This window comes from Cavia porcellus, unplaced genomic scaffold (genome assembly GCF_034190915.1).
Source record: "Cavia porcellus strain 051 isolate PalLab524CR breed Dunkin Hartley unplaced genomic scaffold, mCavPor4.1 scaffold_9, whole genome shotgun sequence".
Taxonomy (NCBI): Eukaryota; Metazoa; Chordata; class Mammalia; order Rodentia; family Caviidae; genus Cavia; species Cavia porcellus.
The window spans coordinates 66832836-66977014 of NW_026947492.1; the positions used below are offsets into that span (position 1 = coordinate 66832836).

General features: G+C 34.6%; 4 protein-coding genes and 9 pseudogenes across 5 annotated transcripts; 7 read left to right on the forward strand and 6 right to left on the reverse strand.

Moving 5' to 3' along the window:
* The first annotated feature begins 7834 nt into the window (after positions 1–7834).
* On the forward strand, positions 7835–8788 carry LOC106026587 (olfactory receptor 51G2-like; annotated as a pseudogene).
* Positions 8789–13252: 4464 nt separating this feature from the next.
* On the forward strand, positions 13253–14048 carry LOC100714283 (olfactory receptor 52A1-like; the record flags this gene model as incomplete). Its single annotated transcript, XM_003465363.2, has 2 exons — positions 13253–13911; positions 14027–14048. Coding segments are annotated over exons 1-2 (681 nt in total), but the record flags the coding sequence as incomplete, so codon positions are not given.
* A 3496-nt stretch (positions 14049–17544) lies between these two features.
* On the reverse strand, positions 17545–18485 carry LOC101787855 (olfactory receptor 52E4-like; annotated as a pseudogene).
* Positions 18486–25495: 7010 nt separating this feature from the next.
* LOC100714007 (olfactory receptor 52A5-like) lies at positions 25496–36866 on the forward strand (annotated as a pseudogene).
* An 11203-nt stretch (positions 36867–48069) lies between these two features.
* Positions 48070–48997, reverse strand: LOC100713729 (olfactory receptor 52J3-like; annotated as a pseudogene).
* A 9364-nt stretch (positions 48998–58361) lies between these two features.
* Positions 58362–69077, reverse strand: LOC106025019 (olfactory receptor 52J3-like; annotated as a pseudogene).
* Positions 69078–70590: 1513 nt separating this feature from the next.
* LOC100713176 (microtubule-associated protein 9-like) lies at positions 70591–72820 on the reverse strand (annotated as a pseudogene).
* A 4172-nt stretch (positions 72821–76992) lies between these two features.
* LOC100724821 (olfactory receptor 52J3-like) lies at positions 76993–77931 on the forward strand. Its single transcript, XM_003465282.1, has one exon. It carries the CDS (start codon positions 76993–76995, stop codon positions 77929–77931), a length of 939 nt encoding a protein of 312 aa, XP_003465330.1.
* A 16026-nt stretch (positions 77932–93957) lies between these two features.
* Positions 93958–94904, reverse strand: LOC106026586 (olfactory receptor 52K2-like; annotated as a pseudogene).
* Positions 94905–104484: 9580 nt separating this feature from the next.
* LOC100712627 (olfactory receptor 52E2-like) lies at positions 104485–105531 on the forward strand. Its single transcript, XM_013147600.3, has one exon. It carries the CDS (start codon positions 104584–104586, stop codon positions 105529–105531), a length of 948 nt encoding a protein of 315 aa, XP_013003054.1. The 5' UTR covers positions 104485–104583.
* A 10945-nt stretch (positions 105532–116476) lies between these two features.
* LOC100735999 (olfactory receptor 52E1-like) lies at positions 116477–117463 on the forward strand (annotated as a pseudogene).
* A 5352-nt stretch (positions 117464–122815) lies between these two features.
* On the forward strand, positions 122816–127526 carry LOC100724544 (olfactory receptor 52E4-like). Of its 2 annotated transcripts, none has more exons than XM_003465281.3 (2): positions 122816–122828; positions 126565–127526. In XM_003465281.3, the coding sequence occupies exon 2, from the start codon at positions 126582–126584 to the stop codon at positions 127524–127526; it is 945 nt and encodes a 314-aa protein (XP_003465329.2). In that variant the 5' UTR covers positions 122816–122828; positions 126565–126581. The 2 variants fall into 2 exon arrangements, with proteins under 2 accessions (XP_003465329.2, XP_023418886.1); XM_023563118.1 differs by lacking the exon at positions 122816–122828 and adding an exon at positions 124468–124493 and having other exon boundaries at positions 126602–127526.
* A 16634-nt stretch (positions 127527–144160) lies between these two features.
* The window catches only part of LOC111755527 (protein FRG1-like), a 700-nt pseudogene continuing 681 nt past the window's right edge, over positions 144161–144179 (reverse strand).

The following is a 144179-nucleotide window of genomic DNA, read 5'->3' on the forward strand; positions in this document are numbered from 1 at the left end:
AGTTAAAAGGCTAACATTGATTTAACTGATACATAAACACTTTGAAAAATAGTTTATCCTTTGATAAATCTTTACATATCTATTGATCAGCCTAAATATTTGCTTATAGATATATAAAGTAAAAAAAAAAAAAGAACACTTATAAAAGTTTTTGAATTTAGGTACACATAAATAGAGGTTCTCACACTTCTTCATAATTTTATAGATTTAAAATAAGAATAACATCAAAACTTTTTAGGAAGATACTATTTCTCTTCATTTCTCTAATTATGCAAAAGCTACCCTTAATCCCCCACTTGGGCAACTCAACTTCCCTGTCATTTCCTTTGACGTTAGACTCCACTGCCACAACTATCCCTACTCAATCTCCAAGATGTGGAGGCATCTTGGAATTCTTAAGTGTACTTCTTTCTTTTCATTAAGTCATTAAACTTTGCCTTGTCCATCTTTAAAGAGCTCTCCTGTTAAATAATATATGGCACTTTTCATTCTCCATGTGTTGGACTTTTTATGCAAGCTATTTTTCAGTAGGTTAGTAGGATTAGTTTTGTAAACTTAAAGTCTACCTTGTCATTGCTATATGTTATGTTTTACTTATTTTTCCTGAAATTTAAACTTTCATTCTACACATCAAATAAGCTCCTTTTTATTTTGTGTTGTACTGTTTGTTTTAATACGAATGTTAGCTCTTGTAATTTTCTGGCAGGCAATTTCCTATTCAGCTCCCAGAATCTGTCTAGGTGCATCCTACCATGACAGGATCTATCCATTTCACTGCTGTGTTTCTGAACCCCGCATACCAGCTTTCCTAACAAATATCACATTGTCCTCCCATTTCTTCCTCATGTAATTCATCCCTCCACCTACATTACATACCTAATTCATACCTAATTTATTTGTACATCCATGATCTGTGTGATTTATGACACATTAAAACTATTTTTCTCTCAGTGTGATTGTGACTTTAAATTGCTGTGTAAATGTCTGCTGTCTCACTCGTGTTATGCCATTGGATGGAGGATATTTTGAAAATTATTTCAGTCAGATGAGAAACCACAGAAGCAAATTAATCCCTAATTAGTGTAATGGGATGATCAGTGATGGTGAATGTGTGTGCAGTTATATGTATATTTGGGTGTGTGCGTGTGTACATATTTAAGAGGGTGACTGAAAAGATTGGGACTGAACCCTGACCACGTCTTCTGTGTACAACAACTGTGAACAATATGATGTTACTTTTTAGATTGCTTTAGTATGAACTTGCTAGTTTTTTTCACAAAAATTATAATCAGAGTGTATTAAAGTCTTTTTAAAAATTCAATGTATTACAAATCGTGTTTACTGATGGTGGAAAAGTTATTCACTATTTTCAAAGGCTACAAAATATTTTCATCACATGGATGCACACTGAGAACTACATTCAATCAACTGAGGACTGATGAGATGTCTGGAATATTTCTCTATTAATATCCAAGCTTCAAGATCAATTGCTTTATCTTTTAGGGGAAAACAGATATATAAATAAATTAGCAAAATTATAAGATAATGCAAAATATAGAGATGGACCTTTCAAAAGGTCTGGAGACCAAAAGAAGGAGAGAAGAGAGGGAAAGGGGATGGAAAAATGTAGTGTGTGTACCTGTACCAACCAACCTGGATGAATGTAATGTGAATACTTTAAATACTCATAAGAAAAATTTTAAACATACCTCTATGGCTAGATACTTGTATATTTTTGCTAATGTTTCTTCAGTACTTTAAAACCATAAAATAGGAGGAGCACATTATGTTGGCTAAAAGTTACAAGTATTTTAAATATTAATAGAAACTGTAATTTGTCATAATCACCAATTACATTCTCTTCAACAGTGGGTGAGTCCTTTTGTCTATGTGATCTCTGACCTAAATAATACCAATCACTTTTATTCTTGCCAAGCTTATGAGTAGAAATTTTTTATTTTAGTATATTTTGCAATGTGTTTAAGAATCTCTTCATGCAGTCCGTTGTCATCCATATTTCTGCTTTTGTGAAATGACTGCTCAAAAAATCTGCCTTGAAAAAAAGTTATTTTTCATATTAATATGTAACAATTTCCTTTATCTTTTGCTGGTAGAGACTTTATGTAGTCTTTTGCATTGTGCATATTTCACATAGGTTGTATTTTTATTTTTTATTATTCAGGCAGATTATTTCTCTTTATTTTGCAGATGATGCAAATTAAAGCAACAAGGAGATATACTGACTAAAAGTAAAAACTTAGTTAAAAGTTTCCTATGATTTATTAATTATATATTTTAATTTTAAATAAGTATATACTGAAAGGAAAAAGGAGACAAAATACACATATTAAATATTTTCTGAGAAGTTGCACAATAAGCATGGATTCTTGCAACATAATTATTTATATATTTTCTTAATTAGAAAATGGAGGAAAAATAAATTCCAAATTCAACGTACATAGTATTTTAAAGCCCTAAAATACAGATTTTTCAGAATTTTACAATTTACATTTACAAATCAACATATTTTATTTAAAAAATTTTAAACCTACAGGAAAACTAGGTAGTGTGTAGAGAACATTCTTATCTATGCTTGTAGAAAAAAGATTTTCACAACTGCATATTAAATAGACTTTCTTGGCTGTCAAATTACATTGTTATTGTAATATGAATCTACATTGTTGATAAATCTCATTTCTTTCTTTTTGAGTGTGTGTTATTTGTTTTGTTTTTTTGTTGGTTGTTTTGGTTTTATCTTTTACGGTGCTTTTCATACTTGTATGTCATGTAAGTTAAACCATGTGGGCCTGATTTACCTCACTTAACATTACAGTCTCAAACTACCTCCAACTTAATTATTCAGGTTTGTGTTTTTTTATGGCAGTATATTTCTCAAGTTGTGCAAATACTATATAATCTTTATTCATTCATCTGTTGATCAGTATATTATGAGTAGTACTTTAGAAACATGAAATGTGTATATGTTTCTGCAATATGATGTTTTCTAGCACTTTTCAAAAGCTATCAAAGGGGAAACGATTGGTTGTAGTGGAATAGTTATTTTTAGGTCTTTGAAGAATGTCCACACTGAAATTTGTAGTGCCTGTATTAGGATTCATTCATACCACCAATAGAAAAGGCTTCCTTTTTCTTTATATACGATTTATCTATCACACAATTTGTATATTATATGAAAACAAATCAATGTGTTTTACTATACTCACAAAATTTTTAAAATATTATGACAGTCTAAATATAGAATATTTCAATCACACGAATAAGGAAATAGCATAAAAATGTCAGTGATTCTGCATTTCCTCCAGCTGTCTCTGGAAAACCTCCAATATATTTTACATTCTATTCTTTTGTGTACTCTGGATATTTTATATGTGAGCATTCACAAAATAATGTGCATGTTTTATCTGGCATCTTTCACATAGCACATATTCAGGGTTAATGAGTGTTTAGTATTAGTGCTAATGATTTTTTATTGGTAAGTAATGCACATTTTACAAAAATACCTGAGGCTATTCTTGAACCTGCAGGAAGGTATCCAGCAAAGTCAAACTTTTCCATCATCTTTATTTTTATATGATAGCCTCCCCATCTTAATTCAGCCAAATTTAAAATCAGTGTACATCCAGTAAAGGCCCTTGTATTTTATACTTTAGATTTATTACTATATTTGTTTTTCCTTGATGGATTTTATCCAATCTATTGTGAAAGCTATTTAAATTACACTTCTGTATAGTTTACATACAATAATTTGATATGTTGTTTCTGTTTTCCTCTGAAAAACAAGGGGAGATAAAAATTTGGTCTTAAATTTTGCATTTTAAATATCCTCTTACTTTTTGTAGAGATTTATAATCACAAAATTTGCACTGAATTAATGTTAATAATTTAATCTTGAGAATGCTGAGATTTGTATTAGTCATCTTTGCTGATACCAAGAACATGCAAAACTTATACAGCAGTTCATAAGGTCCTCTCATTGGCTACCCTACTTTAAAAGTTCTATGATGTTCTCTTATGTTGCATATGCAAATCAGCATCTCATCTCATCTTTTGTTATTTCATCTACTCTGGAAATTGAGGCAATAAACACTTGAGAATTCTCAAAGCGCTCCTTCCTGTATATTCCTAACTATATTGTGGCAATACAGTCTTGATCTGGAAGAGGATTTTGGGAAAGCCCATAACTGAAATGTTGTCAGGGATAGGGTTACAGCCACAGTCCTGGATTTTTCTCCCTTAGAGATATAAGAAGCCACATTAGCTCATCTTGAATGTACATAAAGACTAGAACATTCCACAATGAGAAAAGGAAGCATTATTTCAAGTGTAAGTCTTGGGGAAATCGTGAAAGGTAAAGGACATAGGAAAATACAGAAGGAGATGTTGAGAAGCAAAAGTCATGAGGGTAGGTACTGACTGGGTGAGAAGAACCCAAAGACTACTTCAGTAAAGGAACAGCACTCACTGAAATTCAGGACATAATTTTTATCAAAATATCTTTATTGCTCATGGAATGCTTATAAATTCCAAACTCTAGATAGATGTCTCAAACAGGACTTAAAAGGGTCTCAAGAATAGGGAAAATGATTTCTGTCCATGGCATATTATTTACACACAGAAGATGACTCTTTTAAGGTATAAAAATGCAGGAATTTCAAAATGAGATTTCAGTTCACCCAATAGTGCTTTCCAATCCCAAGTATCAGTGCCTTTAATATGATGTGAAATATGGTCCAGGAGTATCAACCCCACTTTACTTGTCAAGTGGGCTCTTTACTTCATGCACAAACTATACAAAACCTCTCTCTGTTTTCTAGGGCATGTTGGAAGAGATCTGGTATGCAAGTGCAGAAATCAGAAATGATGCAATCAGGAGCGTAGGAGTTGGATAGTTAAGCATTTTCACACTATAAAGATGTATAGAATAACAAAAAACTAGTTATTAGTGAGAATGACAGCAAGAGAGGGAGAGAGGGAGAGAGATATCAAAATAATTAATATGACTGCTCAGATTCAGAGCTCTCTGACGTCTCAAGGATCTCATTCTTTGTCCAGGTAAAAGTGCACATATTATACTAGATACATTTGTTTCAACATTATCACAGAATCAGAAAACAAGCACCCAGGTAGGTGGTCATAATTTTTAAAGTAATCCTGGAGAAAATGAAAAGATTAATGCACAGATTGTGTTTCTGCTGTGATTTCACTAATCAGATTGAGAAAATCTTGGCTATTTTAATCACACATCTACTAAGGTTCACTTTGTGATTTTCCCCCTCTTGTTGTTCCTCCGCACGAGAGGGCTCCCCAGGCCCTGGGCATTTTTGCTGCCCTTTCTTTCCATGCATGTTAAAAATTGCTACTGACTCCATCGTCATTGTTGTTAGTTGCCTCCTTCATCTTTATCATCATCATCACCACCTCCACCATCATCATCGCTTCGTTATCCACACACATGATAACAGTTTTATCCTACTGTAAACACATTTACTGATTTATTATCCATTGAGATTTTAAAATGTTTTATCACAAAACTTAATATTGGATGTGATCAATATGCTAATTTCACTAATTTTTTCACTCTATAGCAATGTATTTTTTTTTAACACCTAGAATGAGTCTTTCAAAGTGTTATTATCTTCAACTGCCAAGAAGGCAAATTTAGAGTAGACTGTCTATAATTAAAAAGCCATGGACCATTGAAACCAGAATACCATATTACCTAGTATAATGTGACTTCAATGTGAGAGAGAGTGTTACCAAGAACTTTGAGGCAGGCCTCTTTTCAAACCTCACTTAGACACCTTTAAAATTAATAAGAATAAATCAAACTGGGAACATTCGGTAAGGTAGTTTTGTGCTTTTAATTAACCATGCATTTCTTCTTTCTTCCTAGTGATAGACAAAACCCCCAGATCAGAGAAATGGTCTGAAATAACTATGCAGAGAGGAGAACAAAAGCAGATTTCTTAGTTCTGATGAGGGTTGAGTAACTTGAAAACTGAATATATGGAAATGACTGGAAATCTACATACAGAAAGATGTGGGGAGCACAAACAAGAAAAAGAGATGAGAAGTTAAATGCTAAGGTCAGAGTTTTGTGCTATGATGTAGTTGTAAGGTAGAGTGCTGGAAAAAGCACAGCTGGGTGTACCAGTCACAGAACATGTAGATAGAACCTACTGATAATATAAACCTAAGGAAGGCAGAGGTTACTTTTCTGGTTTCTTGTTGATAGTCTTTTTATTTACCAGAAAATTGTCATTACTAAGCATCTCCATTAAATGGAACTAAATTCCATGAATCTTTTAGAAATAAAAAGTGAGAGTTTAAAAGGCCTGAGGAAGTTTTAAACACAGGAACATGGCCAATTATTTACTAGTTGCAGTAAGTGTTTCATGCATTGTAAATTATCCTATAAACAAGTAAGAGACCATGGATGCTTGGCAAACAATGTATTTTAAGGGACTGCACAGCTTTCTTGCTTTAGCAATGTTTATCTTTATGGTAGAATGAAAGGGGAAAGTATTTTCGAGTTATATAAATTGATTTATGCAAACAAATTGATGTATACAAATTAAGTAGCATCAAAGTCTGACACTGATAGGCTAGTGCTGTATTGAATTTTTAAATTTTGTTTTTTCTCTAATACAAAAATTCTGCTTTATGTATCTAAAAGTCCTATGAAATTGCTTTCTTTTTTTGTTGTTTGTTTGTTTGTTGTTTTTTGTTTGGTAGCAAACTAGTCTAAACAAGTCATCAGGTCTGAAATACAGGATACTTTTATTTTTTTAAATTACAGCCAAATATGCTAGAATGTTCTCTAACACTTTATTTAAAGATCGTCTAAAAAGTATATATATATATATATATATATATATATATATATATTCAGTAAAATTTATCTTAAGCTATAGTTACTTCATTGAGTGACAGAGTGAAACACTGATAATACAGTTGATTAGTAAAAGTGAGCCTGTGACATCAATTATGTAACAGGGAACACATGAGTAAAAACAAGAGTGATTCCATCAGTTCTTCCCTGAATACTATAAGTGTACCTAACACAGTGCTTTATTTTCTGAAGGAAAATTTCAACTGAGTTAGGTAAAGAATACAGCTCAAGTCAACAGGGCTCTCATTGAAAGGACCAATATCAATCTACTACACCTGGATCTGAAAACTTATAAGAAAATTACACATTAAATTTTAGCTGAGGATTTGTATGCATGTGTGTTGCCCTGTGTGCATAGTCTTTCCAAAACCATCCATGTTTTGAGAAAATTTTGAATAATTTAAATGTTGGAGTTATAAATGCAGATTCTTGTCAGTACAGATGGATATTTGACAATAACGAGCCATGAAAAGAAGATAAAGGAAAACATAAACGTTGGGTGGATTAAGAATCTAGAGGTGAGCACTGAAGCTTACTTCAGTTTCCTTCTTTTTGTGGTTAATGCATGTTTTTAGTATGCAATGATTGAATTTATCGCTGGGAGTTTGTAGGTGTACATATTTTAATTGTTTTTATCCCTTTTACATCCCTCTTCCTCTGTTAAGAGCAATTCTTTCCCTCTATGTCTACAAAAGCTCTATATTCATTTATTCTTTCATTGTTTTCAAATTCAGATTATTTCTTTTCCTCTCCATTCCTTCCATCACTTGTTTCCCTTCTCATCTGAAATAATTTGCCATTGTTCCTAATAGTTATATTTCTTTCCTCTCTTTTCATGATGCAGATCTTGGTATTATCAAATCTCCTTCTCCTCACTGGAATGTAATTGTGGAATTGAACTGTGGTTAAACGCTGATCCCCATGGCAACCTCAAACACCAGCAGCACCCTGTTCTCCACATTCTATCTCACAGGTATCCCTGGCTATGAAGAATTTCACCACTGGATTTCCATCCCCTTCTGTCTCCTCTATCTTGTTGGAATAACGGGCAACTGCACCATCTTGCATGTCATCTGGACAGACCCCAGGCTACATGAACCCATGTACTACTTCCTGGCCATGCTTTCTCTCACTGACATGGGCATATCCCTGCCCCCAATGATAATGCTTTTCAGGGTGCTGTGGTCCAATTCTAGGGAGATCCAGTTCACTATCTGTGTGGTCCAAGTAGTTTCAATTCATGCTTTCTCCCTCACTCAGTCATCTGTGCTCTTGGCCATGGCCCTGGAATGATATGTGGCTATCTGTCACCCACTGCGATACGCTACCATTCTCACTTCAAAATTGATGACCAAGATTGGGATTGCAGCCCTGCGTAGGAGCACTAATGCACCATTTCAAGTTATGATTCATCTAGCTTCATTTCCCTTCTGACATTCCCACGTCATTTCCATTTCTGCTATCTGATGCAGTACATAATCTGTCTTGCCTGTGCTGACACACAATTTAATGTTTTATATGGTTTAGTTTTGATGGTTATGCAATGGGGCCTGGAATCTCTGGGTATTTTAGTATCTTAGCTTTCATTCTTCATTCTGTGTTAAGAATTGCATCCAATGAGGAGAGATTGAAGACACTCAACACATGCGCCTCCCACATCTTCGCTATGCTCATGTTGTTTGTGCCACTGATAGGGTTGTCTATTGTCTATCATTCCACCAAATAGTCCTCTCCCTTGTCCACATTTTCATGTTTCATAACCACTTAATATTTCTACCAGTCCTCAACTTAGTCGTCTATTCTGTGAAAACTAAGCAGATCCACCAGGGAATTTTGTAACTTATTATTCACTACAAAATTTCGGCTGTGATGTAGACTTGTTCTTAAGGAAATAATAATCTCACCACCACTGAAGACACCCCATGATGAAGTGTCTGCATTAGGTATTCTGCAATAAGGGTCGATGCTCCTTAGGCTCTCTACTTAAGAAAGAGAAATAGAGCCAAAGAGTATCATGGATTTCTGTATGCACTGGGGGAGGACAGTCACACTTCCATTTTTATTATCAGCAGTTAGCCACTGCCTGTGAAATTTTCCATGGGTGTACAAATATATATTTGCTATATTTTTACATTTATTTGTTTCTAGAGATTTTGTAATATGTAACCTAGAACTTTAAGTACTTTTTGTTACATAATTGCAATGCATGTAAATGTATGTATTTAACTTTCTTAACAGAAGTAATGTTTTATTTTGGTGTGAAGATATATACTGTATAAAAACAGATATGATGAACCACCGCGTTCCATCAGATTCAACTTTAAACTTTTACACCCACATTCCTCTATACTTGTGATTTAATTTCTGTAGGGATATGGGAATCAAATGGTTTTTTATTTTGAATTGTTTAATTCATTTATTTGAAATAATTCCATTCAGATAGAATGCTGAAACTTCATATTTTTAAAAACTCTAGATACTACATTGTAAAAGTAGTCAATATAACCAATTGTTTCAATAGATCATCATCTGTATTATTAATATCACTGATGTTAGTAGGAAAATTGTAGCTCACTGAATAATAATGGGTTAGAAGTGTTATCACAGGAAACAGGTAATACATGATAACAATAATGCATACTGAGGACCTCCCAGCCATTTACCTACAGGACAGTCTAGAAAACTAGTTCAGATATGTGAAATATATAGATGTTGCTTACCTATGTGCGTTTCTCAATGCTTACATGATAAATGACATCATAAATCACACCACAGGAGGTGAAAATCCGTGACATTTGAAAGTTTCTTCTGTGATTCAAACTACATAAGATTCTTTCACACGTATATGGCATATCGCAGTTGATTTTTGAAAGAAGAAATCAAAGTAGCAAGTGAAGAATAAGAACTTGTTGAATTGTGCAACACTCTGGTATGTCTTCTTCATGGTAGGACTTAGAAATGCCTATTTGAAAGGTTTATTGAGGACACTGCTGACTTTTCAAAAAGGGTGTTTAGTAAATTGAAACTGGCAATAATAAGACTGCAAACACTAATAGATAAATATGAGACCAGACAGTAAGTGTGAAGACACACTGTTTTCCTGGTAGAAATACAAATGAAAAACTTCTTGCTTTGAAAGAAGCTATCACAAGGATTTTTTTTTTATTTGAAGAGAAAAACAAAACTAAACAAATCAAAACAGTAAAAGGCTAGAAGTAATACATAATTTCAAGAGAAAAAATATACAGTAAGAATTCACCAGTTAACAGATCACCTATTGTCATCTTAGAAACAGTTGTCCAGATTACAAAATTAAAGCATACAAAGTGGATATTTATTTAAAGATAGAGTGAAACTAGTATATAAGAATGCTTCACACCAAGATTTGGCTATAATCACTGCACTGGGGAGTCTGAGCCAGGAAGATTGCAAATAACAAAACAGTGAAAATAAAAATTAAAAATAAAACAAGAGAGAGGATTTAGGATTTCAGAGTGAAACAGCAGAAAAAGAACTTAGGTTATAAAAGTAAAACTTGTACTTCAAAATCCCTCTGCATTTAGCTATGGAGAAACAAAATAAAATAAAATAAAATAAAAAATAGAGTGAGAGTTCTACAAGCTTCAAGAGAATTAGACATATATTTGTTCTGAATGAACCCAAGAGACTGACTTAAGATTTACTTAGGTTCCTTGTGTTTTTGGCTAGGGACATGGAGATCCCTTATCCTGGGTTCATAATTCCTCCTCCTCCACATTTTCATCATAGAACATTAGAAATGCAATTCAGCAGCTTTCTTCTTCAATTTGAGCTGAAGACATTTATACTATGCTTTAAAATCTTGCAGAACCTGCCATAAGTTTTTTTTGGAAGGGAACATGCAAGCATGAAGTTAGACTGAGGAAAAGACCATGTGTATTTCAAAGATAGACGGGGAGTAAGAAGCTGTCCCAGAAATGGTCACACTCTGAGATTGGCACCACACAGTTTCCCCTACAGAGAACATACAACACAAGGTATGAAGAAATCAGACTGAAACACCTGGAAGACATCAGTGGGTGATGGATGAGTTAAAATCACAGAAGAACTCACAGTACACTTCAAACACATGGTAAGAACCAAGCCAGCTCTCAGACTCTAACTAGCGAGGAAGTGTCACTGTTCTAAAGTTTTTCCTCCATAATTTGGCTTTACTAGTTTTTATAATACCAGTCTCACTACTCAAGTAACTAGATAATTACCTGCTACTACCTCAACTGCAAGTTTGTAAATCTGTATCTGTAGGGCAAGGCTCATAATTCAGCTGGTTACTATGGAGTAAGTGAGGAGATGATTGGCAACAACTTGCTGTTCTAATTCTGTTTACTTTTGGTAGAAACAAAAATTTGCCCCCCTTAGAGTCAGTGACTGATGGATAGTAATATCATAGAACTAGAAAGCTGAGGGCAAACCTATGCAAGTCACAGTACTTAGTTTTGACCAGTGTGTCCTTAAACACGTGTCAAATGATAAAGCTGTTGCAGTACAGAGTGTCTGTTGCTGATTATAATCTTTCATTGCAGATTTAGGATCTCTGGTCCCAGCTATTGATGGAATTACTGGTTTACTTTTGATACAAAATATAAGGTTAGCAGACTCCTGAGGTTGACAAAATACAAAAGATTAATTGGAAAGACTAAGAATGAGTAAAATGATTGAGTTTAAGTTTATAAAGCTATTGATAATTCTGTAGTATACAATTAAAAATTTTCTAAACATAAAACTTGTAATTTTTTCCAAATGAGACTTGATTAAGCAATTTGCATATGAAGCATCAGAGAACAAGTTCTGAGAAAATTCAGTCACCAGAGAAAGTAAGAAGTGATTAAACTTTTCTAAGTTATTCTGAATTCCTCCTCTGAATAATTTCTGGTATCCCAAAACCTATTATCTGTTTTCCTTAACTAGTAGTATATTTGCCTCTTTAGAATAAGTCTTTTTTCCCTTACTTTTCATTAATTAATTAATAGCTGACTTCTCGAGATAATAATACTTTATTTAACACTAATGAATCTGTATGGGCCACATCACATGCTAAACTGGGAATTTTAAAGCCAAGTAATTAGCTTCTATTCTGAATACATCATACCTCTGCCATTTTGCTTGTATATGGATTTCATTTAGAATGTGTTCCCTCAACAAGTGCATTAGAATTGTCCAATATTTTGCTTCTCAGATGTTTCTCTATTCTAGGATTATCTAATTGATTTTAGAATTTTAGCGGTTTTAAGTAGATAACTAAGTATAAGGATGTCAGCTATTGGAAAAGGAAACAATGCAGAGTGGAAATTCAAAGATGCGAAGAGCATTGTCTCCTCAAAAGTTCATTGATGTGTTATTTACATACATCAATTCACCGCAGTGGATGCAATCACTGTATACTGAAAATATACAAAGAATCAAAAGAAAAGCATAAATTTGGAAAAATAGTTGAATATTCTATTCTAAAGCATTTTATTTATAATAACTTGGATGAGTTTCTTCAAATATCGAACATAATATGTGTACTGGAAATTTTATATAGATACAAGTGATACAGACACATTTTTTATCCTTCCTTCCTTCCTTCCTTCTTTGGGAGACTAGCTATTTATCCCAGGGCCTTTACACTGAGTTGCAACTCCATCCTCTTCTACTTTTTAAAATTTGACATACAGTGTTTAGATTCTATTTCCTTAGCCTACCAGAGTTGTGGGATTACAAGAGAGCTATCTGGCGTATGTTTTATATATATATATATATATATATATATATATATATATATATATATACTGTCTTTCATAGAGCCCACTTTATACTAATATTGGAGTCATATCTGAAAATTTGTTGATCCAAACTGACTGTTCTTCACAAAAAGATGATAATAGGAGTACTATTGTGAGAATAGGAGTACTATTTTAAGAAGAAGTAAAATGCAGCATATAGAGAGACGTATAAGTACCTTATGACACTTTAAACTTCCAATAAGAGTAAATGAGCCTAATTTTTTCATCCACAGGCATCAGAATAAGTTAACAATCAGTACTAGGTTGTTGATCCAGGAGCCTTTGTTCATTCCTAGGAATCACCCTCCTACCTACATAACATCTCACAAGGCACATGGGCACCCTCTCAGAAAGCATTAATGTGTCCTTACAGAGTTCTCTTCTCTCTTCAACTGTATGAATGAGGTGACTGAAATAATCTTAGAGTTCCGACAATAACAAAGAGACTCAATATGGTGATTTTGGATAAAAACACAAAGTAGATCTACAGTAGCTGTGTGCATCTTCTATTGACATCAGGGGTTCCAAGAACCCCATGTCACTCTCCAACCTCACAGTCTGCATGCCTTCTGTCTTGACACTAATTGGGATCCCAGGCCTAGAGTCTGTGCAGTGCTGGATCAGAATCCCTTTCTGTGCCATGTACCTTATCGCTATGATTGGAAATGCTTTGTTTCTGCTTACCATCAGGTCAGAGCGCAGTCTCCACCAGTCCATGTATATTTTCCTAGCCATGCTAGGTGCCACAGACATTCTGCTTGCTACATGCATTATGCCCAACATGCTTGGAGTTTTCTGGTTTCACTTGCCAGACATCAATTTTGATTGCTGCCTGTTTCAAATGTGGCTCATCCACACCTTTCAGTGCACAGAGTCCAGCATTCTGCTTGCCATGGCCTTTGACTGTTATGTGTTGATCTGCGATCCACTGAGACATGCCACCATTTTCACAACCCAGCGGGTCACCCAAATAGGAGCTGCTGTCTCCCTGAGGGTCGTCATTCTTGCAGCCCCTTGTCTTCTACTGACAAAGTGTCGCTTCCAATTTTATCACATAACAGTCATCTCCCACTCCTACTGTGAACATATGGCCATTGTGAAACTAGCTGCCAGAAATGTCATGGTCAACAAAATCTATGGTTTGTTTGTGACCTTCACTGTTTCAGGGTTTGACCTCACATTCATCACATTGTCCACATTTTCCACATCACAAACTTCACATTGGGCAATAAACAAGACTGCACCATCTGTCCCAGAATCATGGAACAAATGAACAATTGAAGTTCATGACCCGAGATTATATATATATATATATATATATATATATATATATATATGTTAGCATTGTTACTGTTTTTATTATGCCATTAACTTTATTCTATATAGAAGAGACAACATTTAAAAGGCTATTGACCATTAAAAGAGATTCAATATACTCATATTTTCAGTTTCATTTTGTTAAAATCGGTTTGTAATTTGTTTGACATATGAGTTTAATAAGAAAATGTTGTCGAAAGGAAGCTGATTTAACAGTAATTATAATTACTTAAGCAAGAGACATTGTGCACATGTCTTTGGATCAAAGATATATTAGAATTCATTCCTTTTTTCTTCTATCACTCGGAAACTTTTACGTATTTTCTAGTTATAAGCCATGTACAGACTCCATTTAGTGATCTCCAAAAATTCTGTGTCTACATATAAAGCCATACATTACTTTGACTTAAGGCATTATTTGAGTCTGGGTTGATGTCATTTAAACAGCAACCTCCTATAAATGGTGAGGGAGCCGTGAGGGCAGGAAGAAGCCAAATGCTTGATAGTGCACTTTAGTAGCAAGTGAAGTTTCCTGATGTCAGACATGTTCCCTGGTCACACCTACAGAATGGCCTGCTTTGTTTGAAAGAATCTTTCATGAATACATTCTGTATATGACAGTGAACACTGTATCATGGTTCAGGTATTTGAAGTATACATTTTTCATTTCTTTTCCCTATAAAGTTGGAAAGAGCCGAATTTAAAAATTGTGTATCTGATATATGCGCACAAACGCATGCATACATACGTACATGCACGCACCCAGAGAAATAGGTGTTTTTCTCTCATTCATGCAATTATTACTTCAATTTAGATATTTGTTGTATGTAAGTCATTTCTCTTTCTGTTTTTCCAGTTGGAATGAAATTTGTCCTCACTAAATAGTATGCCCTAGAAGAAATTAGCAGAAATTAATGTATACATTAGGGAAGAAAACTTCAATTGCAATGGAAACAAATGAGTTTCAATCCTCTCACAAAACCCCAAATTTGAAAACAAAGCTTATTCCACATAGAATGTCTGTGATCAGAAATTTAGACAATAAGAAACTTTTATGATGCTGTGGATTGGGAGAGGACATTTCTATAATTTTTGCTGTGATTGTGAACTAGTACAACCACCTGGAAATCAATGTGGAAAAAAACCTAAAAATAGAAATTTCGTTTGACCTAGATTCATTTCTTAATATCCCCAAAGACCTTCTTAATGTATCACAGTGACACCTGCATGCTCAGGTTTACAAAAGCACAATTCAAAATACTGCTTTTTGGAATCAGCCTGTCTGCCTAAAAGCAGATGAATAACTAAGAAATAGATAGATAGATGATAGATAGATAGATAGATAGATAGATAGATAGTCACTGAAAGAGAGATTACTAAGGATAAAAAAGTATAAACTAGAGTCATTAATAGGAAAATAGATACAAGTTGAAATCATATAGCTATTTTAAATAAGAAAGTTAAAAAATAAGTGTTTTTTCTTATGTGAAAATTACAAATTATAAGTAATTTAAACTGCAAAATAAAAGAGAGATAACAGAAAACGTGAAGTAGATCTTGAGGTGATTGTAAAGGGTCTGAGGGGGGGCTGGGGATTTAGCTCAGTGGCATAAGCGCCTGCCTTGCAGGCAGGCAGTCGTGAGTTCAATCCCCGGTACCGATAAAAAGGAAAAAGACAAAAAAAAAGTAAAGGGACTGAGGGATGGGAGCAGAAGGGCCACTTATGCCCTAGAGGGGAGGTGGAGACACAAATGATTAAGATGCCATATATAAATCATTACTTATTCAAATGAGCACGATTATTATGTTTCACAGTCATCTGTTTAAATATTAAAACACAGGTGACTTGACTCAGAGAGCAGCACCATGTCTCTGTTACTAGTTATGTTACTAGTAGTTCAATTTTCATTTGATGGCATGTGGGATGAAACAGAAAGTTGTATCAATGTAACACAATAAATAGCCTTTCTAAGGAGCAAGAAAAATTATAAATTGTTATTTCAGAAGATGTCTTTTTACTAGAGAAGCTTTGTCAAATCAGAGAATTATATAATATTTGAATTTTTATCACTATATACTATTTGTTAAAGTTTATATCTAAATATCCAGCAAAGCCTCATGCAGTGATGGGGACAGGCTGAGAGTTTGTGATTGATTCATGGTCCAATGCTGGGATTATGGTCTGAGTGCTCCCCTCACTGTAGGATGGGTGGCCTACATACAGAATAATAGGTAAAGCGTCTTCTCTGACACCCCTCCACTTATACTCTTGCTGCTTTTGCAGTCTTTCTATCCCCATGAACTGTTGCTTCTCTGTCACAGCAACATGCCTTGCAGTCAGCTGATTATGGACTAAAACCACTACAAATTGTGAGCTAAATAAACCTTTCTGTCCTTAATTTTGGGTGTCAGGTATTTTGTTTGGCAATGAGAAGAGTAAACAAGATACCATCCTTCAGTTAATTACATTTGCCACTACAATATATTTCTAGTATTAGACAAAGGTTCTGGGAATATTGGAAAGTTGGCAATGTGTTTCAGATATAATGGTCTTGGGGCTGGGGATTTAGCTCAGTGGCATAAGCACCTGCCTTGCAAAATCTCAGTCATGAGTTCAGTTCCCAGTACTGATAAAAAAAAAAAATCAGATATAATACTCTTAAATTTGGAAAAAAGGATGTGGATAAGGTAGTTTATTTGAAAAACGATTTCAGGCAAAATCCTGAGAACTAACACAGTAAAAGTTACATTAATGGGACACTATATTCTCAAGTTAAGTTGTGATAATGGTTACAAAATTCTGTATGTATAGGAAATGTGAAGAAAAATGTCTTTAATATGACTGAGGTGATTTCTCCCACTCTTACTGCACATTTTAGTGGATTTGATAACTAAATTTTATCATATGTGAAAATTTCATTTGATACTGTGAGAAAATATTTGATCAATTTTAAAATGCCATAAATAAAGATTTATTTTGACCTAAGCACTTGTGATTATAGAATATAATTTACATGGTCTTAAATTCTCTAAATCTTTAGAGAGAAAAATAATATCTAATTTTTATTTCATATAATACCTGCCTCTGGATTGGGTGCCAATGAAGAGCTGGCAACAAGGAATAGGTTTGGGAGACAGAAACGAGGAATGAATAACATATGGTACCTATGAATCTTTGTGAAGGCATGCATTATCACATAAAAGGATTGCTGGCCAATAGTTGAATATGAATTAGAAAATACAGACTCATCGGTGAAAACTTAAAGAACTATGTCACCAAAATATTTCTGTTTACCCAACAAATATTGTTTACTATTGTTATAAAGACATTATTGTCAAAACAAAAATTACATTAAGGAACATGGTATATGAATACATAGGTACCAGTATACATTTTAAAAATGTCTAAAAGTAATTTTGTATGCTCATTTACCAAAGTCACTTTAGGTCATCAGAGTGTAAGTCGAAGAACAGTCTCAACTAATTTAGGTATTTTTTAATGAATTTGAGTTAGTCTTTCTTTACAAATATTTTCACAACTCCTTGACAAATTTGGTTAGTCCTGACCCCATAAATAACTGGATTTAAACAAGGAGGAAAAACCACATACAGATTGGCCAGAAGGATGTGAACACAGTGAGGAACATTTCTACTGAATCTGTGTGTCATGAAGGAGAAAAGCACTGGTGTAAAAAGCTAGGATAACACAAACATGTGACACACATGTGCTGAGTGCTTTGCTTCTTGAATCCCTGGAAGTGAGGTGGAAAATAGCTTGGAGGATCTGAGAATAAGAGAGTACAATAAGGATTAAATCTATGATGAGTGCTGCAATGGCGAATAAACCGTAGATGATGTTGACCCTTATTCTGGCACAGGCCAGAGGAGCGATGCCCATGTGTTCACGGTAGGTGTGAGGGATAATATAGTGTCCACAAAAGGGCAGTCGTTTCAGAAGAGGACAGAAGGGAATCATGAGGAAGACTGGTCTGCCCACTACAACAGAGGCCATAATGGCCACCATCTTATTGGTGAGAATACTGGTATATCTCAGGGGGTAACAGATGGCTACAGAGCGGTCAATTGCCATGGCCACAAGCACTACTGATTCCATACCAGTGTAGGTGTGGATGAAGAACATTTGGATGAGGCAGCCTTCAAAGCTGATCTCCCTGAGGTTGAACCAGAAGATGCCTAGCATCTTGGGGATGGTAGAAGTGGAGAGGCCCAGATCAATAAAAGAGAGAAGAGCAAGAAAGTAAAACATGGGCTGATGGTCTCTGCTCAGTCTTGATCACATGCAAGATTGTGAAATTCCCCACAAGTGCTATCAGATAGACAACAAAGAAAGGGAAGGCAATCCAGATATGGAAAGCTTCCATACCTGGGACACCCAGCAGAAGGAAAGCAGAGGGATACAACGCTGACAATGTGTCATTCACAGAGGCCATGATGCTGCTGGGAAGTCTTGGTTAATACTCTATTGTCTTCTTCAGTATTTCTAAGGAGACACAAGCAAATGTATGGTAGTGGGATATCACTATGTCTAATCACATGTCAGTTAAATACTCAGTACAATAAAAGAAGAAAATTAGTGAATATTAACTTATATGCTCAAAATTTTATTATTTAATAGTGAAAACTGTGAATGTTAGAAACCATATTTTCTGGTGATAATGATTCACGGTTGTCTTTAGGTCATTTTTTATTAACATCCATTATGTAAAATAAACCTCTCCAGTAACTAGATTACCTTGAGTTGAGAGAGATATTTTAAGAAATCCCTCTTGAGTGTCATGCGATTAAAAAGAATTAGAAATGGGAACCGGGGGGCTGGTGCTGGGGATTAGCTCAGCTGCTCAAGTGCCTATCTTGCAAGTGTGCAGTCGTGAGTTTGATCCCCGGTACCAATAAAAAATGAAAAAGACAAAAAGAAATTTAAAAAAGGAAAGGGAGAAGGAAGAATTTAGGGAATTTATGATCCAAAAGATGTGTAATCATAATGCAGTACTTCTCTCATGTCCCTCCTCACATGAGTCACTGCTCTGTTTCCCTGCCCAGCTAACACTGTGTTCATATTTTTCTACTGATGAGACTTCATGCTTTGGTTGAATAATCAATTGTCAGTATTTTTTGACAATCAAACAATGCAAAACAATTTGAATAGAAGCAGAAAATATTTAATAAAATTAAATATTCAAAGATAATATCTTGAAAATGATTTTAAACAACATAGGAAAAATAATATTTATTGGTTTGATAAACACAAAGGCAGATAATATAATATTGAATGGTCAAACACTGATATTTTCTTCCATGCAAGGGAGAATGAGGCATTAATACCAATTAGTATTAACTGTATTTAACATTTTACAGAAATTTCTAACAAGTTTGGTATATCAAGAAAAAAGAATTAAGAGGTCAGATCAGAATAAAAAGTAAATTTTTCTATTTATGAGAAGCATGAGCTTTTGGAAATATTTAGAACTAACCCCTTAGCATATCATTTCGGTGGACAAAAGAAACAATAATTGTCATATAATATAATAAAAAAATTAAAATTTGATGAAATTTAACAATGTAATTTATGACACAATAAAATTTAAAGTGCTTAGCAGATGTATTTAAATTATAGAACCTTATAAATTAAAAATTGTGCTAGTATGGTATACTCATCCAATATACATATATATGTTCATACATATATATTTACATTCACAAACCATATTTATTTGAAAGACTGAAATATATTAGGATGCTAATTACTCTCAGTTTGATTAATATATTTGTAATAATGTCAGCAGATAGTAATAAAGTTGGGCACATTTTGAAATAGTCATAAGTTCATTATAAGTTCTTTAGAAGAATTGAAAGGTAGGGATTAGATACTAAATTATTCTAAATATGTAAAACTGAAGTACAAAATCGGGTTAATTCTACACAATTATGAAAAAATAGATAGTAAATAGCAATAAAGGTACATGGTCAATTTCATTTTTTCACGTTTCGATATTTAAAATTTTTTTAATAAATTGACTTGCTCAGTGATCACATAATGATAGGACAGTCAGTTCTAAAAGTCAGACATTGAACCTATGTAAATTTCAAAAAGAAACCTAATTTTACTTTACAGTACACACAACATAATAATGACACCAATGATGTGGATCAAGAGTTTAAAACATTAAACTTCTAATATCTTTATAATTTTTGGTAAGATTGGAAAAAATTGATCTTTAAGACATAAGGATAAATAAAGAAAAATAATTTGTTATGTATTATGAATTTTAAAAATTACTATTAATAAGTGAATTTAGAAGATACACATGGGAGAAAAGTCAAAATCACTATATATAAAAATAGAATTTGCATCAAGAATATGTGTGTATATATACATGTATGTCTGCTTATAAATAAAATATAAGACAAGCTTACAAATAGGGAAATAAGAGTTTTAAAAAGCACTGGGTAAATTAAATGTATAAATTATGGTAAAATTTGTAAAATCATCAGGTATAAGTAAGATATGTTACACAATTCGTGACATACCATTAGACAATTACTACAGTGACTAAAATTAAGAAGCCTATAGTCTCAAACTTTGGCAAGGTTATTAAGCACAGGATTCTATTCCAAACAATGTAAAATAAAAATATTGACATGTTGGCAAAATGTAATGGTTTCTTTTACATTTATTAATACACCAAGCCCATCCTAAGGTCAGTTTAATGCTAGTGAAACAAAAACACACATCCACCAAAAGATTTATGCAACTATATTCATAACAGCTTTATTCATAATTACTCCAAAGAAGCAACTGCACAGTCATCAATAAGTGAACAGGCTTTCAAATTCAGAATTCTTATGTAACATATATTTATCCATTTAGAGAGATGGCTTAATTGGTTAAAATACAAATACAATACAAATATAATATCATTGTTCTGAATTAATGATTGCTACTAGTTGACAAAAATAGTTACTACATTATTATATTTATAGTAATTTCTAGAGGATAAAATATAATTATGAATTCAACTTGCCAGGTGAATGGCTGACACAGATTAATTGAAGGTTTGCTAGGTAGGAACATAAATGAGTGTGGTAAGGTAGAGAAAAGATTCCATGTTGGCATAGTGGTGTAGAATATATAAGTACACATTTCTCAACTGTGTAAAGATCAGATTTATACATTAAATATATGTAAATTTTCTCTTAAAAGCAAACTGAAATATGGGAAAAGGCATGAAAGTTTGTAGTTGTTGACACTATATGATGACATTTCATGATATTCCGTTTACTTTTTGTGTTTCAAACGCTCCATAATAAAAGAGTATAAAGCATAAATTTAACCAAAAGAAGTGACATTACATAATATAAAATATAATTTGATAAAATACTCAATTTAAAGCATTTTTATGCAGAATATTTTATTTTGAATAGAATACCGATATTTTATTCAATTGAAAAAATTAAGATTGAATTTCAAACTTTTATACTTGTGTTAAAAGCACAGAAAGCAAGTAACTCTAGTTAACAATAAATATATGTTTGATAAAATACAGTAAATACTTAAATTAAAAATAAGTTTTAGTACAGGACATATTTCCATTAATCTTCTTCAAAATATTCCCCTTCACTTTGAACACATTAATCCTACTGTTGTTGCAACTTTCTGAAGCAGTTCTGGCCTTTTTCCAGAGTGTCTTTATTTTTGTTCTCCTGGTTGCTGGGTGGCCCTAAATTAATTCAAAATTCTTGCTCTTCATGGTCATTTTGACTTTGCAGAAGAGCCGGGAGTTAAATAGGGTCATCCAGAGAATATGGTGGGTGAGAACACGCCACAGTATTTTCATAAGACTCTTTTCCATTGAATAGCACTTGGAAGCAGCAGCGTTCACCATATTTGGCTCATATTCCATAAAGAGACTAATTCAAAGGCTTCAAAAAGTGTTTCAGAAAGTGATCAGAGTGATCAGATAAGTGTGCAAGAGGTGAGGAAAAATACTTGGATATTTAATAACACTGTGTGTTTTACTCTACTACATTTTTACACTTTTTAATATTGATATATTTTGATTACATCTCATCCTACAGTGATTTAAATAAATTTACTTTTAAACTTTACTTTACCTTTTAAGATTTTACCTTTACTCTTGATATTTTCTTTCTTATTTGTACCTCTGAATACTTTTTTACCCTACATCTATGATGTTTCCATCACCAGGAAACAATGCACTGTTTTGATATTTCCATTCTGGTGACTGTAATTCTGAGCTTACACATATTTGGCATCTTTAGCCATCATAAATTGTTAAATCTATGGTTCAAAGCCAATACCAGTAGCACATAATTATACTCATTCTTGTTCAGCCTCAATAGATTCAGAAGCACAGGATCTCAACTTAGCAATCCTGGGATTTTTCTTCATGGATAGATGTGGAACTAACTAATGAGCTAGCCTCCATTCCCAGTATCATTTCACTGTCTTTCTCAGTAGTTTTAAGAACTTGAACTTATGTGAAGCCTGCATGATTAATATAGTTTCAAACACATTGCAGTAGCATACTACTATGATAAATACAATGTTCTTAGCAGTATTATGTGTATTTCCTAAATGATATCCACTCAGTGCAATATAAATGTATCCTTCCTTTGCTAAAGTGCATCTTTTTTCTAATGCGATTGATAGGAAATTAGTTCATTTAAGGTTTAGGGCATTTAAAACCTGCAAATCCTGAATTCATGTCTTCATGGTTCCACTTAATATGACCTTAGATAAATTGTTCCCTGAGTTTTATTTTATTTTTCTGTAGAGGTTGAGATAGTAATAAAATCAAACTTACGTGGCTCTATCAAATCCAAAAAGTGTGCTGCTATTATGAAGTGCCTAGTAAAATGTGTTGACAGTACTGTTCCTTTAAATAATTTCTCATTATTATTTTTCTGGGGTTGTCTTCATATTATACTTTTTAAGAAACCCAACATGTTATTTATAGTACAGAAAATATATATTTTGCTCTAGCAGCAAGCACATGAACTGGCTACAGTCCAATCAGTCTGAGGTTAATGGAACACCATATCTCAAAATTTAGTCACTTAAATTAAAACAATAATCGCTCTGATTCTTGAATGCGAATCAGTACATAAGTATGACAAATACTGTTATCCCTACTCACCAGCCCAAAAGCAAGGGGCATTCCTAGGCCCCTCAGATCACAAGAGTCAGCAGCTCTCTTCAAGAACTCACTAAGAACTACAAATTGTTCTCAAAAGATGGTTATTTCTGCAGGTATGCTGCCTATTCTGCAGGTATGCTGCCTACTCAGTGGGCACTTGGGTGCTCCCTCTCCGTAATGGTAGCTAAACCACAGGGAGCTTAGCATTTTCACCTAAGGTATGTCTTTAAGAATATCTGATGTGGCTTCCTGAAAGTCTCCTCCATGTTGGCTGCCCTGATTTCCCCACTTCTCTGTCTTTATGGAAAAAAAAATCAAAGTTATAAAATATATATATGGGCTTCCTTTCACTGGGCAGTGTCCTACCTTGTCTTGCAGTGTCAGGCGGGCCTACCTGCTGAATAACCATGCATATGTGCCTCACCTAAAAGACTCTTTTGTGAAGAGGAGGCAGGTCCCCAGAGAAAGTGTCTCAGCTCCATCTGCTCAGGGACTGAGATTCCCTGAGGATTGCAGTCAGGCACTTGAAGCCTGTTGGTTGAAACCTACATCTAGAAAACCAGGAATCCTTGGATATTTTATCTCATGAGAAACCAAACTGTTTATGGGACTCATCTTTATTACCAGCTTTTATACCATTTTGTTATTTAAACAGAAATCTCCTTTATATGGTGATAGAGTCATAGGGAAGGAAGAAGTCAAATGTTAGTGCATTTAAGGTGCAAGAGAATTTTTCTGATGTTAGACACGTTCCCTGGTCACATCTACACAGTGACCTCTGTTGTTTGAAACTTTTATGTACACATTCTCTATATTACAGTGGACCCTCTATCTTGGATCAGGTATTTGAAGTACATGCTTTTTCATTTATTTTCTGTATAGAGTTGGAAAGAGCCTAGTCAAAAAAATTGTGCATTGGATACACACACACACACACACACACACACACACACACACACACACACACGAAAGAGAGAGAAAGAGAGAGAGAGAGAGAGAGAGAGAGAGAGAGAGAGAGAAACCATCATAGAAATAGACAAAGACAGAGAGACAGAGCAAGACAGACAGAGAGACAAACAAAAACAGAGAGAGACAGAGAGAAAGGTGATGTTTGTCTTATTCGTACTATTATTATTTCTCTTTAATTTTCATATTTATTGTAAGTCATTAAATATTTTGTTTCACAGTTTTAATGAAATTTGTCCTCACTAAATATCTGCTGTAGAAGAGGTTAGCAGAAATTGTGTTAGGGATTAAAACTTTCATTACAACGAAAACAAATGTGTTTCAGTCCTCTGGAAACCCTCCATCATCATGAAAACTAGACTGAGATTTTGTCTTATTCCATACAGAATGGCTGTGGTCAGGAATTCAGACAATGAGAAATGTTTGTGAGGCAAATGTTTGTGGGGTGGGAGAAACCACTTCCATATTGTTGGTATGAGTGTAAATTCATGCTGCCATTTGGAAATCTATATAGAAAAAAACTATAAAATAGAAATTTCATTTGACCAGGTTGCATCTCTTCTGGGTGTCTCTCCAAAGAGTTAGTTAATGTATCACACTGACATCTATATGCTCCTGTATACCACTGTGCAATTCAAAATAATTACTCTTTGGAAGCAGATTTTTCTATCAGCAGATTAATGAATAAAGAAATTGATAGATAGATAAATAGATAGATAGATACATAGATAGATACATAGATACATAGATAGATAAATGATAGATACTGAGAAGGATAACTAGAAAGACATAAAGAAGTATAATCTTGAGACATTTTTAAGACAGTGAAATCAACTTGAGACTACATTGCTAAACTACATAAATCAGAATGTTAAAAATTACATGTTCATTCTCATGTGGAAACACAATATACAAATAACTCAAACAGCAAAATACAAGAGAAATAACAGGAAATATGAGGTAGACCTTGCGATGGGAAGGGAATCTATGAATGTGAGAAAGAGGGCCTAGAGTGGAGGGGGAAGCACAAGTGATTAAGATGCTGTATGTAAATCAGTGAAGTCATCAAAATGACCGTAATTATTATGTATCACAATCATATTCTAATAAAAGTTTAAATATTAAAATCTAGATGTCTTGACTGAGAACAGCAGCATGGTCCTGTTACTAGTTTCCAATGAGTAGTACAATTTTTCATGTTATAGAATATGACAAGAAACAGAAAATTATATGAATGTGAGACTTAAAAAATGGTATTTATAAAGAGCATGAAAAAATTTAAGAACTTGACCAAGCTGGTGGGTCAATCCGGATCCATGGGGCAGTTTCCTGAAGAAGAAACGGGGATGAACACAGACAGGGCCAGAGACAGAGAGACAAGACAAGTCGACAAAGTCCGATCAAGACATATTTGTTGATAAAGTGGTCGCTGCTTTTATAGGGCAGGGGTGGGCGGGTGGGACAGGAAGAGGCTATGGGGTGCTCTCTGATTGGTCATCGTTCTTATACTATAGTCATGCTGGGTTTGCTTCCTTTCTACTTTCTGTTTATGTAACTGTCTCTGTCTCTGTCTCTGTCTCTGTCTCTGTCTCTCTCTCTAGCTCGCTTTCTGTTGCTGTCTTTCTCTTTTGGTCTCTCTCTTTCTTCTCTCCCTCTCTCATTTTTCCTTTCTTTGTTTTCTATCTCCCTCACCTTCCCTCTAGGGCTCCCTATTTCCCTTTGTTCCTTCTTTTTGTGTGATGTTTATTTATCTTCTTTTTTGCTTGATCAAATTTTCCAAAATTTAACTATTTTCTCTATCCAGCCCCAGCCATAAAAATGTCAAACTTAATAAACCCATTAAAAAAAATTTAAAGCTCTAGCCAGGATTATAGCTCAGAGGCACTGTGCCTGCTGGTAAGTGTGAGGTCATAAATTTAATTCTGTGTACAAAAAAGAAAAAAAATAATTCAAAACTATCCCTTATTTCATGGAATATTCATTAAAAAATTCTAGCTAAATAGGTTATATATACAAAGATCAGTCTGTTAAAAACACAAATACTTATTTGTGCTGATTCTAATTTATAATAAAAAAATACTGCTTTAAAAATACCAAGAAAAAGACAGAGGCCTAGAGAAAGAAATATGAGTTGCAGAAAAATGGCTAAATGTGTAGAGAGTAGACTTCAGAAAGACTATATGGCTTGGAATCTCAACTCCCTTAATTAATGAATATACGCCTTTAGGCAAGAAATAAAGTTTCTGTATATTCACTTAATAATTTAGCAGTATAAAACCTAGAATAATGCAGTTTCATGGAGATTTTAAAATTTAAGTCCTATTCAGCCCTCAATTAATTTTATGATATAGACTAAAAAGTGTACATATTTTGTTGATAATAATCTCAAATAAGATATTTTGTGGAAACTCATATAGTTTACAGTGGCCATTGTGCTTTCCACTGGAACCCAGTGTTTAATGTAGGCTCGATAAATTACATTCTGTGTGCATCTTATGCAGACATAGTGACAGTTGAAAACAACACATGTTTACCCCACATGTAACACTGAGAACATCACCTTTATTCCTGTAAAAAAGCTAATAGTAACCTAGGTTTAATTATTTGTATAATTGGGTAAGCGGGCTTTCTAAATATTTTCCCCATCACATGCCCCCTCCTGAAAAATTTCACTTATTTTAAACCACTTGGCTTCCAGTCAGGGGAGTACAAAGACAGATACTGAGACCTCAGTGTTATCACTTCCATGTGAATAATCAGTCCTGCACTTAGAGATTACTCTTCAAAGAATTGAGCTGTCAATGTATTTGTTTTTATTACTATTATTATTTTTATTTTAAAAAGAATTCTGAAAAGAAAAATAAAAAGCAAAAAAAGAACAACAAGAAGTCCAAAATAATAACAATATAGGCTTTCAAAATAGAATGAAAGTAATTTAACAGTGAATGTTATATTGCATATTATATTTTTTCAAAGAATAAAATAAATGAAAATTAAAGCAAAATAAAGAAGAAAATAATAATTCAAAAAATTAACATCATAAAATTTTAGTTGAAATATTATGTAATGCCATCTTAAAAAGAGTTGTTAAATTCACAAAACCAAAGCACAAAAAGTGACCACACACTGAAACATTGATAGTTCAAACCCTTCTGTTCAATGATCAAACAGAAATTTAGTAATATGGTCATCTATCTTACACACTATACACACCATTATATCCTTTAGAGCACTTTCCTTCCCTTTTACTTTTACAATATCCGTTATACATTTTGGATCCCATTATTCTTGTCAGTTATTATTTTTATACTAGTGAGATGATGTGATACTTACTAATGTGAGTCATTTATTTCACTTATGAGGATATTCTCAAGTTGCCTCCATTTACCTATAAAGACCTCAATATCATCTTTTATTATAGCTTGATAATATTCTTTTGCCAATAGCCTTCATGCATTATTTCATCAGTAGATTAAAATTCTTGCTATCTCATAAAATGTATCATACTTCTGTGTTCGATTTCCGTAATGTAATAATTATTGGTAATATTTCAATTTTTAATTCTAGAAAAAATAGTTTTTATTTTGCTATACTTAAGGGTACAAAATATAGAAAAATGAAAATATAGTGAAAACATAATTTTAAAATCCTTGCATAATTTACAGTACAATATTTTTTAAGAAGAGTAGGCTAATTTGTCTAAATTAATAAAACAATATTCATACATTAATATTCAATAAAGTTCATAATTAGTCAAATTTTCTTAGTTTTATGCTATGATACTTTTTGCCTTATGGGGTCGTTTCCAGGATATTACAAAACAGCTGCTTAATAATCTCCTTAGTGTGTGCTTGAGTGTGTCCCGTGTCCGTTCTGTCTTCTCTTGCTCTGATTACTTGATTGTTTTCAGGAATGGTGCTCACATTAGTATCAAACCATCTCACTAAAAATTTTCTTCAATTGAAGTTGTTCTGCTTATTTCCCCAAAGTAAAATAGTATGTAATGATTTGTGAAGGAAGGTTAGTAAGCTTAAGATAGATTTCCATATCAAAGTTATATATTTCTGACATAGCTTATTGCTGTTCATACTGAATTTGATCACCTAACAAAGGCACTTTTGATCAGGACACTCTTGTTCTCCTATTTCCACCTTTTTTCTTTGGAAATCTACAGCCAATAATTAACCACTTTGTAGAAGCCATTCTTCGCTTCCTTGAGGATAGAATATCCTCAAAAATCAACTTTAATTGCTTTCTTTAAGCAGTCATCTAGTTATATATGTGTTAATTCAGGAATAGATAATATATCAGGCTGCAATCTACTGCACTTTATTTGTCAAACATCCAGGCTTGACTCTGTCCATTTTAACTATCATAATAACTGTGTGTTACTAATTTTGGGTATATGCAGAAGGGTGCTTCCTTTTTTTCTGGTAAAATAAGGAGACCATAAATGTCTACTTTGTCACCTTCCTCAATCTTAGAATAAAGGAAATTTCACCATTCCCTTTGCTGGATATTTGCAATATAAACAAAATTTTGGACCTAGTTTGTACACAATGCTTCAAGACTATTTCAAATAACAGAGCCAGAAAGTATGTATACTAATTTATGTAAAATACATATCCATAAATATTTGTCTATCTGTATTTATCTGTTATCCATCTTCATCATCATCAATCTCATGCCAAACATGGTGATTACTTTACCTCTAATTTGATACTACATGAATCATTCTAGTGTTATCTCATGCTTACTTGTAACTTCCGAGAGCAGCAGAGAGAATCATGGTCTCCACAATTTAGAAGTCATTTACATATTATTTTAAGGCCTATGTTCACTGTTAGCATTGTTATTACTAAACCTTGGGGTACAGGAAAGTTTATTCACTATAGGCCAGTGCTTATGTACAGTTCTATGTGTATTTATTCTCAAATTCTATCTATTTCCAAAGTTACTTTAGTTACATATTTATTCACTTTAATTAAATTGGCATGAAATATGAAGTAAAAGACATTTGTAAAGAGTGGAAAAGAAAAATATTACTGTATTCCAAGTACGTTTCTGCTGTCAAATTCTAGATTCATTCCAAAATGGTATAAACATTCGATTTGCAGAATTTCCATTCTTTAGATATGTTGAGGTCATTACTGTTGGCAAGCATGGTCAGTTTTAAGTAAGAAATGCATTTCCAGAATACAAAAGTCTGTATGAGCAGCTCAGCAGTTGCCTAAATGTAGTGGGGAAGATTTGGGAGATGACAGTGAATTGCAGACAGTTTCGCTTTGGGGTAACCAAAGTGATATAAATCTCATTGTGGTCATGGCTGTAAAACTGTCAACATGGTAAAGCCTGATGATTTATATTTACTCTAAGTTTATAAACTGTGTAGTATGTGAATTTTATTTTAATAAACCTGGTCCTTAAAAAAATAATAATGTTGAAATCTGTTCTAAACCAGCCTATGGGAAACTCTCATTTTATATTGGCACAGATATAATATGATAATATATAATGATAATGATTACATTCATCGCAGGGAGTTGGTATATATATATATATATATATATATATATATATATATATATGATATTTCTTAATTTTTTTAATCCCCTTCTATCTCACCTCTCTTCCTCCTCATTTTGTTTGAAAGAAAGAAAGATTGAAAAAGAAAGAAAGAAAGAAAGAAAGAAAGAAAGAAAGAAAGAAAGGAGAGAAAGAACATTCATATTTCACACATGTTATTTAGCACATGATGATCACATACCTCACAAAGACTTGGTGAATATACCCAGCGCTTTCCAATTCCATCTTCCTTTAACTTTTTTTTTCCCTCCCTTTACTCCTTTCATCTCTCAATGTTTTTTCCCAAGGACAGAGATCAAGCTCACTACTTAAACTTTGCTTCTCTAATCTATATCATTTACCATTACAGTCTCAAGGTGTATGCATATTCCAACCTGGGACTCAGGTTTATCTTTCTTAATGGCAGACTAACTCTCCATTGTATATAAATATCACATTTTCATTATATATAAATCCATTGATGTGAAGACTGCTTCCAAAATTAATTTGATATGAATTGTGCTGCTATAAACTTGAGTTCTGATTTGAGTATTTTTGCACTAGCCAGAAGGAATGTTTACATATTCAAAATGCTATGAAAAAATATGAGTCTTTACTTACTCTAATTGAGAAGGTAATGAAAGAGAAAGAGATGGTTATCATGAGAGAGGATTAATATTTGAAAAGCAGTGCTATAGTGCTGAAAAGGATGAGATAATTTATAAATAATTGCCCTGATAGGAAGAGGAAATTTTGTCCCTGTTTTTGTCTCTCTTAGCATTAACACTACTTAAAATGAGTTTTGATGAATGTAAAAAAGCCAGTATTGAGCAGAAACAATATATCATCTTTTAATTGGGCAAATTATTGGTATTGGATACTTTAAAAAAAATACTAGACCCAAGAAAGAGCTACATAACTTCCAAGAGAGAAAATTTTATCTTCATAGAAGTTGTTTCTTACAAGATAATGTATTTGTGGAAAGCCATAACCATGTCTTCTTTACACTATAACGTTAGCTGTTGTTATTGTTTACATTTTCAATATTAACCTGAAGAATTATAATGTCAGATTACTTTGAAATCATTAGTCTACTGTAGATATTAGGAACTGCCAATATTTTTAAGCCCACATGATTTTGCAATTCTAATACCTCTTATAAAATGAATAATATATTTCAAGGGAAATTTTGGTTTCTTCTTTGTTTAGTAGATCTAGCGTTATGCACAAAAGCTTTGTCTTAGAACAAGCTATTCTTAATATATTTTTAACTTGCTTAGAATAAATGTACAGTTTATAGCACTAAATTAGTCAGAACGTAATCTTCAGTCTCCCTGGTTATCACTGTATTTTATAGATATAGAAATGAGCTCTACTGCTCTGAGTAAGCACTGCGTACATGGTGATCGTTTAATTGATGGTATAAAATTTCTTTTCACACTGCAGCCACTATCATGGTCATGACTTTAAACAAGTTTTAGAAATTTGTTCTTTAGCATGTAGTTCTTCCACACAAACTCATGATGGGAGAAATACACTTCATGGGATTTCAGAGATATCATTTTTATTGAAAACACTGGCAATTCCATACTTTCACTGAAGGATAGAAAACTTGCTGGATTATATTTTTCAGTATAGTATACTTATTATGATGTATACCATATATATGAGTATATATCATTATGAGGAATATACCTAAACCTTCTTCCCAGACTGTTATCATTCATATTCAGTGGAATTTACTGAGATTTCAATTGTAATTTTATGATCCTTCTTGCACAAATATTCTTTTCATGAATGACCTCATACAGTGTATTCAGAAGCAATTTAACTCTGGCTAATTATCCAATGTAGGCTTGCATTGGTTCTCTCACCACTGAGACAACGGCAAAGATACTTTATGTCTCTATGGTTCATTTATGTCAATTGTAAAAATTAAATATTACCAGTTATCTAGTAGCTACATGAAATATGTTAAGTAGTTTTAAACAGCCCATAAACTGCTTCTACATAAAACTTGTTACAAAATTAGTTAGATTTACTTGAATTAATTATAAAACTAAAATATTTGCAGCTGAAGCACTTATCAAATGAGCACAGCAAAATGAATTTATCCAGTTCATTGGGTCTGAAGCTCACATAATTACACTTTTCACACTTTTATTTTTTTTTAATTTTATTTAAAGAAAGACTAAACAAAACAGAAAATAGGTAGAAATAATACATGCATTCAGAGAAAAAATAAACAGTAAGAAATCACTGGTTGATGTTTACATATTGTCATTTTACAAATAGTTATTCAAGATACAAAAATGGAACATGTAAAGTGAGAATTCAAACAGCGAGACCGCAAACAGTTCTGTTCAACTGTCCAATAAAAGATAGTAATATGGTTATCAATCCTGTACACTTAAACATACATGCAGTTATCCATATCTTCAATTGTGTTAAGATAGAAAAAACCCAAGCAGGCTAATATCACTCTGAACAGAGAATAATACTATTGCTGGGTTTCACATTATGACGCACCAGAATCAGCACTGGGTTCTTTAGTAACTCTTTTTCCTCAAAGTATCTGTTCATTTCATCATGTGTCATAATATCAGCTCTCATAAACTGTTTATAGATTCTACACATGTTTATAGAGTCTTAACATGCATTTCTGTTCTTTCTATATTAGAGGTAGAAACGAAACAAAGCAAGACAGAACAAAACATATTCCTATAAACACATGAAACAAAAAAGACATATAAGACCATTGTGCAAGGACTTCTACCATAGTTCCTGTGTTGTCTCTTGTTATCTTCAATAGAACTGGCTATATCATCACACATAGTAAAACTGAATATACCAGTATATAACAGTATTAATAAAAACACAACATTGTATATAGTATAGAACTTCAAAAACTGGCAGTTATCAAACCAAAATGTATATTGTAGGGTCTTGTCTTCTTCAGTGTAGTTGCCTATAATCCCAAACTTGATACTATCAATCATATTAGTTATTTTTTATTTTATAGAATCTGAAAATGATTTTATAAGTTCATGTAAATTGCACAGAATAGTGGATTACATTTTGGTGTACTGCAACTTACATATAATTTACATGGATTTTTTTTTTTTTTTTTTTTTTTTTTTTCCGGAGGTATTGGCTTGGCTTCCCAGAGTCCTAAGTTCCAACATGGCGTGGATCTCAGGAGACACTGCTAGTTCTATCCTGGAAGGGCTGCAGTCTGCCACCCTGCCTCCGCTTACAGGGAAGGGAGATGCTGGCTTGGCTTCCAGGAGTCCTAAGCTCCAGCATGGTGTGGATCTCGGGAGACACTGCTAGTTCTCCCCCTGGAAGGGCTGCAGTGGGCCACACTACCACCGCTTACCAGTGAGGGGAGATGCTGGCTTGGCTTCCAGGAGTCCTAAGCTCCAGCATGGCATGGATCTCAGGAGACACTGCTAGTTCTCCCCCTGGAAGGGCTGCAGTGTGCCACACTACCACCGCTTACAGGGAGGGGAGATGCTGGCTTGGCTTCCCAGAGTCCTAAGCTCCAACATGGCATGGATCTCAGGAGACACTGCTAGTTCTCCCCCTGGAAGGGCTGCAGGCTGCCACCCTGCCTCCGCTTACAGGGAGGGGAGATGCTGACTTGGCTTCCCAGAGTCCTAATCTCCAACATGGCGTGAATCTATTTAATTACATTTCAAAAAGAATTTTTTCTGATAAGAAATAAGAATAGTAATATAGATAATGATTTATTTGGTTGTATCTCTTGAACTCCAAACTATGTAGGTCATGAACACACTGAAGAATGTCTTAAAACTACAGGCTGATTATTTAGTGTAATGTCTACAGAACTCTTTGTTCTTTAGAATAGTCAGAAGCTGTAATTGGCATAATCATAAGGGTAATACACATAATTGGGGAAGAAAATACAGAGGTGTCAAGATGAATGAAAATTTATATTTAAAATATAGTTACTTAGAAGAAGTATGATTTTGAAGGAGGAAAATATAAGTAGCTAATTTTATTTTATATTGTTTATATAATTACTTAGAAGAAGTATGATTCTGAACAGGAGGAAACATAAGTAGCTATTTTATTTTATATTCTGGTAGAATATTAATATTTACATGTATATATTTGGAATACAAACATTTATATTTTTAGTAAGAAAAACTAGACTTCTAATCAATATGTAATTTATAAAATCTAAAAATAAATTGGGAACATAATTTGAGGCCAAAATTGGTGAACTTTTATTTTATCTATGTATCTATCACTTATTTAAGAAATATGAAAAGTTTTACTTAGGATAGTTATTTACTTTTTAAAATTCTTGACATATAAAAATCATTTTTCCTTCATAAAATCAGACTAAAATCTAGTTTAGGACTTAGAGGAATGCTACAAATTATGGCATTTTCTATAAATTTTCTAGGATTACACTGCATAACTAAGGCTATCAAAAAACTTTATTGTTTCTTTTTAGACCCAAAGTTTGGGGGGATTGTGCTTCGTGGCCCCGTCACGTCATTTGCCAATGGCACCTGCTTCAATCCATCCATCTTTGCACTCATTGGAATTCCGGGCCTTGAAACAGTGCAACACTGGCTTAGGATCCCGTTCTTCATCTCTTTTCTCCTGGCCACCATTGGAAATGGGCTCCTCATCACCATCATCCACTCTGAGCACAGTCTCCATGAGCCCATGTATGTCTTCTTGGCTATATTGGCAGGTACTGATCTGGGCCTGAGCCTATACATTAGCCACACAATGCTGCCCATCGTCTGGATTCAAGTAAAGGAAACTCTCTTGGACTCCTGCCTTATCCAGATATATTTTACTCACACTTTACAGTGCATAGAGTCTGGCGTTCTGCTGGCCATGCCTTTGATCAAAATGTTGCTATCTGTGAGCCCTTGAGGCATTCTGCTATTCTCACTAGGAAGGTGCTAATCAGCATTATCATCGCAGTGACCGTCCGGGCATCTGTTATCATCATCATGTGTCCATTTCTAAATAAACAGCACCTGAAGCATTTCCAGACCACACTCCTAGCTCATTTTTACTGCAAACACAGGGCTGTGGTGAAGCTGGCTGCCGAACACATCAGAGCCAATAAAGCCTGTGGACACTTTGTGGCCTTCTCAGTCCTTGGATTTGATGTAATCTTCATTTTATTTAATTTTATTTTTTACTTTTTTCATTTTTTTATTTAAATGAAAAAAAAAACAGTATAAGGGTATGAGTAATACAGAATTTCAAAAAAAGTGAGAAATCACTATAAATAGGTTACATTTTGTCACCTTAGAATAGTTGTTCAAGTTACAGCATTAAAGCATACAAAGTGGACATTCAAACAGTGAGACTGCAAACAGTTGTGTTCAGTGATCCAACAAAAACTTAGTAATATGTTCATCTATCTTAACACACCTAAACACACTTGCAGTTAGATCCTTCAGAGCACATTTTTTCCTCTCTTTTTTTACAAAACATTTACACATTTTGAGTTTTATTACTGCTATAGTTCTTATTACTTTTTTTTTTTTTTTTTTTTTTTTTTTTTTTTTTTTTTGTGGAAGAGAGTAGAACCAAATACGACAAAACAAAGCAGTCAGTCAAAACAAAGGATGGGCAGAGCACATGATGTAAAAACAGAATACAAGGTAATCAACAATGGTTACCATAGACCTCTTGCTACCTTAAGAAGAATTGCCTATTTCATTAGATATAATAAAATTGAACAAAACAGTACAGAACAAGACCAATAATCCCTAAACATTGGAAACATTACAGGACTTCAAAGGAAGACAATAGTCAAACCAGAATGGGTATCATAGTGAATCTTATTGCCTTCAAAGTAGTTGCCTATTCCCTCAAACTTGATACTATCAAACAGAACAGAACAGAGTAAAATCAGTCAAAACAAGATGCTGAGAGCAATAAAAAGTTGCTATAACATATTCTGCTAATTTTTTTTAATTTTCCCCTTAAAAATAATAATTAAAAATAAACATTTGTTTAAAAAAGGCAGAGATTGAGATAAAAGAGGACATAACAACATAACAATACATCTCAAAGAATAACAATTTCAGCAACCTAGAACTTCAACACAAGATAATCCAACTTAATAGTAGTTATCGTAATGTCTCTTTCCTTGAAATATTTTAATATAACTTTGTACACTATGGCTTCAAACATATCAAGGCAGTGTGAAACTATTCAAGTGGATGAAAGTATTACAGGGTGTTTAGTACCAGCTAGTGGGAAAAACAAACAAATAATGGTTTTTATATTATCTCTTTGCCAATACAAAATTTTGTTTACACTATCACACATAATAAAATCCAGTAAGATACAACGTGATAAAACCAATGGAGACAGAAGAACAACACTTTGGAGGGACTTCAAAACAAGATGATATTAAATCAGAACTAGCTATTATGATGCCTGTTTTCTTCAAAATCACTGTTAATATCATCACAGGCAATAATACCAAACAGCCCAGAATAAAGCCATTCCAATTAATGAGTGAAACCTTTATAAGGCTTCAAAGCCACATAATGGGAGATCATGATTAACACATACTTTTATATATTTGAATCACTTCTTACAATAGGGAAACTAATCAAACTCATACATTGAGTTTTATTTATTTAACTTATGAGTAGATCTCAAGCTGCGTCCATTTACTTATAAATATCACAGTGTGATCATTCTTTATAGCTGAATAGTACTCCATTGTATAAAAATACCACAATTTTGTATCCATTTCTCAGTTGATGGACACTTGGGTTGCTTCCAAGATCTGGCGATTACAAACTGTGCTGCTTCATTTTCTAGTCCTATACCTTTATCTTCCATGCTGTCTTTAAATTGCCCCAGGAGGAGGTGTGCTTTAAAACACTGAACACAGGCACAGGCCACATATTTCTTCAGTTCTACATCCTCACATTTTTCACATCCTTCATACACAGATTTGGCTTCAATGTTGCTCCATATGTGCACATTCTCATGTCCAAACTTTACCTCCTAGTTCCACCCTTGCTCAACCCTATCATCTATGGAGTGAAAACCAAACAGATCCGAGAGGGAGTAAGCAAGGTGTTCATTCACAAGGGCTAAATTGAAAGGCATCCCTCAGTAACATACCTTGCAATTCTAGTTATGCAGAATGGTAGTATGATAATTTATGGCTATTATTTTTTATTTTTAAAAATGCAACAAAAATGGTACAATTCTGTTCCCAGTACCGAAAAAAGAAAAGGTACAAATTTCAAAATACGGTTGTAGGAGCATACCAATGTTTACTGCATTGCATATTGCTATCTTCAAAGTAGTTACTCATATTACAAGATATAGACGTGGAAATTGATCAAATAGTGTAGGGACAAACCTATCTTTTCAATGAACTATTAGCATTTACTTGTAAATCTATCTTAATTTCTTTGTGTGCATATATATATACATATATATATTCCACAGAATACATAAAATTCTATAAATAAAATTGCAAATAATATCATATTTTCATATGGAATTTTAGTGATTTTAATAAAAGCAGATAACTTTTTCCATTAAAATATCATTTAATTTTATTTTACATTTACTAGTATTTTTTCCCTTGAGGTCAATCTATTTTACACAATAGCAGTCTAACATTTATGATTTTTATAGTTAATCCTAATTGAAGATATTCTCATATTTTACAAGACTCATAGAAGCACGGCAGAATGTTTATATTTTGATTATCAATAAATTCTCAATTCTCTAAGGACACATTAACTGTTAAAATTCATACATAATGTGATAAAATAAGGATTAAATTTCTGTTCTTTTGCTGCCCCCTTTTATCTCCCTATCTCCCTATTCTCTCTCTGTCTCTGTCTCTCTGTCTCTGTCTCTCTGTCTCTGTCTCTCTGTCTCTGTCTCTCTGTCTCTCTGTCTCTCTGTCTCTCTGTCTCTCTCTCTCTCTGTCTGTCTCTGTCTCTGTCTGTCTCTCTCTCTCTCTCTCTCTCTCTCTCTCTCTCTCTCTCTCTCTCTCTCTCTGACTCACAGTGTGTCCCATACCTGATTATCTTACTGGAATTAAATGGAAACACAAACTATCATTAAATACTGTTTCATCAACCTTACATTTTCTACCAGTCACTTCTTGCAGGCTCCTTGAGCTTTATAGTTCATTAAATTTTATACAATCTTTACCTTTGTTTTCTCAGTAAATTTCTGAAGGAAGAAGAAACATTTTGTGGAATAATCAGAAGAAACAGTCATGTATCTTCCTTATATTCTATCTGCTAAATTGATGAATATAAAAGGAGGCTTCTTTGTCTATAAATCACTGAAGTTATGCTTCTAAATTGCTCAAAAAGCTAATCATTCTATTAAGGTGTATTTTTCACAGCATCTTCAAAATCGATAACTATAATGCAATGGGTTCACATTATAATGAATTGTAATAAAGTGCCTAAAAATGTTATCATTGTCTGTATTTACTAAAAACAGTAAACAATTTTTGAGCAGAACTGTGATTGAGAATCATCAAACTGCAGTCTCAAAATGCACATTTGGTATGTAACAAAGTTTATATGGACCTATTTTAATGTTGCTATTCAATTTTTTTTTCTAATTCCCTTTTCTACTTGGCACAAAATAGTACACATGAGTCATCCACACAGAATCCTAGCTGCACAGTCATGGCCCGATCTGTTTTGAAAATGACTGCATCATTTTACATCATAGTAAGCGATACATAGGAACCTGCCTGTTTTACCCTTCCTCTGCCTCACTGTTTGTGGTTTTCTATCCCAATTTATTTCTACAATCTCAGTAAGTATGAAACGGTGTCAGAGCAGAACTGATTTGAGTTTTTTAGGAGCTAAAATGTTAAAGACCATCATTGGAAATTTATATACCTTGCTTAGTGAAAAGAGAATTAAAATCCACACCCATCTTTAAGTGACGTAACAGCTTTTCCAATATTTTGTTATGAGTTCTTTTCCCACTTTCACATTATTGCATACTGGTTATAAAGATGAATGAGTTGATTTTTGCAGATTTGTACATCCATATAACATTCTTAGTCTTTCTCCCCCATGACCTCTGGGTCCATCCTCTCCACTCGACTCAGATATTGGTGGAGACAGGGGTTCAATGTGTACAATTCATTTCAATCACATTGATGCATCATTCCACCATTTTGGCCTCCTTCTCTTTCTCTTGTCTAACAATAGAATCCGTTTGATTTTCCTAATTTAAAAAGATTCCATGTAGGGGAAATATGTAATATTGCTTTAGGAATAATGGCTTATTTTTATCAGCATTATAATCTCCATATCCACCCATATTACTGTAAATGACAACACTCTATTTATTATGGCTGAATAGTACTCCTTGTGTAACGTTTCCTTTATCTGTTTGCCTGTTGATGGCCACAGATTGGTCCCATATCTGGGTTATTATATATTCTGCCCACATAAAAATTGGCATGCAATATCCCTATGGTATGATTTTAATTTCTTTGATTATATACAAAAATTGAATTTAATTATGGTTCCATTTTTAGTTTTTGAGGAACACATTTGGGTTTCTATAGTTGCTGTTCTAGTTTATATTCTCTTGAGAACATCTTTGCCATTATTTATTTATTCAGTTAGTTAATTTATATGTATTTTTGAAGGTAGTCATTCTTGCTAGTACAAAATAGAATCACATTTTAGCTTTGTTTTGCATTTTCCTAATGGATAAAATTATTGAATATTTTAATATACTTACTGACTTTTTGTACTTCTTTTGAGAAGCATGTTTTCAATGCACTTTTTAATGTTAGTTGTGCTATTTGAGTTCTGAATACAAAGTATTTTGTGTTTTTATTATATATTTTGTATATAATTCGCTGTCAAAAGAATAGTGGAAAATACTTTCTCCCATTCTGTAAGTTTTCTCTTCATTTTTGATTTTCTCTTTCTGGGTAGGAACATTTTTAGTTTAACGTTTTCTTACTTTTTGGTTTTTGCTGTTATTTTTGGTGTTAAGTGGAGCCCAGTTGAAGATGTTTTCAGCTTTTCAAATGGCTTCAGTTCTTTCCCATTTTCTTTTAGAAATTTCAATTTCTAAAAGAAATTTCTTGTACCACAGTATTTGATTTATTGTCAGTTATTTTTTTTTTTTGTATGAGGTAAGAGACTGAGATCTAGTCTCTACCTTCCATTAGTACATATGCAGTTTTTCCAGCACCATTTATTGAAGAAGCTCTTCTCTTTGGCACATTGTTTTCCTTTTTATATAATTATTTTTGTTAGTACATGTTTGCAATGCATAGTTGCTTCATAGTGAGTGGCACGTGTATATAACACATCTTAATTTTTATGCACTTCCCTTTGATTCCCTTCCACTACTCTCTCCCTTTTCTGTGTGTGTGTGTGTGAAAAGTCTGTCCTTCAAATTCCTTCTAAGTGACCTTTTATTTTGTTATTTATTTATATATAGAGTTTCTCACTTAAGAGACTCCTTATGACATTTCAGCTTGCATGTCTGCCTTAGTTCAGTTAACATCATGGTCCAGAATCAAGTGATTTTACTTGTGAGTTCATTTCTTTGTCTTCTATTTTATGCCATTGTCTATATATCTATTTTTGTGCCAGACCCCATTCTATTTTTATTACTTTGCCTTTCAGTATAATTTCAAAATTGTTACAGTGATCCTTTCAGATTTGTTCTTGTTACTTAGGAATGTTTTATCTATTCTTGATTGCTTCTGTTTTCAGATCAGTTTAGAAGTTGTTTTCCTAGCTTTATAAAGAATGCCAGTGGTATTTTTATGAGGACTGTATTGAGTATGTTGCTTGCTTTGACTTGAAAGTGTTTTACAATACCATTCTCCTTACGTATCAATATCATATAGGAGATTTTTCCATTAGTTAGTGTCTGTATGATGTATTTCCTCAGTTTTTTGAAATTTTCATTAGAGAGATGCTTCATCTATTTGGTTAGATAGCATTTTGGTGGTTTTTAACTTATCATGACTGGAATTGTTGTCCTGATTTCTCCCTATGCTAGGTCATGATTAGTAAGAAGAACAGCAATTGAATGTCTTGATGGTTATTAGGTATTTTGTTACTTTGTTAAAATTTTATCAGCCCTAAAAGTCTTTTGGTGGAATTGTTAGGTTTTTCTAATTACAAGATATTATTTCCATATAAAAATAATTGTAATTGTTAGTCTCCTATTTGTGTCTCTCTTATTTCTTTGTATTTTCTAATGCCTCTATCTAAAGTTTCAAAAGCGGTATTGTATAGAAATGATAGAAAGGACATTCTTTCTTCATTCCTCATTTTGGAGGAAATACTTTCAACTTTATTCTTAATGATACCATTTGTGGGTTTGTCACATATAGGCTTTACCATATTGACAAATAATCTTCAAATATCTAGTTTGCTCTGTGTTTTCATTATGCAGGGATGATGAGTAATTTTGAAGAAATCCCCCACATCAGTTGAGAGTACTATGTGATTTTCATCTTAATTTTCTTCATGTAGTATATTATGTTTATTGATTTGTGTGTGTTGCATTACACTGACATCCCTCAAAAGAAGTCAGATTGATTATAGTGTATTGTTTTTTTAATGTGTTGTTCTATGGGCTTTTTATTTTAATAAGAATTTTTGAATCTATGTTTACCAAGAATATCTGTGTTTAGTTTTTGTTGCTATATTATTTTCTGATTTGCAATCAGGGTGATGCTGGCCTATAAAAATGTTCGGAAGCATTCCTTCCCTATTTTATGAAATAGTTTGAGAAGCACTGCAGTCTTTGAAAAATGTAATAAAACTCTAACTGGAACCCATCTGGTCCTGGAGTTCTTTAGTTGCAAAACTTTTATAACTTCCTTTAACTCATTGCTTGTTAGTGGATTTTATAGATCTTCTCAGTTTGATGTTGGTGCTTCATATGCATCCTGAATTTCCATTTCTTCTAGATTCTCTGATTTATTATGCCCTAGTAATCCTCAGAACTTCAATGATAACTATTAACACTTCTTTTTATCCTGAATTGTACTGGCTTGGTTTGAGTAGACCCTCTTATTTTGATTTGTTTGACTACAGGTTTATCAATATTATTTATGTTTTCAAAGAAAAAACATTGTCTTATTCATTCACATTATTCTTTTATTCTCTATTGCATTAGTTTCAACTCTGTTCTTTAGTATTTCTTTCCTTATTTTAGGTTTCGTTTCAACTGGTTCTTATATTTCCACAGCCCTGAAAAAAACGTTCAGGTCATTTGTTGTGATCTGTATGATTTTCATTGATGTAGGCAATCATAGTGATAAACTTTCCTCTTACTTCTGTCTTCGATATGTACCAGAATTTCTGTTTTGTTGTGTTTTCATTTTTACTAGATTATAAGAATGTTTTAAATTTTTATCTGCTTTTTCAATGACCCACTGGTTATTCAAAAATGAATTTTTTAGTCATGTGTTAGTAAAGTTTCATTGGTTTCTTTTGCTGCCATTTTTTCATTCAGTTATGATCTGATATGATAACAGTAACTTTTGATGTTTTGTATTTGTTTCTTTATAAACTAAAATATGATTTATTGTCGAAAATGATAGGGAAGCTATGATTTGGTGCTTAATAGATTAAATACAGTTAATCTATGAAGTACTTGACTTACAAATATTTTCTCCCACTCAGAATTGTATTTACTCTTTCTGGATCATACAATTTGCAAAAGTTTACATTTGCATGTATCTCATTTTTCAGTATTTTTATAGCATTTATGCTCTATTTACATCTATCATCTTCATCTAACACAACATCGATAAGATTTACTCCGACTGAGTAACACAATTTTACCTTTTATATTTAAGTATATAATGTGTTCCAGTTCGAGTTTGTTTGTATTTGTGTTCATGGTGACAGTTAATATTGCAATTCTTATTCTCCGAGAATGGATGTCTACAAAGGTTACGGTCATTTCTTTAAAAAGGTTTTCCTTCCACCTAATTTTCTTTGCATTCTCAGAGCTCCTGACACCTTGAACTCTCAATTAGTTTCCACAGAGCTTCATAACTGTCATTATGCTAGCATCACAATATATCATTGATTAGTAAGCTTTAAAATGGAGATATGAGTCTTTCAGTTTTGTTTTAATGGTTCTCAGAATGCTGGTCTTGTTATGTACCATTTGCACTGCCACAATATTTTTTTTAAATTTTATTTAAGGAGAAAAAAAATGCAGAGAAAGGGTACAAGTTATACAGATTTACAAAAAAAAAAAGAATAAACAGTAGGAAATCACTAGTTAATGGATTACATATTGTCATCTTAGAAATAATTGTTCAAGTCACAAAATTAAAGCTTGTAAAGTGGACATTCCAACAATGATACTGCAAACAGTTCTGTTCAATGATCCAATAAAACTCTGTGATATCATTTTCTATCTTATACACTTAAATATACATGCAGTTATATAGTTTAGAGCACTTTCTTTTCCTCTCTTTTGTACAATGACTATTACATATTTCTGGTTTCATTGCTCCCACAGTTCTTATTACTTTTTTGGAAGAGAGTAAAACCAAATGTGACATAACAGAACAGAGTCGGTCAAATCAAAAGGGTGGACATAAGAGATGATGTAAAAACATAATACAAGGTGATCAACAATGGTTACCATAATGCCTCCCACTATCTCTAATAGAATCACCTATATCATTAGTTATAATAAAGTTGAACAAAACAGTAAAAAACAAATCCGACAAAACCAAAACATTGGAGACATTGTAGGTCTTCAAAAGTAGATAAAAGTCAACGAGAATGGGCGTCATAATAAATCTCATTATCTTCACAGCTGTTGCCTAAACTTTCGAACCTGATACTATCCAGCAAAACAGAATAGGGGAGCATCAGTCAAAAACAAGATGATGAGAGTAATACAGGGCTTTAAATCGAGATAATGGAAAGTCAAAGTGGGTTACTATAATATATCCTGATATTTTTATGTATTTTTCCCTTAATTAAAAGGATAGAAATAAAAAAGTAAATAATGGAGTGGAGATTGAGATAAAAGAGGGCATAACAGCAAAACAGCACAGATCAAAACATAATCATTTAAGCAGAATAATTTTGATTGCATATATTTGCAAGACTGTATCATTAAAATTTCAGTAGGAATGTGTTGAAATTGTGTATCAACATGGAATACATTGCCATTTTAACCGTAATTCTCTTCCGTAACTATGGATGTTTTCCACTTTTTGTAGATCTTTTAAATATATTTAATAATTGACATTAAATTAAATTTCTTACTATATTTTTTGGAAGTATTGGTTTAAAATATCTGATCTTTAGTGACATTTATACTTCAAAGTTTAGTGCTATTTTTAAAGGAAATTATTTTCATATATTTAAGTTTATTCATTATTAAAGACTTAAATATTGATTTTTGTTACGTTCCCCAATTTTTCAAAAATAATATTATTCTAAGCATGCGCAAAACATGTCACTTTTGTCATGTTTAAGTGTAAAATTCAGTGAATGTATTTTCCATTACCTGAAACAGAAACAGTAAGCACTAAAACATAATTCACTATTTTCAACTGTTTTCAACTTCCTTTATTTTTATTTTCTCTCACAATGATTTGGTTATCCCAGTTATTACATAAAAGTAGAACTTTGGAATTTTTATCCTTTAAAGTGTGGCTTAGTTCATTAACCTGAAAGTTCAAGATTTCTCCATGTTGTAACAGATCAAGATTTACAATTTGAATGGTCCTTACTTCATAGTGAGTTGTGTGAATTTTTTACATTCTTCAGATGCTAAGCTTTTATCGTATATTGCTCCAGTTCTCAGAATTTCCATTTTGTTGGTTGTCACATTTCTGCAGTTTTTAGTTTGATATAATTTCATTTATCTATGCTTCTATTGCTGTGGCTGTTCTTTCTCTTTAGTGTCTTTTTTGATGACTTTGTCAAAACTTATTTGCCAGCTTGTGGGATTGCTATTCTGTTAAAGTGGTCCAGATTTCTTTATTGTTTACCAGTATCATATTATTTTATCACTATAACCTTGTAATATAGTTTGAAATCAGGAGGTATGATGCTTCCAGTTTGTTACTGTTGGTCATTTAAAATACTTAAGAATCTTTTTAGCTATATGTCACTTTTGTTTCTTTGAAGTTTGCTATTAGAGGTTTAATTGAGGTTGCATTAAATCTTTAGATTATTTGGTGTAACACGGGCATCTTTACAATGTGAATTCCACTTATCAATGAAGTGGTATTCATTCATTTGAGCTGTGACGAAACTAGAAACTTTATGTAAACCAGATAGCAAGATCTACCTTAGCACTCTCCTTTCTGTGATTTTTTCACATGGAGACTATGCCACAGGTGACTATTGCTTGTTCAACTAGAACTACAGAAATGAACATATTGACATCTGGGCCTTATTTTCCACATCAAAACATTTTCTAGCACTGTATTGTACAAGAATTAGTTTTAGGCTACTCTGTGGCAAATGGTTAAAAGTCTTAATCCAGAAAAGACCAGTTAATACAATATTTAACTATTTATGAAGGTAATGATACAAGGCAATGATATAATGAGTGTGAGGAAATTATGCAGAAGTGATAATTATGAAAATGTTTCTAAGTATCAGTTATCAAAAACTTCGTACTTATTAGAAGTTTTAATATATTTTAAATGTTAAGTTAGTGCATGCGTGTGCTTGTGAGTATGTATAACAAACAGGACAATCTGATGCAAAATGATCACTTACTATGAACTAACACATTAAGGTTGTGGTATATATTGACTTATGAATTATTTGTAGAATAGTTCATAGCAACTACTTCCAAATGTTAAAATTCAATGATTTCACAATGACAGTGTTTAAGTAAAACAAAGTTTATTTCTATATTCCACAAAATCAATTAAAGTCTTGTAACAGAGCAAATTTTACAAATATTTAATGTTCATTTTAATATTGTGTTTAAGTTCTTCATAATTACATGTAATTCGAGTATATTCTGTGGAAATCTATTCTTTCATCCAAAGTATTTTCAGTTGACATACACGGGCAAGTTGGTAGAATTTATAATAATTTTCATTGTATCAAAATTAATGTCAGACATTTCTGCTCAAAATGCAATATGACTCATAAAAAGTAATAAATGTAATAATTCTTAGCAGTTATAAAAGACTTATAGAAAATAAAATAAATGGAATATACATTTAATGGTAATAATTTATGAAATGTCCAAATGGCTCTGCTAAAATCATTAAAATATTGTCTCATCTATCTTTGTAGTATATAAGTAAAAGTAAAAATCAATTGCAAGCTATAACAAAATAAATGTTTCTAATAAAAAGAAAAATTGCTTCAGACTCTGCTGCTCATATTTTTTAAACTTACAAATCTAATCCTGTCTGTCTACATAGTCAACATATTTAGGTCTTACACTAAAAGAAGGGCAAAAGCTTTGAGTTGTCAATAATGGAGCTTTAATTTTTCAGTTGTTACTAGTGTTTTAAATTTTTTAAGAAATATGAGGAAATCAATGGTTTCCTTAGTACCTTCAATTAACAATATTTTACAGGAGTTATATTTTCAGAGATATTAGGTAGTATTTTCGTGAATAAGAATAACAATGTTTTGTACTTACTTTGAAAATATATTGTGCTCTTATTATGTTATACAATGTACAATCATTTATTTTATTTTACTGGGCAGTTTTATTTGTTTGTTTTTGTTTTTGTTTTGTTTTGATATTTGGAACTGAACTCACAACCTCAAATTTGCCAGGCTAGTGCTTATACCACTAAGCTAAACCCCAAGCCGTGGACAATTTATTTTAAACAAATTGATCCTTTGAATTTCGCTGTTATTTTTCAGTCATTAACTATTTTGCTGGTTAGAAATGTGTCCTTCACAAATCAATCTTAATTTTAATTATTAGAATTATAAACATCCTTGTGGGACTTTCATAAATATTATTACCTGGGGAAACTGGATATGGAAAAGTATTTCTATTATTTCTTTCAATGAAGTTTACTTATCTTTGTATTGTAGGTGTGGAAACACAAAGGATGCTTAAAGAAAATGAATAGGTTGAATATAAATGACTTTGGTACACAATGATAGTAAGACTGGATAGTTTTAGTAGGGAAAATCTTTAAAAATCAATATACTTCAGTCCTGTCATACCAAGGAAAATTCATACAAAATTTATCTCTACAGATAAGTCACTGTGAATTTAGTTTCTTTGAGTAATGCTGTTGGTAACCCCAGGTAATATTAGGTGTGGGGTGCTATATATTGGAGAAATATTTAAGATAAATTTAACAAAACTAAATAAATACTAATCAAAATTTCATTTTTATTTGATGTTTCTAAAATATTAGAAAATTTACAGTGTACCTGACATGAGATATAGCATCCTGCTCAATAGCAATACAGTTTAAATTAAGTTCGATGGAGTTTTGACAAAGAATAGCAAGAAGTCATTAAACATACCATGCAATTAGGAGAAATTAGCACTACCATAAAACTATAGGAAAAAATTCTTCAAATAAACATAGTTAGATACTTCGTTTAGTACTTTCCAGAAATTTTTTTACTAAAGTCTCAATTCCATGATCATTGCTGAACAGAGAATGCATTTTCTACATTACTGAACGCTGAAGATAAACTTACTATTGGACTCACTCATGACACAAAATGATAAGTCATTTTATACCATCATGTAATGAACACAGTAGTAAAAAACTAGCCGTTTGCCTACTGATCAATCACACTTTGTCTTAAAGTTAATCATTTTTTCTTATATGCATCACTTTTTGCAATAGCAGATTGATAAATAGCACTTAAAAATTTGCCTTTGGCCCAAGATTTTTAGGGAAGTTTTCAGTGGAATTTTCCTTTATGGAGTGCCACAAAATAAAGTTAAAAAAAATTCTGTTAAAAATTCAAAAATTTATTTTGTAACAAAAATTTATTCAAAATCCAAAGTATCAGCCACAAATGGTGGTTGTCCATATCTGTCTGTTTCCAAATAAAGAGGCATGATGTGTTCACATCATCTCCTTCATTGAAATTAAAAGGGCTCCCAGAGGAATGATATTCCCTCCTGTAATGGACCACTACATTCAAAACCAGTATAAGAGGAGACAAAAACATTTAAGACATGAGGGTGCTCTGCAACGTTTGATAATTTGAGAATCACAAAGTTTGTGATCACAGAAACATTTAAAGTTAATTATCTAGAAAAAATTAAAATTCACTATTTCAACTATGTTAAGCCCTCCATAGGGAGAGAAAAATACCTCTCATTTTGACACAAAAGCATGGACCACAAAGTCGCAAATCTGCTTTGTTGTCACTCCATAGATGATAGGGTGGAGGACCAGTGGGATGACCACTTAGGGATTGGAAAAAAGAATCTGGACATAGTGCGGGACTTTTTTGCCAAATCGGTCGGTGAGGAAGGAGAAAAGTGACGGTGTTTATAAAACACACATGACCCCCACATGTGACCCACATGTGCTCTGTTCTTTATGGCGATCATCTCGAGATGAGAGGCGGAACACTGCACGGAGAATGTAAGCATAGGAGATTGCAACAAGGGCAACATACACAAGAAAGGAGGCTACAAATAGACCATATATAGCATTCACGCGAATGCTGGCACCGGCTAATTTGCTAATGCCCATGTGCTCACAGTAGGAGGGAGCAATAACACCAGCATCACAGAAAGGCAAATGATGAGTTAAGTACACAATGAGTAACACCAGCAGGACTGGGCGCATTACAATACCCGCACGGATTCCAACACTCTGGGTGTCAGAATGGGTGTATAATGCAGTGGCACACAGATGGCCACATAGCGCTAAAAGGCCATGGCCACAGAACTGTGGACTCCATTCCTGTGAAGGTGTGTATTAAAAATATCTGAGCAACGCAGGTTCCAAAACTGGTTTCATGTGCATCGAACCAGAAGATACCTAACATTCGAGGCACTGAGGATGTGGACAGTGCTGGATCTATAGCTGATAAGATGGCGAGAAAGCAGAACACAGGCTCCCTCAGCACAAGATCAGACCAGATGACCAGGAGAATTGTAGCATTGCCCAGCAGAGCTATTAGGTAAACAGAGCAAAAAGGCAGGGAAATCTATCCATGGGAAGCCCCAAGCCCAGGCATGTGTACAAGAATAAAGGTGTCTGGGTGGAAAGTGGTAGTGTTGGTGTGGATCATCGTGACGCTAATGAGAAGTAGCTGACCAGCTCTAGAAGGAAAATGATGTCTTAGAAATGCTTGTCAAAACTTCTCTGTTAAACTTATCTTCTATGTGTAATTTTGTTACCTAAACACCCATGTTAAGATTTAAGACATTAAATACAGACAGTTATGGGCAATGATTGAGCACTTTTCAAGTTGAAAGCAGACTAATTTCACATTAGGTTTTGATAATAAGATTTTCTGTTGCTCAGATTTGTTTAATATCAAGAACCAACTTTCACTAGCCAGAAACTTTATTTCTAATTACAATCTCTATTCCTCTCCAAAGACAAAATCATTCTTTCCTGATGTACCTTTAAAAATCACCAAAATGTGGATACTCGTACTATACAAAGAACTTAACAATGTAAAGAGACATCGTGGCTTTTTGTTGTTGTTGTTTTCTAGAAATACAGAATAATAAAAAATGCAGCACAATTTGTTAAAGTTCGGTATTTAACTTAAATATTTTAATAAATCTTTATAATTTCAGTCACAAAAAGCTATCCTGTGCTTTACTGATAATTTCTTTCTCTTTTTAACTTTAACTTTGTACCACTGTAGACACAGTATATTATACCTCAGAAATGAAAACAGTCACACAAAGTTATGAAGCATCGCACATAGAAATCCGCACCAGTAGAAAAAAAATGCTTGACAAATATTATGTTGAAATTTATTAATATCAGTTCTAACTGTTATAGCTATCCAATTTCCAGAAAAATTCCAGGATATCCAAGAATTGTATCCTTTTCTGCATGGGGAAGTAAGGTTTCTTGAAATGTTGGGATCTGAGAGAAACATAACCCAGTACTGGCAGTCAGCACTAGATTGGGCTGAAGAAATCTTTGCTCTGAGTTCATATCATTTAAACTTTTTTTTTTTATTTTTTACATTCAGTCTTCTCCCTCACTACTTTCCTTCCTTTTAGCTTTCTTTCTATTTTTCTTTTTTCCTTTCTTTCTTTCCTCCTCACCTTCTAAATTTTCAACAAGTAAAGTAGAGAAAGAAGACTTAACCACAAAATAGTGAGAAATAACTGGAAGAAGATAAAGATAGATGAAAGAAAAAATGAAAAAAAAAGTAAGTAGAGAGAAATGAGAAGGATGAACAGTCTTACAGAACTGAATCAAAATCCCAACTTTGAAAAGTATTTAATTAATATAGTTTTATTTTTCCATTTGTTTTATGAAAAAAATTTCATAACCAATGAGGATATCTATTGTTATTATAATATCTATCACTATCATCCAAAAATTTAAAAATAGCATATGCTGTCAAGAATATAGTAAAAGGGGTTCCACTGCACTGCTGCTGGGAATATTATCTAGGAAAAGCATTATGGAAATCATACAGGGATTCCTTAAAAAGTCTAAACGTAGAAATTTCATCCTATCCTGCTCTCACCCTCTGATATATCTTCAGCAAAAGCTTCAAATGACCATATTACAGGGATATATGCATTAGAGCATATGTTTATAGGACCACTCCTTACAATAGACATTTTAAAAGAGATTTTCCCAGCCAATGAACGCTCCAAGTCTGTACCCAGAAGTCCATCCCTAATCTCATGTTTTACCCCTCTCTTTCCCTTTGTAATCAGCTTCATAGGTCTGCACTTATTTTTAGTGCTCTGATAGCCTTGCCTGCTATTATCTTTATTGAAAACTATACACCTTTCATACACAACTTTTTTTTTTTGAAAATGGAGATAATTGTTTATATAACAGCTTTAATTTCCTCCTACAAGTTAGTATTTTCAGAACTGAATAGTGGCAGCCTTACACAATAAAAACTTTCTGTAAGGATATCTTTCTGTAGTAGTGAAATAGAAAATACCACTTTAATAAATTCCTTTGTGGGCTGTTACTTAATTGTTAGATAAAAGTCTATGTTCAGCGTCCATTGCCCCACACATTTAATGGGAAACCTCTCCTCCAACATGGTCAGAGAAAACCCCTTATCTGCCTCCGAAAAGAAAGGAGTTTTATAATGTGAGGACACAACTCAGAGCCCTTGGGGATTGTCTGATGTTGAAGGTAGTGAAGATGCTTTGTTTGGCCCAGGCATAACATCTCAGAGTCTCTCGAGAAAGCTGCCATTTTAAGAACCAGTTAGCGAGGGACTGACATTGAGTCAAACACCTGCTGCCTTCCACTGTCCTCTGGAGACACATGTTGTCAATTAAAATTCAGAAATTCAAAACCATGTTGACTGTGCTGGCACACTGGGTGAATGAAGCAAGAAAACTACAAGTTCTAGTCCTTGCTGGGAAGTGTAGCAAGACATTCTCTTAAAATAACAAACAAAAGAGTTCAGGAGAAACAGTCAGCGTGAAGGGCCTGGGTTGAGTCCTCTGTACCAAAATAAAAATATTATTATAACAATAACAATAACAAAAAACACTCAAGGTAAACAAATCTCTTTATAGGTATATATTATATTGTACTTTTCTGAGATGTTATAATAATTCAAATTTAGGATATTTCTTATCAATATGCATGTCTCCCTTCCTTATCTTTGTTTTATGCTAACTCATACTTTACTAAATTATCACAAGTACCAAGTAGAATAAAACATCTCTTTTGTGAAGTGCTTATCATTGTGGCCTTCTGGTAATAAAAATGAAATTTAAAATTCCAATAAAATAACATGATTTCCATTTGTGAATAAAAAAAATGTGTTAATGCCAAAAATGTAAAGTAATACATATGCCAATATTATGATTAAAAATGAAAATAAACTGATACTATTTCATTATAGAAATTAGACAATAGACATGTATATGTATATGTCTATATGCATGCATTTTATATAGAAAAGGAAAAAACAATGAGTAAGTCTGGGTCAATATTACTAATATAAATATGTAGTAAAATATGTAGCAAAATACTATTATGTAGTAAAATACCTATATATCAAATTTGAAAATACTGAAAACATCAAAGGACAATTAAATTAAAGTACAAATAATAGCGAATAGGGAGATAGATTTTTGCAAATGGAAAAAGATGAAGTGATTAGGGAAGGTAAAAGAAAAAGATGTGACACACATATGGATGAAAACTCAGTGATGAATGGAATCACTGTGCATTACAAATATGTATTAATAAAAATGAAAATGAGAAAAATGAATCACTGGAATTTTAAGTAAACTCATTATAAGTGTTGTGGGGTTGAATGTAAGAATGTATACCCAGAACCTTTCCAAGTAGATGCTCAAGACAATAACAAGCGAACTGGGATTTTAAAAGATGGACATCTACTGTACTCCCTCAGAGGGACACTGTATAGAATGATGGACATCCACTATACTCTCTCAAAGTGAAATCATTAAATAATATTTATGTGGTGCTGCTATCAATAACTTGAAGCATATAAAGACTTCTGAAGCAATTAAACAGTATGTATCCCTAGAAGACAGGAAAATTTGTTGGAAATGTATTTTTTTATGCTTCACGAGAAAAACTAGTTGCACTTCTTTATTTTTACTGATAAATATAATGCATATATTAATGGGGTAAGTTGATGCAATATTTCTATGTGCTGAAAATTGCGTATAGCAAATTTCTATGTATTCTACACACATAAAACCTAAATATGAAATCCAGAGCACTAAGTTTAAAGTTCAATGGATTTAACAAAGTTATGCAACCATCACCATTTCCAAGGCTTTCCCTTAACCCAAAAGAAGCTCCACCCAAAAGCTCTACAAAATAAATTGTCATTTCCCTTTTCTCCTAACTCCTTGTGAGTCTATTTTTTGCCTGCATGATGTGTCTTTTTATGATTTTCACATAAATGGAATCATACACTATTTATCCTTTTGTGTCTGGATCATTTTGTTCATAGTATTTTCAAGTTTATCCAAATACATTGCAGCATATTAAAGAAATTCATTCTTTAAATGTGTCTATTTTCTATTAAGTGGAATGAATTCCTTACATACTTGGATATTAACCTTTGATCGGATGTATTTTTCCATTTAGATAATTTTTTATATTTTGTTGAATGCTATGCAAAAGCTTTTTGGTTTATCGTAGCTCATTTCTTGATTTACAGTGTTGTTATTGTGCTTTTTTCCTCTAATTCAATAAATTATTTCCGAGATCAGTTTCAAAGAAGTTTATTGTCTGCTTTTCTGCCAGTGTCATTCATGTTTTTAAGACTTATGTGATGTTATAGGGGCTGGGGATTTAGCTCAGCGGCATAAGCGCCTGCCTTGCAAGCAGGCAGTCATGAGTTCGATCCCTGGTACTGATAAAAAAATGAAAAAGATGGAAAAAAAAAAAAGACTTATGTGATGTTTTAATACATTTTGAGGTAATTATCTTTTATGAATAGTAGCATGGAGTCAAATTTCATTATGATCCTTATGGATATTCAAGTTTCCTAACACAATTTATTGAAATGATTGTGAATTTTCCAAGGTGTGTTTTTTGGTGTCTTCACCAAACTTAGTTAATTATTTCTGGGGTTCTATTGTGTAAGAGTGGTCCAGGTATCAATTTTTACAGAGATTATTTTTTGGTACAAACAATTAAAATCAGAAACTTCACAAAGAACTACCCATTAGACCTTGATTTTGTTTCTTTTACTTTTTACTTTTTAAAATTTTGAGAAATTAAACAGATGAGGCTCAAACTTGAGATCTTCCTGCCTCAGCTAAGATTGATGAACTTGGCTGTGCCAAACTATTTTGATTACTACAATTTTGTAACAATGGTAATCAGAAAGTGTGACACCTAGAGCATTGTGACTTTCTAGTTTGCTTTAGCTCCTAGGGTTCATTCATAGTTTTATATGCCTTTTAGCATTTTTTTGACTATTTCTACAAAAACGACCATTAGAAGTTTGTTCAGGATTGCACTGAATCTATACATCACTTTAGCAAACCTGGAGATGTTAATGATGTTTACTCCCTTTATCAGTGAAATTCCTGTTGGCTTTTTATCACCAGGATGTGATACCTGACATCCACAATTTAAAGACAAAGTGACTTAGTGTGGTTCATGGTTTCATGGCCTTCAGTGTGAACTAGCATGGATCATGGAAGGAGGGTTTGGCAGAGGCAAGCTGTTTTCTTCATATTAGGGACAGCATGGCAACAGAGGCTGGGGATCAGATATGGCACCCAAAATCATGCTCCTATGACCCACTCAGAAACACTCTGAAGTGTGCTGCAATTGTCCTCTCAGCAGTTGCTCAGCCAATCAACCTAAACCAATTAAGCTTAACCTCTCTTCAGACTTAGTAGAAGTGATGAAGATAAAGACATACATAGGTCTGCCAATAAATTTCCTGAGTGCCCTTTTCACTATGGATTTTCAGGGGAAGACTATACCTTAGGTAGCAATCGTTACTTCAGCCATGCTCCCATAGTGGACTACATGGACGTTTGAATCTGACCTACTTTCTGCAGCACAACGGCTCCTAGTACTTCACTGCGCAAGATGCAATTCTCTTTTGTTCTCAGGCACTCTGCTGGCAATGGTTAACTAACAATGTTTTTCCAGAAAATACTTGTGAAAATAGTATTCACTCACTTAAGAGATGGTGATCGTGAGCATAAACAAAATCTGAGAAATTTAATAAGACAATAGAAAATATTTCCAAGTAGCACCTATGAAAATCTTCATACTTCAGAAGCTGTAATACTCTATTTGAATTTAGTGTCTTTGTGTCATAAGGAGGCCAAAGGCAGAAACATATGCAGACAAGACAATGGATCCACAAGAAAGGTCATGTTCTTCACAACTGATCACAATGAACTTTAGTATAATCTGACAATTAGAGCATAATCAGAATGGCAAAAGTCAGCAGCCGTTGGCAGGATCTTATCAATGCACTTCTTTAAATTGTATTTTTTTTTCCCTCTGGTACCAAAAACTGAAAAAAAAAAATCTAAATAAAGAAGCTCTAACATCTATAATAAATATTGTGAAATTGGAAAAACTTTTCAAAAGAAGAAAGGAGCTGGGATTGGGAAAGGGGAAAAGGAGGAAGGCAAAAGGAAACACTGTAAAATAGTTATACTATCTCTTAGTTCATTGAAAAGGCAAGTTTGTGCTAATATCATTTGGAGAATATTTTATGCCTATATCTCATACTCTGAGTAAGTACTTCAAGGATAATGAACAAGGAATTAACTATTGCTATTCTATTATTGTGTTATTATTTTTCTGTACTTTTTCCTATAAAATAAAAAATATAAAATGGTTAAGCCTATATCTCAAAGCTTCAAAAATAAAACCGATATTATTCCTTTTACTTGCCCTCAAAATCCATGGTTACATTATTTCATTACCCTAATAAATGAATTTAGTTTTTATTGGAAACCAGTCAATCCTTCTATGTGGATTTACTGCACTATCTTTCATAAACCCTTCTCTAAAAAGCCTACAAAAAAACCTTTCACCTGCATAAAAACATGATCTTAAGATTGTGGCTTTCTTGGAAGGAATTATTTCTGGGGCAGTTGGTTTCAAAATTTCAAAGTGTGATAATACAGTGATTTCACAATGATAATGTTTATGAAAACGGAAATTTATTTTTGTCTTCTTCAAAATCATTTCAACTCTGATAATTTGGCAAATCTGAAAGACACCAAACTCTCACTCTTCTTTAATACTTCTCTAAAATCTCCATAGTTACTGGGAATCATGGTGGAGTTCATGCCAGTTTAATATCGTCAAAATTTTAGTTAATAGGTTACTCAATGGCAGCAGATATTAATATACACTTTGTACACCTTATTGAAATAATTTTCATTATGCCAAAAAGTCATATATTTCTCCCCAAAAGTTCAAAGTATAACAGAACTTTTAAAAAGCTATAAATGTAATTATGTATCTTCTATCAATTGGAATGCATCTAATACACACATACTAAAATACTTACAAAATATTATACATAGTCTTCAAGATTTATTAACACATTATCTTGCCTAATACTGTAGCATGTAACATAAGCAAAAGTAAGAAACTATTTCAAAGTCAATGTATAGCAAAATGTGTATTTCATAAAAGTCAAATCATACTGCTCATTCTTCCATTTCTGAAGTCATGACATATGTGTTTTACTCATAATAAGGGAAGCAGCTTTGAGTTGTTACTGACAGAATTATGAGTTTTCAAAAGTTGAGCTTTAACAGGTTATCAGGACAAGAGAGCCATTCTCCCCTTTCATGCACTCTTGCTCCCAATGAAATATTTTTACAAGAGGATGCATGTGTTTCCTAAAACCTCATATAATATCTTCTGAAGTTATAATAACCAAATTTCTACATTTAACTTACAATTTCACTATGAGATACTATATTGGATGACCACATTTTTATCTTTAACAACTATTTATTTTACTGCCTGAATGTGAATAGTTCAATTCCAAAACCACAATTTGACCATGTGAATAAAGACAGTTGTACATATATATATATATATATATATATATATATATATATATATATTTAGACACCTCACCACCATTATCTTTATGATTAAAAGTCTAAATTTCTTTCTGAGGGGCTTATAGATGTTTACAGTTGGGGAAAAAAACTGTACTTGGAAGGTATTGTTCATACTTTTGCCACTGAATCTTATTTTTCATTTTATTGCAGCCTATGCATATGTGATGCTTGGAGACAATGAAGAGTTTACTGGGCAAGACATTATCAGAAAATGAAACTGGACTGGAAAACTTTAGTAAGAACATCATTACTTAAAAATGGCTGCTTAGTGTCTGGTCAAATAAATTGGAAATACTGTGTGTATAAACTGTTCCTCGACTAGACATTAGGAATTTAGTTAGTTTCAGTAATGCAGTTGGAAATGCTACTAGGATAGGAATTATTATATAACATACAGAGATTTAAAATCAATTTAAAAAACAAATAAGTATTAATTTAAAAATTAAATTTTGGTTTTTGTATTGCAAACTTAAATACTGTTTCATTTGATGAGCATTAAAGAAATATAATGCCTCCTGAAAGAAAAAAACTTTAAATAATGTTATTGGATATGTTTGTGAATAAATAGCTTCCAGAAAATTCATCAAAGTTATCTCATCTCCAAGAGAGAAATAATATAAAATCTTTCTTTAATAACATAGGAAATCCTGAGAATAAGCATATTTCCATAGTATTTATGCTATCATCTGTTAAATCAATCCTGAGAATTTAGTAAATTCTCTATGATTTTTACTGAAAATATAATTAATCCATTTTATCTATTAATAAATCCTGAAAAGATCTCTGCTAGAATACAATGTAACTGTGCCAGTGAATTACAGTGTTTTAAATAATCATATTATCTACATGCTGCATACTACTGTTTAACATTCTGCACACCATTTTTATAATCTAATTATAATTTTTAATTCACAAAATTTTTCACCAGCAGCAAGTAAGAAAAGAAATTAAAAATTGCCAGTGATCTAAAGTACTGGTGTAGTTCTGTCATTATATGACTTCCCCAAATACGTGAAAGAATACCAAGATAGTCCTAAGTCACCAATATTGAAAATGTATTTTTTAATTTAAAACTCTCTAGGAATCATCTACATTTGAAATGTGTCAGTCCTCAAAGTTGAAATTTCTAATTCAGTCAACAAATAGATCATTGTAGAGAACAAAGTAGACCACAATGTTAAATCTTGCTTAAATACATTAAAAAATGGACACACACAGAGACAGAGACACAAAGAGACAGAATAATTAAACACAATTTAAAATCATAGTATTAAAGTTCCATGCATTTAAACTCAAAAACCACATTTTCATTCCTTTAAACAAGCATTGATTTCAGTTAATCCATGCTTTTACATAAAGGGAGTGCATGGTACAGAGAGGGCACTTGGTGCCAGAGATTTTTATGAAATGTAGAGAAAAGGACGCTAAAATGGGAGAGAAAGACTACACACTTGTAAAAGTTTAGTATCTCAGTGATATCAACATAGAACAAAACATTTGCAATTGTATTGGAGAAATCTATCAAAACCAATGCCCATTTTCATTTAAATTTGTGATATTATTCTTAAAGAAAATCAAAGAACGTGAAATAAGTAGCTAAAGGTGAAATATGCCATTTCTAATCTAAGTTATGAAGTTTTGAATTCATTGCCACAGTTAAAACAGAATGAGTTCAATGGGCAAGATTTTACATCGTATAAAGAACTCTAATGCTCAATACTAATACGCAAGGAGATGAATAGCTTTAAGACATGAGAGTATTCTGCAAATTTGTTAATTGAGAATCTATAAAACTTGGCAATCTGAGGAACATTTAAGAGATAATCATTCAAAAATAGTTAAAAGTGATTACTTCAGATCTATCCATGCCCTTCAGAGCCAGACAGATGTGAAAGCACAGACCACTTAGTCACGAATCTGCTGGGTTCTCACTCCATAGATGATAGGGTTGAGGGCAGATGGGATGACCATGTAGAGATTGACAACAAGAATGTGGACATAATGGGGGACTTTTTTGCCAAATCGGTGAGTGAGGAAATAGAAAAGTGACGGTGTATAGAAAATACACATGACCCCGACATGTGACCCACATGTGCTCAGTGCTTTAAACAGAGCCTCTCGAGATCGAAGGCAGAACACTGCACGGAGAATGCAAGCATAGGAGGGCCACATCCACAATGAGAAAGGAAGCTACAAATAGACCATATATAGCATTCACGCGAATGCTAGCACAGGCTAATTTGGCAATGCCCCTGTGCTCACAGTAGGAGTGAGCAATAACGCAAGCATCACAGTAAGGCAGACGATGAGTTAAGTACACAATGGGTAAAATGAGCAAGACTGGGCGCACTACAATATCCGCACCGATCCCTGCCAACACCCTGGATGTCAGAATGGTTGTATAATGCAGTTGCACACAGATGGCCACATAGTGCTCGAAGGCCATGGCCAACAGAACTGTGGACTCCCTTCCTGTGAAGGTGTGTATTAAAAATATCTGAGCAACGCAGGTTCCAAAACTGATTTCATGTGCATCGAACCAGAAGATACCTAAAATTCGAGGGACTGAAGATGTGGAAAGTGCTAGATCTATAGCTGATAAGATGGGGAGAAAACAGAACATAAGCTCCCTCAGCGCAGGGTCAGACCAGATGACCAGGAGAATTGTAGCTTTGCCCAGCAGAGCCATCAGGTAAACAGAAGAAAAAGGCAGGGAGATCCATCCCTTGGAAGCCTCCAAACTAGGAATGCCTACAAGGAAAAACGTGTCTGGGTAGGAAGTGGTAGTGTTGGTGTGGATTATTGGGACACTGATGAGAAATACCTGATGAACTCTAGAAGGAAAATATAGAGTTAGCAATGCTTAAGTTCAAATTTGTAAAACTTAGCCTCTATCTGTATTGTTCTTCCTTAAATAATACAAAATTTGATTCCTAATAAGAAATTGGCAGAGATTGAACACTTCAAATGGAATGGAAATTGATTTAATAGCAGACTTTGAACACTGTTAGATGCATTTTCTCAATTTTCATACAGAAACTAGATTTTTTAATAGCATGTCACATATTTAAATCTCAACCTTTTATTGTGTTTAATGACATAACATGCCTCACTTCAGCACTTCAGCACATAACATTACAGAAGGAGAGATAGAAATGGTAGAATAAAATGTATGACTCAACATACAAAACTCTTGATTTGCCTAGATGTACAGACTGCTAGACACTGGAGCAGAATTTTAGTTTGTATCCTTGTTTTGGCATATTTATAAAACCCGCCTAACAATTCAGTGCACTGCTCTAATTTCTGTTTCATATGCCCACTTGCATTCTCCCACAGATCCACTGTTTTCTGATATGAAAACATTTACTAAAAAAAAAAAAAATAAAAAAAAAAATAAAAAGAAATGTTGCTCACAGAAACCATCTCCAAAAGAAAGATGCATTTTTTTTTTTTTTTTGCTACTAGGATCCTGATTGGAATTTAATTAATAAGGAAGTCTAAATGTCATATGGGTTGAAAAATTCTCAGAAGCAGCCAAAAATAAACATGCAACAGTTATGCACTTCCCTCAGTGGGGACACTAAGGTTTGTAAGATGTTGTTGTCTTAAAGACAAAAAAAGGAGGCAGTCTTAAAGGAAAAAAAAATGGCAATCAAAAGGCAGTTGAAGAAATTCATGTTTCTGAATTATTTCATTTTATTTGTGATGTTCCTTGCATCCTTCCTGCAATTCTTCCTTCCTTCTTCTCTCTTATTCTTTCTTAATTAAAAAACAGTAAAGGACTAAATAAAAAAGAAAAAATAAAGGGGTATAGAGTAAAATAGAAGGAGGAATGAAAAGATGAGAAAGAGTCACTGAGAAGATGGAGAATGATCACTGTTAGGGCTGCCCCACAACTGAAGGCAAATTCTAAAATCTGAAAACTATGTAACTCATGACTGTTTTTAAAAAAGAATTTCTGCATTCAGTACATCCCACTAAGACTGTGTATAGAGTCCATCCCCAATGTTTTCATCTTTCTGTCATTTTTGTAATCAACTTTATAAGTCCACACTCAACATTGGTCATCTGCTACCCTTATTTGTTACATGTTATGAAGAGGAACTCAATACAAATTGTTGCTAAGAATAGAAATTACTATTCATGCCACAACTTTAAATTACCACCAAAAATGGTTACTTCAAAAATTTAGGTGCCCTAGTCTGTAATAGTAAAGTCTACTTTGTATCAAGGTATCTTTCCTTAGTAGTGGATGAAGAACATGGTTAGTTACTAAGTCAACTGCAGCACCTCTCTTAACTGTACTATAGTAATCTGTGCCCACTGTCTCTTTCTACAGGAGATTTATGGGCTGCTTACCTCCAGGAAGACATTTTGAACATATTTTATAAAGGAAATGGACCTCAAAGATTTTAAAGGCTCATCAAGTGGTTGTAGTAAGTATGTGTACAGAGCAAGGGAAAAGTACATAGGAAATGACTGAATTTCAGGAACGGAGTGGCAACAAGAGAAATAAAAGCCACGCTTTATTCCAGACAGATATAAAAACATCCCTGATGCACATTTATTCACAGACAGAAATCCTTAATATTCACATCTATCTGAATTAGGTATTTCAATATCTAACTCAAATTTAATTTGTGTTAGATCAGCAATTTAACAGTTCAGTAACAAGGAAAATTAATTACAAAAAACAACAAAAAACTAGATAAAAGGGCAATGTATTCTGCATTCCAAGTTATTAGAAGCAAAGAAAGTTTGTCATTTTTAAAGATACCTAGATCTATGCTTTCTTAAATATTTTCATGTACTTTACTTATGACCCTGGAATGGGTGCATTTTCAAAGCAGTCTGTCTTTTATTGTCTGTAACTGTTTCATTTTTAAAAGTCTCTTTTAATCATTTGTATCATTAGAGGAGTAATAGTGATTTCAGCAACAACTTGAGTAAAACCATCTTACTATTATCTAAATATTGGTATACAGGATGAACAAGGCCAAAACAGAAATATTTGCAAGATTTATAGGCAGGGAATAAAGCAGTTAAAAGTACTTAAGGAAACAGGGAATCTGAAGTGGAAATGGCAAAACTTTAAAAAGAAGGAAAGTCAAGAACAAGAGATGCTATTTGGAGGAAACACACTACGGTGGGCTCATGAAAACGTTTTATCTTCTAGGATATTTTAGACTTAGACTAATGAATAATGTAAAAAACTTGGGACACAAGAAACCTTGGAATGAAAGTAGGATACTTTCAATCATGGAAATAATTTTGCATGACTTATCGATGTAAATGACAATGTGAGATTTTGTGTTAAGTAAAACTTTCTATATTTGTAAAGGACATCTACGAAAACCAGGAATCTTGTCAAATAACGTTATTAAAGAATAATTAAAATATATTCTATTTTGAATAAATCCAAAAGATGGAGTCTAGGAGAAGCAAAATTCTTTTAACTAATACCTGCAGGCTTGATAATTTTAAATTCATTTTAATTGGTATATACAAACAAAAGTATACATATCAATAGGGACCTCATAATTAAAGAAAAAAATGAACTGCATTTCACTTTTTATAAAAATCAAATAGTATTATGTTTTAATAACAAATAAACTAATGGAAAATTGCATATCTTAAATCATATAATTTTATTCTAGAATAAGGCAATATGTGAAATAGTTAAGTATATCTACAATGATTTGGACACCAGGTAAAAATAAATGAGGACATATACAAAATAATGAAATTTTGTACTTGTCAGTCATGTATCAATACCAGTCAGTGCTAATAATAGCACCGTTGTTTCTAGCCACAAAATTTTTAAAAATTGATTTATACAATTCTTTAAACCAATACATTTTTCTCTCACTACAAGGCTTTTTCAAACCATTATTATTTACTTGGTTCATTGCAACCCCATGTCCTGTATTACATAGAATCCTGAGTTCTGGGGTCAGTCTAATACTTGCTTTATGGTTGAAGTCAAAAGGAAGTAAATAAGCATTGCTATTGGTGTGTCACATTCCACAACTATTAATATTAATATTTTTATGCCCCATTTTCTTCTACAATGAGACGGTAAAGAAACATTCCTACCAGTATCATTAGATTTAAAGACAATTGTATGTACGATAGTATAAGCAAAAACTTTTTAAAGACAAGGAGATTATACAGAAACCATTGTTCATTTTCTGTTAGTCGATTCTAAATACTCTGTAATGCTGTCATTCTCTTAAATGGTTTTACATTGTTTTGATATACTTAATGTTACAGTATATGAAATTGTACTCGAGGATTTCAAGGAAAGAGACAATATGGTAACTACTTTTGGGTCGGGATTATCTGGTGGTGAAACACTATTCTGCTTAAATGGTTATGTTTTGATCTGCGCTGTTTCGCTGTTATGCCCTCTTTTATCTCAATCTCCACTCCATTATTTACTTTTTTATTTTTATCCGTTTAATTAAAGGAAAAAAATAGCAGGATATATTATAGTAACCCACTTTGACTTTCCATTATCTCGATTTGAAGCCCTGTATTACTCTCACCATCTGGTTTTTGACTGATGTTTCCCTATTCAGTTTTGCTGGATAGTATCAGGTTCGAAAGTTTAGGCATCAGCTGTGAAGATAATGAGATTCATTATAACGCCCATTCTTGTTGACTTTTATCTACTTTTGAAGACCTACAATGTCTCCAATGTTTTGGTTTTGTCGGTTTTGTTCTTTACTGTTTTGTTCAATTGTATTATAACTAATGATATAGGCAATTCTATTAGAGATAGCGGGAGGCATTATGGTAACCATTGTTGATCACCTTGTATTATGTTTTTACATTATCTATTATGTCCACCCTTTTGACTTGACCGATTCTGTTCTGTTATGTCACATTTGGTTTTTCTCTCTTCCAAAAAAGTAATAAGAACCATGGGAGCAATGAAACCCAAAATGTGTAATAGTCATTGTACAAAAGAGAGGAAAAGAAAGTGCTCTAAACTATATAATTGCATGTATATTTAAGTGTATAAGATAGAAAATGATATCACAGAGTTTTATTGGATCATTGAACAGAACTGTTTGCAGTATCATTGTTGGGATGTCCACTTTACAAGCTTTAATTTTGTGACTTGAACAATTATTTCTAAGATGACGATATGTAATCCATTAACTAGTGATTTCCTACTGTTCATTTTTTTTTCTGCAAATCTGTATAACTTGTACCCTTTCTCTGCTTTTTTTTTTCTTTTCTCCTTAAATAAAATTTAAAAAAAAAGACAATTGTTTTAAAATACTTTAAACCACATTCCAAAGATAATCGTGCTATACATTATTCTTTAGATATCAAGACTGTGTGTAAATCCAAATGGTTTTAGTAGTGTTTTATGAAAATTTCTAGTCATAATTCTTCATTTTCGAAGCTTTATCCTTACACTTCTTTCCCCAAAGTATATGGACTACTCTTTCGCTCTTCTGCTGTGCCTCTGTCTCTTTGTCCTTCCCTACATTTTATGGAAGTACTTCTCACAAGAGACATAGGAAAAACTCACCGGATTGAGCCCAAGATGGAATCCTGTCTCTGTTTTTTCTCATCCGATCTTGTTCATATTTTATGAGATTACTTCACATTGCCTGAGGGACCTGCAATACAAAATTCCCTAGAGATGATCTGTAAGCCAAACAAAACAAAACAAAAATAAAACAAAACAAACAAACAAACAAACAACCACCACCACAACAACAACAACAACAACAAAAAACCTCTGCGGATCCACTTGGTAATGTTTTCTTGACTCAGGAATGGTGAAAAATTATAAGGCACCCACATTGCTAAGAAAATCAAGTCAGTAAAATGGCAAAACAGAGGCACTCAGCATTCTTTTCCCCTCACAATCCCTGATTATTAACCATTCATGGAAAATAATTTTGTGAAGGTTCTGCCATTCAAATGATTTTTTTTAGCAACCTGGTGGAGCAAGAATTAGAAAAGAGATAGAAAATTGTAACAGCAACCTGGTGGAGCAAGAATTAGAAAAGAGATAGAAAATTGTAAGAAGAAAATTTGACTTACCCATGTGAAATCCTTCTGTTTCCTAACAGTGAATAGCACCGGACCATAGGGTCCCTTCTGGGGAAAGAAGGCTCAATGTGGCATGTTTGTGCAGTGGAGCACCACTGGCCTTACAAAGGAATAAATTTTCTCATTTGATTTTTGTACTATCTTATCACAGAAAGACAAAAACTACATGATCTTACCTGTGCAATTTTAAAAAAATGAAAATGTTCAATTCAACAGATAGTTGGCCAAGGCACTGGAGAGAAAATGTTTAAGTCATAAAATTTTAGCTAAGCAGAGGAGTAATTTCAAGAACTCTATATTCAAAAATGGCAACTATACTTCATAATATTCTATCATGTACTTGATAATTACTTTAAAAATAATTAATTTTTTGCATGCAAGACCTGCCTGTCATGAGAATGACATTTGTCATGAGCTTAGAAAAAGTGAGCCAGAGATCTGAACATTTTCCTGACTCTGGTTAACATGAATGTAAATATCTTTGGGTTTCAGCCCCATCCAAATGCTCTACACTGAATATTATTATCAGACATCTCACAAATATACCAATATTGACATTTTCTTCTGTAAAATATCTTTTTTCAAATAATTTATTTTAAGTATCTAATAAGTCTGTATTAATAACCCATGAATCAAGGATAAACCTATGTGAAAATACAGAGTTTTACGTTAGAAAGAATGGGAAAAAAAGGTTCTTGCAGAGTGGACTAGGCCGGAACAAGTACACAGAATAACGGAAAATTGGATTGGTTAATTTCAGGTTACTTTTCCTTTGATGATTTAATCAAAGAGACTTTCTATCATTTGCTGGCTGAGGTTGAGCTGTTTTTTTCTGATTGATTACTGTGAATATCCTAAATTTAGGAGAACTTGATCTGTTCGAGGATTTTCCTTTTTCACTTTGAATACTCACTGCTTACCCCAAGTGATTCAGTTCTGCATTTTCCTGGTCTGTTAGCTAATAATGCAGCAGCTCACACCAAAGCAATCTGCTCTCATGAATTTTAATTAACAAATGTTTTCAATAACTATATTGCACATTATGTATGTTATTTTACCACTTTTCATACAAATCTCCTCTTTCATACAACTTCCTCTTTTGGAAAAGGGGTAGGATGTTGGTGTGTTTATTCAGTATCATTGAACTCATAATCAAAGCATTGAAACTCATGTCTCCATGAAAGTTACATAAGTTATTTCCTGCATAAAGCATAGAACAATCCTTGGTCATTTTAAACATTTCTCAGCACCTCAATATTATTCTCATGAGACACTTTGAATACTGTGATTATTAAGAAAGAGATGGATAAATAAAGAAGTACACCACTGAAGAGACAATAAAATGGACACTTGTTTCAGGGAGCTGAAAGTGTAAGTCAGAACATTGTCTTGTTTGACCTCATCTGGGAACTTGAAAGTCAGGGAGTTCAAATTCCTGGCAGTTTTCGCATGTGGGAAATGGCATTGAATGACCATGAATATTAATTTGGATTGGTAATCACATTTTAAGAAACAAAATTTATAATTTGAAATTGTAAGTATCAATTGCATATGTGCAGTTTATATAAAATGCAATATTTGAGTTACCTAGTTATTCATAATTTGAGTTGAGAATGTATGCATAATTTTAAAATTTGAAGTGTTTTGTTTTGTTTTGTTTTGTTTTGTTTTGTTTTTGGTCTTTTATGAGACGGAGTCTCTCTCCGCAGTCAGGCTGGCCTTGAGCTCACTTTGTAGCCCAGGCTAATCGCGAACTAGCAACGACTACAGTCTGCGATTACAGACGTGAGCCACCATGGCCGGCTAAAATTTGAAGTTTTATAATTAAATAAATTGTGTGATTCATACAGAACTGTTTGAAAAAAATCATTAAACACCTAAAGCTGACTGAAATACATTGAAAACTACTAATCTATCTAAAATTTGTCTAAAAATATTGAAAGATTAACAGTATCAGTTTTTCTACATTAATGTTTAGATATAATTAAATTCTCATTGAAATTTCATTCTGCTTGTAACTAAATATGTTATATGAATTTTCTTTTTTATAAATCATGACAAGACTAAGGAAAATACAATAACATAAAACAAAATAAGATATAAAATTTAAAGTCTGATATGATGTATTTAAAATCACATATTTACAAAATATAAAATTAAGCCAACCAACAAGATAATATGAATGTTAGTATTTTAATGATATTTTAATATTAAACATAAAAAGGATTATGTATAACAGAATAATAAAGACCAACAAATGTAAGGTCTAACAGTTCTGTGGAAAGGCCGGCTTCAGAGCAGCTGAGGAACACACACACTCCACTCCATGCGATTTTAAGGTTACAGAAGTTGTGTTCTGAATCAAAATCTTAACTCCCCAATGCTTCTTTTATCTATATCATAGGGAATATTTCAGAATTCCTGTGCATCGGAGACTGGGACACATAACTGGGTTCATTAGGGAAAGCTATTTGTCATGAGAGGAAGGAAGACTTGCTCAGGACAAGGAGATGCTCATTTTGATCCCCACAATTCCTGGTGAAGTAAAGACATGCACAATGATTCTCCTTATGTCAAGAACAATCTGCTCAGCAGTCACATGAAGGATTTCATGGCTCTACTCAGAGCAGCCGCACTCTGAAATATAGGCCTGTGGGAGATTACCAGAGACAACCAATCTCATCTGGGTTTGTGGCTCCTGCATGCATTGCTCGTATCTCACAAACAAGGTATGTCAACTATTTTAGGCAAAACTGGGCAGTAGTTTCCTTAGGAGGAAATTTATACATGTGTTTTCTCCAGGCCTCAGAATATCTAAGGCAGATAGATGAAGAAAAGTACGTGAATTAGGTAAATGTGCTAGCATGAATGCTGAGACAACATTAGAAAATTATGATATGCAGTGATGTTTTATCACGATCAAAGCAGTGCAGATCGAGTAACTTATATTTAAGAATGGATGCATGCTAGTGTTTTATAATTTCATGTCACTATTACAATTTCATATTATTTGAATCCAAATCATGTATCCACAAATTATGCAAACTAACTGAATGTTCTTAGCTTGTTTTCATATCTGTGTCATAAAAATTATCACTTTCCCCAATTCTCCTGTTGGCATGTTAGAATTCAATTCTGTTGAAGGCTGATAGTTGAGTACTGCTAAAAATTAATACCATCATTATGAAGTTGTTACTGCATTTATATTGAAATTATTTACCAGAAAAAAACAATATTCTTTTCTTTTTCTTTTTTATTCAGGCTTTCATTGGAACCAGAAACAAATATATGAAAAGGTATAATTTCTATGCTGGATGAATCTGTAGTGGAACAAAGAAGAAAGATATGAAAAAGTATAAAGTGCATCATGACAGACTGATGAAAGTCAAGTGTGAATAGAGAAAACAAAAGGAGGTGTCAGTGATAGTTCAGTGAAACTAGGAAGAGAATGTCATAAAACTTGATAGATGAGTAGAGGTTCAATACCAGTAACAAGTTACTAAAGACTGATATGGTTTGAAAATAACCATGAAGAATGAAGATAACATTCATAGACTGAAAGACGACCAGCTCTCTAGGGAGAGAAATGTGAAGAGATGTGTATCAAATAGTTAGAAAAATTCCTTAATACGAACTGTATTAGACACAAAGGATATAACTTGCTTGTAATTTCCTGAGTTCTTCTGAGGCATACAGTTGTGACTCTGTATTACTTACTCAGCTTGAGCACTAGAGGGAATTCATGAATCATTGAATAGATCACTACTGTTAGGATGCAGTGAAGCCATAACAATAAAGGCAAATCATGTGCTCTCTGTCCTCCTTTCCATCCGTCACTCAGAATTCTTCTAACTTGGATGTGGATCTCTTTAGATCTTTTTCTGCCCCTATAGTTATAGGTAAAATAGTACTATCATTCTATACACATGTATGATTCATTTTTATACACATTCAATAGTAATAGAAAAACCATGATAATATTATATTTTGTTTGCATATCTGTGATACAGTTCATACAAATACACTGCATTCTTTTACAGCTGTAGAGAATATGATTATAGGCTAAGTGCAGCACACTGGACCACAATGTAAAGTTGTAATTATTTAAGGCCTTATATATCTTAAATTGTTTTTGATGTTCACACCCCAAAGTTCTGCTTAGTTTCACTGTTTCAACTTCAGAGTCTCAAGGGAAGAGTATTCTCTTTTGAGCGAAAAAATATCCAGGTACATGAATCAAGCTATAGAAGAAAAGTGTGTTTGCTATAGAAGAAATGTGTATGAGGAGTAGGTTACAGCACCCGGACCCTGTCATGTTAACATGCAACAAAATTCATGTGCATCTATCAACCTTCATTCTCACCGGAATTCCTGGTTTACAGACTGCCTCTCCCTTGTATCTCCATCCCCTTTTGCACGGTCTATGGTCCTACTGAGAAACTGTTCAGTTTGCTTTATCATCAAGACAGATCCCAGCCTCCACGAATCAACTTGTCTGTTCCTCTGCATGCTGGCATGCCTGAGTTGTTGTGTTATTATTTTTGATATGTTTTATCAAACTGTAATAATGGGCAGAGTGTGCCTGAGAAAATCAAATTTTGATACTAGATGTGTGAGCAATCAAAGTTGTTAAAATTGATTTATTAAATTTAGAAATAGAGTTTGGATTCAATTTATTAAAGCATCAAAATCCCATTTAGATGTGTAGTTAGATCACACTAAGGAATATATAACTCTGGATTCCTAATGACTGCCATGTATGGCTTTGCTGAAAGAAAAATTAGTTTTGGTGCAATTTAAACCAAAAATTAAGTAACACTGTCAAAGTATGATGTAAATATAAACCTCTAGAAAATCGTTGTTTCATGAACACTTTTTTTTTTTTTTTTTCATTTTTATCGGTACCAGGGATAAAACTCACAACTTCCTACTTTCAAGGCAGGCACTTATGCCACTGAGCTAAATCCCCAGCCCCAACAGTTATTTTCTTTAAGAAAACCTTAACTTCTTTCTGATCTAAAGTGTTACCTTGGCTCTTTTTATTTATGTAACTATTATTTGCTTTGTTAAAACTTTAATTTCATGTAAAGTTTTCTATATGTAGATAAAGTATCTTTCTAAATTTGGATAGCTAATTCAATATAAAATACTTAACAACCTAGACTTGTAGGGTTAGTTTGATACCAAGGGACACATACATAAACCATCTGAGATGAATTTAGAAAGGAAAATTTCACAAGTGAGGTAATTATAAAGTGATCTAAGCCTGAACAGATAAAAGGCGTTCATATTAACACATAAGGCAACAGTCTTAAATATATACCTTGCAGATCTATTGAACTACTGTTCCAACTGTGCACAGGTTTAATTTGCACAGTGAAGGTGCAACTTCTCCGAACTAGATTAACTTTAGAAGACTGTGTGTGGGACATCTTGCTTAGGGATCATTCATTTGAACCCTGAATCCAGATGCACAACCTCCCACAAATTGCATTATTTCTCTAATTATCATACCCAGATGAGGCCCTTTTGATAACTGGAATTAAACATACTGAAATAACATGCAGAGTTTAGTGAAAGTGATCATGGATCACCCCAATTTCAATGTTAGCAGGACACTATAAACTTTATTTATCTTAGTGGAAGGATCAGTCTGATGATTAACTTTGGTTTGAGGAAGTTTATCTAAAGTTGAAAAAATATTTTCCCTGCCTAAACCCCTAGATACCAGTGTAAATGTCTAATATTTAGTTAAAATATATTCTTGTAACTATAAAGGATTGGATGAATGCCTTTAAAACCCATGGCTAATCAAAACACTTTTGATAACACAGTTTTGCTTGGACAGATCCAAGAAAGGTGTCATTTTCAAGAAAGGAATGCTGTTTCTTTTGTTTTCAGTGCATTCTTTCATGCTTTTTTTTTTTCCCAATCATTTTCCATATTGATTCACGGCTTGCTTATCTTTATGTTGTTATCAACTATCTTTAATTCTTTTCTTATTTTCTCTCTTTGCTTTTGCTTAAAAAAGCTTCCTTTTCTTATTCCATTTTTCAACAGCAGTTAAGTTTTGTTTTTCTCAGCAATTACTTTTTTTTTTATTCTTTCTCTTTTCATTTTTCTCCTTAAGATATTCCATCTTCTTTTACTCTTTGCATTTTTCAAATACCTGCAATGCCTCTATTTCCTCACTGCATTTTCTTCTTGGGTTTGCCTACTGTGTTCTTCCCCCAGCCTCTTTGGGCAGTTAGTTTCTTTGTTTCTTTTTCTTTCATAGTTTTCCAGGCCTCATTGCATTCTAAAGCTTCTCTCTTAGCAGCTCTTTTCTGTTCATTTTAGAACCTTAAGTTTTTACTTTCTATCTTTTTTATTCTGTTCTTCTCATGTAAAGATACATATTTCTTTTCTAACCAATTTTCCTAAACAGTGGCCCTTACCTGATCTAAGGCTCGTAGTTCTGTGTCAGGCTCTAGACTCTGCTTCTGTGAGGGCTTTTGCTCCAAGACTTTCAGAGTCCCTAAGTAGTGAAGAGATGTCGCTGACCCTAGAGTTCTTACAGAACTGATTTTCTTCACAAACTCAGAAGTTGTTAATCTGGCAGAGGCACTGGATACTCTATTCCTTGTTGACATTTTACTCTTCATATTTCTGCCTTCAGTTGTTTTCTGGGAAAGTCTCTGCATCAGCAGGGCTGAGGAGGATGAGTGAGGAGGCCCTCACAAGGATCTCTAGAGATGGAGAATCCTTAAACAAACCTCTCAAGGTTAACAGTGCACAAGTTCAGTGAACAGGAGTCTCATTTCCTGTGCACAAGAGCACTAGGTGGGACTATTGGAAGAGGGAGTGAGATGAGGCACATCCTTGAGTTGACAGCAGTGCTTTTTCAGGAAAGGCAGCTAAGAGAGATGCCCTTGATTGTGGCTTAATGACTTTTCCCATAAATTTCTAATAAATGAAACTAATATTTTTATTATCAAAGTCCTGTTCAGCCACCAGTTTTCAACTGCCACTGTTCATTGTCCCCATGCAGGTGTCTTTGCATTGGTTGTCTCAACAGTTCTTGGAGATTTAAGTGACAGAGATCAGCTCTGAATTCCTCCTTCACCTCCAGCCCAGCCTTTTCCTTGTCATCTTCAAGATCATTAGTGGCCATCTCATTTTCCTTGAGTTTCTCAAGTTCAGGAGAAACAAAGTCTATCAGAACTGCATTTTCTTCATTGTAATCTAATTTCCAGGAATTATAGTGTCCTCAACTTCTCCATTCTGATCTGCTCTGGTGCCTTCTCCTCAGATCCAGGTGGAAAGAGTCTTCCAAGGCTTTCTGTAAGAGATGATGATGAGGGCTTTTAAATAATGGATTCTGTTTCTCAAGACCAAGGTCTGCAGACAGTGTATCTTTCTCAGCATCCAGCTGTCTGACATGCAGCATGGGAAGGGAGGAAGTGCAGAATTCCAGGAATTATAGTGTCCTCAACTTCTCCATTCTGATCTGCTCTGGTGCCTTCTCCTCAGATCCAGGTGGAAAGAGTCTTCCAAGGCTTTCTGTAAGAGATGATGATGAGGGCTTTTAAATAATGGATTCTGTTTCTCAAGACCAAGGTCTGCAGACAGTGTATCTTTCTCAGCATCCAGCTGTCTGACATGCAGCATGGGAAGGGAGGAAGTGCAGAATCCATGTCCTCACCAAGGAGTTTCCTTCTCTTCTCTTTGTTCTTCCTTCTCCACATGGCTACTCTTTTAACAAGCCCCTTGGCTAAGGTTACATTCATCTGCTTCAAGACTGCTGCTATTTTCTGAAGAGGTGCTTTTGATTAGAAGAATTCTGGGTTTCAGTTTTAATTCTCTTTTTTCAACTTCTTGACCTTTACTTTGAGATTCAGAGAAGGAATTTGCAACTGTATCTTCATAGACATCAGGTACTCATTCATGGTTCTTATATGCAAATTCCGGCTTGTCTCTCCTTATGTCACCATTTGATTTCTTGGTTTTCAAAAAAGACGGTTCTGGAGAACTCATTTCTTCATCAGATATAAGAAAACAATTTAGTTTTTAACTGAATTTTCATCTACTGAGATATCAGAAAAATCACCTAAAGAAACAACATCGCTTTCGAAGTCATCTGAGTACTCTGAACTCTGCCGGGCCACATGGGCTGTGATTGCACTTATCAGCTCATCCTGGAGAGCAGTTCTTTTGCTAACTTTTGGACTCTTCATATATCCCAAAGTTGTGTGGAAAACGTCGTGAGCCATAGTGTATTTTTTCACAATGTACCTCTTTTTAATAATTAATAAATGGTTAGAATAATTCATTCAGTCCGTGATGGTGCAGAAACTTCCTGATGGGCTGTGCCAAGCTCACCTTCCAGGTGCAAGAAGCAGAGGCTGGCAGGGCAGAGTTGCCCTCTGTCCTTGGGGTTCCTGGCTGTATGCCCACTCAGGCTCTACAGCCCAATTATTGTATTTATTTTGGTGCTATTGTAAATGGTGTAAGACTTTAATTCATACTTTTTAATTGTCCTTTGGTATATGGGGAAGGAATTGACTTTATATCATTTTGTATCCTGCATCATGAGTATAATTGGTTATTCTTTCAGACTTCTTGTTTTGTTGGAATTTTCTATGATAATTATGTCATCTGTAAATAAAAATGTTATTGCTTCATTTCTATTATATCTTTTAATTTTTTCATATAGTTGTACTAGCTATGATTCCAACATGATACTGAGTAAGAGCAGTAGGAGTGAATATGTATTTTGTTCATGGTCTTGGTTTGAGTGTAGGGTTCCCTGCCTCTACATGTGATGACAGGTGCAGGTGTACTTTGGTTCTCTGTTTTTTCCCCAAGTTGAGTTTTCCTAATCTTCAAAGTATTTTTATTATGAAAGGTTAGGAGAAATTATAAAATGCTTTTGTGAACCAGTTGATGCAGTCGTATTCTTTTATCTTTAAACTAATTATGTAAAGGAACACATTAATAGACATTAAACTGTAAAGCCAAACTTTTATTCTGTAACATCTGTAGTTTCATTTTTCATGGTTTCATTTACCTACCATTAATACTGGTGAAAAAAAATTTTAAGTGGAAAATTTCAGAAGTGAATAATTCATGATTATTAAATTATGAACCACATGTACTTTCCAACATCATCTAACCTGGAATGTGCATTGTCTCTTTTTCTGTTATACCCACAATGTATAAATAATCTGCCTGTTATTCATGTTAGAGTTTGGGCCATACTGTGAGTTATGTAATGAGCACCATAATTGTTAACATTGAAATTCTGAAACATAAAAATTCTTAAAATTTAATTGTGCTTATTTGAAAGACATATATTTACACATTTAAGTAGATATTTATTTGAAAAATTAAAATATGATAGAACACTTCATGGTTCATTTCACGCAAAAAGAGGGTAAGAGTAACACGCATTTTTGCAACCATGAACACTGAAGTATACTACTGACAGATACTGTTATTACAGTTATGAGAAAATGAGCCAAATTCATAACTAAGTAGATTAGAAAGTGAAACTGTGTAAATGTATATTTCTATAGTTGTTAATTGCAAAGTGTTTTTTTAACTGTGGTCATCTAGCACATTATGATAGACAGTGTAGAGTATGGATAGGATTAATAAAAATCAGGATAGGTCACTACTGCATATGTAGTTTCATAAACAGCTGACATCTGACAGAGTTTAACTTTGACAGTATAGATGTGCAGAAAAGGACAACTCTTCATTTATGAAGGATGTCTCCATGTTTTTATGTATATACATAGGGCTAACACTCTAAGTCAATGTGTGACAATACGGTTTTGTGGAATCAAATTAAATACATAGAGCTGATGCACTAAGTCAGTGTGTGATGGTACTGTTTTGTGGAATCAAATTTGCAAAAGTAAAATAAATTGTTGAGAACTAAAATTTCCACTTCCCATTCTGGAAATTATATAAAGATGAAATGGATATGGTAGTAATTTGTTTAAAAATAGGTTGACAATTTAGCATGAAAAACTGAAATTAATTGGGTATTTTAGTACTGTTTTTGCCTACATTCACCTTGGTTTGTCCTTTGTTCTTTTGCTTTTCTATTTCTGGAGCAGAACTTGGAGTCTGTGGAGCAGTCTCTGAGGACTCTGTCCCAAAGCACTGCCTAACATTCAGAGAGAAATGGGGTGCCTACTTATAAATATGACTGAGGTGCAAGAGACTCATTAAATCTGCCTTCCATTGCTACATATTTAGGAGACTAACACTGGGCTGTTTGATGGTTTGTGGCAGGCTAAGGTGGATCAGCTGTGATTTCTGGTGAGTAGAGGTAGCAGAACATAGACAGACTCAAGAGCATTGCCAGCTGAGAGAAGGACTCGGTGGTCATCCTGTGCCAGACAGGAAAGGAAGTTATGTATTAAATCATCTAATATTTTGCATTACTGTCAGGATATAGAGTTCTAAGTTTAACTCCAAAGACAGCAAGAGTAACCATACCACTGGATTTGTTAGAATTATTCTGGTCAATAATAATATTTAAATTATGTTTTTATTGAACACAAGTACTATTCAGGCCACTTTTAAGTACCTTCTGCTCAAATTTTGGAAGAAATTTTAAAAGAGGGAGGATTCACTTTTTTAAAAAAACCTTATTAGACTTAGGGACTGAGGAAAAGATAATAAATGTTTCAAAATGCAATATGCCAATGGGAAAAGCAAGAGATGGTAAGATTTAGAGTGAATTTTAAGTGCTATATTATAAAATAAAAGACAACTTTCTTAATATTTTTGTTCTTCATAGCATTTTGAAGGAAATAAATATCATCTTTCCCCAGTACCTCTAGAGACTATTGAAGAAGGAACACTACTATCTAAAAAACATATATATGTTTTTCTAACAGCATAACCCTGCATCTTATTGAGGTTTTCTTCTATGCACATTTTTAGTGTCTTTAACTGATTAGAGGAGGCATCAAGGGAGTGTAGAATTCCTAGTAGAAATCAAACTGACAAAAATAAATGACCGTATATTCTGAGAAAGTCTGATGTGATGAGAACAGTGGCTTAGTCATGAGAAAGCACCTTTTCTTCTTTTTCCAAATGATCCTGTCTGTAGTCTGTCAGTCATGAACAAGTGCCATTTTCAGTGATGGTCTGGCACTTCAAGAAAATAGCAGTTTGATCTAAGAATATCTTAGCTTATGTTGCTAAAAGTCTGCTTGGGTATATATGAGATTTGACTAGGCTTGAACCAGACATAAATCTCTGTCAGTTAATAATGATGATCCAGAATAACTTAGATTTCAAAAGCCAGTGTGTCTTTAAACTAGGATTTGCAGTTTATTTTCATTATGAATTGGCTGAATGCAATCCTTACTTTGTTTTTAACCTTTTTGCTCCATATACAATATAAATGTGGATATAGGGAAGAAAAATTCTGGACCTACTATATGTCCTACAGGAGTTGGTGTTGTATAAAATTGAAGAATGAGTTATAGGAACAACAGATGTTAAGAGTAGAAACATTTATTGAGAGAAAAAAGCTTTGTCTGAGACAGAGAGAGAGAGAGAGAGATCGACAGAGAGAGAGAGAGAGAGAGAAAGTCAGACAGAGACAGAGACAAAGACAGAAGGTGTCCCTGGTGGGTTGGCAAAGATTCTACCATTTCTAGGAACTTTTACAATGTAAAACCATGAAATCAGGTGCATCTAAGGTGGAGAAATCTGGGAAACACAAGGCAGATGGGCATAAGATGGGATAGAGCTATGATCAACCAATCAGATTAATTGCTCAAAGAGAACAGATCAGATTAGGGCTGAATGAGGAAGCCAGTCATGTAGCAAACAAGCATCTTACAGCTCAGTGACTCTTCCTGTAGGAGGTTGGGATGGTAACACTTGGCTTCTCCAGGCAATCCATACCTAATCCCTAATGTTCATACTTAGGGTATGGTTGCATTTGTTTTGCCTTCTGTTTCAGATATAGTCCAGAGCAAGAGGTATGTGTCTCCTCCAAGGTCACAATATATTTGGTCCTCTGCACTGGATTCCTGGAAATGTTAGGCCTGCTTGCCTGCCTGTAATATTTCTAACTAGGTCAGCTGCCTATAACAATCTTTGAAAGTCTCTTGCCAGAGAGTGGATCCATATTGCTCAACCACATTCAGTTGTCTTCCAAAAAGAGTGGCTAGGTCTAATTATTACATTTTTCACTGAGTACAGTGAAAAGTTCATGTTTAGAGTTAGAAAACCATCAGTAAGCACAGAATGAAAGTTCGGAATGTGACCAAGTCCTGAACACAGAATACCTGCTACCTATTCTCCTAGTAAAAGAGAACAAAACTCCAACGCCCAAGCCCCTCTCTTTTGTTTGTTTCTTTGCTTGTTTACAGGAAGAAGAAATTCACTTCTTCAGTCCAACCTTCCCAGAATGTTATACAACCACAACAGCAGCATCTTTCACCCAGCCACATTTTTCCTCATTGGAATCCCAGGTCTGGAGAAGATTCATGGCTGGCTCTCCCTGCCTTTCTGTTCTATTTACCTTGTGGCTTTAATGGGGAATGGCACAATTTTGATAGTTCTCAAGATAGAGCAGTCCTTCCGAGAGCCCATGTTCTACTTTCTGGCCATCCTTTCAACAGTCGATTTGGCTCTATCTACCGCCTCTGTGCCCCGCATACTGGGTATCTTGTGGTTTGATTCTCATGAGATTACCTTTGGAGGGTGTGTGGCTCAGATGTTTTTGATCCACACCTTCACTGGCATGGAGGCTGAAGTCCTGATGGCCATGGCTTTTGACCGCTATGTGGCCATCTGTGCTCCACTACAGTACACAACCATCCTGACATCTCGGATGCTGGTGGGCATTGGGTTCTGGATTGTGATTCGTCCGGTTATGTGCATACTTCCCATGATCTATCTCATCTACAGGCTACCCTTTTGCCATGCTCGTACCCTTGCCCATTCCTACTGTGAACATATGGGCATTGCAAAGTTATCCTGTGGAAATATTCATATCAATGCCATCTATGGACTCTTCGTGGTCTCACTGTTTCTTCTGAATCTTGTCCTTATTGCCACCTCCTATGTGCACATTCTCCGTGCTGTCTTTCACCTCCCATCACAGGACGCACGGGGAAAAGCTCTCAGTACATGTGGCTCTCACATAGCCGTTCTCTGTGTTTTCTATATCCCATCAGTCTTCTCCTTCCTCACTCACCGATTTGGGCACAGTATTCCACACTACATTCATATTCTTATTGCAAATCTCTATGTGGTTATTCCACCTTCACTGAACCCCATCATTTATGGAGTGAGGACCAAACAGATAAGAGATCGAGTTCTCGGTGTGCTTAATAAAGTATGAGTCTCTAATGTTCTATTTCTAAGGTTTTTGATTCTTCTAAGAAGACTCATATATGCTTCTCTTAAAGAATATATCCTATTCCTTTGCCTTCTTCCTGCAGTGCTGCAATTCTAGTTGTTGTTTCTAAACAACTACATGGAATGTTGACTGATGGATTCAGAAACCTGAGAAGAAATATCATTATATTCAGATTTTGAAGACTCTTGGACTATCATCCCTGACAGGGACTAAGTAGTGCCCCTTTGATGACATGCAAAGAACCCCTGTTGTTGCTTTTCTGGTGGAAGAACATGTTATATTGGGTTTCTTATGCTCTTTGACTAAACAATGCAACATTGGCAATTTATTTTATTTCATTTTATTTATTTATTTTTTGTCTTTTTGAGATAGGGTTTTGCTATGCAGTTCAGGCTGGCCTTACGCTCACTTTGTAATGCAGGCTGGTCTCTAGATGGCCAGGATCCTCCTGCTTCAGCGTCCCAAGTCCTGGAATACAAGTGTGTGCCACTGAGCCCATCTAACACTGCCAATTTAAACCTACACATTTCTCCTTTGATATCTTGTTTTATTTATGAGTGCCAACAAATAGTTGAGTATCTTCATAATTTATACCTAGTTTTTATCCATTTTATGTCTTGAATATTTATGAGTTTGAGAAGATCAAGACTTCAAGCTAGCACAGGCATCTGGCTCTGTATAAGCTGAATTTGGTTGTTCTGTTAAATGATGTTTCCGAGTTCAAAACATCATTGCCAAATCTTTAACTTGAAATAGAATCATCTTATATAGGGATTTTAGCACATATGATTGTCAAAACCAACGTATTTTCAATACTATTTCTTACAAACACTAACGCTGAAACACAGTTTCAGTGGAATGCATATAGATAGATAGATAGATTGAAATACTGTATATATATGCATATATATTACATATGTGTGTATATACGTATATACATGTATATATATATATATATATATATATATATATATATATATATACAGTATTTCAATCTAGGTCTATATATGTCTATACTGGACTTTGCCTATCACTTTATCCATTTTTATTTTTCAGTCTATGTTTTACTCTAAAATACCTTATGCAAATTTTAGCACCTTGTATTATGGACACATATACATCTCTAGTTCTAAGCCAAAAGATAAATCTAAATATTCCAAATTAATCTATGAGTGTCCACTTTTCATAAGAGGTAGAATAATGACTTTTAAATGATTTTTCAGTAAAATTCAAAGACTAAGCAAATTTTTTTGTTTAATTAAAACTATAACACTTTGTATTGTTCACTAGGTTAATAGTTCAATCAAAAAAAGAAACGGAAAATATGGCAAATATCTTCATTCCTGAATATAAGAATGAACAACCATAACTATTCATTAATTTCAAAGCAAATACAACATTAATGTTAATGTCATCTTTAACACTGTCTGGAATAGTTTTTCTTTTATTTCTTCAATCATAAATTTTAGTTTTTGTAATACATGAGTAAAGTGTTTAATTTTCCCATTATTCATGTTATTTTGTTAAGTTATTTGTAAGTAATTTACATATATCAAAATAATGTGTATTTTATATAATTAATTTCATTTATGTATTCAATTGTTGCTGATATATTTTTAGCATATTTTGTGTTTTATAGCAATGCAGTGAAGCTTTATTCTTTGAAGTATAATTATTAGATGAGAGGATTATCATCCATGAAAATATGTTTTGTTCATCTCTATTTTTGATTCACCAATGTAAAATTTTTAAATTTTACATTTTTCAATAACTTTTTATGTTGTAATATATTTCACTTATTTTATTTAGCTCCATTTTCCAAATTCTCTTTTTTTCTACTGTTGGATATTTTATACTTCTTCTACACAGTATTATTAATGTTTTATTTTCTTATTTCACTTTCACTTTACCATTAAGACTAGTTTCCTATTACTCTATGTTAAACAAAACAAAAATGTTAACTGCTATACATTTTTTTGTTTAAAAATTATTCTATTAGTGTATGTTTGGGATATATAAGAGTTATCTGGGGGGCCTCATTCAGGTCTATAAGCCATCTTGATCATTCTTAATACTTTTATCTTTATTGTACATTTTCTCCTTTCCCCAATCACTTTCCCAGTATCAAAATTTCCATCTTTTTGTTTGCTACCAATTCTTTATTTTAATTTTTGCTTCTTTCTATATTTGGTTTTTCATGTAATACTTCATTTTGTGTATCTGACATATTTCTGCTAATATTATGGTATTAAGATCATCTATTTTCCTGAAAGTGATATAAATTCATTCTTCCTGATGGCTGAGTAATACTCCAATGTGGATATATTGCACTATCTTTATCCAATCATCTGTTGATTGAAGTCCAAATTCTTTTTGGAGCTTAGCTACTTTGCATCCATTACTCTCATTATGCTGTTATCGGGAAATTTCTCTGCTCTGCTGACTACCTTCTTGCTTCTGGGTTAATCAATATTCAGTGCAAGTATCAAAAATTCCATACCATGAGCCTACTTCTCACCCAAACATCTCTTTATTTTTCTGGCAAAATACTTCATTTCTCATCATATTTGAAAAAGCAAACATAATTTTTAGAATTTTGGAACAAAGAATTATTCCATTAGCTTTCGAAATTATTGGTCTGCTTTTTTTCCCTTAGCAATCAGCGCTCTTAATGAAGCTGATTTTACCAGTCATAGTTTTTTGCTTGTTTTAAAATAAGCTTTTCTCTAGTCTTTAAGAAATGCCTGTTTTGTTGTTTAGAGATTTCATTATATTGAGCTTAAATTTATGGGTGCTTAAATAATAATTCAGTAAATCTTTATGTTCTAAAATCTGCTCTTGTGTGTGATAGTCAAATTTTAATTGTGTTTTTACTAATTTTCATATTGTTTTGTTAGCATTTCAAAATAAATCAAACTTTTATCTTTTATGAATTATTTCTATCATTATATCCTATTAACTGTGGTTTTAACAATTGTTATTCTTATATATCATTAGTTTTACAGTAATCCTTTTATATTCTATTCCTTAGTTACACAACATAATTATTTTCCATACTGAAATTTCATATGTCCAGTTCTATTAATAAAAACCCATGCTCCCTTCATAGTTATAATTTTCTGTCTCTCCCTTATTCTCCATAATGCACACACATATGCTTGAAGCCTGAGAAGTGCATGCATTTATAAACTCTCAGCAGTTTCTCTATAATTTTATTTATACTGTTAATTTTTTTTAAAGTTTTGATAGTTTTGGGATTTTTGCTTACTATTTACCACGAGATTTAACAGCCTTTGTAATACCTTGCTGGACTCCATAAGGTCCCTGCGTCAACAAATTATTTGGGCTAAGCTTGTCAGAACAGTATTCTGAGATAGAGGTTTGAATGTAGGAAATGGTAGTAGGTGGAATAATGAACTCCTAAACACGTGTAGATCCTACTCCAAAATTTATGGATTTGCCAAATTACATCATGAACAGGTATAAAGTCACAGGTAGAATCAAAGTTGCTAATGAGCTGACTTTAAAATATGAAGGGCATGCTGGATTTTGTATAGGAGCCAATAGAAGCATAAGGATTCCTAAAAGTGAAAATAGAAGAAAAAGAATGCAAAGGAGTTGTGATAACAATCAAAGTGTGAGTACTGTCTTGTGATATCCAGGATTTTGCCAAGATTCCCAATGGCCTATATGAGACGTGTGGTGAAAGGATGAAATAAGACACAGACAAACATAGTAATACCCAATGTGGGGCTGGGAGCTCAGTGCCTCAGGATGGGCAGGGACCAAGGCACTCCACCGCAGCCACTATTTACTGGGTATTTGAGAAGGCTGGAGGAGCCATCAGAAGATTCAAAACTGCCAAAACCCTTCAGAGGTGGATGACCCAGCAGGCAAGGGGTAATCTTGGAATGACTCCAGAGGATGGGGATGATTTTATACTAAAAAGGATCTCACCCTGAGGAATTTTTTAATCTTAGTGGTTTTAGTTCAGTCTTAGTAGGTGTAGAGAATGGCCCGTTCATTAGAATTAATGAAAAATTCCAAAAGGATGATACGGATAATCACAACCCTTAAGGAGCCACTAACTAACTCCCTACAGGCAAAGGGCCTGTTCCCACTCACTATACCACACACTTCCAATTAGATCCCCTTTATTCAGCCTTACCAGAGCAATTATGCTCGTGATCTTTTTGGTTGACCATAATTCTGTTGGTTTCATGGCCACCTGCTTTCTGAGTTCCAATTTTTCCCCGACTTGAATCCAACTCTCCTCATGGTTTTTCTCTGTAAAAGTCCCTAGAGAAGGCAGAGTCTTTGACAATCCATTAAGGACCCCTTCTGTCTCTCTCTTGGACAGAACCTTTCTTTCTCTCAATAAATATATTCTGCTCTTCACCTCCATTGGTCCTAAAATTCATTCTTTGATTTTAGAGAACACAGACTCATAATGGACCAGGCACTTTGGAAGTTTCCTTCCTTTGTATCACTTTCTCATCTCCTAAAAGTTTTTACTTAAACAAAATTTTCTTAATTTCATCTGCCTTCACAGTCTTAGTTGAGAGTACCAGCAGCATCTTCAATCCTGAACTGCATTTCATGTTTTAACGTAGTTCGTATTGTCATCCACATACTTATTTATTCTCTTTTGTACCTTTATAGAAAAGATGTTTTACTGGTTTTGTTAAAAACTAAATAATGTGGAAATCAGTGCCTCACACAAAAATGATTATTGTATATTTGTTTAACTGTAAGAGAATGAACCATGTAAATCCTGATTCTTTGAGTGTGTAATATCAGTCCTGGTATCTCATGGATAAGTCCTCTAAGATAGAAGCCCAAAACCTGAGCCCTATAAACACTATGTAATATTATTTTCCTTTCCCAATTTCTGTCTCAAAGATATGATGTTATTGCTAAATGAGATTAAAATTACTTGATGGACTTTCTCATTTTATAATTATCAAATAAGATTAAGAGGCTAAGGCACTTATGTGAATTGTCAGGTGGAAAATTATGAAAACATGACTGGTTTCTGTCCTCTGTATTTGTATCTCTAGTTCCATTGCTGACAAAAAACAAAAAACAAACAAACAAGCAAACAAACAAACAAAAAAACAGCAGTGCAATAGCATAATAGATTTCAGTGTGATGCACAATTATTTTAATTTTGCCTGCTTTGCAATAATTTTAAACCTTGTCTCATGGCTTCCTTACTATAAAATTCTACAGTTAGACTAAATGTTCAGCTGGCATTTTACATCTACATTTGTAAGATGATTTATTCAGATTTCAAATGGTCATTAATCTATATTTTAAGGGATATGGACTGGTCCACACCTCCTTGAAGAATTTAGAATATCAAGTCAGAATTCCCCCCTGAAGAATTCAGAGTGTGATCAGAAAAAGCCTAATTGCCTCTGTTGTGAACAATGTATAGGGGCTTTGTACATTAAAAATACAACATAGTTCCTCTTGGAAACAAATAATCCTAAAGTTGAAGATCTAGTACCAAAATCGAAACAGAGATTATCCATGTATTGTACTGTTTAATAAGAAAAGGTTAATTCTGATTTTAGAACATTGAGACCTCTTTCCACAGAGTGTTCCAAAGGAATCAGGCACTCTGGCGACTGTTTTCACAGTACAAAGCACCACTAGTTCAAGCAAGTGGAGTTCAAAGAATAGTATTAGAAATATGCAGATTCACCTAGCTGTCTCTTCTGGTAGGTAATACTGTGCAGGTGTAAGCCCTTATCTGTGCTTTTCTGAGCACAAAGTACCAAGCAGTAAGTTATATAAAAGCGAGAAAGGAAAAATCGTCCCACTGTGAGAAAAGTTTACTGTAGTTTATCGCTGATCCACATCTTATTCTTTTCAAGTTTGAAGACTATTTCTCACTGTATGAATTATTTCATTATTTTAATGTAATTTAAGCTGTAATTTAATTAAGCTGTAATGTAATTTAAATAGTCACATTCCAAGCCTGTCTTTATATGGAGCATTCACGAACTTGGCTTGAACAACTCAACAATTATCCTTTACCAGTTAGCAGAGTAAAACCTGAAGAAAACACTTGTAACTTTCCCCAAGTAGAAGGCAAAATGACATCATTTATAATGAGCAGATCTCCAAGTGCTGGAACCAGTTTCTAAAGATATAAAAATATTTATATATAAATTAAGGATCAGGATTGAACAACTAACAACACTGGTTAAAGACTAACTGTGCAAGTTGAGATATGTCAGAACAAAATTCTTCATAGCTTTCTATTTCATTGTATTCTAAAGCACAGAATAGCCAGTATCTAAATCTAAGGCAGATTTAACACTAAATCTAAGGTGCAGGCTATCCTAAAACGTACTTTCAATCAGACATGACTGGTAAGAAAATTCCTCCATTGTAAACACTTTGTAAATTCACTTTACAGATGAGTAATTGTAGTTCAAAGAAATAAAGTCATTTTCCTTCCATCATCCACCCCTGACTCCACTCTGGGAAAAGATTCTATGTCAATGAGCAACAGAACTTGGATTTCTTCCTAGTGCCTGCTTATAAACACCACTGTTTACATGCACAAAGCTCTGTTAACTGAACCTGGCACAGAGAAGAAATTTTGTTAGAGATATAGATCTATTAAAACTCCACGCCATGTTCCTTAATGCAAGCACACTGTTTGTATACAGTTGTGCTGCTCAAATTAGAATGTGTTTTCCAAGCAGCTCTTATTTCTTTTTGGAATTCCTCTGTAGTTTCTCCATCTAGTAGTTTGTTTTAAGACTAATTATCATAATCGAGTTGTGTCATCTCATTCCCACACATGCCATAATTTTTTTCCAAGGAATTTGACCAGGAAATAAGCTGCAGTTTACCCTTCAAAGACATGCAATACACATGAGCTGTTCATGCTCCTATGTTTGTGAAAGAGAAACAGTTCTCCCTCAAAGAGTGTTTGGCTTTAGATATATCCTGACAGTCAAATGATAGTTTTAGTATAACAGAGACTAGTATGTAAAAATTATGTCACTTTACCTGAAAACTGTAATATTGTGACTATTAATGCTTTTGTGTGGGCATGTATATAGATCTGTGCTTTGTTCTTATTTGTCCACAAGAATAGAGGAAAATGGAAAGGCCTATCGTCAGGTCAGAAATGAAGTGGGTTGTATATATTCCCTAACAAACAGTCACAACATGAATGTATAGTTCTGGTGTTACAGTTTATATAACTGGCAATGTTCTTATAAGCTCACATATTTGATAGGATTATTTCCAAAAGATGAAAAATATTTCCAAAAGATGAGAAGTATAAAATAAAAAGTGGCCTTTATTCTGAGAACACGGAGAGAGATGACCGGCACCCCCCACCGCTGGTGACCGGCTATCCCTCCAGTGGACATGTAGTGTGGGGGTATTTAAATAGCCTCGGTTTGGGGTGGAACCAAAGGAGGGCTTTAGGGATGCACAGGTAGCCCATTGGTCCTAGGCTTGGTGCCATATGTAAATTTCCAGGGGTGGGAAGATGGCGTCACATGTAAATTCCTAGGGGCGGGGGAGATGGGGCTTCCTGCTTCCAGTTGAGGCTTTTCTGGCTACAGTGTCCTGCCTGGGCCAAAATCCTTTCATATCCCATCTTATGATTATTATTATGAAAAAGGGCAAAGATTTCTCTAACTACTTCCTGCTCTCAGACCGCACTGAACTGGAGCCTAGGGGAGTTGATGGGATGAAGGTTGATGCCCAGGTAGATGCTGGTGCCAGGTGTTTTGCCAGGACAACTTCACTGGTGAGTGCATGTATGTTAGACTGGAAAACCAAAGAGACAAGATCTTATGAGGAAACACGGCGCTGTCATACTTAAGGACCCAGGTGAGGTAGCGGGAAAGGTGCCTTTGATTTAGACATGTTCCACGGTAAGGCAGAATTCTTAAAATTAAGTGTGAGGTTAGGAGAAATGATGTTATGAGAGGTGATTACTCCCCCACCTGAAAGCATAAACGTTAAGACAGTAGGTGTATAAAACTTGTCTCTGGTCCATGAGTTGAACTGGAAAAAATAGGGGCAGCAGGGAAGGCAGTGGCTGTACCAGTATAGCGAAAGTAAGGGTTTAGGCTTTTAGGGATGTCACATTTAACAAGACAGCTGAGGGTAGAAAGAACTGCGACTGTTATCATATAGAACATTATGAAGATTATCTTACACATGATGTGGGAGTCTTTAGGAAAGACTGTCAAGAGTCCTGCAGTAAAAATGATCATTAATAGAATGTAAGAAATTAGGAACCAAAGTGGATATCAAAACATGGCTTAGCCTGTTAACTTTGGTTGCGATGCCTTTGTGAAACAGAGATGGTTGGGCAACAGAAGATGAGATGACCACTCAGAATGATCAGATTTAGGGCTGGAAGCGCACCTCTTAGTCTGACTGATGTGAAACCAGGATGGCAATCTAGCAACTTCTATTTAGGCATGGGTCATTGTAACCTGGTTGTATCAGCAGTTTACCTGGTTGTAGGAAAGGCTCTTATGTATCGTGAAAAAGTATAAGCAAAGTGAGAAGACAAAATGTATCTATCATTCTTGATTAGGGTTACCTGAGAAATTGATAAATATGAAAGGAAGGGGGTGGTCTTGTATCACTGAGGAGAGGTTTACTAGCAATAATAGGTGGAAGCTGTTGAGCCCTCAGTGTGTCTAAGTCAGCCTGCATAAAAAGCATTTTAAGATTTAGGACTGGGACCTGCACAAAAAGGCCCTGTTTATAAAAGGCATAGGTTGACCATCAATTCCCCATCACAGAGTTTGAGGACTTATTATAGCAGCCTGAAAACTCAGGAAGAACTCTGTATATATGGCCTCTATGTCCACAAATATAGAGAAATGTCTTACTTGAGACTTTAGTAGACTTGGACTCTGAGACAGACACCTTAAAGGGGGCTGCTGTTGCCCTGAACCCCCTCAGTCTTCGGCAGCAACTTTTGTCAGCAATGAATCTGGGAGTGTCGACATTTTCTGTGAGGGCTAGAAGTTAGGATGGCTTACCCACTCTCTGGTGGCTAGGACAGTCCAGCAGCCCTGGAGTAAGGAATGCCAGGATGGGGCATTTTGTTGCTCAAAGTCTTCTGCTGCATTTGAGCATGGGGGGAGGCAGGCAGCTCCACCTTGTGTAGGTTTACCTGCCTCAGAACTCCAAGTGTCAAAAGTGTTAAAAATATGAAAAACCATATTAACATCTCTCTAAGGTTTGAAGGTCAAGTTTTGCCTTTTTGTTTGTGATTTGGACTACAGTAGAATTAAGTAAGTATGAGGCATTTAATATTGGCATTTTAGATCAGAGAGGAGGCTTTATCTGGATGGCATATTGCTTTTAGGGTGTTGTGTGGAATTATATATTTAACAAAAAAGGCTTTGATTGATAAAGAAGGCTGGTAAAATTATCAGGTGGCCAGTAACCTTGATTAAATGGTTTGAGAATTGTAATAAAAAATAGCATCTCTTAAACGGAGGCAAAATGTAAAATAAGTTTGCCTGAGTGGAGCTGCTGAGCTGCTGTTTCACAGCACACCAGCAGAGCACACCCAGCGTGGGGGTAATGCGAGCGTCGGGACGTAGCACGCATGGGAGGGCAGGGACTGCCCCCAGAAACGTGAAAGGTGGTGGTGACAATAGTGCCATGGGGAGGGAGGGGCTGGGAAGGCGCATGGGGGAGGGGCTGGGAGGCCCTATGCAGTGCAGGAAGCTGGAACTGCTCGCAGGGTGCGAGGATTGGAAAGCCAATTTAGGAACACAGCTGGGTTGTTATTAGCCTCCTGCACCTGTTTTAAAAGTTTGTTATAGTTATTATGCTCGTCCTGCTCTGGCACAGCTATAGGCCCAGGGTCATTATCAGTGGTGTTTACCTTATGTCTGTGATTAGCTTCTTCTGGAGCTGCTTGCCACAGATGATTTTGTTCTTGTGAGCTGAGAGTGGTATTTAGAATCACATAAACATCCTTAAAATGTAAGTCATAACAATTAGTAATAAATTCAAATTGCCTGATATAATTCTGTGGGTTAACAGAGAAGCTACCTAATTTATGGGTGATCTGGGATAGATCAGAAAGGGAAAAAAGGCACATGGATGTTAACAAGTCCCTCTTGGCCAGCTTGCTCCTGAAGTGGTGGCAGAACCTGAGGAGAAGATTCCGGAGCAGAGGGCCATTGGGCAGCCATCCATCTGGTAGATGCATGTGAGCAATTATCTGTAGAGCTGCTACAGAGCTGCTGCCTGTCACCCTGGGAAACACAGGCAGATGGTGTCTCTTTGTGTGCCTTGCAGCAAGAGGATTGCTGTCAGCAGCATAATGAAGCATCATGTGCACTGCAACAGGCCGGCTGTTGCAGTTCACACGAGGAGCCACAAGGGAGCACCCATTGACAGTGAGGGTCCTGGGAACATGGCGGCACCCTGTGATGTGACCCAAAACGTGGCTGCACCCTGCCGCCATGTGACCCTCCTGAACATGGTGGCACCATGCCATGTGGCAGAGGGTTGCAACATGGCGACTGTTCCTGGCACAAGCTGGAAAATCCCATGGCCTGCTGGAAGGATACAGCGATCCAGACTTAGTATGGTAGGCGGGCAGTGAGAAAGCTATAGGGGATAGAGAATTCTCAGGAGAAGAATGAGGAAGCACTAACAGAGGGATTAGAGCTGCTGGGAGAGTTAAGGGTCCTGGAAGGCAGAGAGGGGGGTAACTGCGATGCATTGAGACCAGAACAGCTGAGAGAATCTGGCATAGGGGGAGGGGAGATCGGTCCAGTGGGAGGTAAAGGCAGGCAATGAGTTTGGGGGTAGGCAGGCAGCGGCCGGGAAAACACTGGATGGCAGGATGGAAAAGTTTTTAGTGCAGTATAGTTAGCTAAAATTATCTGAGCAGGAGCACAAGACTTAATGAGAGACAGGCGTGTTCTCAGAATAACAAGGGTCTGAATATAACAGAGTTTTAATAACTTGTTGCCGGCCTAATAGAAATCATACAAATTCCTGAGAATGCAGGGGTCAAATGTTCCTTCTTTGGGCCAACGTTTGGTGATAAGTGGGTAGGTTGGCCAGACCGCCTGGCAGTAAAAGTTAATTCTTTAGTTTTTATGGTACTTTTAATTTTTAGAGTACATAAATTGGAAATTAGGCATTGTAAACGTGCCTTTTGGGAGTTAGAAAATATGTTTCCCATGACTGATTCAGGCAAGAAATAAGCTAGTGGTCCAGAACAAGCCATCACTCATGTGTGGCACCACAAGGCAGCTACAGTCCCAACAGTTGTCACTGAGTGATTTATGAGTGGAGCCCACGTGAGGTCAGTAACAGTTTTGCCCTTGAAAGGGTGAGGCTTTAAGGGAAGTGAGGCGGTCCTTTCAGTGTGGGCGGTACAAAAATCTCTGCTTTGGGCTATCCGAAACCAAAGAATGTGAGAGATTTTATAGAGTGTGGACACAGGTTTGCCCAGAAAGAACCCTGCCCTGGGCTGTCCTAAGGATGTGAAAATGCACAGACCCATGTGAACCAGAGGAACAGTCGATTGGGGCTGCCTAGTGCCAAGAGTTTTCAGGAAGTGCTCACCTGAAATCAATCTGGCTGGTGCTGAGTGCAGGCGGATGGTGACAAGGATGTCTCAGGAGAGGAAAAAGCTCGGAATTAATCCAGGATGTTATCTAATTATCAGCTAGGGGACTCAACTGGGTGTGTCCCAAGAGTCAATCACCTGCCAGTCAATTCAAGGCACCAAATGATAGGATTATCTCCAAAAGATGAAAAATATTTCCAAAATATGAGAAGTATAAAACAAAAAGTGGCCTTTATTCTGAGAACATGGAGAGAGATGACTGCCCCCCCCCCACCTCTGGCGACCTGCTATCCCTCTGGTGGACAAGTGGTGTGAGGGTATGTAAATAGCCTCAGTTTGGGATTGAACCTAAGGAGGGCATTAGGGATGCACAGGTAGCCCATTGGTCCTAGGTTTGGTGCCATATGTAAATTTCCAGGGGCGGGAAGATGGTATCACAGGTAAATTCCTAGGGGTAGGAGAGATAGGGGCTTCCTGCTTCCAGTTGAGGCTTTTCTGGCTACAGTGTCCTGTCTGGGCCAAAACCATTTCAATATTCAAGGCTTGTATATTATGTATCAGTGTGTAGAGGCAGAATATTTCAGAGATGGCTCCACCGTGAAGACTACAACGTCATTAGATTAATCTGTTGCTAAATTCATAGTTCAGTGGGTTATAGGGAGGTGGCATAAACTTCAGGAGACAGAATGTGGAGGAATCAAGACCTTGGGCACACCGCTGAAGGCCATATTTTGCCCTTAAACCCTTCAACTTGCCTCTTCTGTCCTTCCTGGCTTCCATGACAGGGATGACTTCACCGCACTGTGTCCCCACCCACCAATGAATTCTGACTCATTCCAGGCTGAGCCTGCTGTGAATGGGTTGAAAACTCTGGAACTGTGAACTGAAATAAGTATTTTTTTCCTATAAAAAGATTTATCTCGGTGTTATTTCAAAGTGACCAAAATCTGACTTGACCCTTCAACTGAATTATACTGTGATGGATTTAGCAGCATCTCAGGGTACCAAGCTTATCTAGTGTTAACGCTAATGAAAATGAAAGGTCAGGAAGAATTCTGAAAGGGAAATGGTTTGAGGAGCTTATAACAGGGTCCTCACAAACAACCAAAAGTGTTTTAGAAATTTCTCAGATTCTTAGGATTTCTTTGAAGACTAAAATCTCTTTGCTCAGCACAGAAAGGAGACACTTGTTCAAGCACAGTATCTATTCTGTTTAAAATGTTTCTAACTCTTTGTCCATAAAGTCTAAAGTGAAAACTAAACAAGTCTTCTATAATGAGTTAATTTTAGATTTTCATGTATCTAAACTAGAAACGAGACAAGGTGCTTAATAAGGTTTCATTAACTTGTTATTACAGCTGCAAACACTAACTTTGAACAACTAAGTTCATTAAGAAAGGAATTTCTCCAGTTCATGTTTTCCAGTCAGTCTTAGCATAGAACAAGGCAAGTACGTATTAGAAAGTCTAATGCTGGTTGAAAGAAAATGTGAAATTTAATTGAATAGGCGTGATTAAGTACATTCAACTTGAATCTACATTTATCATTAATGTTTATATACTTTTAACCCTCTATGATACAGCTATTTAGATAAATATGATGATAGTTTCTCTGATTTCATTTTTTCTGCATTGACTGGCTGCCAAAAGTCAGTAAGAATTCATATACACAATTATCATGTACATTAGCCCATATACATTTGCTTACATGTAATAACAAATTCTCAATAAAACAGTTGCAAATTTAAATCCCTATAATATTAAAGCATCATACATATAGAAAAGTTGATTTTAGATCTTAATGCAGATCTGGTTTAAGACAGGCAAATAAATAAATAAAATGTATCTTATAAATGAAATAAAGGGTAAAAATCACATGATGATACTAATAGATCCAGAAATAAAGCTGTAATAAAATTCAACAACTGTTCATTAAAAAATCCTGAACATCTAAGGACAGAAGAATTACAATTCAGCCTAACAATGGTTACATATGACAGACTCAGCCAGTGTCATACTGAAAACTAACCACATTTTCCCTAAAATCAGCAAGGAGAAAATGGTGTCCAATTTCAAGAGTCTTGGTCAGTATAGTACTGGAAAATTTAGGCTGAGGAGTCAACTTGCAGATAAAATCAAAAGAACACAATTAAGAAAGAAGAAAGTCAAATTATTTCTGTTTGTGGATTTTATGATACCATATACACAAAAAGACTTCAAAAAGTTATTTTTAATTGAAAAATTCAATAAAGTAACACTATACAAAACCAATATACAGAAGAAATCATGCTTCAAGATGGAACTTAATGAGAAAAAAATCAGGAAAAAATGCATTCATAATACCCTGAAAAATAAAATGAAATACCTGGGCTAAATGTAACCAAGAATGTTAATGTCCTTGGCAAGGAAAATTATAACGTATTATAAAAAAGAAAATAAAGACATTAAAAAAACAAAATGTTTTCATATTTATGGATTGTATGTGCAATATTGTGAAAGTACCCACAATATTGGAAGCTATCTGGATATTTAATAGAATATCATCAAAATATCAATGATATTCTTCACAGAACTAGAAAGGAAGCCCCATAATTCACATGGACATGTATTAACTCTCAAATTCACAATGCAACCATGATCAAAAAGAACAATCCCTGTGACTGCTTGATGTTTAATTTCAAAATGTACTTTAGAGCCATTCTAAGAAAACAGCAACATGGTAGTGCCAGAAAAATACACACATAAAGCAGTAAATAGAAGAGAAGCAAGGAATAATCTCATGCATTTATACCCATCAGACATAGAACAAAGACAAAAATGCACCTAGAACAGACAGCCTGTACAGCAACTGGTGCCAGGAAAACCAAGTATCTACCTGTAGAAGGTTGAAATGAGGTCTTTATTTTTTATACTACTATCAATCAGAGACTTAAATATCAGCTGTAAACCGTGAAAGTATTAGAGGAAAACTCTTGAAGATACCAACATATGCAATGATTTCTTCAAAAGGGTGATAGCTCAGAAAATAATAGCAAGAAATGACAAATGGGTTTACAAAAATTTAAAATCTTCTACATATTTCAAGAAATGATCAGAAAAAATAAAAGCTACAGAATAAAGTAAATGTTTAATATTCATCTGACAGAAGATTAATAACCAAAACATAAAAAGCTCAACAAATTAACACTAAAATAACAAATAATCCAATCAATTAATGCATAGATGAAATTAGAAGATACTTCTTTACAAAGTAAAAATTGGCATTGAATGTATGAAAAAATATGTATTTAGCCACCAGGAAAGTATGAATGCAAACGGCATTGAGATTCTCACCACAATCAGCGTGGTTTTGTAAGAGGGGAAAAAACTCAAAAAACAAAAAAAAAACAAACATTGGTGAGGTTGTGTGTAAAGATGAACCTCTGTATATTGTTGGTGGGAACACAAATGTTTAGCACAGATACCATGTAAAATGATATGGACTCCTCAAAAATGAGAAAGGAGAGTGAAAATATGATACATCTCTCTATACTACGTCTGGATATATTCTTAAATATTCAATCAGCATATCATTGAAAGGTCTGCTTACTCATAAAAGTAGCACTATTGAAATTAGTTACATTTTGTTAGAGCCTGGGCACACACAAAAGGAGACATGGTAATAAATGTACTACATAAGCCACAAAAAAGAACAAAATTGAGTCTTTGCAGGAAAATGAATATAACTGGAGATTATCATGTTTGTGAAGTAACTCAGAAATGAAACATTAGATTGAATATTTTCAGTCATATGTGAGATTTAATGGGGAAAAAGACATAAAAATAGAAGTAAATTTATGACAGAATGAGAAAGAGTCCATGGGGGCAGGTAGCCAAGAAGTAATACAAAGGGAGATTAGGGTCAAAACTCACTGAATATACATAAAGAAATGTCATAGTGAACATGATAATATATATAAATAATATGTGGTAATAATTATAAAATAAGTATTAAAATATTCAGGAAATAAAGTTAGCTATATTGTTTGTAAATTGCTTTTTATTGTAAATCAAAATTGCAATTAGATTCAGATTCAGATTTTTCAAGAATGACAATATCAGGCATTTATGCAAATTATAACACTTATATAAAGTACAATTGAATGTATAGAAATGATAATTTTTGATCAGAATAATGATTCTCATTTTAGACTAATTTCACTATTTATGCAGAAAAATTTTTCAAATGCATATATAAACTTGTTTTATTGCTTTAAATATACAATTTTCTTTGTAAAAATTACTTTGCATCAAGTAGTTAAAACAACTCAGCAGTAAAACAAAGCAATAATAAGAACACATAATATTCTTCTAAAATAAATTACATAATGGTTTTGTCAATTATTACTCTTCAACAAAAACTATTTAATTTATAGGTTTAAGAAAAGAGAAAAATTTAAGGAACCTATCACACATTGTTTTTGTTCTTACTCCATAAATAATAGTGTCACTATGGGTGGCACAAGAAGACAGATATTGCCTTCACATATGTGGAAGTGTGGAGCCACATGGTGCCCAAAACTGTGTGTGAGAAAAGAGAAGAAGGCTGGAGTGTTGAACACTAAGATGACACAGACATGGGAGACACACGTGCCCAAGGGCTTGAGCCTTTCATCCTTGGGGAGGAGGTGGAACACTGCTGGAGAATGAGGACACAGGAACAAAGGATCAGTATGAAGTCCTCCCTGCCAGTGATGAAGGCAACAATGAGGCTGTACACTCTGTGGAATTTTGTATTAGCAGAGGCAACCTTGATGAGGGCCATGAACTCGCAGTAGGTGTGGGACATCATGTTGGTTCTGCAGTAGGGAACCCAGTGCAGCAGGAAAGGATGAGGACTGGGAAGTGCTGTGCCTGGTAGTACAACAACAAGTCCCATTCCTCCAACTAGAGTGCATGTGAGAATAGGTGAGTGTCTTAATGGATTGCATATGGCTACATAACGGTCAAAAGCCATAGCCAGGAGGAAGCCAGACTCCATGGTGGAGCAAGAGTGAATCAGGAGCACTTGGGTGAGGCAGGCTTCCAAGCAAATCTCTCCATCCTGAAACCAGAAGAGGCTGAGAAGTTTGCGGACAGCTGTAGTGCACACAAGGTCAGCCAACTGCCAGCATGCAGAGGAGCAGATACATTGGCTCATGGAGGCTGGGGTCTGTCTTGATGATAAAGAGAAAAGAAGAGTTCCCCAGTAGGTCTAAACGGTAGGCCACACAAAAGGGGATTGAGATCCAGATGTGGGCAACCTCCAACGACTGAAATCCAATGAAAATAAAGGTTGATGAATGGGCATCGGTTTTACTATAGACTGGCATCACAAGAGTCAAGGGTTTTAGTTTCTCTTGCTGGATGTTTCCACTGGAGCAAATGAAACAATAGCTAAGTTTTGAAATTTTCTAAATGAAATTCAAAATTCAATGAACTGTGAGTTCTGAGACAAATACAATAAATATAAATACCTGATAGAAATTGTCTTATCATTTTACAATCAGGTATTATTCTGGCTTATAAATTTCAGCATGTAAAAGCACAGAGAATGTCTGAATATAGGACACAAAAATTTTGCTCTTCATGAGGTGGATTGCACTGTCTTTATTACTCACATGTAATCTTGATATATTTTCTTATTATATCGACATTGACATGTTATCGATTTATGAAATTTTAATGTGCAATAAAGTTAATGTATAGATGCTAAATGAGGTTAAGATTTCCATAACCAAATTCAGTCAATCTTATGAAAAATTTATTATATTTCATTGAGAAGAAAGTGATACAAATAAAAAATTAAAGAATCAGGTTTTAAATAGAGATTTGATATTTTTTACTAGCTCCCCAAAATTTTTCGGATATATCATGCAACATAGTATGACTCTGACATAAGAAAAATAACAGAGAGAAGTTTGCCATGTTTGTGGAATCAGAAGGTTTACTCACATCTTCAGAGGACACATGTAAGCACAACAACAATGATGTGCTTAGCACAGTGTGTTAGGAAATAAATCACTGCTCCATTAATGTCACTTTTTGGTCACAGAATTTACATCTACTCTGGATTTCTTCAAGCCATTGTCTCAACATTCTTACTCTAACCTGTCACATAAGCTTCGCCACCTCCTTCGATTATTCTAATTAGTCAAACACTGGCTTGGATTGACATCCCTACAAAACCTCTAATCATTCAAATGTACTTCATAAATTTCCCTCTTTTCCTCAGATATCTATATCATCTGATCCTCACACTCACTGCCATATTGAAATTTGCTCATTTTACTCCCTCCCTTTAAGATTGGATTAATAGCATGTTGATACTCATGCAGGTTCCCTTTCTTTTTTCTTCATCATTTATTCACTTTTTTATTTTAACAGAAGAGGCACAGTTCCTGACACACTTTGTTTAATGTTACAGACATAGTCAAAGACTACACAGTTTTATGATAATGAAAAATAAGGCTTAAGTCAGTGTCCAATGAAGTAGCACAGAGCCATGTGGAGCACACTGGACCTCAGTACTCACTTGTAATTATCTAAGGCCTTATAGCCTCTTAACGTGTCTTGTATATTCAACCCCAAAAGTGCTGCTTAGTTTCACTTTTTCAACTTCAGATTCTCAAGGAATTAATAATCTCTTTTAAGCAAAAAAAAAAAAAAAAAAAAAAAAAAAAAAACAGGCTACATGAATCAAGGTAGCTTTGGAATGTCTGGGGAATGTCATTTCTGAATCAGAACTCTTATTGGACAATAAGAGAATTTCAGGACACTAGGTTACTGGAAAATTTTGTAATAAGATAGCAGTTAACATTTCTAAAGTTGACATTCATTAAAATGAATCAGTTGATTTCCTAAGAACATTTCAAATATTAACACATATAAATTTTATCCTTTTGATTCAGGAATGTTTAGTAATCTGCATAAAGTTGAATAACTGGTTAGTGAGAGACTTAGTTTTTAGCACACATGCTGATTAAAGATTCCTCACGCATCATTATAGTGATGGTTTTCCATAATTATGTGAAGGTCTATGTGGGTAACTGTAGAAAGAATGTTTTGTATGCAAGCAAAAATAAAGTTTCTCCCAATAAGTTAATTATTCATAATGATGAATGTCTCCTTTCATATTCCTTGAAGACGTTATTCTAGATCTAAGCCTTTTTTTTCCCCTTGCTAGTCATTTTCTTTTCTTTTCTTTTCTTTTTTTAAATTTTATTTAAGAGGAAAAAGAGAAAAACACAAAACAAAACAAAGCAGTGTAAGGGTACACGTAATACAGAACTACAAAAAAAAATAAGAGTAAGAAATCACCTGTTAATAGATTACATATTATCATCTTGGAAATAGTTGCTCAAATCACAGTATCAAAGAATACAAAGTGGACATTCAAACAGGGAGACTGCAAACAGCTGTGTTCAATGATCCAAAAACATTAATATAGTCAGCTATTTAACACCCCCAAACACACTTGCTGTTATATCCGTTAGAGCTCTTTTTTTTCCCCTCTTTTTTTTTTTACAACAAAATTTACACATTTTGGATTTTATTACTCCTTAGTTCTTATTACTTTTTTGGGGGGGAGAGAATACAGTCAAATATGGCAAAATGAAGCTGTCAGTCAAAACCAAGGGTACACATAGCACATGGTGTAGAACAGAGTACAAGGTTATCAACAATGGTTATCAACGTTGTCTCTTGTTTCCTTAAAAAGAATTGTCTATCTCATTAGATATTATAAAGTTGGACAAAACAGTAGAGAACAAGACCAATAAAACTTAGGCATTGTAAACATTACAGGACTTCCAAAGGAGACAATAGTCAAACCAGAATGGGCATCTTAGTGAATCTTATTGCCTTCAAAGTAGTTGCCTATACCCTCAAACTTGATACTATTATACAAAACATCTGAGGAGTTTTAACATAAATAGACTTTGTCATTTAAATATTGCTCTGTAATTAAATATATGGCGATATTCTTTGAACTTCTGATTTTACGTATTTTACTCTTTTTGACCTAAAACAAATCTTACCTCATTTAAACATAGTTGTGGTTCACTTCTTGCATTTCTTATACACAGTAATCATCTGTCTTTCAAACTTTTATTTCTAAGCAAGTATAAACATATTTTCCTGGTAGAGAATATTTGACAAGAATTCATGGAGAAAAAATTAAGAGTAAAGTAAATGTAAATATCTAGCAATTAAGGTTTTTCTCTCACAATGTGTAAATTTAAAATTAAGATGAATAGCACATTAATCATAGAGTATATTTTACCAATGGAAAATCAAAATTGATACAAGATTTGAGTTAAAGAGGAACATCTAGGGGTGGAAAATATTGCCATCTTTTTTGTTATAATCTTTTGGTTTATGTCTTATACTGAGCAGCTACTTTGAAGATAATGATAGAAAGTATAATAATTTTTTTATTCTCATATTACTTGAGTGTAAAAATTTGTTTTCAACATAAAAAGGGTCATTAATTGAAGCAACTTTTAATTAAAGTTTTGTAGAAAACATTACTACTAAAAATAGTATTTTTCACTGAATTAAACTACTTCTCATCCCTAGGAAAAATTTCACTCATAAATTTGGGAATAAGTAAAGTGACTCTTAGTGTAAAACACTCTCTAATGGTCTAAAAACTGAATCATTGAAATTGCCAATAGTAAAACAAGAGTAAATTTTAAAATTACTAACATGTCTATAATCATTCTCAACATATGTAAAAGACATACAATGTACTTCTATGAACTGCATCACAGATATGCAAGTAAAGCATAACATTAATGTGACTTTTCTATTAGCATTGAATGTGTACAAAGAAGAACAATACATTTGTATAGATGGAAGTACAATTATACTGATAACTATATAAACAAATTTCCTCCTAAGGAAAACTACTGCCCCGTCTTAGCCTGTAATAGTAGAGCTGTCATTGTTTATGAGATATGAACAGTGGAATGAAGAAGAAATATACAAAAAAGTATGAAGTGCAACCTGACAGACTGACAAAAGCTCAGGATGGAGACAACAAAGGGAGATGTCAGTGATAGTTTAATGAAAGTACAAGAGAATGTCATAAAATTTGATAGAGGAGTAGAGGTTCAATACCAGTAAAAAGTTACTAAAGGTTGCCATGGCCTATATTTCAGAGTGCAGCTGCTCTAAGGGTGCCACGAAATTCTTCATGTGTCTGCTGAGCGTCTTAGATAGTTCTTGGCATAAGGAGAATCAGTGTGCACTGCTTTACCTCCCCAGGAATTGTGGGGATCAAAATGAGCACATCCTTGTCCTAAGCAAGTCTTCCTTTCTCTCATGACTTACACTTGCCCAAAGGAGCCCAGTTAAAGACTGTTTCTAGGTGCCCCAGTTTCCTGTTGACAGGGATTGTGATAGATTCCCTGTGATGTAAGGAAAAGAAGCATTTGGAAGTTAAGATTTTGATTCATAACACAACTTCTATAGCCTTAAAAATCACATGGGGTGGAGTGTGTGTTCTCAGCTATCTCTGCAGCCTGCCTTTCAGCAGAACTACTATATCTTACATTTGTTGGTCACATAATCTTATTGTTTCACATACTCTTTTTTATGTTTAACATTAAAATATCATTAAAACACTAATATCTTCCATATTGTTATTTGGCTTAATTTTATATTTTGAAATTACATGATTTTGAATATCTACATCGTATCAGACTTTACATTTTATATCATATCAACATTTTTGTCATATATACCTTATTTCTGTCATGATTTATAAAAAAGAAAATTCATAAAAATATTTAGATACAATAAGAATGGAATTTTGATGAGAATTTTATTTTTTCTAAACATTAACATATAAAAATTGATATTGTTAGTAATTTAATATTTTTAACTAGATATGTTTACTGCTAGTTTTGAATGTATTTTAGTCACCTTTAGGTCTTTAAATAGTTTTTGAAACTGTTCTGTGTAAATCACATAATTTATTTAATTATAAAAGTTCACATTTTAAAATTATGCATAATTACATTCTCCATGCTAATTGTTCAGAATTATGTATCTCAAGTGTGCATTTTATATAAACTGCATGTATACAATAGATTTGCATAATTTCAAATTATAAATTTTTATTTCTAACCTGCATTTGCACATTCAAATTAATATCTATGCTCATTCAATGTTGTTTGCAACATGCAAAAACTACCAGGAATTTGAACTTCCTGACTTTCACGTTCCCAGATGAGGTCAAACAAGACAATGTTCTGAATTACAAGTTCAGCTCTCCAAAAAAAGTATCCATTTTATTGTCTCTTCGGTGGTGTATGTCTCTGTTTCTCCATCTCTTTAGTAATAATCACAGTATTCAAAGTTCATGAAACAGCTTAGGTAAGTTTCATGCAGGAATGTGTTTCAGTGTTTTGATTTTGAGTCCAATGATAGTGAATAAACATACCAACTCCCCATCCTTTTCAAAAAGAGGAAGTTTCGCTCTGTATGTAGGAGGTTTGTACGGAAAATGGTAAAATAACATACATAATGTGCAATATAGTTATTGAAAACGTGTTAATTAAAATGCATGAGAGAAGATTGCTTTGGAGTGAGTTTCTGCATTAAGAACTAACAGATCAGCAAAATGCAGAACTGAATCACTTGGGATAACCAGTGAGTATTCAAAGTGAAACAAGAAAATCCTCAAACAGACCAAGTTCTCCTAAATATAGGATATGCACAGTAAGAAATCAGAAAAAAAAAAAAAACAGCTCAACCTCAGCCAGCAAGTGAAAGAAAATCTCTTTGATTACATCATCAAGGAAATAGTTACCTGAAATTAACTAATCCAATTTTCTGTTATTCTGAATCTTTGTTCTTGCTTAGTCTACTATTCAAGAACCCTTTTTTCCTCCTGTCTTTTCTAATGAAAAACCCTGTATTTTCAGATAGGTTTATCCTTCCTCCATGGATTATTAGTATAAACTGATTAGACACTTAAAATAAATTATTGGGAAAATATATTTTACAGAGAAAAAATATCAGCATTGATACATTCATGAGATGTGAGACAATAAAATCTAGTGTAGAGCATTTGGATGGGGCTGAAATTAAAACACACTTACATTCATGTTAGGCAGAGTCAGGAAAATGTCCAGCTCTCTGGTCACTTTTGTGAAGCTCATGACAAATGTCATTCTTGTAACTGAGGCAGGTCTTTCAAAATAGCAGAAACAATAAATGTTAACACTACTTTTTAAAGTAAGTTTCAAGTGCATGATAGAGTATTATGAAGTATAGTTGCCATTATTGAACATAGAGTTCTTGAAATTATTCCTCTGCTTAGCCAAAATTTTATGTCCTTAAACCTTTGTTCTCCAGTATCCCGTCTTCAGGGGAACATTTTTTTTTAATTGCATGGGTAACATCATATAGTATTTGTCTTTCTGTGATAAGACAGTTTATCTTGGTATCAGTTAAGCACATCCGTGTTGTTCCAACTGACAAAATTAAATGACAAATTCATTCTTTCTAAGAAGGCCAATGGTGCCCCACTACAGAGACATGGTGCATTGAGCCTTCTTTCTACAGAAGGGACCTTGCATCTGAGCAGTTTTTCCTGTCAGTGGGCAGAAGGATTCCCTGTGTCATATGAGTAAATGAAACTTTCCTTTTTACAAATTTCAATGTGCCTTTTCTTATTCTTGCCCCACTAGATTGTAAACACAACTCCTTTGAATGGCAGAGCCACCACAAAATTATTTTCTGTGCATGGTTAATAATCAGTGATTGTGAGAGGTAATAAATGCTGAGTGCCTCTGTTTTGCCATTTTGCTGACCCATAGATTTCTTAGCAATGTGGGTGCCTTAATCTTGACCCTTCCTAAGTCAAGAAAACACTTCCAAGTGGATCCTCAGAGAATTTTTTTTTTTTTTTTTTTTGGTTGTACAAAACATCTCTAGGGAATATTCTATTTCAGGTGTCTGCGAAGCAACGAGAAGTAATCACATAAAAAGTGAACAGGATGGGCTTAAAAAAAAAAAAACAGAAACAGGATTCTATCCTAGGCTCAGTCTGGTGAGTCTTTTCTGTCTCACTTTTCATAAGTGTTCCATGGAATGTAGGGAAAGACAAAAGGGCAGAGGCACAGAAGAAGAGAAAAAGATCAGACAAAAAACTTTGGGGAAAGAAGTCAAAAGATGAAGCTTAGATGAAAAAGATTTATCACTAGGAAGAGTCATGTAATACTACTTATACCCCTTGAATACTAGCCTGTGCCTACTTGGTGTAAATTTTGTGAAACTCAGTCTACTGATATCTAAGATATAATGCATAGCATGATATCTCTGGAATATACCTTAAAGTTTCTTAAAATTATGGCCTGTTTAAATCTAGTGATATTTGTGGAGAATTTTATCATTACCATCTCCTCATTGTAGATGAAATTGGGGCCCAAAAATGTTAAAATAGTTGTGCAATGTGACGCAGCCAACAGAAAATGCTTATTTACTTGCTTTTGACTGCAGTAATAAAGTAAGTATTAGATTTTCCCCAGAACTCATGATTCTGTGTAACACAACACATTGGGTTGCAGTCAGGCAAATAGATAAAAATGGTTTGAACAAGTTCCATTGTGAGAGACAAGTGTATTGATTTTAAAAAGTTAGATTAATCATAATTTAAAATTTTGGGGGTTAGAAAATGATGACACTGTTATGATTCTTGATATAGACAGTCTCAGACTGGTATTGATGTATAACTGAGAAGTACAAAATTTCATTTTGGTGTACGTCCTACAGTTATTTCTATATGTTGTCCAAGTCACTGTCAGTATATCTAACTAGCTATTCATGCAGTGCCTCACGCTAGCATAAGAATATTAGTTTTAAGGTATGCAATTTTCCATGCTTTATTTGTAATTCAGACTATGATGCTATCTCTCATATTCATAATAAATGAAATAGTTTATTTTTCCTTTATTTATGACTTCTCCATTGATAAATATATTTTTGTTTGTGTATATCAGTGGAAATACAGTTAAAATTATCAGTCACACAGTTGTTAGCTAAAAGTTTCTTTTTCTGCTATAATTTATATTGTAATTGTGCTCAGATGAAAACGATATTTTTACTTCTAACACTGTTTGACTAGTATCCTGTTTTTCATAGATGTCATTTTGATAAACAGAAAGTTTCTTTTTAATATACATTCTGCCATTGTTACCTGCACTGATATATCACACAAAATACTTCCATGTGTGAAAGTGTCCTATACTTACTCTTAGGTTTCCTGTGTCACATTTTTTAAAAAGTATTCAATATTCTAAAAACAAAATATTGAAGAAAAATATGTTCTAATGAGTGCTCCACCTTGTGTATCCTCCAAATAATCTCTCTTGTTCTTGGCTTTGTTTCTTTTCAAATATTTGCTATTTCTGCTTTAGAGTTCCTTTTCGCTGACCATTTTAAACTCCCCTGTCCACTGTATATGTAATGTAGAACCTCTTCTTTGGTTCTAGCATATCAATACTTATAGAATAAGAATCCAGTGTTTTACTGAAATGGTTTTTTAATCACTATCACTTCTCTAGTGATACAAATGATAAAAAACCTTTATCATGAAATAGTATAGACAATAAAAGACAAAATGCTTTGAAATGCAACCCTTTCAATGTTCTATTAAAGATACAAAAATATTTAAAAAGTGTAGGTTTAGGTAACTTTAAGTTTATAAAATTTCTTTACTTTTAATATGCTGAAATGCTGACTATATTGTCTTTGTATCCAGTATTTTTTCAAATTTATTAGCATTGTTTCCTAAACTACTGAAGTCATGGTTCCTTTGTGCTTATGGATATTGATCCTGGAATTCAAACAGATGTGCAGTTTAAGGAGATTATATCTGTGAATATATGTGGATGGGCTGTGTCTCTATTTCATGCCTTGGATAAAGTATGGCTTTGTGTTTATTACTGAAAAGTTTCCTGACATTCACTGTTTTGCGATGTACTTTCTCCTTGCTTAGTAAACAAATGGTCTTCACCCATTAGATGACACTGTAAAGTATTTGAGGCCCATTTTATTTTTCAAGAGGTTACTTAAGATAGGGCCTGGGTTCTGTCACCAATTTTCAAGTGGTAGGAGGTATATCAGTAAATGTTACTTTGTTATTTTAAGATAAATTAATATTAAAGAATCGAATAATTTTCATCTTTTAGGTAATGTTTTGATGTTTTTAATTAAAATTTTAAAATAATGCTCATTAATAATTTAATACCCTTCTTGTATATGCCATTTGTTTTACCATATAGCAAAGTAGAGTGAACAGAAATGATTCCCTGGGTTTCCTGGTGAATCCCTGTGGCTAAGTGAAAGTAAATTGTGTAGGTGATGATCAGTGACTATCACTAAAGCAGTAGGTATTGAGGTAACATATGTATGGAATTAAATATAAAATTGTTACAAATTATTAGAGAATGAAGGACCTAACAAAGATGAGTACATTACGTACAACTTTGTGTGTGCATGTGTACGTGTGTGTGGTGTTCTAGAGACGGGGTCTCACTCTTATCTACTTCTGAATCAATTCATTCACTCATTAGGCTGTGTGTGAGAGTCTGTGTGTGAGTGCGTTTGTGTGTGTGTGTATGTTTAGTTTGAGATAGGTTCTTGCTGAATTGATAAATTGTCCATGTTAGGGTCTATCTTATTTGCAATTCTCCTTTGTTTCCCAGAGAGCTTGGATTACGGGTGTGTGCCACTAAGACCTTAAGTAGTTGGTAAATTTTGAAAAACTAAACAGCATAATGTACTCTAAGATCTTGTCATTCAGTAGGTGATTTTTCATAGCGTTCTTTGTATGTATCTCTATTTGTGTGAATGTGTTCAAGAATAAATATGGATAGTGCAGTAAATCTTTTTTTTTTTTTCTTTTAGATTCCAACTCTACTTACTCTTTTACCTGACGGCCTACAGATTGATGAATATACACAAGTAAGAACATCACTTTATGTGTTATTAAGTAGGATGCTCTTTCCCAATGACACCCAATTTCACCCCTCCTCATTCTTACTGCTGGGGATTCCAGGACTTGAAACTCTTCACCTCTGGATCGGCTTTCCCTTTTGTGGTGTATACTTGATTGCACTCATAGGGAACTTCACAATCCTGTCAGTGATCAAGGCTGAGAGCAGCTTACATCAGCCTATGTTCTACTTTCTGGCAATGTTAGCTACAATAGACTTGGGCCTCTCAACAGCTACCATCCCAAAGATGCTTGGAATCTTCTGGTTTAACTTCACAGAGATACTTTTTGATGCCTGTCTTGCTCAGATGTTTTTCATCCACAACTTCACTGGCATGGAGTCAGCAGTCCTCCTGGCGATGGCTTATGACCGTTATGTGGCCATCTGCAACCCACTCCGCTATAGCACCATTCTCACCAACAGGGTTGTTTCTGTGATTGGTTTTGGTGTGCTAGTGAGGTCATTTCTTTCTGTAGTCCCATTTGTTTTTCTCATACTGCGACTACCCTTCTGTGGGAATCATGTCATTCCCCACACTTACTGTGAGCACATGGGTCTTGCTCGCCTGTCTTGTGCCAGTATCAAGATCAATATCATTTATGGCTTGGGTGCAATTTCAATTTTGGTTTTTGACATTGTAGCAATCGCCTTGTCTTATATTCAGATACTCTGTGCTGTTTTCCGTCTCCCATCTCAGGAAGCCCGACTCAAATCCCTCAGCACGTGTGGGTCTCATGTGTGTGTCATCCTTGCCTTCTATACACCTGCCCTCTTTTCCTTCATGACCCATCGCTTTGGCAGGAATGTCCCCCGTTATATCCACATACTCCTGGCCAATCTCTATGTAGTAGTCCCTCCAATGCTTAATCCTATCATCTATGGAGTTAGAACCAAGCAGATCTATGATCGTGTGAAGAGAATTTTGTTCTTAAGTAATCAAAAGCAATAGCATCTAATGCATACTAAATTGATCTTTTCAGCAGAGAAATGCCTTATAACATTATAAATGTTAAAAATGCTTGACTGAAATATTTATTTATTTTGTTTTTCTTTTAGGTATGTTTTTTGTACAGAAAGTGATAGCCTAAATTTTGGTATGGCAAATAACAGCCTACCAGGAATCTTCTATGTTATTTTTGATGACTGATTGTGCATTCAAAATAGGTCTTAGTATATCAGCCATATTTTGCACACAGTCCAACCAATGTCATTCTAATGGTGGTTTCTGTATTTCTCTTTGATCACCAAGTCTGCCAGTGTCAGTATCTTTTCACTTTGCATTGCTAGCTCCCTTTTTTTCCATTTCTAGTAATTTCTGTTATTTTCATTCTTCCCCAGAGAATATATAATGATATTTTGTGATTTCATCATAAAGATTTTAATACATACAATTATGCAATTGTACTAAGAACTTACAAATGTATAAGGACATGGAGTGTGGAGATCAATGAATGGAAAACAAATACTTTATTATAAAACTTTGTGTAGTGATGTTCCAAATGTGGTTTGGGTTTGAAGAACAACAGTTAATTTTGAATAACCCTTTTATCTGATAAAATACAAGAAATGAGCACACGTAAACTTAGAAAGGGTAATAAAATTAGGAGCAAAGTAATGTGCACTAAGATAAAAAATTGTGAAAATAAATGTAAATACAGAAGAAAAAGAATGAACTCTGTGAATAAATATTACTCAAATTAAAAATCCTACTTTAATAACTAGGAGCTAATTTTATAACATTGTATAAATTATTTTTATAGTTACAGCCTGTGGATAGAAGAGTTGCTTGTTTTTCCTTTCATAGCTCTGTGTGTTTTCTGACTTGTTTCAAGAGTTATTTTGTCATTATTTTTTCCACTGTCTTGTCATTCTTTATATGATTTTAATGGTTAAAAAAATTTAGGTTCAGTCTTAATTTTTTCTTTAATGCTATAAGTGTTTTTTAAACCTTAGATCCTTCATTTGATAAATATAGTCAGTTATTAATGCATGGATTAGGAATGAGGTAGAGTACTTGATAATGTAGTGTTTCAAAGTAATTACTAGCATGTTCTCTCTGTCATTACTTATAATGAATACAAGATAGGTATTACCAGTATTATTACTTGTACTGAAATGTTTTGCTTTTGTTCATAGCCTTGTCAACATTGGCACTCTTAGAAGTAAATGTACATGAGTTATCACTTTCTTATTACTTTCATATAAATTTCTCTGAATTTGTGACACAAGTAAATTACAAGGTTTAAATGTTTATAATATATTCATACTATGTATATTATATCTATGACAAATAAACCTATTCACAACAAGGATCTGATGTACGACAAATTCATTACAATTTTAGGAAAGTAATGTGACTGCCTTGAAGTCTTTACTCAAAGGAAATGGAAAGAAGTCTTACTTTTTATCAGCATCCTGTCTCACTGATAGTTATCATATATATATACACACAAACGTGTATATACATATGTAAACATGTGTACTTACTCATACATGCATATATATATGTTTGAAACATATATATATATATAATGTTCTAACTATATATAATGTTGTCTAATGTTATCTTTATACTTTAAAACATAAATTTTATGTACTCTTACTATTTTGTAAGACCACATAAGAGTTTAGGGTAATTATGTTTCCCTATTACATTGTTTTGAAGCCTTATAATGATCGCAGTTGTAATGTGTTTTTCCTGGTTTTTTGATTTTATTATCTGTGATGGTATGAACAGCTAATTTGAGGGAAACAAGTCATTACAATACCATTACTGATATAATATCATCTTACTCTGAAGTCCTACCATGCTCTTGCTCGTCTGTTCCCATTGGCTGTCTCATGTTGTACCTTATTGGATTGTATCATGTGTGAAAGTATAAACAAATTTGCTATGGAAAATGAGCTAATACAGTGCCATTGTATGTTTTCTGTTATTTGGTTCTGAAAGCCCTGTAATACTCTCATTCTCTTGAATGTCTTTATATTATTTTGTTATGCTTGATACTATTGTATATGAAGTTATGCTCAAATATTTCAAAGAAAGAGACATTGTGGTAGTTACTGCTAATTATGGGTTTGCCTTCTGGTGAAATACTGTGTTGCTTAAATTGTTCTGTTCTGATGTGCTCTGTTATGTCCTGTTTTGTCTTAATCTCTTTAAAATAAATTTTAAAAATATTGACAAACAGAAAAAAATCCATAAATTTTAAATTGATGCATATGTAACAGCACTTTTTTTGCCGTCATAGTAGATTGTTGGAACTTGTACAGTAAGGCTGGGTATTTAGCTCAGTGGTATAAGTGCCTGCATGGCAAGCACAAGGTCATGAGTTTGATCCCCAGTATGAGAAAAAAAAAGAGAGATGAGTTTGGACAGAACTTGGGGGAATTTTGATGATAATTAGAAGCTGGTACCATGCAGAGGGTGTTCTGGTGGCCACCAAAAGCCATTTAATAAGGCCAATTACAAAGAATTGGAAGCACACTCCTGCTCTTGGACAAAAGCGCAAACAGCCTCAGTTGGCCTTGGGTCAAAAGCATTGCCCTTGTCCTGGAAACAATTCATGACAATATTCAATGGTGTGGCCAAAGTCAGCCCTATGCCCAGCAGTAACCTTACTGCAGAGTTTAGATAGAGTTACTTGGTCCAGATGCCAGCTCTTATTAGGGAATTAATACAGTACTGGGAATATTTTTATTTTATTATTATTATTATTATTATTATTATTATTATTATTATTTTCCTTTTTGAAATTTGCTTTCATTTTTTTAAAATTTCATTTCTTTATGGAGGGTGTTTTTAGGTTTTGACTTTTGTTTTATGGGTTTTTTTCTCTGCCTTTTCTCTCTCTCTTTCCTCAGTGATCTTTCTTCATTCTCAGATATTTTCATGTGAATGGACATTGTCTCAGGCCTTCTGGTTTACTTTCTCTTTCAATCTTTTGTCTCCTGGCCTCTTATGAAATTTCCAAAGTTTGGGAAATCATCCTGTGTCCCCCAGCCTTGCTTTTAATATGTTTCTCTTTAATCATTTCTCTATTTTATCCCCTGTCCCTGTTAAATTCCCCTTTCTCACAGGATCAATCACTGTATCAAGGGTAAATTCACTATGTGCAAGTTCCTGGTTTATGTTGGATGTTGTGGTACAAATATAGATCTTGATCCTATGATTAGAGAAATCACATTAGCTATTACCACATGTCAGCTTTTAGCCTTTGCTTTGTGATATTGTAATTGTTAATTGTACTACCTTCGTGAGGATACCATTACTTATAATTACCTTTTCATCCTTGTGTGAAAACACCGTGATAATCCAGGGTCATAACTATCTACATTATCTAGAACCAAGGAACTGTGTGCTGAGCCAAACAGAAGCAACTCCTCATCCCTAATAAAGTGGCAAAATAAGATCTTGGCACAGACACAAATAACAGCGGCCAATTAAGCTGAGAAGAGACCTCAGCGAAATAGACCGTTCCTAGGGATGGCTTCATACTAAAGCCAAAGATGTCATAAGAAAATACAATGAACAAAGTAGAAAAAAATACAATAAAAATATAAAATGACAAGAATAGAAGCAAAATGCAGCCCTAGACTTCCAGTCCATTCAAGACAAATCCAGGGGACAATGAGACAGAAAATCAGAACCTGCCGACAAACTTTTATGGGACACTGCAGCAGAAATTTTAAAAAAGCACAAACATGAGGCTATTGAGGAAATCAGATAAGAAATAATTTTACAGGTGAAAACCAGCAATACCAAACATAATGAAGTACATGATCAGCAAAATAAGTGTAAACTAAAAGAAAAAAAGATATTCATAGGAAAATATTGCAAGCTATGAGTGGCCAACCTATAAAAGTTATAGAATCCATGGAACAGATTCATAGATTTATCTATGAAATATTGAGGAAATTAAAATTCCAATAATAGTTTGCTACATAAAATGAGAGAAAGTGAAGTTAGAATAAGAGACCTAGAAGACAGGATTACCATTATCAATCACACAAAGAAACAGCTCTTTCTTAAAAATATTGAAAGACCATGAAAAACAAATGAAATGATACGAAGAACAACTTAAGAAAGATTGGAGTCAATGAAAAAGCAAGAGTTAAGATCAATGATATAAAACAATTTTGTCACGGAAGTAGTAGCAGAAAACATTCCTGAAAGGAAAAAAAAAGAATTTGACACCCAGATAAGTGAGACGTATAGCACTCACATTAGTTATGACCTCAATAAATCTACAACAAAACATTTAATAATCAAGATTACAAAAACCGAGCATCAAATAGAATATTAAAACATGTTATAGAGACGAAACAAATCACCTATTACAGTTACAGCCTACTTCTCAATACACACCCATAAGTTAGAGAGAGCTTGGAGTAATGTATTTCAACACCTAAATGAAAACAACATCCAAGCCAGATTGATATCCTGAAAATTTATTTTTCAGGATTAATGAGGAATAAAGTATTTCAGTAAGGAAGAGCAGAAGAAATTCATGATTACAAAACCAGCTACACAAAATGCTCTGAAAGATATTCTAGAAGGATATAAGAAAGATGATAATTCCAAGAGTACCATTAGAAACAAGCCACAATGAATGGCAAGTAATTTTTTAAAAAGAGAAATACAAGGAATCAATAACAGGATAATAATATGACAAGGACGAGTGAATACATGTCAGTTATAACCATCAGTGCAAATGGTGTCAGTCACCAATTGAAAGAAACAGACTGGTAGATTGGGTCAAGAAACAAGATGAAACAGTATGATGCACATTTAACTCAAGATACACATTTAACTCAAAAGGAAATTCATAGGCTGAAATTCAAAGCATGGAAAACAATACTAGACATAACAGGAATCCATAAAATGCTGGGGTAGGTACTCTTTTCAGATAATATGAAATTCAAGCCAAGACAGGTCAAAAGAGATAAATAAATAAAGGTCACTTAATATTAGTTAAGAAATTTCTGAAAAGTTATAACAATGATAAACATACACATTCGCCAAATAGATGTATGTCAAATTGTATAACTCAAATATTAATGGACATGAAAAACAAGCAGTAACACAGTTCTAATGGGGAAAATATTCCCCATTGCCACAAATAGACGGATCAACTACACAAAAACCTCAACAAAGAAATAACACAACTGAACCAAGTCTGTGAACACATTGATTTAGTAGATGTCTGCAGATTTTCACTCACAACATCAGAACACAAATTCTCAGTAGCACATGGAATGTTCTGCAAGAGACCATATATATTCCATACAATGTGCTTAAGTAATTGTAAAGCTATTTAAATTATTCCATGTATTTTATTTGATGATAGTGCAAAGAAATTAAAAAGCAATCCAAAGAAGCCACAAACTCCATAAATCCATGGAAATTGAAAAATACCATATTGAATAAACAATGTGACATAGATAGAATTATGGAATTAAATTATAAGTATCTATAATTAAATTATAATGCTGATACAAATTACCAGAATTTATGAGATACAATGAAAGCAGTCATAAGAAGAAAATTTCTAGTAGTGATTTTTCATATAAAAAATGAGCTCAAGTAAACAACCTAATATTGATTCTCAAACTTCTAGAAAATGAAATCAAGCTGGAAACCTGAATGAGGTAGTAAATTACAAATAACAGAGCACAAATCAATGCAATTGAGACTAAAAAAATTCAAAAAATCAAAATCAACGAAATATTGTTTCTTTGAAAGATTAAATAAAATTGATAAAGTTGATAAACACTTAGACAACCTTATTAAAAAACACTAAAGAAATGCACAAATACATGCAATATGAAATACTTAGAAATGAATCTAACAAAAGAAGTAAAATATGTGAGCATTGAAAACTATAAGTCTCTGAAAAAGGAAATAGAAAGGAATATAAGAAAATGGAAAGATATTTTTTGCTCTCAGGTAGGAAGACCCAGCACAGTAAAAATGACATCCTTCCAAAACTGTTATTCAGGTTCTAGGCAATCCAACACAATCTAAAAATGAGCATGTGAAATTAATAGACACTTTTCAGATGAAGAAGCACAAATGGCAAATAACATCACAGGTCACTGCAGAGACACAAATTAAACAACACTGAGAAATGTCGGTGGTGTAGCTCAGCAGCCCAGTGCCTGCTTCTCAAGTGAGATGTTCTCAGTTTGATTCCTGATACAAAAAAAAATAAAGTAAAGAAAAAAAATAGAAAAACACCACAGAGATTCCATTTCACTAGGAAAAATAGCTACTATCAAGAAATCTACCAAAAGGAAAAAAAAATGAAAGAAAGAAAAGAAAAACCTTTTTGGAGCTGTAGGGGAAAAAGTACAACTTTCCAATGGTGTTTGGAGTGTAGACTAATATAACTACTCTTCCTCAGTGTGGAGAGCCCTTACAGAGAAGGATGAGAGGTCCCATTTGACCCAGCTATTTCCCTCTTGGTATCTATGCAAAAGATTTAAGAACATCATACCTCAGTGATATATATGCATCTTTGTTATAATTGCACTTTTGTAATAGATAAATCTTAGAAACAACCAAATGGTTATCAACCCAATAATGGATAAAAATAGTCTGCATTTTTAATGCAATGGAGACCTACTTAGCCATAAAGAAGGAAAAATTAGAGACACTGGCTTTTGATTGACTCACTATAAACGCATCTACTCTTTGAAATGCAATTCATAGGTTTTCATATGTTCCTCAAACATCCTGTTGTTTGATTTCTGCACTCATTCCAATACTGTGATTTACTGGTCATACTGGCTCCCTTTAGGATTACTTTGATTATCATATAGATTACCTACAAGTTTCTTTTTCATCTTTTCTTCACTTTTAGTACAGAGTATAAATTGTTTCTGAAACACTTTATTGACTGTGAAAAATATAGGTGTATATTATACAATTTTATGAGCTTAAACATAAGGCTTCAATCAGTACCCAATGAGAAAGCGCACTGGGCCTTAATAAACAGTTATAATTATTTAAAACATCATAGCATCTTAGCCTGATTTGTTATTCACACCAAAATTCTGCTTAGTTTCACTGTTTCAATGCAGAGTCCCAAGGGATGCATATTCTCTCTTGAGCATGAAAAGAGCTGGCTATATTTCATCAAGGTAGCTTTTGAAGGCCTGGGGAATATCGTTTCTGAATCATGACACTTACTGTACAGTATGAGAATTTAGGGAAACCAGATTACAGGAAAGTTGTGCGATAAGATAACAGTTAATATTTCTAAAGTTGACACTCACTGAATCAGCTGATTTCCTATGAACATTTTATATACTAACACATAAATTTTATCCTTACTTTTGATTCAGGAATGTTTAGTAATCTGCATAAAGTTAAACAAATTCGGTGTTAGACTTAGTTTTTAGCACAAATGCTGATTGATTCCTCATAATTAACTAAAGTGATGAAGTCCCCTAATTGTGTGATGGTCTGTGTGGGTGACCATAATAGTATGTTTTATATAGAGTGGAAAAAATATTTTCCCCAATATTTGATTATTAACAGTGGATGAACGTCCTGTTTCATATCTGTTAAAAAGTTATTCTAAGTCTAAGCCTTTCTTTTCATAATTAGCTATTCCCCAAAGCACCAAAGAAGGAAATTTAATATAACAATGCTCTGTGGGTCTTACAATACTGTACAATCAAGGTTTTGTTAGCACTCTGAGCGTTTGCCTTTTATAAACCTTCCCTTGCTTGTTCTAAAATAAATCTTTGCATCATTTAAATAAGTCATGGCTCTTTTTAACATTCTCGTATTCTTCACACACTTTACCCATCTGTTTTGTTGTTTACTTTTAATCTCAGCAACTATGAATATATTATCCCAATACAAACTAATTGAACAGGTCACATGTAGAAAAATTAAGAGTAAAGTAGATGAAGATATACAATCACTAAAAAGTCTTTTCTGTTACTTATAATGTGGAAATTTAAAATTAAGATGAATAGTATACTAAAGATAGAGTACATTATTAGACAACAGAAATACAAAGTTGATGTAACATTTGGATTAAGAGGAACCTTTGAGAACTACTGGCAGCATTTTGTTGATAAAGTTTGTGCTGTTATCTATTTTTATTTTGGTAAGAATCTTTTTGTTTTCTGTTTCATACTGAGGAACTACATTGAAAATGAGAGACACCATGAGAAATGTTGTTATTATCCTATTATTTGGTTATATAAGTGTGTTTTACTTTTCATAAAAAGAAAAAAAGAAAGTAATAAATAGATAATTGAAGTAAGTTTTAGGGTAAAATAAGGTAGTACACATTACTACTAAAAATAGTAAATTAGTATTTTAAAGTGAATTATTTAACTACTTCTCATTGCTAGAAAAAGTTTCACATATAAACTTGTGAAAAAGTACTGTCTCTTATTGTGAAACACTTTTGAATTGCACAAAATTGAATTTTTGAGAACTCCAATAGGAAAATATTACTAAATTTTAAAATTATAAGAATATCTACAGTCATATTCTCAAGATATTTAAAAGAAGTACCATGTATTTGGTACATGTATTTCTATGAATTGTGTCACAGATATTCAAATACAATGTAACATTGTCATTTTTCACATTAATTTGAATTTGTGTACAAAATGACCCATGCAGTATACAGTGGAAGTGCAATTATATTGATAATTAGATAAACATGAAAGGATCTAAAGAGATCCATAACCAGGTTAGGAGAGGTCCAAGTGAGGGATGGATGGGAAGGAGTACAGACAGCATATGCTTTAGCTTTATTGCTATGACTTCACTTTGTACTAACATTAGTGATCTATTCAATGATTCACGAATTCCCTGTAGTGCTCAAGGTGAGTAAATAATATAGAGTTGCAGCTGTATGCAAAAAAAAAAAAAAAAAAATCTGGGAAATTACAATTAAATCCTGCTCTCATTTGTCTAATGCAATACATACTAAGTAACTTTTATAATCATTTGAAATACATTTTCCATACTTCTTGCTCTAGCAGTTGGTTGCTTTGTCAATCTATGAAAGCTGTCTTCATTCTTCATGGTATTTTCAAATACCTGTCAATATTTGATGAACTTTTACTGGTACTGAATCTCTTATCTGTCACATTTTATGGCATTTTCCTGCTTGTTAAATTAAACTATCACTGCCACTTCCTTTGGTGTCTATTTTTATCGAAAACTTACCTATCATCAGTACTTTGAACTTTATATTTGTTTATATCTTTCTTCATTATTCGATTGCACATTCATCCCACATAGAAATGATACCTTTTCATGTATTTCCTATGTTTCAAGTAGAAGTAATATGATTATTTTCTGGTAAATTATTTCCATGTAAACGGCAGTAACAGTTTCACGATGATAATGTTAACTGTTTAGCCTTATTTAACTTTTGTCTCCAACAAAAGTGAGCTCTATTCTATGCATTACTTTTCTGTGTGTGTAATAGAGAAATTGAGGCAAGAAGAAAAATTTTACATACTACTTTTGGGCAATGAAATATATGGTTTATAATGCCTTTTCAATTGCTTTTCCATCTGTAATCCCTCATTTAAAATTAAATAATTTATGCCAATCAGAATTGAGCTTCTGTTTTGTTGCTTACATTTCGGGCATTATCCCACTTTGTCCTTCCGTGAGTGCTGAGGCAGCTGATGTCTATGAAACAGAGAAAAATCAAAGTTAGAATATTAGTTTGCCCAGTGCTACCCTAGTGTAATTTGGGGGATGGGAATTGAAGCCAATTAATATGAATTTGTAACATTTATATGAAAAATACCATCCATTCTTATATAAAAATAATAACATGCCATCCATTTGTAAGTAAAAATTATATAATATGGACGAACATAGCATCCATTCTTATATAAAATTTTTATAATATGGACTATTTTGAGAATAATGAAACATTACTTAAATATCATACACTTTAAAGTATTCTTAGCCTATAAACTAGAAAATCTATTTCATTGCAAACTTTCCTTCATCCATCTGCCTCAGATATACTGAGGTATGAAGAAAAAACGATGTACCAACTTACTCCTAAGGAAAACTGCTGCCCAGTCTTAGCCTATAGTAGTGGAGATGCTTTACAATCTCCCATTACTTTCATATAAACTTAAACCTTATATACTTAGCACCACATAAAATGATTATACATAATTTCTTCTTGTAATAGCCCAGAGTTGATCTGGAATTCCAAATTTCTAGTGGTGCTATGAAACATTTTATTATAATTGTATCTTTTTGTTCTATGCTGTTTTCAATGCATAACCATAAAAACTAATATTATTATGTATAATATATAAATTTTATACAAAAGTATATTTTATCTATAATATAAAATCTACTGTAAAAGGAAAATGTCATTAATGACTAAGAGACATATCCAAATGGGCTTGAAACTTTTCATGTGATTGTGTGTAAATTCTACCTCCAACGTGCTTCAGTTCAGTATGAGATTATTTCCTAATGCAAAGCAAAATATACATATTAGTATCTTATCAAGATCACATTTGTGTTTTAAAACATTGAAGCTGTATACCACTTATTTAATAAAGTGAACTGTGATTCTTCTCTGCATACCACATATTATCCTTTGTCTAATATTCTATTGGTTCTTGTTAAAATTTGATTAACATTTGTTAATGCCTAAATAAGTGAAATAATCTAATTAGCTTTTTTGAAGTAAAACAATAGCTTTCTTAAAAGTCATACAATTATGTTGTGATGGGCTTGGTTATTAGAAATGAGAAAAGTATGTTTTCATATAATTTTGTAGGAAATCAATTGTATTTCAAAAGAAGAGCTGAAGACTCTTAGTAAATGAGAGTTGGGTCCATTGTCTCTCCAGCTATCAAACAGACATAGAAGAATGGGCCCTTCTAATAATACACAGATTCATCCCTACATGTTTCTTCTCCTGGGAATTCCTGGCCTTGAAGACCTGAATATGTGGATTGGATTTCCAATTTGTGTTTTTTATTTGACTGCTTTTCTGGAAAATATTGCCATTATTTTTGTGATTCAGAATGAACACAGCCTCCATCAGCCCATGTTCTATTTCCTGGCCACTTTGTCTTCTGTTGACTTGTTTCTGTCCACTTCCACAACCCCAAGATGTTTGGCATCTTCGGGTTAAAAGCAAGAGCAATCGCCTTTGAGGGTTGTCTTATCCAGATGTTCTTTATCCACTTGTGCACTGGCATGGAATCAGCTGCCCTTGTGGCCATGGCCTATGATCGCTATGTGGCCATTTGTAACCCTCTGCACTACACAGCGGTCCTGATGAACAAGGTGGTGTCAACCATAGCTTTGATCATCCTGCTGAGACTCTTAGCCATTGCAGTTCCATTTGTGGTGCTCTTCCTGAGACTGTCCTTCTGTGGATATCAAATCATTCCCCACACATACTGTGAGCACATGGGTATTGCCCACCTGTCTTGTGCCAGCATCAAGGTCAACATCAGCTATGGCTTATGTGCCATTTCAGTGCTAGTATTTGATATCATAGCAATCATCTTCTCCTATATCCAGATCCTACGTGCTGTCTTTCACCTAAATTCTAGAGATGCCTGGTTAAAGGCTCTCAGCACCTGTGGCTTCCTTGTGTGTGTCATGCTCTCCTTCTACACACCAACATTTTTCTCCTTTATGACCCATCATTTTGGTCAAAATATTCCTCAGTACATCCATATTCTTCTTGCCAACTTTTACATTGTCACCCCACCTGCTCTCAACCCTGTTATTTATGCAGATCTCTAAGTAGATTAGAGAGAGGGTAATTAAAGCATTCAAGAATAAATTATTAAATACAGGTTGCAGAGATTGCAAAGCCAACACAGGACAAACTGTGTCTTAATCTTTATTCCCCATTTTGCAATATTGTTATATCTGGAGAAGAAGACATCCTGTGTGTGGTTTTGTAAATGTTTTACATTTATAATGTTGAGAAAAAGTAATGCAAATAAAAAGCAATACATATTCAATGTAAGCACAGTTCAAAACACAAACATATATCACAGTTAGATTATAATTAAAATGAGATGACATGAAAAAACTCAAGAAGTTAATCATTGACAGCACAATGATAATTGAAAGCATTAATAGCATACATTTTACAAGCCAGGTACAGTTTCAATAACTTCATTAACTTGCTCAGTTCATACATTTGCAGTCAGAAATAAACACTACACAGCTTCTCATCAAATTGCTGAGGAAACTGAGGTAATGATAAGGTGTAGAATGGAGGGGATAGCCATGAGGTAACAGGTGACTAATGAGGAAAAGACAGTATAACACTTCATTTTTGAAGAGACGTATGCTTTATTCAGGGCCATGCTGAGACACAAACAGCATGCAACACACCATTTGTTTGCCAGAGAAAAATATTACTTGAAAACAATACTGTAAAGTTTAAGAAAAAATGTAGAAACATGACCTGAATCTCTTGTTTATCTATTTAAAGTTGATTTTATGATAGAATCTTGCCACATGGACTGGCTTACAGAGACTCAAGGGAAAAAAATGAATGGAGGGCAAATTATTTTATAAAACTAATATTCATAGCTAATGAAACCAAATAGCAAGTAAGGATGATTATATTGAGTAAATTAAAAAAAAATATTCCATGGGCTAAAAGCACCTAAACTCAATTTTTTAGCAGTGTTGTTACAAAATATTTAATAAACCTACAAATGAGAAAGAAATCAGATGCTCTATTTCCATATAATGCTACAATTTGTTTTAGAACAAGAGTTTCAAACTTTTCAGAAAAAAAGGATAATGTAACTTTAATGTAACATTAATATTAATATTGTATTAATATAAGTTGAAAAGTGGCATGCCGTTCATTATTTCCCAGGAGTAAATAAAAATATATAACTCAAAAATATTTAATATCTATGTAACAAATTACAGGAAGAAAGTTTTCCGTATAAATGATAGTTGTACATGCACAATCAGTAAGAAAATTGGCCACTTAAACAGGATAAAAATATGAAGCATCTCATAATGTTATACCATTTAATAAACATATTATCACAAAAATAAATAGTATTATTACTACTTGTCTTACTTTTTACTCATTGCTGAGACAAAATACCTGAAGCCCAAAGTTGGGAAAGGAAAAACTTATTTCTTACAGTTTTTGGAGGATTGAGTCCACACTCAGTTGGCACCCAGGCAGCCAGGCATGGCTGGGCTGCAGTTCAGCAAACAGGAACCAGCAAAGAGCAAGACACACCTTCGTCCTGCCATTACATCACATCCTGGCTCCATCCCTATGTGGGTGGAGCACTGACACCATCAATCCAAGCACTATACAATGCACCATCACAAATGAACAATGCAAACTCATGAGACCTTGGGGACACAGACATAAACCATGACAGTCCATCACTGGCCCCCAGGACTCATGTACATCCTTTATACAAAAGACATTTAGTCCACGTCCAAGTGTTACCAAAGTCCTAACAGCTTCAGCATTGCTGAAAAGTCTAAGTCCCAAGTCTCCTCCAAGATCTATGGCAAACTCTTAACTGTAACCCCCTGTACAGATGAAACAAGGTTAATATTTCTCAAATGGAAAGGCACAAAATAAACATTACCATTCCAAAAGATACAAACAGGGGAATATAAAGTATTGGAAACAAAGCAAATCCAACATCCAGCAGGACAAACAATAAGTCCTAGAGTTCCATGCTCAGCATCTGAAGCAATCTGGTTGCAAGCTCCAAAAGACTTGGGTGATTCCACCCCCAAGGCACTTCCAGGAATTTCAGCTCCCACAGCTTTTCTGTTAAGTCCTGTCTGCTCGAGTTTTGCAGCTTTCCTTGGATCATCCACGTTCCTGGCTTTTCCAGACTTCTGGGGTCTGCACTGCACCTTTGGCTTCACCTTTACATCTTCACAACTTGCCCCCTCAGGGGCACATTGCTTGGCCTGCCAGACCCTTTGCAATTGAGGTGGAAGCCTTCTTACCCTAAGAATTTGTGCATTTTCTTTGCACCTAAAATCAGCACCTATGGATGCCACCAAGGTTTGCTGCTAGCTGGAGCAGTAGCCAGGCTTTTCTCTCCCTTGACTGTAGGGGTCAGTTGCCTGGATCACAGGGCTATGTTTACCTGATTGTGAGAAAAAGCTTCTCTACCTTGCCGCCATTCTCAAACCTCATGTGGCTTCTGTCGCCATTTTGGAAACTCATGGGGCCACTGTCGCCATTCTGGAACATGGCACTCTGTAGCTTTTTTCTCTGAGCAAATTCTTTCACCATTGCAGTGAGGCTACACAGGGTGGGGACCCACTTCCTGGATGCCCCAGGGCTATCTTTCTTATATCTCTGTTTCCCATCAGCAATCAAAATCTCTACTCTCTCTTTACAATCCACAGCCTTCCTGGAATTTTCCTCCTGGCCAAACTCACAGCATTGTAAATTATCCTCCTGGGCTCTTTGCTCCTGATTTGAATCATAATGCTGGCTGAAAGCCCCCAACAATAGCCATGCCACAGCCTCAATGTTTGATTGCTTTTTAATTTCTTTTTCAATATTAATCAGCCCATTGCCCTTTGTCTCAGTCTCAGGCAAAGTCTCTGGGCAGGAGCAAAATGCAGACAAACTTTCTACCATACCATAACACACATCATGTGGAATCCAACAACCAATACAGTCCTTCTTCCCAGCAGAAACCACCCATGCCTGGTCTTTATCATGAGGCTTTCTATCATCCTTCTGGTCTCATGAGCTCTGACCAGAATCTCCTCTCCAGAACAGCCTAAGCTGCTCCAGCTCTATGCATCCAGGCGACATTTCTGAACCTTTCCAAATTCTGTCCACAAGCCATTTCCAAAGCCTCTCAAAAAAAAAAACAAAAAAAAAAAAAAAACAAAAAAAAAACCACATGGTCAGGTATAGTCACAGCAAACAGCCCCACTCCTCGGTACTAAATTCTGTCTTAGTTACTTTTTACTCATTGCTGAGACAAAATACCTGAAGCCCAAAGTTGGGAAAGGAAAGGTTTGTTTCTTACAATTTTTGGAGGTTTCAGTCCACACTCAGTTGGCGCCCAGGCAGGCAGGCATGGTTGGGCTACATTTCATGGTGGCCACCAAACAGCAAACGGGAACCAGCAAAGAGCAAGACATACCTTCTTCCTGCCATTACATCCCATCCTGGTTCCACGCCTATGTAGGTGGAGCACTGACATCATCAATCCAAGCACTATGCAATGAACCATCACAAATGAACAATGCAAACTCATGAGGCATGGGGGACACAGACATAAACCATGACACTACTAAAATTGTATTTGATATATCTTGACCACATATATGTTTTAGTAACTATGTTTGTCTTTCATGGGTTTCATACTTCATAATAAGTCAGGATACATAGTCATATACTTTACATGTAGTACTCAAAATGTGAAATGAGTAATTGATTTTCAGAATCAGTGCCTTAACATTCCAGTTAAGATTTAATGTACAAAACAACTATGAAATAGCCAAATATTATGAAAACTTTGGTTGCTTTCATATTATATACTTTAAAATCACATTACATAAGCTAGTGAATACAGTGATTTTGTCAGAGAAATGAAAGAAGGTTGATTAAATAGAAATTGAAACAACACAGCATATACCACATTTGAAGATACCACAATTAACAAAATTATGGAAAGCTGATGGATGCAAAAGCTGGAAATGAAAATGAATCTGCTAAACAATTTGCATACTCATGAGATAAAATACATAAGGGTTCCTGGTTTGCTAAATGTAGGTTTCAACAAATAGCTTTCAAATATGTGACTGAAACCCTCAAAGAATCTCAGTCCCTGAACAGAGGGACCTGGGACACCTCTGGGGAGCTGCCTCCTCTTCATAAAGGAGTCTTCTTGGAGAGGCACTATGCAGAAGTGTTCAGCAGGTAGGCAAGCCTGGCACTGCAAGATGAGGTAGGATACTGCCCAATGTAAGGAAACCTAGGCCACATTTCATATGTTGGGGTTTATTTTTTTTTCCTATAAAGGTTCAGAGAGGTGGGGCAAATCAGAGCAGCCAACATGGAGGAGACTTTCCAAAAGTCACATCAGGTACTCTTCAAGATGTACCCTAGATGAAAATGCTATGCTCCCTGCTATGCTCCCTCTCCCATGGAGAGTGAGTACCCAAGTCTCCACTGAGTTGGCAGTGTGCCTGCAGAGATGGGCATGAATACCCATCCTTTGAGAACCCTATGTAGTTCTTAATGAATTCTTGGAAAGAGCTGCTGACTCGTGTGAGCTGGGAAGCCTAGAAATGCCCCCAGCTGTGTGGGCTGGTGATTAGGTACACCAGAATTTGTAGTACCTGTGTACTGATGTGCATTCAGGAATCAGAGAGATTTTTGTTTTGTTTTGTTTCTAATTTGAGTGACTAAGATTTGAGGTAGAGTTCTTTTCACTGCACACTGAGTGGATTGTATCCAGTTCATGTGTTTCCTTCTGGAGTAAAATATGTACGTTCTATACTATTAATAAGATGTTGAGATTTTTTAACAAGTACAATATGAAAACTACCCATGGATAATAGTAATGAAAAATTATTTAAGGTGACAGTATTGTCAACACATTTTACTAGGCACTTCAATATGCAGCACACTTGTTCAATTTGATAGATCCATGTAAGTTTGATTGTATTACTATCTCAACCTCATCAGATAAATAAAATGGGATCAGAAAGTGGGACCATGGAGACATAAACTCAGATTAGTAAGTGGGACCATGGAGACTTAAACTCAGGATTCCTGGTTCTAAAAGCCTTAAACCTCAGGGAACTAATTTCCAGTCAATCACAGAAGAATTAAAGATGGACTTTGACAAAGGAAGAGTACATTTATATTGCAACTCGAGCAGATATCATTTGACAAATACATACTGTTAAGAAAATAGCTTTTATCATAGCAATATGCTAATATAATATATTTGAAACCACATTATTCATACAGCCTTCACGTAAGTTCAAGCTTTTAAACTATTGAAAAATACAGTGAAATGATACAGGGAATGGAGGCTAGTTCATTGATCAGTTCCACATCTACCAGTGGAGAGAAATCACAGGATTGCTTTGCTGAGATGTTCTGCTTCTGAATCTATTGAGGCTGAATAAGAATGAATATAATTATATATTGTTGGTGCTTGCTTTGAACCATAGATCTAAAAGTTTATGATGGCTAAAGATGCCAAATATATGTAAGCTCAGAATTACAGTCACCATAATGAAATTGTTTCCTGGTGATGGAAGAATCATAACTGTAGGGTAAAACAATGTTCAGGGGTACAAATAAAAGGAAAACATCAAGAGCAAAGCTAAAAAATTATTTTATATAAATCACTATAGAATGAGGTGTGATAAAAATATATGAGGAATATTAAAAATTGTAAAAATGTATTAGAATAAAAGGCACAGTGATGTTAAATCTCCCCTAAATATTTTTCCTCACTTCTTGTATACTTACTTGATTATTCTCATAACTTTACAAATCAGGTTTTGATGCCTAATTAAGTCTCTTTATGAATTTTGAGCCAAATATGGTGAGTACTGCTGCTTCAAAGTGCCACTCAAAGGAAAACAGTCTTATTAAACATTGTGGTGTGTTCTCATGCACCTTATTCTACAAATCGCACCCTGTTAACTTCTGGCTCTTCTCCAAAGACAAAATGACCATGAAGATTAAAGACTTTTTAATTAATTTAGGACCTCTAGGAAGCCAGGAGTGCATAAACAGATACCCAGGAAAGAAGCCAGAACTGATTCAGAAAGTGGCAAGAACAGTAGGAGTAATGTGTTCCAAGTGAAGGGGAATATTTTGAGGAGTATTAATGGAAATATGTCCTTTAAGGTAACTTTTTAAAAAATTTAAAATTTGCTGTTTTTTTAGTCAAACATTATTCAGTGTTAACGAGAATTTCCTGTTTCATGTGCTTTTAATACAACTATAAAACTTTGAAATTTAATATTAAAATTATTTCAATTGAATGAAATAGCAGTATTCTATTCAAATAAAATATTCTGTATAAAATAAGCTCAAATTTAAAAATTTTATTACACTGTATTGTATTTTATATGATGTAATTACACTTTTTTTGGTTAAATTTATACTTTAACCATTTTATTATGGAACATTTGAAACACACAAAGTAAATGAAATATCATGGACTGTCATCATCTGGTTTGAACAACCAAAAACTTGCTTGATTGTTCCCAATGTTCAATTTGAATTTTAATATTAAAATTTACATATGTTTAATGTATAAATCTGATCTTTACACACTTGAGAAATGTGTACAGCTATATATTCTACACCACTATATCAATATGAAATCTTTTCTCAACCTTACCACATTTACTTTTTTTCCTTACTAGGAAAACTCTGAATTAATCACTGTCAGCCATTCACCTGGAACGTTGAATTCATAATTACATTTTATGTTCTAGAACTTATTATAAATAGAGTAACATTTACTAGGTTTTATTAACTAGTAGCAATTGTTAACTCAGAAGAATCATTTTAGATCATTTGTGTATTTATATTTTAATCAATCAATCCATCTTTTTAATGAATAAATATATATTACATAAACATTCTGAATTTGAAAGTCTGTTCACTTATTGATGACTATTGCTGTGGTTGCTATATTGGAGTAATTATGAATGAACCAGTTATCAATATAGTGTTCAAATCTTTAGGTGGGTATGTGTTTTCCTTTCTCTTGAATAAACCACTGGCATTCAATTGATGTAAGGATTGGTTTGGTGTATTAATAAATGTCAAAGAAAGCATTATATTTTGTCAAAATTTTGATTTTTATTTCACATGTTTGGAATAGAATGCTATCCTCAGTAACTTTGCCAAAATTTGGCACTATATACTTTATATTTTAGTCATTGCAGGTGCTGGGTAGTGGTAAGTCACTCAATGTTTAATATAACTTATTTATACCTAATAATGTTACAAATTTTAACATAATTTATATATTTCATTTTCCTGGTGTCATTTAATCCTTTTTCCTTTACTCTTTTCTAGTCTTGTCTTATATTTTAGTTATGAGTATACATATGTATATTATATGTGTGTATATACAAATTCTTGATGCAAATTCTATTTTTATAAATAGCAATTGTGAATATTCCCTCCCATGTATATCTTCTAATTTCTAGTCTTAATAGTAACTTTTAAAACTTATAAGATATAAGAATTATTTTATTGTTATTTATACTTAGTCCTTAAATTTTATGTTTTAACTGATGCTGAAAATTATAAAGTTATTGAAAGTAAAATGTTTGAAAATCTTGATCCACCTCAGTGGTGTAATTATTATTTTGTATGTACTGAGAATTTAAAATTAGATTTCTTTTGAAAATATACATAGTTTCACTGTCTGACTTTTAGAATTCACTGCCCTATCGTGACTTGACTGTTACACAGGTCACTTTATAAAGCTTATCAAATTAATATCTAAAGGTAAAAAAATAAAATGAAGTAAGTGCATTTACAACTCTATTTTTCAAATCTATTTTTCTGGAATTTTATTTAAATAACCTGTTTTTGCACTTTAGTGTTAAAAGTATAATAATTTAATATATACATCTAATTTTCAATTCTTCTAATGAATTTATGGTAAATATATTTATTTCAAAATATGTTCAAGTTTATTGGTACTGGTAGGCATTTTAATAAATATAATAACCAACCTGGGAATAGTTAAATCCTACTATTCAGTCTTTCAAAGGGATATGATGTGTGTATGTACATGTGTATGGATTCACATGTATAAATATATATATATATATATATATATATATATATATGTATGTATATAAGCACAATTTGTACTTTCTCTATGAGGTTCTATACTTTAGATGTGTACTGTTAAACACTTTTAACTTTTATTGCATCACACATTACATCATTAAGTTTCATCAAATTTTAAATTTTTGATTACTTTATATGAAAATTATTTTTCTTTTACATACCTAGTTGATATGCTTAATGGTTAATTCTGAATGTTTGCATCAGTTCATGTTACTCATAAATAGCAAGGTTTATTTTTATTATGAACTGATGTCTTTTATATTCTTTCTGATATATCAGACTTATTAGAAATTTCAGTAAAATGTCAAATACAATTAATACTAATTGATATTATTGCTTCCTTCTCATCTTATGGGGGAAAATATCAGAGTTTAACAATTCGCCATTGTATTAGCTGCATTTATAATTATCAAACCAGGAGTATTTTATGTTTACTTTAATTAAAGTCATTTTCAAAATATCATAATTGATTGCTTTATTATTAAATACTTTTCTGCTTCCACTGAAACTATGTTTTGTATTATTTGATTTAATTGTAAATGGTAAAACTTTATTGTCAAAAAATACTGACAATTGATTCTTCAACCAAAGCATGCAGAAGTCTCATCAGTAGAAAGATATGAACACAGTGTTAGCTGGGCAGGGAAGGAGGAGTGACTCATGAGAGGAGGGAAATGAGAGAGGCACTGCATTATGACTGCACATCTTCTGGACCATAAATTCCCTGAATTCTTCCCTTTCTCATTCTTAATCTTTTCTAAGTGCATAACAATCGAGAGATTTCTTTAAACATGTCCTCAACTCAATACCCAAAGTAAGGTGAGGATAGTAACTGGAGAGGTTTGCTTTACATAATGTACATTAACAACAAAATTGAGTCAAAGACAACTGTGGACCATTACCACCAGAAAACATGATTTCTAATTTTAACAGTCTTCTTTAAATATTAAATAGTCAATACTTTGAGCATCTCAGTTAAAGTTTGCTAATTTTCTTCTTTTATTGTCCTGGGGAATTAACTTACATGTGACTAGACGTAGTGATATCCCACTACCATACATTTGCTTGTGTCTCCTCAGAAATACTGAAGAAAACGATCAAGTATCATCCAGGACTTCCCAGGAGCATAATGGCCTCTGTGAATGACACTGCCTCGGCGCTGTATCCCTCTGCTTTCCTTCTGCTGGGTGTCCCAGGTCTGGAAGCTTTCCATACCTGGATTGCCTTCCCTTTCTTTGTTGTCTACCTGATAGCACTTGTGGGAAATTTCACAATATTACATGTGATCAAGACTGAGCAGAGTCTTCATCAGCCCATGTTTTACTTTCTTGCTCTTCTCTCTTTTATTGACCTGGGACTCTCCACTTCTACCATCCCCAAGATGCTAGGCATCTTCTGGTTCAACCTCAGGGAGATCAGCTTTGAAGGCTGCCTCATCCAAATGTTCTTTATCCACACCTACACTGGTATGGAATCAGTTGTGCTCTTGGCCATGGCAATTGATCGCTTCATGGCCATCTGTTACCCACTGAGATATACCAGTATTCTTACCAATAAGGTGGTGGCCATTATGGCCTCTGTTGTAGTGGGCAGACCAGTCCTCCTTGTGATTCCCTTCTGTCCTCTTCTGAAACGACTGCCCTTTTGTGGACACTACATTATCCCTCACACCTACTGTGAACACATGGGCATCGCTCGTCTGGCCTGTGCCAGCATAAGGGTCAACATCATCTATGGTTTATTTACTATTGCAGCACTCATCTTAGACTTAATCCTTATTGCACTCTCTTACGTTCAGATCCTCCAAGCTGTTTTCCGCCTTCCTTCTAGGGATGCCAGAAGCAAAGCACTCAGCACATGTGTTTCACATGTCTGTGTCATCTTAGTGTTTTACACCCCAGCATTTTTCTCCTTCATGACACACAGGTTTGGTAGAAATGTTCCTCGTTATGTTCACATCCTTCTGGCCAATCTGTATGTCATTGTTCCTCCTTGTTTAAATCCAGTTATTTATGGGGTCAGGACAAAACAAATTCGTCAAGGAGTTGTGAAAATATTTGTAAAGAAAGAGTAACTCAAATTCACTAAAAAATACCCAAATTAGTTGAGATTTTTCTTCAACTTACATACTTCTCTGATGGCCTGAAGTTACCTTGTAAGTGAGCATACAAAATTATTTTAGACATTATTAAAATATGTATTCATACCTATATATTTGTACCCCATGTTCCCTAATGAAATTTTTGCTTTGACAGTAGTATATAACAGAAGTAAACAATATTTGTTGGGTAAACAAGTATATTGGGTGAAATAATTCTTCAATCTCTCATCTATGAGTCTGTATTTTCTAAATCTGATGTTCAGCTATTCAGCCAACATTCCTTTTATTATGTTCATAATGCATACTTTCATAAAGATTCATAGGTACCATGTGTTATTCATTCCTCATTTCTGTCTTCCAAATTTTTAAATTTATTCCTTGTTGTGAGCTCTTCACTTGCACCAAAACCAGAGGCAGGTGTTGTATTAAATGAAAACTAGATATTATTTTTCTTCATAAAGATTGAGAGAAATTTAAGGCAATATAAATTACATAATATGATAACAAGAAGTGTTTAAGGTCACAAATAAGCGATTATATATGGCATTTGAAAATTGATCAAATATTTTCTCACAGTATCAAATGAAATTTTCACATATGATAAAATTTAGTTATCAGATCTACTAAAATGTCTATAAAGAGTGGGAGAAACTCAGATTAAAAACATTTTTCTTCACATTTGCTACACCTACAGAGTTTTGTAACCACCATCAAAACTTAACTTCAGAATATAATGTCAAATTAATGATTCTTATATTGTGTTAATTCTCATGGCATTGCCTGAATCATTTTTCAGATAAACCATCTAATTCACATCATTGTTTCCATATTCAAGACTATTATACCTGAAACACATCGCCAAGTTTCCAATATTCCCAAAACCTCTGTCTAATACTAGAAATGTATTGTAGTGCCAAACATAATTAACTGAAGGATGGTGTCATGGTTACTTTTCTTGTTTGCAAACAAAATACCTGACACCCAAAATTAAGGACAGAATGGTTTATTTAGCTCACAGTTTGTAGAGGTTTCAGTCCATAATCAGCTGGTTCTGGGCAAGATGCCATGACCGAGGGGCAACAGTTCATAGTGATAGGAAGACAACAAAGGCAGCAAGAGTAAAAGGGAAGAGATGTCACAGAAGACTCTTTACCTCTTATTCTGTATGTAGGCCACCCATCCTAGATTGAGGAGAGCACTCAGACCCCTAATCCCAGCATTGGACCATAAATCAATCACAAACTCTCTAAGCCTGTCCCCATCACTGCATGAAGCTTTGGGGAACATTTAGTTACAAACCTTAACAATTGGTATACAGTGATAGAAATTCAAATGTTATATAATTCTCTGTTTTGACAAAACTTCACTGGTAAGAAGATACCTTTTGAAACAGAATTCATAATTTTTTCTTGCTTTATATAAATGCCATTTTTGTGTTTCATTCATATACTATTCTATTTCTTCCCACATCCCATAAAATGAAAATTGATTTACTCATTGATATCTACTAACAGGGACATGCTGCTGCTCTCTGAGTAAACTCACCTGTGTTTTAATATTTAAACTTTTACTGGCATATGACTGTGATACATAATAACTATGCTCATTTTGAAGAAGTAATGGATTTACATATGGCATCTTATTCATTTGTGCTTCTACCTCCCCTCCAGGGAGTAGAAGGCCCTTCTGCTCCCATCTCTGGATCCCTTTCCATTCACTTCAAGATCTACTTCATGTTTCCTGTTAACTCTCTTTTATTTTTATGTTTTAATTACTTATATTTTGTGATTGTCACATAAGAAAAAACACTTAATTTTGAACTTTCTTATATAATAGAACTATATGATCTCAATTTTCATCCATTTTCCTATTAATGACTCAAGTTTATACTTCTTTATGCCTTGATATTTTGTCTTTCAACATCTATCTATCTATCTATCTATCTATCTATCTATCTATCTATCATCTATCTGTCTGTCTATTCCTTTAGTCTTTCATCTGCTTTTTGGGAGACATATTGCTTCCAAAGAGTGGTTATTTTGAGCTGTGCTGCCATAAACCTGAGCATGTAGGTGTCAGTGTAATATATTAAGTAGTTCTTTGGAGAGACACCCAGAAGAGATGCAGCTTGGTCAAATGAAATTTTTATTTTAGTTTTTTTCCATATTGATTTCCAAGTGGTTTTACTAGTTTACAATCATAGTAAACAATATAGACGTGTTTTCTCCCAATCAACAGCCTCTCAAAATTTCCTTATTGTCTGAATTTCTGACCACAGTCATTCTATATGGAATAAGATGAAATCTCAGTTTTGTTTTCTAATTTGGAATTTTGTGAGAAGATTGAGACTCATTTATTTTCATTGTAATGGAAGTTTTCATACCTAAAGTACACATTAATTTCTGCTAACTTATTATAATGCATACTTTTTTAGTGAGGACCAATTTCATTCCACCTGGAAAAACAGAAAGAGAAATGACTCACATACCACAAATATCTAAATTGAAGTAATAATAGAATGAATGAAATAAAAATACCTTTCTATTTCTGTGTGTGTGTGTGTATGTGCACACATTTGCGTGTATCAGATACACAATTTTTCGATTAGGCTCTTCCCAACTTTATAGGGAAAAGGAATGAAAACATGTTAATTCAAATACCTGAACATTGATAGAGTGTCCGCTGTCATATACCAGAATGTATTTGTGAAAGATCCTTTCAAACAGTACAGGCCATTCAGCAGATGAGACCAGGGAACATGTCTGACATCAGGAAACATCCCCTAAAGCACACTATGAAGCATTTGGCTTCTTCCTGCCCACATGGATCCCTCACCATTGATAAGAGGTTGCTCTTTAAATGATATCAACCCATATTGTAAACCCAAATATCGAGTTCAATCATCCAAATATTGTAATCCTCTTTCTAGTCTTTCTCACAATCCAATAATTTATATTTCTAATCCCATTGAGATGTTATTGGAATCTCAATGGGTCAATTCCAATCTACCATCACCAGTGCAATCCATGGTGAGAGTCAAGTCACAAAGGTATATTCCAAGTTAAGGGCAGCCAAGAGATCCTAAGTTCAATCCTTGTGAGGACATGTGGACAAAGGCTTCTATCCTAGGCCTCTCCCAGCATTTATTATGTTGTGAAGAAAGGGAAGTGGCTCAGGGATGAGTGACAGTGAGGATGCCAGGGATTCCTGAGTAACTTGAGCTGCTGGCCAGATGCAAGAATGGCATCTCTATAATTTTCAGAGATAAACATATGCAGAAGTATCAATTTACACAATCCAATTAATGTAACACTGGAATTGTTTTGGGGGGCTATGGCTTCAGTTTCTGATATGCAAACTCTTGTTCCCTGGGGAGCCATAGCCTCTTTTCTTGAGGCTCATACCCAGTTGACATTCCTGGAGCTATTTGCTCTAACATCTTGCCACCTCAATCTTGTACTATGGAGAGCACTATGCAAGGAAACAGGACTTTCTGATGGCTATAGACTTTGCACATTAGCACCTCAGCTAGCCTTATTTGCAATGCTCAGAGCCAATTGAAGAGAAGGAAATACCTAGCCAGCGTTTTACATATCAGTATAAGGAAATGAGTCTCCAAGTATTCAAAGTCACAGCAATTGTTCTGGATTCAAAGCAAGTCACTGGAATTGTCTCCCACAAACCCCAACTCAGATAATGCCTTTAGTCAAAGCCATGCATGGCTTTATATGTAGACAATGAATCTTTGGAGATCACTAAATGGACTCGAGCATGGCTTATAATTAGAAAATACAGAAAAATTCCAAAATGATAGAAGGAAAAAGGAAGGAATTTTGATATATCCTTTGATCCAAGAAAATGTGCACAATATCTTATGCTTAAGTAATTATAATTACTGTTAAATCTGTTTCCTTTCTACAACGTTTTCCTATTAAACTCATATGTCAAAAAATTTACACACCAATGTTAACAAAATAAAAATGAAAATATGACTATATTGAATTTCTCCTAATGGTCAATAGATTTTCAAAGGTTGTCTTTTCTAATAGAATAATGTTAATGACATTAAAAATAGTAACAATGTTAACAATGTGTGTGTGTATATATATGTATATATATATGTGAGTATATATGTGTGTATCTATATATTTTCTATATAGAGAAAATCATATTTTTATTTTAAAATAAAAAATATAACAGAGATTCAAAACAAGTTATTAGGAATGTTACAATACTTAATACATTGTGTATTGTTCTTTGTAGTAGATTTTCAGAGTACAAAATAGAGGCCTGATATATTGTCCAAACAATATTAACACAAACCTTTCTTCTCAGTGAACTAAGAAAAACTGGCTGTATAACTATTGTACTTATCTTGTGCATAAATATATTTTTCTTTATCCTTTTCTTCCTTTCTCCTTTAAATTCACTTATACTGACTTTTAATATCATTCAGAAAAGACTTGCTCTGTGACAGAAGATCAGGCATTTCCAAATTCTTAATCCTGGGAAACTCTTTTCTTTTGAAAATTGGAAGCCTTCTGCTCGATTTTACAGGGGTTAGATCTGCCAGTAAAAAGGCCTGGGTTCAGTGGGGTGAGACACTAGGGGCATCAAAAAGATACTGAGGCTTGGGGAGCAGCCCAACTTTTATATACAGTAATGATATTGATATATTCATGCACTGAGAATCTTGGGTGAAAACAAATCGACATGACTAATCTGTTCATGCACCAGGCCAGTGCTCAGTTCGCCAGGTACCTTTCTACTTCTAAACTGTGTAACTGCATTGATGGCAATGTTTTAGGTAAATCTAGCTTTACTCAATGAATTCTTTAACTATACTTTATTCCCTATATTTGTAATTCTTTTTTTATCAAAGAAGTAGCCAGTCATGGTGGTACATGTTTGTAATTCCAGCACACAGGGAAAATGACAAATTCAACCTTCACAAGAGCAATTTAGCAACATGGAAGAAAGACTATGTCTCCGAAAAGAAATAGATATAGTCACTGGAAAAGGCCATGGATTCCATCCCCAGTACTGAAAAACAAATGTATGATGGGATAAATTAGAGAGGTGTCATGGTTTATGTCTGTGTCCCCCGTTCTCATGAGTTTGCATTGCATATTTCTGATTGGTTCATTGGCTAGTGCTTGGATTGATGGTGTCAGTGCTCCACCCACATAGGGGTGGAGCCAGGATGTGATGTAATGGCAGGTAGAAGGTATGTCTTGCTCTTTGCTGGTTCCAGGTTGCTGTTTGAAGCCGCCATGAACTGCAGCCCAGACATGCCTGCCTGTCTTGGGGCTAACTGAGTGTGGAACCTCCAAAAACTGTAAGAAATAAACCTTTCCTTTCCCAACTTTGGGCTTCAGGTATTTTGTCTCAGAGACGAGTAAAAAGTAACTAAGACAGAATTTGGTACTGAGGAGTGGGGTCATTTGCTGTGACTATACCTGACTGTGTTTTTTGAGAGGCTTTGGAAATGGTTTGTGGACAGAGTTTTGAATGGTTCGGACATTTTGCCTGGATGCATAGAGCTGGAGCAGCTTAGGTTGTTCTGTAGAGGAGATACTGGTCAGAGCTCAGGAGACCAGAAGGCTGATAAAAACACTCATGGTAAACACCAGGCTTGGGAGGTTTCTACTGGGATTGCCAGCACTGGTGGTTGGACCCCTCATGATGTGTGTTATGGCTTGCAAGAAAGTTTGTCTGCATTTTGCTCCTGTCCAAAGAATTTCCCTGAGACTGAAACAAAGGGCAATAGACTGATTAATCTTGAAAAGGAAATTAAAAAGCAATCAAACATTGAGGCTGTGGCATGGCTATTGTTGGGGGCTTTCAGCCAGTTTTATGTTTCATATCAAGAGCAAAGAGCCCAGCTGGATAATTTAAAATGCTGTGAGTTTGGCCAGCAGGAAAATTCCAGGAAGGCTGTGGATTGTAAAGACAGAAATGAGATTTTAGTTATTGATGGGAAACAGAGAGAAAGAAATATGGCCCCAGTGTATCCCAAGAAGTGGGTCCTCACCATTTGCAACCTCATAGCAAAGGTGAAAGAATTTGTTCAAAGGAGAAGGCTGCAGAGCACCATGCTCCAGAATGGCGACAGAGGCCACATGAGGTTCCAGAATGGCGACAGAGGTCACATGAGGCTTCAGAATGGCAGAAGCTTTTTCTCACAATCAGGCAAACAGAGCCCTGCGATGCAGGCAATTGACTCCTATAGCCAAGGGAGAGAAAAGCCTGGCTACTGCTTCAGCTGGCAGCAGACCTTGGTGGCATCCACAACGTGATTTGAGGTGCAAGGAAAATGCACGAATTGTGAGGGAAGTAGGCTTCCACCTCGACTGCAAAGGGCCTGGGAGGCCAAGCAGTGTGCTTCTGAGAGGGCAATTTGTGAAGATGTAAGTGTGAAGACAAAGGTGCAGTGGAGACCCCAGAAGTTTGGAAAAGTCAGGAACTTGGGTGATCCAAGGAAAGCTGCAAAAAGCGAGCAGAGAGTATTTAAGAGAAAAGCTGCCAGAGCTGATGTCCCTGGAAGTGCCATGGGGGTGGAATCACCCAAGCATTTTGGAGCTTGCAACCAGATTGCTTCAGATCCTGAGCATGGAATTCTAGGACCTAATGTTTGTCCCGGTGGATGTTGGACTTGCTTTGTTTCCAATGCTTTGTATTCCCCTGTTTGTAACTTTTGTAATGGTAATGTTTATCTTGTGTCTTTGCATTCAGTAATGTTTAACCTTGTTTCATTTGTACAGGGGGTTACAGTTATGAGTTTACCATAGATCTTGGAGGAGACATGTGACTGGACTTTTCAGCAATACTGATGCTGTTAGGACTTTGCCAACTCTTTAGGTGGACTAAATGTCTTTTGTATAAAGAATGTACATGAGTCCTGGGGGCCCTGGGTGGAATGTCATGGTTTATGTCTGTGTCCTCCAGGCCTCATGAGTTTGCGTTGTTCATTTGTGATGGTGGATTGTATAGTGCTTGGATTGATGGTGTCAGTGCTCCACCCACATAGGGGTGGAGCCAGGATGTGATGTAATGGCAGGTAGAAGGTGTCTTGCTCTTTGCTGGTTCTGGCTTGCTGTTTGCAGCCACCATGAACTGTGGCCCAGTCATGCCTGCCTGTCTTGGAGCCAAATGAGTGTGGACTGAACCCTCTAAAAACTGTAAGAAATAAACCTTTCCTTTCCCAACTTTGGGCTTCAGGTATTTTGTCTCAGAGACAAGTAAAAAGTAACTAAGACAGCAGGCTAAGCTTCTAATATTTTATAGATATTTAATTAATATCTTTGTACATCTCTGGTTGACAAGAGTTTAATGGCATAGGCAAGTTTTTACCCCAGCTCTCTAGCTCCTAATTAATTTAATTCCAATTAATGTCTCTTGGTTTATTTTTTGAAAAGATAAAAGTTTAATATCGAGGCAACTTATTCTTGCTTTCTCTGTAAATGCAGGGGATGTTAGAGTTGTGTAGATAGTAAGAAAAAGACTAGGGAGTTGTATTTCTTGAAGGACTAAGTGTCTGATGCATTTGTCTAGCAGACAACCCTTTCCTGCTCCAGGCAAAATGCAACCAGGCTCCTCTTTTCTTCTTGTTTCATTTTTAAAAAATCATATTTTTTTCTAACTATCAGTAGCAATGAGACAACTCATTCCATGATATCAATTATTTGTAAAATCCGAGATGATCAAACTTATAGCTTCTTCTTCCTTAAACTAAATGTCTTTAAGGAAACAAAATTTTCCCAATAAATTCTCAATACTCAGTAAAACAAAACAACAAAAAAAAGGACATAATTATTACAAAACCTTTTTTTAAAGCAGTTTAAATACTTTTATTTGCAAAAAAATTCTGCGAACTGGTTCATATTCTTAATTTATACTTTTGATGAATGCTTGGGGAAAATGCCAGTTTTAAATGCAAAAATGCTGGAGGAAAGCTCTTTGCCCTGGAATTTTCCCACTCACATGGATTGCTCTTCATTTCTATCATCAGGTTTTCATTTTTCTGTGGTTATTTTTTAACTTACCCTAAAATTCCACAGCCTATTGCTGTTTGGAGAAAATATCAAACTTTTCATGAGTTACTGATAGGATTCCAAATGATAGGATTATTTCCAAAAGATGTAAAGTATAAAACAAAAGAGGCCTTTATTCTGAGAACATGGAGAGAGATGACAGACACCTGGCCATTGAAATCCGCCAATCTCTCCAGCTGACATGGCTTGGGGGGTCTATAAGTAGCCTAAGCTTAGGGTAGTGCCCTAGGGCCATTAGGGATGCACAGGTATTTCATTGGCACATGTTTGGCACCAGGAATAGATCCCTAAGGGTGGGGGGAGATAGAGTTACAGGTAATTCTCTAGTGGCCAGAGAGGTACAAGCTCCCTGGTTCTGGCTGAAGCTTTTTCTGGCTACAGTGTCTGGTCTGGGCCAAAACTCTTTCAAATCCTGTCTTATGATTATTATGAAAAGGGGTGAAGATTTCTCTCTTTACCTACTTCCTGCTGGTAGGAGGCACTGTACTGGAGCCTAGGGGAAGCAATAGGATGAAGGTTGATGCCCAGATAGATGCTGATGCCAGGTGTTTTAGCCAGGACAACTTCACTGGTGAATGCACGTATGTTAGACAGGAAAAACAAAGAGACATGATATATGAGGAGACATGGCACTGTCGTATTTAAGGACCTAGGTGAGGTAGAGGGAAAGGTGCCTTTGATTTAGAGATGTCATGCTATCAGGATGACATTGAGGTAGGATCATGGTCATGGTGAGGTAGAGTTCTGAAAATTAAGTGTGAGGTTAGAAGGAGTGAAGTTATGAGAGGTGATTATTCCCTCATCTAAAGCGGAAAAGTTAAGAGGGTAGGTGTATAAAACTGGTCTCTGGTCCAGGAGTTGAACTGGAAAAAATAGGGGGAGTAGGGGAGACAGTGGCTGTACCAGTATAGGGAAGGTAAGGGCTTAGGCTTTCAGGGATGTCACATTTAACCAGAAAGCTGAGGGTAGAAAGAACTATGACAGTTATCACATAGAACATTATAAAGATGATCTTATGCATGATGTGGGAGTCTCTAGGAAAGACTGTTAAGAGTCCTGCTGTAAAAATGAGCATTAATAGAATGTAAGAAATTAGGAACCAAAGTGGATAACAAAGCATGACTTAGCCTGTTAACTGTGGATGTGAGGCCTTCATGAAACAGAGATGGGTGGATGACAGAAGATGAGATGACCACTCAGAATGATCAGATGTAGGGCTGGGAGGGCACCTCTTAGCCTGAGTGATGTGAAACCAGGATGGGACTCCAGCAACTTTGACAGCCGTAGGGATAGCCAAGTAGACCAGGTAGGGGCCACTCCACCTTGGTTGTAGTCCTGCGAATTTAGAACATTTGAGATAAGTTAGATCTCCTGGGGATATGGGACTATCTGGTTTGGTCTCCCTAGAGGGTTGTGGAAGGAAGAGATCAGCATGTTGTTGCCACAGGTGTCAGAGGAAGGAGAGGATTGAAACATAGTTAGCCAGGGGAGGAAGATTTTTTGGGGAGTAGGAAGATTGTGGAATAAGAATGGCCTGCTGTACATAAGTTCAAAAGGACTTAAGAAAGTAGGAGCCCAGGGAAGTGTCTTGAGCTTGGCTAAGGCTAAGGGCAAAAGTTGAGGCCAAGTTTGGTGTAGTTCTAAAATGAGTTTTGTAAGGTGGGTCTTTATGAGGCCATTTGCCTTTTCTACTTTTCCAGAGGATTGTGGATGGCATGGGATATGTAGGTGCCAGGTGATGTGTAAGCTTGAGGATACCTGTTGAGTGATCTAAAAATAAAGGCGGGACCATTATCTGACTGAATGCTCTGAGGTAGACCAAACCTTGGAATGATTTCTTGTAATATGATTTTGTAACTATATCAGCAGTTTCCCGGTTATGGGAAAGGCTTCTATCCATCCTGAAAAGGTACAAACAAATGTGAGAAGATATTTGAGAGTCTTGTGGCAAGGCATGAGTGTAAAATCTATCTGCCAGTCCTGACCACGGTGTGTCCTCGAAACTGATGGGAAGAAAAGAAAGAGGGTGCCATGGGTCCCTGAGGAGAGGTCCTGGCACAGAGATCACAGGTGTGAGTAATCTTAAGAATGATACCTTTTAGAGAAGGGTGTGCGACTATTGGGGCTAAGAGTTTGTTTAGGACCTGTGATCCTATATGAAAAGGGTGTAAGTCAGTGATGTTTTCTAAGGCCTGTTGATGTGGGAGGACAAGTTTAGATCACTGAAAAATCCATCCTTGAGTGTTTTGTGTGTAACCAGGTTTATGAAGTAGTTGTAACTGCTTTGGTGAATAATTAGGCTGAGGTGGACTGTTTGGGACAAACAGGAGAAGATGAGATGGGCAGGGCCCTTGTGCAGCTAACTTGGCCTGTGAATCCGCAAAAGCATTGCCTTCAGCAATGTCCTCTACAATGAATAACTGCTGCCTGCTTTGGAAGTTGGGCTGCCTCTAGATGTTTAAGGATAAGGGAAGCATTAATGAAGGGGGTTACCTGAGTGGTAATAAAACCCCTTTCTTGCCAGATAGAGGCATGAGTGTGTAAAATGCTATATGTATACTTTGAGTCAGTGTATATATTTATAATCTTGTCTTTTGCTAGTGTAAGAGCCCTTGCAAGGGCAATAAGTCCTGCCCTCTGGGAAGAGGTGCCAGGTGCCAGTGGATTTGCCTCTATAACTTTTGGCTGGTTAACTATTGCATATCCTGCCTTCTTTTGCTTGTCTGTGTTTGTTGAACTATCATCTATGAACTATGTGTCAAAGGCCAAAGAGAGAGGTGTGCTACTGATGTGAGGGAAAGGGGTGGGAGTTATCTCTAAAAACTCAATACAGTCATGGTGAGGATGACCCTCTGGGGTGGGAAGTAAGGTGGCTATATTAAGAGGACCACTAGTTGCAATACAGATGCAAGGGTCTTGAGAGAGAGCTAAGTGTACCTGTTGAAGGCAAGAAGGGATCATTAGAACAGGGAGCACCTTATGTGAGATAAGTTCACAAGGTAATATGGTGAGTGTACTGTAATAGATTGCCCTAATGTAAACTTTTTAGCTTCCTGTGTCAGGAGGGATGCAGCTGCAAGAGCTCGGAGACAAGGAGCCCATTATTTTACTGTGTGATCTAACTGTTCTGACAAGTAAGCTACTGCTTGAAAAGAAGGTCCCTTTTTGTGTCCTAGTACACCTATAGCGTTGTGGCTCTGACAAGTAGTGCATAGGATGAAAGGTTGGGTGGGATCAGGAAGGGTAAGAGCTGGAGCTTTTAGGAGAGCCTCCTTTAATTTTTGAAAGGAGGCATGTATGGGCCTAATAGGGCCCAGGGGTTCTCATAAGGGACCCTTAATGGTCTTGTAGAGGGGTTGAGCTAGGGCTGCAAAGTTAGGAATCCAGAGATGAAAGAAATTAGCTAAACCTAGGAAAGATGTAACCTGCTGTTTAGTTGTGGGCACCTAGAGATCACGAAGAATGGCCTTATGACCCGAGGTGCTGGAGCAAGTAGTGTGGGTGAGAGTGAGACCTAGGTATTTAACTTTTGGGGAGGCTATCTGGGCTTCAGCAGGAGAGACCCTGTATCCACGACTAGCAAGGAAATTAAGAAGACTGGCTGAGTGGTGTATGGCTAACATATGGGATGGAGAACATAATATAGAAGGTCATCTATGTATTGAAGAAGAACACTAGATTTGAGATCAAGTTCTGTGAAGTCAGTAGCGAGAGTATGACTAAAGAAGTGGGGACTATCTCTGAAACCTTGGGGGAGCACCATCCAAGTAAGTTGTTGAGACCTGAGAGTGCCTGGTTCAGTCCATGTAAACGCAATGAAGTTCTGGCAATCAGGGTGTAGGTGGATAGTGAAAAAGGCATCTTTAAGATCTATAACTGTAATGTGAGTGGTGGAGGGAGGGATATGAGAGCATGGTATAAGTATTTGGCACCACTGGGTGAGTCGGGGTAACAGCACTGTTAATTACCCTAAGGTCCTGTACCAGGTGATAGGACCCATCATGCTTGAGTACAGGGAGAAAGGGAGTATTATGGGGTGAATTGGTAGGTTTAAAAAAAAAACATTGTCTAAAAGCTGCTTAATTATGGGTTTGAGTCCCCTTAAATGTTGCGGAGCTATGGGGTGTTGGGGAACACAGGGAAAAATTGAGGGATCCCTCAAACAGATTAAAACAGGCATGACATGTGTAGCCAAAGTGGGATTGGATGTGTCCCAAACCATGAGGTCAACCAGAGAAGGAGGAAGAAGTGAGAATGGCTTTGGGACACATTGTGAGGCTGTTTGGAGGATTAGGGTTGTGGGGAGAGAGAAAGTGAGGGAAAAATTAAGTTTTTGAAGAAGGTCTCTGCCTAAAAAGGGTGTGGGGCATGTTGGGATTACTAGGAAGCTATGGGTAAAAAAAAAAAAGAGTCTGGAATCTACTTGGGACAGGTCCAGTCTGTAAAGGTTGATTCAGCTGGCTGTCAACACCCACAACAGAAATCACTGACTTACTACAAGGTACTGGAAATTCAGGAAGTACACTATAAGTCACCCCTGTATCCATAATTAGAGATATTATCTTACCTGAGACCTCCAGTGAGACTCGGGGCTCCAACAAGTTTACTGGAGTGGGGGCAGTGAGCCCTGAGCCCATCAGTCTTCCACAGAAAGTCCAAGCAGGTCAGGCAGTGATGAATCTGGCATTGACAAAGTCTCCTGTGAGGGCAAGGGATTAGAGGATGGCCTACCTGCTCGCTGGTGGCTATTACAATTGCTCTTCCAATGCCCTTTAATGTTGAGGTATGGGCAGGACCCTAGAGGAATGCCAGGGTTAGGGCGGTATTTTGCCAAGTGTCCTTGTTTGCTGCATTTGAAGCACAGTCCAGGTGGGACTCAGCAACCACATCTTGTTGTGCATTTTTTGTCTTGGGAGCTCCGAGTGCCCCTGCTAAGAGGTCAAACTTATATTTAGCACACTTTAATTTCTGAGCTTGCTTCTCCTCTTTCTGAATCTTATCTCTATTGTTGAAGATATGGAAGGCTAATTTAAGTAGATCCCCTTGCAGAGTTTGAGGGCCGTGTTCAACCTTTTGTAAGGTTGTATGAATATCAGGAGCAGGCTGTGAAATAAAATAAGAGTTAACAACAATCATCCCTTCATGAGAGTCTGGGTTCACATTAGTATACTTAATTAAGGTTTCCTGAAGCTGATTTAAGAACACAGCTGGGTTCTCATTAGCCTCTTGGACCTGTTTTAAAGTCTTGCTGTAGTTATTATGTTTGTGAGCAATCTTATTACGACCCACAATCAGACACTCAATCATCTTATGTAATTTTGGTGAACCTTGTCCATTCTGATAGTTCCAGTTAGGATCTTAGTCTGGCACAGCTACAGCTCAGGTTCATTTTCAGTGGTCTTTGCCCTATGCCTGCAGTCAGCTTCTTCGCGAGCTGCTTGCCACAGCTGATTTCACTCTTGTGAGGTAAGGGTGGTATTTAAAATCACATAAACATCCTTAAAATGTAAATCATAACAATTAGTAATAAACTCAAATTGCCTGATATAATTCTGTGGGTCAACAGAGAAGCTACCTAATTTATGGGTAATCTGAGATAGATCAGAAAGGGAGAAAGGCACATGGATATTGACCAGCCCCTCAGGGACAGCTTGTTCTTGAAGTGATAGCAGAGCCTGAGGAGAAGAATTTGGGGGAGAGGACCATTGGGCAGCTATCCGCCCAGTAGATGCGAGTGAGCAATTATCTGCAGAGCAGCTACAGAGCGGCTGCTGCTCACCCTGGGATGAGGAAACACAGGCAGATGGCATCTCACTGTGTGCCTTCTAGCTATTGGATTGCTTCCAGCAACCATTATGTGGACCACAACAGGGTGGCTGTTGCTGTTCACAAGAGGAGCCACAAGGGAGTACCCACTGACCTTGAGACCAGTCCGAACATTGACCGGGTCAATGGGTGGCGCACATTGAACACGGGACCCGTCCAAACATGGTGGTGCGCTGTCATGTGGTGGAGGGCCCCCGCATGGCTATTGTTCCCGGCGCAAGCTGAAAAAATCACGCTGCTTGCCGGAAGGACACAATGAATGCAAACTAGTGTGGTGGGTGGGCTGTGAAAATGTGTCAGAAGGCAAAGCAGAGCTGCTGGGAGAGGTCTGCATCACAAAAGGTGGAGAGGTAGATGATCACGCAGTAAGAGGTAACTTTGGCACAGGTGCAGAGGGATCAGGTAAGGGGGCAGGGGAGGGAGGTCTGGGGTGAGATAAAGATGAGCAATTAATTTGGGGTTTGCAGGCGGTGGAGGCCGAGAAGAAAAAATCAAAGGGATGTCATCAAGCATATCCTGGGTCATGATGAAACAGATTGGGTTGCAGTAGAGCTGGCTAAGAGTATTTGTGTGGGGTTACAGGGTTTAATGAGAGACAGAGATGTTCTCAGAACAAGGAATGCCTCTATGTACGGCAGTTCTATTACCCTGTCACTGGCTCAGCAAAAATTATACAGGGTTTGGAGAATAGAGAATCCAATGTTCCTTCTTTGGGCCAATGCTTGCCCAAAGTGGGTGGGTAGGTGGGCCAGACCTCCTGGCAGTAAAAAGTTAATGGTTCAGTTTTTATTGTTGTTTTAATTTTTAGAGCATGTAAATTGGAAATTAGACATTGTAAAGGCATTTTTTGGGAGTTAGAAAATACGTTTCCCATGACTGATGCAGGCAAGAAAAAAGCCATGGTCTAGAGAACAAGCCGTCACTGTTCTGTGGCATCACATGGTGGGTGAGGCTCCAAAAACTCATATATTCTAGTTGTCACTGAGATATTTATGAATGGAGTTTATGTCAGGTCAGTAGCACTTTTGCCTGTGAAAGAGAGAGGCTTCTAAAGGAACTGAGGGATTTTTTTCAGTGTGGGCAGGCCAAAAATCCCTGCTTTGGGCTGTCAGAACTCAAAGAATGTGAGAGATTTTAGAGTGTGGACACAGGCTTGCCCACAAAAACAACCCTGTTCAGGGCTGTCCTAAGGACGTGAAAATGCCACAGACCCATGCAAATAGGGGAGCACAATCAAATGGGGCAGAGCCCAGTGCCAAGATTTTCCCAGACAGTGCTCATCTGAAATCAATCTGGTTGGTGGTGCATGCAGGTGGCTGGTGACAAGTCAAATGCATCTTGGGAGAAGAAAAAGCATGGAATTAATCCAGGATGTTATCCAGTTCATCAATCAGCTGGGTGACTCAACTGGGAATTCAAAATGAGTGTGTCCCAGGAGTCAATCACCTGCCGATCGAGTCATGGCACCAAATGATAGGATTCCAAATGATAGGATTATTTCCAAAAGATGTGGGATGCACAGGTATTTCATTGGCACATGTTTAGCGCCAGGGGTAGATACCTAATGGTGGGAGGAGATTGAATTACAGGTAAATCTCTAGGGGTGGAGGAGGTAGGAGCTCCCTGGTTCTGGCTGAGACTTTTTCTGGCTACAGTGTCTGGTCTGGGCCAAAACCCTTTCAGTTACCATATCAGATTTCCCATAGCATCACATACATTAAGTCTATAAATCATGGACACTGTCCTATAAATTACACTATCAGTGTAAGTGAGGTCAGTGTCTTTATAATACAGATGAATAGGCCCTGGATAAAGATTATATCTCATAAGTGGTAAATGAATATCACAACAAAGATCTTGTCATCTTTCTGAATTTTAAGTAATGACTTTAAATTCCTGTTAAACTCCAGGCAAGGAACTACTTAAGATATAAAAAATTGGGGGGCTGGGGGTTTAGCTCAGCGGCATAAGTGCCTGCCTTGAAAGCAGGCAGTCATGAGTTTGATCCCCAGTACCAGTAAAAAAGAAAAAGACCAATATATATATATATATATATATATATATATATATATATATATATAAAATTTTATAGGTAGTAGCACAATATCAATTTATAGCTTTAAACTGTTAGGAATTACTGAATAACATTTTAGCTTAAGATATATATTTCCTTTTCAGTTTCTATAATTTCTAGAAAATCACATCATAATTTTTATAAAAATTTTCTACTTACTTCATTTCTCCAATGCTATACACTCAAATATTATATCTAAGTATCAAAGAAAATTCTTTTTAACAAAAATGTTTATTCTTTAATTCATAACTCTTTTGACCACGGTTTATCACACTATTGTAGCAAAACAAAAATGGTTCTCCATTTTCTCCTTCATATAAGAATCATTACACAAAACATTTTAAGAATTTAAATTCTTAAAAGTATAATTATATTAATAAAAATGCACAGTACCTAAAAATAAACAAGAGCTTGCCTGAAACTTCAAGAAATTTATATATAGAGAAAAAGAAACAGAGGTTTTCACTACTATTCGCACAGTGTTGTTTTTTTCCTTTTCTCTAGGCTGAAGAGATATGACCAGAATAGAGAAAATCTTAATTTTTGCATAAAGCACCATCAATGAATATTTTATTTAAAAAAAAGATTTGATAGGAACAAAATTCCCAGTCTTTTGCAATATCTTTCATCTTGTCTCTCCTTTCAAATGTGTCTCATTCACCTTTCCATGCC

What these genes read in the sequence shown, in the direction of transcription:
- LOC100724544 (XM_023563118.1), top strand. Translation starts at nt 124,468, where the DNA reads ATGCTATCCTCAGTAACTTTGCCAAA. An exon ending in TCCTCAGTAACTTTGCCAAA is followed by an intron (nt 124,494 to 126,601) that starts ATTTGGCACTAT and finishes TGTGAATGACAC; the next exon opens with TGCCTCGGCGCTGTATCCCT.
- LOC100724821 (XM_003465282.1), top strand. Translation starts at nt 76,993, where the DNA reads ATGTTATACAACCACAACAGCAGCATCTTTCACCCAGCCACATTTTTC.
- LOC100712627 (XM_013147600.3), top strand. Translation starts at nt 104,584, where the DNA reads ATGCTCTTTCCCAATGACACCCAATTTCACCCCTCCTCATTCTTACTG.